Below are 144,179 nucleotides of genomic sequence, written 5' to 3'. Positions count from 1 at the left end.
ACTTTTCCAGTCACTGAAGATAGAAGAGTTTCACCTTCAGCTGTCAAAGCGCTCAAACAACCTGCAGTATAAGCTATTTGGGACATGCTGTGTATGTGTGTGTGAAACCATTCTATTTCAGGTGACTGAAAAGTGATGAAGCACCAGTGGAGTTTATTTATTTTAGAAAAAGTATAGAAAAAGGAGGAAGCTCAGGGGCAGAAAAACACATTGCTGGTGGCATTCAAACTAGCAATACTATGTTTTCCAAGGCAAAGGGTATAACCATTGTGCTATTAGAGGATTTTAATATAAGTAACTTCAAACACTAGTATATTATGGTAAGCATTAACTCCACAGAAGGAATGTTTCTGCTTGTGTTAAATAGCCAATGAACTGCTGGGGTTAGCTTCCATCACCTGATAATGTATGCAAGATGTTTTGATATGGACCATGGACTTCAGAAGTCAAGCAGAAAAAAATTACCCTGGATTTTTTTGACAGTGAGTGGGGGATTAAGAGAGGATAATCTCCTCCATTTCTGCCCTTCAAAAACCATTGTTGGCCCATTCTGACAAAGTGGACAATGTAGATATGTTTTAAGTATGGAGCAAATTACCTTGTACTTACTTCTCAAGCTCATCACTGTTCATTAAAAAATACTTTGTAAATCCAACTGGAGTTCTGGAGAATATAAAAATGAATATATAAAGGTTAATTTGAGCTGTTTGGGAGAGTTACACTGGGAAAAACAGACTTCTCTACACAATCACAAAAAAAAATCTGAGATATAAAAGCTCATTTTAGTTTTTAACCATAATTCTGGTCATCTGATCCTGCTTAGTTACCTAATACTGAATATCCAAAAGCAATACTTTTTACATCTTAAATAATAAACAGCACGTTAGATCTCACTATACTGAATAGTATATAATGTCTATACATTTAAAAGTGGATTTGTCTACCTAGTGTCATAGATGCATTATTTATGGGGCTATAACCATACTTTTCTAAAAGAGAAAATATTGTGATTAATTCATGTAAGGAATTTATTATTCACTGGAGTTGCTCACGCTTTATTGTAGAAAGATTTACTTTCTGCGGCCTTTTACCTCTTTTTATATTCCAGTGGCATTTTTATTTCATATTTATTTATTCTCAGCCTTGGTGGGTGGTATTACAGCTGGTAAGGGGAAATAGATGGGAACAGTCATAATAAGCAACCTGAGCAGGATCATTAGATAAAGATAAGATTCTGCCTCTCTGCTTCTCCAGCAATTCTGCTCAAAATCCTTGGATACATTTCAAGGGGGAACGGCATGTTGCAAGAAGTGCCAGGAAAAAGGGAGAGATTGCTGCTCTCTTCCTCCAAGTGATTTTGCTCAGGCTTGCACAAACGGAGAAGATTAACACTTGTGTCTGTGTATCCGTATATAGTTATATGTGTGGGTGTGAATGGATATGTGCTTGTGTCATAGAATATGAACAGAGGTACACATGTGTGCATGCAGCCATCTAACACAGATGCTGTTCTGAGTCTTGGGGCAGAAAAAATGATGAAGTCCTGATTTATGGAAGTCATCAAAGGCTTTAATATTTTTTTTCCTTTGTTCTTCCATCATGTTAATAACAGAATAACAGAATAGGAGGGAACCTTGGAGATCTTCTCCAAAACAATACACATTATAATCCTCTTATGATTAAAGAACGGTTCATATATTATAACATTAGTAGGAAGCAATTGTTAGCAAAATTAAAGCATGGCTAAAAATAAAAATATTTCAACCACCCACCTAAACTCACTAGGGATGAGGCTGGACAAGTCAAGGCTGGAATACCACAGCTAAGGTGGAATGTTGCAATCTAGAAGGCTTGATCTCATCGATACCTTGCAGATATCTTTCATTAGTTTGCAAAACAGAGCAGTTGGTTTATAAAAATTGAGATATGCAGATAAATTGCGATAACTAGTCACAGCTTCATTACACAGTAATAAACTGCTAAATATAGAATGGTTACAGTACTCTCTTCTTACAGTTAGTTTTTCCAGAATGGGTCAAGAGAGCTTTTTTTATAGTCTCAATAGACTTCAATAATGCTAAGCACTACATGGACACATTCAGACACATCTGAATTGGCATTGATGGAAATTGGTGATGATTAAATCTAATCAGAGTCATTACAACTCTGAAATATTACACAGTAATGAAACTGGTCAGTCCAGTTGTACCATCAACTTGCTCAAGGTACTCATAATTTACAGATGGAGAATATATATATAGAGAGAAGGACATCAGCTCCAAGCTAGACATTAACATTTTCTTCATTTTATTTGAAATTTTGTTTGTTACTGAATACATTTGATACTGTAATACATTTCCTAACAAATGATTAGAAGTAACTCAGAAACTTCCAGCACATGTAATGGTAGAATATCCAATGTGTTTGCTATGGGCATTTAAGTGATTGTCTATGGCAGTGATGACAAACCTATGACATGCATGTCAAAGTTGACACACCATAACGTTTTGGGTGATACATCAGTATTCTCCAACAACAACTATTCTTAAAAGCGTGCTCTGTTTTGTGTGATTTTTGAAGGCTGTGGAAACTATGTGAGAATGGGGGGTCACTCTTACCCAAAGTCTGGAAATTTCATGAGATTGCAATATACTTTTGTGCAGTTTTTGCAGCCTTTGAAAATCATGCAAGAATGAGCTGTGCTTTCATGTGATTTTCAGAGGTTGTGTGAGAATGAGGTGTGCTTTTGCACGGGGTCCAGACGTCACGTGAGAGTAGCCTCTGGAGCCTCCAAATATCATGCAAGAATGGGGCCTTTTTTTGCATAATTTTCAGAGGTTGCAGAGGCCATTCCTCAAAGCTGCTTCAAAAATGAAGGCCTCATGCGATTCGTAAGCTGCCTCAGAAAAGCCATAGGGGCCTGTCAACACAGAGAGAGCACTCCTTGAAGGTAAGTGACATGTGGCAGATCCTGGGGAATCACACACGTGATTGGACTGTATTTTTTTAAAAAAAATACATAAATACAGTATGTAAAGAATTGTTTCCCTTTTGTTGGGAGGGGGAGGGGATGACATGCCACAGAGTCTTTGTTAGGCATTTTCTGAATTTTTGACATGTTAAGCCCAAAAGGTTCACCATCACTGGACCATGGAGACAAAGACTTTCCATCAATGGTCCCTCAGAGGGACGCCTGCTTGGAATCATTTGGGGTAAGACTTTTTTAGTGACTACATCAGTACTCAGGAACCCTCTCCCTCCCGGTCAGTTAAGTCTGTTTCTTTATAACCATGTTTTAAAATGTGCTTTTATTTATTAGATTCTTTGAATAAATGAACCACAACCCATTTTAATTTAATTGTCAACCTCTTGCATTTTGTATATTAATCACTTTTTGATATATTGTTCTGAAGTATTAATTTTCTGTTTCCTTTGATTTTAGACAAAAATGGAGTTTATGTGTATGGAGTGTTTAACTGTATCTTCATTGTTTCTTTGTTCTTTTGCTAGTTGCCATTGGACAGGACTTACTATATATGAAGAAATTAACCAAATAAATCCAGTTATTATTGTTAAGAATAATTAGGCCAGTATTGGGGTACTCCCCAACCTGCTTCCTGGAGTGGCTTTTCCTGGGCATCTGGATTTTAGTTGGGGTCATTCTAGGAATTATCTAGATCTCATGGTACTATAATATCCATGGGCTCATCCCATCTTATATGGCCCTGCCTCACGCAGGTAATCATTTGCTAGACCTAGCGTTCTCCTCAGAACAGGTGCTGTATGATTTGCCACAGTAACATCACTTTTGGTAAAGCTACACGCAGTGATCATGCCTGGTATCTGTAAGAGTGAGGGTTCCATTGACATTGTCTAGCAGGGGTGTCTTGTTGTTTGAGGAAATACCCAATGATCCAGAAGACATTTTTGCATGAGCCATACCACCTTCTAGAATAGGAAGATGACTAAGAGCATTTAAAGCTTCTGCTCCTAAATAGCTACTTTCTAGATCTTGATACTGGACTTTCCTTGGTTTATTGAGTAGCCCAAACGTATTGAAATAAGTGAAGAGACTCCCAGAGTGACAATGGAAAAAAAGGAAAGCATTTAACTACCGGTAATCACAGGTACAATTCCAAGCCTTACCAAATGGTGGTGTCAAGAGTGACAAAATGTTCTTATTTTTCTGCTCTTATTTTATCTGCAGACTTGCATTCAGGGACCCTGTTCAGGTTAATTTAGTTCTCTGTGGGAAGAAATGATTTGGGACAATGATCCTGCTGGTTGCCATGACAGTTCTTCAAAGTTCTTCACAGTTAAAATTGCTCATATTCACTTGGATTCATTTTATAGTCATATGAAGCCACTGAGAAATACCATCCACCAACTCGAGATGAAATGTTTTCAGTATGCTGATGATCCTTGAATATATATATTGCTATCCCAGGCTAAAGCCTAGAATGCTGTGGAAACCCCCGACTCTGTGTTTGGCAGCTGTGAAGGATGAATTTTAGGATGAATCTCAGCAAGTCAGAATTACTATTTGTTCAGAAATTCCTGCATCATTTACTTCAGAGATTGCTTTGGATGAGTCACAGGTCTAAAGGAGTAGGTGTACACCTTAGGGAGGGTCTCCTGGGCTTACAGCTCTTGCTGAAATAGCAGATAGAAGTTAGGTCTGAGGGCAAGGGCATTTGTTCAGCTGACGCTTGTGTACCAGGCCATGAATCAACAGCCACTTTATCTTGATGGCATTAAATTTAAGCCTTCTGATTTTGAAACAAGATTTTGACTGCATCTCCTTATTGGCCTGCAGTAAGACACCTATACTGATATATATCAGCATCATTTGCATCTATGCTACCTCACCCCATTCTAATAGGTGACTTCTTTTGGTGGCTTTATGTTGAATAGTAAGAGAAAAAAGGTTGAACACTGCATTATGCCAACACTGAAGTGCCCTACAGTTTGAACTGTTTCTTCTCACACAACCAGCAACTAAAACTGTTCACTCCAGAAGACTTAGAACAATGCACCCTTGCAGACAGACAAAAAAGATAACATAACCGATGGTACTGAAGGCCACCAAGCATGCACTTTCCCCCATGCAGGTCCAATCTGAAGTAATTAATAATACCAGTCACTGTATCTATTCGTTGCTGCTATTTTCACAAACAGTAAGTACAGTAATAAATATTAGATACGTATAACGCGGTGCGCCATTACATTTTGTGAGAAGATAGCCAATTGAAATGAATAAAATCTGTTAGATTGGGTAATGGATAGGCACACACAGGCTTAGCGGTAACAACAGCTCTTTATTAAGTACAACAAGTGAGAACAATCCAGCGAAGGTTGAGTCTGACAGCAGCCCTTTTATAGGGAGCTGTCAGACCCTTCGACCAATAGGATTAAACCTCTGTTCCCGCCGGAACAGAGGACCTTGGTGGAAACCACTGTAGTTAGAGCAAGTATCTAACAAAATCCATTCCAACTGCAATCAAACAAACTGTGGCTTAGGGTAGTGTCAAGGGGAAGCTTTAGCCTCTGATCTACATCAGTGGAGATAGATATGTAATTTGCCCTGCAAAGAAATGGTTGCTTTGTTTCAGTTTTGTTCAATGTCTGTGATTTACAGAAAGGGGAGATAGAAGTAATCAAACTATTGTTTCAATCCTAGCTGCTGCCTGCCAGGTTTTGCCCTGTATTTTTTTAATAGTTGCAAATTTGTCTCCTATCAACAATTGTCTCAGTTTTAAATCAATGCCAGGTCAATCAATAACCTAAACAGATAAACCATGTGCTTTCTTGACTCAACATACAAACATTCATGCCGTTCTGTTAAATAATTAAAGGATGACTCATCAGTCCTTTTGCTGAACTTCTGGAACTCTTATAACCACACAGCCTGTTCCACTCTGATGGCTGCATTGTAATGTTAACAACAGAACTCCATCCATTGTTATTGTCAGGTACCAGTTTCTTTTGACCTAAATGAAAGTGAAACATTATTCATTAGTAATTTTCAAGAGTAGTCTAATTTATAATAGAATTTAGATTAGTTCTACTTAAGCAACATATTCAGCAGAACACACAAGATGGGGTCACAATTGCATCTACAGGTACTTGTTCTCTTCAAACACTGATTTTAAAGTGGGTTTAAAGAGAACAACACTGATTGATGGTGATTGATGGTTTGGTAAGATTCATAAAAGCCCTACTCCAGATATTCATATATTCTAACAGGATCTACACAAGTGTGGTTTGTTTATGTATAAATATTATAATGACTCCTTCAAGTAAGAAATAACAGATGCAATCACAAGAACATGATCCTGTGTAAGTATAAGTATAATCTTTATTGTCATTGTACTTAAATACAACGAACTTGGTTTTAACCTCATTGCTGCAAAATTATAACAGAAACGAAAAAAGAAAAAAAAAGAAAAAAACCTAGTATGTGCATGGAGTGATTGTGGTTGTATTTAAAAGTCTCACAAACCTGTTTGTTCGGCTGGCTATACTTTGATGTCTTCTGCCTGATTGTAGAAGTGCAGAGACACTGACCAGGGTGTGAATCATCTCTGAGTATCTTCCTTACTCTGCTAAAGCAGTGAGATCTGGCGATGTCATCCAGTGGTGTCAGAGGGCAACCAATGATTTCTTGTGCTGAATTGATCACTCTCTGTAGTGCCTTCCTGTCCGCAGCTGTTAAACCAGCATACCATACTGTAATGCAATATGTGAGGACACTTTCTATGGTGGACCGATAGAAAGAGGTCATCAGCCGTTGTTCCACCTGATTTTTTTTGCCGGACTCTAAGGAAATGAAGTCTCTGTTGGGCCTTTCCAATCACCAGAGACGTGTTGTTTTTCCAGGTGAGATCTTGACTAATAAGCACTCCCAAGAATTTAAAAGAGGAAACCCTCTCCACACAGCCACCCTCGATATACAGTGGGGCAGGTTCCCACTCTCTGTGCTTCCAGAAATCTAGCACCATCTCCTTTGTCTTACTAGTATTTAGATGTAAGTTGTTTCTTGAGCATCATGCAGATACCTTCTGGACTTCTTCCCTGTATGCTGATTCGTCCCCTCCAGCTATGAGACCCAGCACTGTTGTGTAAGAGAAAGAGAAAGCTTGACTTATATTTCTTTAAGAAGGGGAAATCTTTTATCCTAAAACCATAGAGAGATGATAGCAATCATGTAATTAATCTATCTAGGTAACAATGGGAGAGTTAGTTTGATAGAATGGTAAAGGCACCAGGCTAGAAACCAGGAAACTGTGAGTTCTAGTCCTGACTTAGCCCCCAAATCAAACCACTTCTAGAAAAAAAAATTGCCATGAAAGCTGCAGGGACTTATTCAGACAGTTGTCAGGAGTCAATAATGTATTGAAGGAAAATAAATGAAATAAAAAGAAAGGAAAGGAAAGGAAGCTTTGCAGTGTCATCCAGATCCTTGAATTATAACATTAAACATGTTCTTTTTATTTATGTAAAATAAGAAAGTTAAATATACTTAATCTAAAAAACAAACAGCAAGAAGTAAAACATCATATTTCAAAATATTTTTAGAATAGATGTTTCAAAAATGTTGCTTGATGGCAAAATGGATGGTGTATAAATTAAATAAATTAAATTAATAAAGTATTTCTCCTCTTAAAGCTGTTGTGAGCTACAGAAACCACATAAGTGAATGCTGTTTGCTTTGTGGAAATGACAGGTCTGGTAAGATTACTGGCTCCCACTTCCATTTTGTTTCCAGAGTGTTATTATGAGCTAGTCAATAGGCAGAAATTATAATGTTTTTGTTTTTTATCTACTGGTTTTCAGTGACACACTGAAGATTATGTAGTAAGTATTTTAGGTTAAGGTGAGTGGGTTCAAAATAACATGCACTCTTTAAATGTCTGTTACAAAAGGGTCTTTAATTTCAATGTGATTCACAAGAAATATTAAAAACATGACCTAATAATAGTTATATTACAATCATCCTTTTAATATTTAACATTGTCACATTCAATATAATAACGAAACAAGCATTGTTTTTGTCCTGCTGAGGCCTAGTATTTTTGGATGGCCCCTTATTCAAAGACCAAGTAGGGCTACCAGCCCAGCATGAAATTGTATATGAGAACTTCTCCTTGGGGAGGCATAACAAACAACCTGTTGGATTTTCTTTTCAGCCGTACGATCAATGGACAAGAATTTTGGGAATTAAAAACTGCAGATTTTGGAGACATCCATATTAGAGGTCTGTCAGAGTCCAAGTATTTCCTAATGGGATGCCAGGATAGTCCCTGGTTTCAAGGACCTGGATTCCTTACCTGTTTCTAGCAAAGCAAGGCATCACCAAAAGTAGCATTTTCTAAGCTATGGATTCACACTGCTGTGGTCTCTGAAATGTTAAGCCAAGTGAACCAATGAAGCAAAAGTACAAATATCAGCATTCCAACAAGTGCCCCCATCTGTCTCTTAATATTTCATCCAGTACTTTAAAAAGAAGGGGGGGAAATCAGTATCAGGAGCCAGAATTGTCACCAGCTGTAATCTCTGCAGAGTCCTATGGCTTCAACTGTAAAAAGTTGTTGAGGGTTTGCAGTTGACTTAGAATAACCAAGTTGGCTCAGCTGCTCAGTGGAGAAGGGGGTGAGAGATCACAGCATTGTGGCACTGATCCACAGGTAGCTTAAAAGAACTCCCTCTGCAATTCTCTAATTTCTGATATTCTGTTCTGTAGCAGCTGAGAGCAGAAAAGGCCAACTTGAAGCCCATGGGTAGTCTTTGAAATCCTTAGATGGAATTCCCTAAATCCTGCTTAGAAGTTGCTCCTAGATTGCAATTTTAATATGACATGAGGGGGGGGGGGAATACTAGTGGTGTGATCTATTAACTGTTTTTGATACAAATTATATCGGTTGTATTTTTGTTTCAACTCCATTCAATTTTTATTTGTTCCGCCCCTGCCTTTTTGGAGAGTGGTGATCTGCGTTATGCTGGAACACGTGGAGCAATTCCTCTGAACAAAAACAGCCCTGTTTGGGTGTTTAGGACTAGGCAGCAAACTTGTGATTAAAGGTAACCTGCAATTAAAAGGACAAAGTGAAAGAAGTGAACCAAAAGCAAATCTAAAGTACTAGAGAACAGGCTATATGAAAGCTGTCGGATTTCTGGCTTTGAAAATAAGATATGTTTGTATTCTTCTATTTTTAGATCTAAATTAACTTCATGTTTGCCTAGATTATTTACTTTTAATCTAAATTAAATTTACTCTAAATTATTTACTTTTAATCTGGTTTTACTACTTCTTTTGTTCTGCGCAAAAGCTGCACAGCTGACTCACACACAGTGCAAAAGCAGCTGGGCTTCACACAAAATGGCCCCTGCAAAAAAGCAGGGACCTCGCAGACAATCAGGCACAGCTGAGACAAGCACAGACGACCGGTAGTAAAAAAAATGGTTTAAAAAGTTTTTAAAACGTTCCGACAATCGCACAGCACGTCTGATTGTCACACAGCTGATCGTCAGAATTTTTTTTTTTTACTTTTTAAAGCATTTTCTTACTACCAGTTTGAATGAACTAGCCCGAACCGGTAGCATGTCATCCCTGGTTGTGCTATTTTTCAATCACCAAAACATGACAATGTTGGAACAGTTAGCGAAGGGTTTCTTCACGCAGGCCCTATTTCTTGTTTCCACAGACTGTTTAACATACGTGTGTTCTTCTGATTTTTCTTCAAAACTGATACAAAAAACCACTTGGGTGCTTTTCAATAGACCTTTATTTTATAATTTATTCTAAAAATCATTTTTTTTTAGTATTGAAGAAGCCTGTCATCTATATTTTATCCATTAGGGAGAAGAGCTGTGGCGCTTGTGGTTGCAGCTTTTGCAACTGAGTTGAAAAGAGAATGCTTTACTACAATTAATGATCCATCACTGCTTCTTTTGCATTGGATCATTCGAATGGTGGGTTGCTGAAATAAGATAAAAACTATTTAATGGAGTAATTTAAACCTAATCTTATGCTGACATCCCTGAAAGTATATGCAATTAAAATCATTTGAGGGTTAACTTTTGGAGCACCGAAAATATATTGGTAGAATCCTTTGAGATTTTATTTAAACATCTTCTTATCTTACTTAAGTGTTGGGACACTCGATTCATAGACAATTAATTGTATATAGAAATCTTTGGCTAGAAATTGAGATGGTATAGTGCAGTGGCTACAGTTTGGCTTAAAATCTAAGAAATTTGTCTGTGATATATAATCCTCCTATTCATATTTTGTAACAAGCTATATAAAGGAAATTTCAACATCTTTTTTATATTATGGTGACCAAAACTGGATGCACTATTCCAAGTGCGGTCTTACCAAGGCATTATAAAGTGGTAGTAACATTTTAATTGTTTTCATTTTAGTGTTGATACATTAATTTTTGATGCATACTTTTTGTTGCATTATTCTAATTTATTTATTTGTATATTTTTATCCCACCTTGATTATTTTTACAAATATCTCAAGACGGCGAACATATTCAACACAACTTGGGCTGAAAGAGGATTACTGACTCAGGGTCACCTAGCTGGATTTCATGGCTAAGGTGGGTTTAGAACTCGTGATCTCCTGCTTTCTAGGCTGATACCTTAACCACTAGGTCAAGCAACCTGCAGGCCATTAGTAATGCAGTCCCAAAAGATTGTAATAAAAATTTATATTTATATTATATATTTTATACATGGCCCAAGACAATTCCTCTTCACTCAATGTGGCCACGCAAGCCAAACGTTTGGACATGTATGGAAAAGACCAAAGTGACTCTCATACAATCTAGCTAACATCCATTGTGAATCTTTTGGGTTCTCAGCCAGTAATACAAGATCACCTGCATACAAAAGTACAGGAACATTAGCTTATAAATCTTGGGTTCATAAAGCTCTGACATTAGTAGAAATATTTCTTACACATTTATCCATATACACATTAAGCAATCAATCATGGTACATCACACAGGCTTCTTATACTTTCTACTTGGTGCTGAACTGGGTAGGTGGGGCCAGCTTGATCTCACTCGGGTCAGGGGCGCCTGTGGTGGCTCAAGCAGGGCTAGGGGGGATCCGTTGTCTCCAACGGAGGAAGACAAGGCCAGGGAGAGGGCCAAACCCTTGTCCTCCAGAGGAACCTCACTGTCCCTCTTACGCAATGCAGAGGACCCCCGGATGTCTGTGCAAGCTGTCCAGAGCCCTAGGCAGCGGAGTGTAAGTGTCCAGCCTGGTTCTTGACCTCCCAGGGCACAGGACCTCACAGCCCAGCTCAGCCCAGCCCGCTTCCCCAAGAGGGTGCCCAACTGTGCTTACCTCCTCCTTGAAGCTGCTGTTACTGTGCTCACTCTCCTTGGCCAGGTTGCTCATGGTGTGTGTGGAAGGCAGCGTGTGTGGGTCAGAGGGAGGCCCACTCCCTCTCCATGCAAAGACACCTGGCTTTGTAACCAAAGCATTGTCAGTGATAGGATGGGAGACCACCAGGAGAGGTCAGAAAAAGGAAACAAGGGATGGCAAAAGGGCAGCAGGGCTGCTGGTAGTCAAATGCTAAGGCAGGAGTTCCCTCAGACCCTCCCTCCCTATCATTATAATCTCCTTCCTTGCTTCCTTTTTTCTTTTCTTCCTTCCCACTTCCTTTTCCTTCTTTTCTTCTTCCTTCCCCTCTTTTCTTCCTTGCTCTCTTTCCATCTACCCTTCTTTTTCATTTTCTTTCCTCTTCTCCTTTCCTGTCTCTTGAATGCTCAGAGGGGAAACATTTCTCAATGCCTCCTTGCCTTGTGATCAAATGCTACTTTTGCTAGTAGTTTGTTTTGCTAGCATGCTGCCACATGCAGTCCCCCCAAGCTCAGTTTTCAGCTGCCACGGCCTTCTCCAGCACGCTGCCAGAAAAAATGGAGCTCAGGGCGGTTATGCGCATGCCCCCTGAGCTTCATTTTCGGCTGCCATAGCCTCCTCCAGCATGCTGCCATCTGCCACCAAGCTGAGGCACTGTGGGCCAGTCCTTCGCTGTTTCCAGGGTGGCCCCACGGGCCAGATCTAAGCACCCTGCAGGCTGGAGCCAGCCCACTGTCCTTGAGTTTGACAGTTCTGGTATAGAGGGTGTAGGTATCCAGACACATAGGTTTTTCTCCTTTTTTGATTTACTCTAAGTCCCCAAAGGCAATTCTGAAGTTGGTTTAGGCTGATAATAATAATAATAATAATAATAATAATAATAATAATAATAATAATAATAATAATAATAATAATAATAATGCACAAACAAACTATCAACAGTGCACTGAAAGATCTGCAATAAATAATATTTGCCTGCAAGCAAGAACTGGTGGAATCACAAAATAGACAATATAATAGAAGAAGCTAGAATACTCTGGAACTTTAGAATTCAAACAGGCAAGCATCTACTACACAACACTCAGACTTAATATTGCACAAACGAACTATCAACAGTGCACTGAAAGATCTGCAATAAATAATATTTGCCTGCAAGCAAAAACTGGTGGAATCACAAAATAGAAGATATAATAGATAGAAGAAGCTAGAATACTCTGGAACTTTAGAATTCAAACAGGCAAGCATCTACTACACAACACTCAGACTTAACAATTGATAAGGAAGACAAAATCTGAATAATGGGCATTGCAGTGCCTGGAGACTGCAGAATAAAAGAGAAAAAACTGGGCAATGTAATAAAACACAAAAATATGTAAATAGAAGTAGAACTGTGTCAAAATAGTAATAGCAATAGCACTTAGACTTATATACCGCTTCACAGTGCTTTACAGCTCTCTCTAAATTGTTTACAGAGTCAGCATATTGCCCCCAACAATCACAGTCCTTCCTCATTTTACTGATCTCGGAAGGATGGAAGTTTGAGTCAACCTTGAGTTGCTCAGAATTGAATTCCTTGAGTGAGCAGTGAGTTAGCCTGCAATACTGCATTCTAACCATGGTTCAGATAGAAAAGGCAGTGCCAATCATAGCAGATGCCTTGGGTATAATACCAGAACATCTGGAGCACCATTTGAATACCACTGACATTGGCAAAATGATCATTGGTCAATTGCAAAAGACTGCTTTACTTGGAACAGCTTACATCCTGTATACCTTTAATATTATCAAACAACAAATCTGCTTATCCCAAGCCATTGGGAAAGTCTTAATAGGTGGACAACAATGACCAGTTCAGTCTAAATATCTGGCTGATTATGTGACCAACCATTGTAATAATAAACTAAAATATAGATTGCACATTTTAGGGTTTTGTTTAATTGATAACCAATCTTGATGTGCAGAATGAATCAATGAACTGCTTAAGACAGTGATGGCGACCCTTTTCGGCATATGCACACTTGTCTGGGCTGCGACCAGGAAGAGGAGCTGCCCAAGGGCATGTGCATACTGGAAAGTGAACTTCCAGCAAGTCTTCCAGTTACTGCTGCACATGTGCATATGCCAATCAGCTGGCCGGCATGTATGCTCATGCCGGAAAATGTAAGGCCAGCTCTTCTGGTTTACGGCACTGTCGCACACACAAGGACCAGCTGATAGTTGTGCGCGCATGTGCACCAGAAACCCAGAAGAGGAACGAGTGATGCTGTGCATGTCAAGTAACATGGCTCTGTATGCCACTTCAGGCACGCGTGCCGTAGGTTCGCCATCACGGGCTTAGGAGATGTATGTAGGGATCATGCTAGAAAATATTTCCAGGCAGATGAAAGTCCAAAGAATAAATAAAGGAGAAGCAGCAACAGTGGAGACTATGCCAATATGAGAAAAAGGAGAGGGGGTTCTGGGAGGGTGAGAACATATTCTGCCCATGGAGCTCAATTATACACCACAGGGTTTGCATTAAGCTGTGCTGCATAAACTGTGCAGATTGAATTAAGAATCATCAGATCCTTTATGAATCCAATCACAAATGATGGCAGGATATGCAAAACTTGATTGCTTGTTATTTTTTCATAACAACAATAGGTTGTAAGCATGTGAGCATTTTGCCCTTCAACTGTTCCATGCTGACTTGCTACATACTGAGCTAGTTATGGGAGTGCCAATGACTTAGTCAGTAGTGATTGACCTTTTGCACACTAATAGAAAAGAAACCTTTGGAAGATTTATGCTAAGGCTGTCTTGCTGTGTAGCACTTTGGCTACATGGGCACACAATTATCACAGCATGTGGCAACTTTGGCTAGATGTTTGGAGCAAGCAGCTAAACGTGAAGCCCACAAGGGTCCAAAAGTGTTGCGTGCATGGAGTCAACAGCAACTTTGTTGTGTTGCATTTCTTTTACATTGCATTTTACCCTGACATCTTAGCAAACAGAAGATATGCCCATTTCTTATAGGAATTGAAGCTTACAATAGTCTGAGGGCTAACAGGTAAATTAGTATGGGTTTTGCTTTTGCTGTTATGAGGTAGAATGGCAGCTGTTCTAGCCACTGCTGCCACTTGCTGTTTGAGGAAGAGCCACAGTAAAGCCAAAAACATTAGGGCCACAATTTCTAGCCAAACATCTGTGAAATGCTTAGTGGGAAATACATTGGTACATAATAAGTTTACTCTACAAGCTAGGAGAGAAGGCATCTGAATTACCATGTTAATTTTCAAGTTTTTTTTATTCTGTGAGATATATTCTTTCCAGTAATTCATAATTCTCTAACAGGTGGAGTTTTATTAAGTCAACCAAGTTCCTTATGAAGAGTCACCATGAAAAAAGTAGTAAAACACTCAGGGATTTTTATTACTATTATTTGCACAAAAATGTGACCTCTTAGCTGTTGGGATGCCATGCCTCCCGCCGGTTAGTTGGTCTTCAGGTCTCTACTGCGCCTGCAGTCATGTCCGTGCAAGTGTCCGTGCATGTCCACGCAAGCGTGTATTTGCACATGCACACCTTTCAGTTTGGCCGGGCACGCAGTTTGGGCACTTGGTGTCTAAAAGGTTTGCCATCACTGACTTAGGATATTGTAATTTATCGGTGTAGTATATGTGTGATTCCAAGCAGGGTAGCCTTTTGTAATTGACCAATCGATTTTTGTCAATGCACAGATCCAGGTTTTTGCGGGGATCGCATCCAATATGCTAATAACCATTGGGACCAAACATAGCCAGTTTATGTCATAATTTTTCAATTTCAATTTTCAGATTTTTATATGTAATTATCATGTCCAATTCTTTGTCTTCTACTTTACTATCTCCAGGTATTACCACAAGAATTATTTCTACTTTCTTCTTTTCAACCAGAATTAAATTGTGCATGTGTTGTGCCATAATTTTATCAGTTTGTATTCAGAAATCCTACAATATTTTAACCTGCTCATTTTGGACTAATTTTGCAACTCTACGTTGGCAATTGTGTATAGTCATTGTTTATCATCAGTTTCTGAGAAGTTCTTGAACCAGCTGAGTATATATGATCTACTATTTCTTCTGTGTCTTTGTATAAACTGCACTTTTCAATTCTTCGTTACTTCAAATAGCATGCTCTTGAGCAACCAAAACCAAGCTTTCTTTTTAAAATAATTTTCTAGTTGTAATCCATTGCCAGGTTTTACCTTTATCTACTTTTTCCCTCAATCTTTTGTAAAAATTGACCATATAATACGTTTCCTTTCAGGCATTCTGTTCTTGTTTTTATTGCATTATTTCATGTTTTGTTTTCTGCACATCCGGTAAATTCCAATGTTTAAATGCATCAAAGCTTGTTCTTGGCTGTCTTTTGTACAGTATAATTGGCCAATGCATACTTTTCTTCTTTGACAGTTTGCTTGATTTCCCCCACCTTTATACATACACAGAGGTGATCTTAAAAATAAGCACCCCGTTTGTACCCTAAGCGTATGCACACAATTCTCTGAAAATTAGGATGTTAATCCAGAGATTGCAATAAAAACAAGCAGGATGTAGGACATGATATTTGTGCAGATGAAGATCAATAAGTACCATTAAAAAAACATTGTTAATATATAGTAGTTACTAAATGTTGACCAAAACTGAATATGTTTATTTTTTATTTTAGGACTCTTCAAAGCTCCTTGCTGCTTTGTTTTATTCATCTGCAATAAAATCTACACTACCCCAATTTTTAAATTCATAGATGCTGTACTTTATAACTTCCTTTTATTTTATTTTATGTATTTGTATGCCACCCATCCTTTCCCCTCAACTTTAGGCGGCTTACAATTTTACTCTATTTTCTTGAAACAAGTTTGTATTGCACCTTTCCTCTCAAAACTTGACATATTATCTATATAGAAATTGCAGCTCAGCCACAAGGCTTGAAGTACCGGTAGTACATTATTGAGTGGCATTTGTTTAATTGAGTATGTTGTCTCTAGTATTAACATGTAGTGATGGATGTGAATATATATTTGGAAGCTTTGTCATTGCATCATTTTTGGTCAATTGATCTGTCTTTTGCAGTTCAGACGGCTAAATCCATCAATCACCATGAAAGTGTGTGAAAAGGTGTTAATCAATTCAGCTTGGGAGTTGGGCTTGACAGCCCCCATCTCAGGGATTCAGACTGATCTAGGCCATAGCTATAAGAACAGGAATGGACAACTTCAGGAACTAAAATGTTGACCACAATATTTCCATCTGTAAATCACAGTATATTAATCTTGGGAGGAATGACAAAAGACAATTCTGTCTCTTTTCTGGATTTCTGAAACCCTGTCTAATAAATATAGTCATTGTCACTAGATTAATAATAATATAATACTTTGCATAACCTGCTGTACTTTATTTTATTATGGTTCTTTCAAAGGAGTGGGGTATAAGGAAAAATAAAAGTTATATTCTGAGTTTCTATTAAAAATAACCCAAAATAAACTTTCGTAAATTTGGGTTTTGGAAACTATTGTTATTTATCACAATCAAGCCATGGGCCTTCTTCAAAACTGGCATCTATATATTAGCAAATAGAACTGCGGTCATCCAAATATTGTTGGAATTTAATTATAATTCTCCTTATCACTAAATCAGTTGACAGATCCAAATGGCAGTTATTGGTGATCTAAGTTCCCGTGTCATATACAATTCATTTCCAGATTTTTTGGTTTAATACATTTTTTAACCTATGACTTCAGACAGGATCCATTTTAAGTTGGTTCATGCATAAATCCTACTCAGGTTATACAACGCTACTGCTAAACGAGTACTGAAATATAGTTGGGTGCTTATTTTCCTCTCCCCAGAGTCAGTGAAAGTTATCCTTAATTTCCATGAATGAAATCTCAACTAAGCATTAACTGTCAGTAGGAGTTAAGCTCAGTGCAAAGAGGGCTATTCTGTATATATCACAGACATATAAACTCAGAAAGTCAGAATCCTATTGACCATAATGCCTTTGCAAGCCAAAGGGGGCATACTGATTTTTAATGAAGAATGTGACTATAGCTGTGCATGGGATGGGGGACAAGTGATGTAACACATTGCAATATTGTAATGCAAATTATGCAATGAAGCATTTGAATGATTTGCACAGTCATGCCATAATATATTTGCTTCTTATTATACCCAGCATTTTACAAATGTATTGGGCGGCAGCTGTGAAGAGTCTTTGGTAGGACATCCGGGAAAACTGGCTTAGCCAAGAAGCTTCAGATTGAGTGAAGAACCTGAATTGTGTCAGTCACCTTTTCTCAACCAATTTACCTATGGAGCAAAAGAGTTTGAGTTACTTGGAGGAAAATTGGCTAGATAGATAATAACTAAATCAAAGGAGTGGAGTGGAGTGGAGTGGCCTTTTTGCTGATTTTGTTGTGGTCACGATATTGGGATTTGTTATGGTTATATGCTATCTGGAGTTGCATTGCTGTAAGTTGCGTGGCTATACGCATATTAAAATGTAAATTAATAAATCATGCTCCATAATTAGGCTGCCCAATTTTTACATCTGAAATGAAAAAAGCTGCAATTTGGATCAGATAACACCCAAGTGATCACTATGCTACTTAGCTGTAAATTTTTGGGCTCCTGTCGCCTACATCAACTTTTCCACTTTTAAGCATATCACTTTACTCAACTGGCTCTTATTTATCTTTCATTCTGCTTGAAAACTTCACAGCCCAATTCACCCAAAGAATTTTTAGTCATTTTGTGAGCAATGCTAGCCCCTTCAGTTAGTTTCTCATAAGTATATCTACCATGGTTCTCTCTTCCTCTCTCTCCCACCCCCCTGTTTCTCCAGGAGTTTCTCTCTGTTAATTGGCCTTGTTTTCTCATCAGGCTTCAGCTTACAGTCCCAACAGCCACCTCTTCCCTCTTTCCTCCTCCCTTTCCTGCAAATGGGTTACCATAGCAACTCAGCACATGCTCAGACCCTGGAACTCCCGGGTATGGATTTGTTTTGCAAAGGTAAATTTTTGAAACATAGACAAAATCACTTCCAGACACTGGAAAGGTAGCAGAGGAGAAAGAAGACCTGTGAAGTCAAGGGACAGTTCCCAGAATTCTTCCTATTCATAGTTCAGGGGGCTTGTACACTGGAGGTGTGATGATTTCAGATTTGTGGAATCAGCTGACTTTACTTCTAAAACCTCAAGATTCTTTTCACATAAAAAGACGTAATTTATTTTGAGGACTGAATATGGTCCTTGCTCACAAAAAAAAAAATCAGTCCAGATCTTCTTTAGTTCAGGAATATAATATAGAAGGAAGAAAACAAGGGGTGATCAAATGCCTTTAGCTCATATTATGGTCAGATCATAGAGGACACATTTTCTGACTGCTATTAAACTAGTAGAAATCAAAATCAGTGAGGGATCTGGCAGAAGAATTTCTCCAGCTTCATTGAAAGCCCCCTCACTCCCCTTGGAAGAGTCCTTCCCACCCTGGACAACATAAAAAATAGATGGTGATTGTTCTTTACTTATCAGGCCCCAAAGAGTGACCCTCCCAACTTGTTCTGTCAGCTGTCCAATAAAAGGGCAAACTACCTTTCTTCATTACCTGTTTCACACTTGGAATCTCCTTTGCAAAGATCCATTTTTAAGGAATTCCCCTCATCCATCCTAGAGAAGACATTTTCAGAGCAATAATCCTCTAATGGCATCTGGCTCTGTGACTCTGGGGCTTTGGAAACTCTGGCAGAGATTCTTCTACAGTATATTGTACCCTCTATCAGGATCTAAGATTGGAATTGTTCTTCACTCAATGGTGGGATTCAGACAGTTCGCACCACTTCATGAGAACCAGTTGTGAACTTTCTGAGCAATTTGGTAAACTGGTTGTTGGAAGACATCATTAGGGCAGAGAACCAGTTGTTAAATTATTTGAATCCCACGATTGGGTCCACTACCTTTGAAGAAATAGCTGATTTTACCCTACTTGCTGACCTGTGTCTGGATGTAGCTAATATTGTTGCATTTTTAAAAATTATGACTGAAACAAAAATCCAGCCTTAAGTCAATTGTATTTGTCTTAAAAGATCCTAATTGTGGGGTTTATACTGCAACGAAAAAATGAAGCTGGCAGGGCTTTAGTTATGTGGTGATTAGGGCCATCTTGACTTTTTTGATTCTTTGTAAATACTGCTGTGTCAGTAAATAACATGTGGGTCCTTTCTGGGTGATAAATATGAATGTTGTCACTGAAATAGTTTTATCTAATAATTGCAGGAGTTCAGCTATGAGTAGTACCTTTTCTCAAAATAATAGTTATATGAGATGGTTTGTACTCCAACCTTAGAAATTATAAAGTAGTTCTGAGCATATACACAGAAACACACACATATTTATGCAATTGTCTTCGTATTTAACCATCAACATTTGAAGTGTCCCATTTCCCCAATACATTGAAATGTTCAAATATAAAACAAAACAAAAAAGATTCTGCAAAAGTAAAGTTGCACAATTCAGCACTTAATTAAAACAAATATCAAAGAGGCAAACCCATTATAAGGTGTGACTTTACAACACATCAGTTCTCTGAAGACATAAGAACGTAAGTCAGAGATCTAATGTAGAACAGGAATTGTTTCTTTGCAGTTGTCTATCTGGCTCTTGTCCACTTGTCCAACCGTTCATTTTACTTTTTCCATTTGAAGAACTATAATCATTTTCTGTTCTCTTGTTGATAAGGGAACAGTACTGAGCTATTAAATCAATTGTAATGGAGTCCATTTGAGCAGCAGGAGAGAAATACACTGACTATTTATAAACTATCAGAAAGATGGGAGCTATGAGTTTTAGTTTACTTAGCATAATAGTTAATTTAGTTCTGAAGCCTACTCTAATTACAGATTGCTCCACCCTTCAGAAATATCTACACATGTTGTGTAACTGTGTTTCACCGTATTTCTTTCAAATTATATGAATGCTAATTCATTAAGCAATAATGTTTCTCTGTATATCCCTGATATTATATATGTGGGTAACTTGGGATAAACATTGTAATTTACTTATACTGGCTATCAACTGGAACAAGTATTTTATTAAATCAGCGGTCTCCAAATTCTCAATCAATTCTATAGAAATTTATCATTATGTATTCAATATGCACTTTCCATTTTTAAAATTTATATTGTATCATAATCATAAACCTTTGATTTTAGTCTGTACTCCAGTATAATCAAAGTCAGTTTTTTGCAGTCATCCTTCTGTGCATCCAATTTCCCTTCTTGCATTTCTTTTTAATTCTTCCCCCAATACATATTCACAATATGACACAATATCTGATAACTGAATGCAAAGAAACCATGATTCTAGGTTTCTAGAACTGCAGTCTAACTGCACTTGACTACGAATCTCAGCCTTCTATCTCCCAATCAAAACCTGCATTGATCTCCCTAAGGTCCAGGTCCCCTGAAATGCTGCATTCTGACTTTCATCTTGGTTGTATGCTACTTCCATTGTTGAATGTGTTTCTGAGAAATAATCATGTCTGTTTTAATCAACACTCTTATCTACTGATTGCATGGGATGAATACATGCATGGTTTTTTTTAATTCATTCAGTTAAATATATGAATAGAGCTCTACAGACATTTAAAAGTAAACTAGAAAGCTCACCTAGCATGATCAGAGGTCTCAATCCTACATAAAACATTCACTGTTAATGCTTAAAGGTTGGATCTCTGGCCAACAGACATAATATTCTTTCCTTCACCCATCATCTGTGGAAGACATTTATCTGGAAAGATATTTATTCTTGCCTGGCAAATATTGAAATAATATTTTCATTGCATTACAATGTCTTTCCCAGTCTGTACCAATTACCCTTATGGGGACTGTAGTCAAAATGTCTGGAGGTACAAACAGCCAAAACCAATTACCAATCTTCTAGTAGTATAATATAACATAAAAGGAGGGGTTAGGACTCAACAAATCTTTCTGGACAGAATTAAAACAAATGCTAATACCACAATCCATTGCAATAGTCAATATATTTCCAGTTTCTTTTGCAATAATACCCATTATTAACTATATTGCCATAAATTACAAAAATGTCAAAATAGGTCTTACCTATTTATAATTTAACTGAAATCTGAAACCATGAAGTGACATTCTTTTGCTATTCTGAATTGTTGTCTCTTTCAATGGTTTCAGTTGTATATGCTGAAAATCACATGTGAATAAATTAAGTACTCTTTAATAGATCAAAACCATAGTAGAAAACCTACTAGGATCTATTTAAAGCAATAAATCTGGTTTGTCCACAAAAATGCCATCGTATCATTTTCTATCCAGGATGTCTTATCCACTAAAAAAATTAACAGTAAATTTCAATTGAGGGGAATTCTAAATATGTCCATACTAAGTTTCCATTGTGGATTACCACAAAACATTTGCACTTCATCAATAAAACCTTTTTGAATTCTTCAACATAACTAGAGAATAATTTATTCAATTTAACAAACATTAAGTACATAAATGTTGCTGTGTGCAGGAGAAGGTACCTTATGACTCTCAACTTACACAAAGCAGTTTATCTTTGCATGTTAATTTCCAATATTAAGAATTCATGGAAAGCGAAATGAAAATTAAAAAATGGAGTTACTCCTTAGATTCACATGGGAAGTAGCAATATTAACTTACGCTGCCTTGGTTAGTTGAACTTTCAAACTTTGTATAATTTGTTACAATAATTTTATCAGTAAATTTGAATTCTGGAATTTGTATTTTTTGTGTGTTTGGTCATTGATCATAATATTTGTTGCACTGTTCCATGGATTGGATTCATTTAGTAAATCCATATCAAGCAAAAGACAACCCAGAAAGCAGATTCCAGAGGATTTTTCTTCATGCAACATTCACTGTTTTAGCAAAGATAGTTTGCTTAGTCTCTTGTCTTGAGGTGGCCATTGTTTTCAACATTTGCTCAATGTCATAAGAAGTTTAGCTTTGCTAGAGAGAATATTGAAAGTTGCTGGCTCTCAGAAACCTCTGCTTAAACAATCCAAATGGAACAAAATAATCTTGGGAATTGTGAGTCAGCAATATACAGCCTGAACGGGTCAAACCAGGGTGGTACCCACACTGGCTTTAGTATGACTAGTTCTGTTTTTGCAAATTGGCCTGCAACAACAGTAAGCAGTAGGCTGCTGTTGGTCACTCTTGTTGCAGGCCAATGTGTATGTCATTTTATTGCAGAGCAGAGGAATGAACAGAACTTAAAAATAACACGAAAGCAAGGTCCAGCTGTGGAATCTGGCTCCAGTCCCTAATACTAAAGCTTCTAATTTAACTCTGTAGTAGTCAGCTTACCTCATCTAATTGCCAACTGAAAACAGGAGTTTCAAAATGTGTCAGCCCACAATAATTCTGAATATGAACATTGGCATATGGGTAACACAAGGAAAAGTCTGTACAGATTCTCAGTCATCCAGGTCATAGTTGTCCTAAAGATGATATTTTTTTCAGGAGGCAAGTGGACATTTCACTTCTCATCCAAGAAGCTTCTTCATCTCTGACGGGATAGTGAGGAAAGGAATCCCTACTATCCTGTCAGAGCTGAAGAAGCTTCTTGGATGAAAAGCAAAACATCTTCAAAGAAAAAACAAGAAAGTTAAAGTTGCTTCCTGGAAAGAAAAAACTCCTTTGGGGTAGCACAAGGAAGTTTCTCCAAGTGATGTCTAATTATGACCATATTAATGACTATTTAAAAAGTACTTTTTCCAGTAAAATAAATACAGAAATAAAACCATGGAAAATCTGCATAAAGTTTCACAAATATAACACCTGTGCTTAGACACTTTCTCAGACTTCAGAGGGAGTTTGAATTGCTGTTTACAGACTTAATGTCCTTCTGTGGAAAATATCTGATGATTCAATCAATGATGCAATGCATAGCTCTGACCTACATCTTAATTGGTGTCCTACATACAGTACCTCACCATTTCTTCAGAACTGACACAGTTAGGCAAGCCATGATATTATGAAATATTTTTCTGCATTTTGTCAGTGATTTGTTGTAGGAGCTACTCCTTTAACATTTTTACTGACCGTGCCTTGAAAAATGTGATGGTTTTTGCCAATCTTATGATTCCTATAAATGCTTTTTTGATTAAGAAATCCTGGAACAAAATTCATTGGGTTGAGCATATTTTGGAAGATAAGTTATTCATAAACAAGAGGGGCATCTGTTGCAAGCTCAAGACATGTAAATAGCGGACCTGGGGGAAAAGCTTGGATGAAATATCAAAGAGCTTGAGCTATTGGGTTCATGTGGGATTTGACACAGCATCTGTGGAATAATAGCTACAAGTAAATATGAATCATTAAAAAGTTTATTATAACTACTCTCAGTGATACTTCATTACCTAGTTCAGTGTCTATCAACCTTGGCATCTTTAAGTTGCATGGACTTCAACTCTCAGAATTTCCCAGCCAGCATGAATCATTAAAGAAGTTTCTTATAACTACTCTCAGTGTTACTTCATAAGTTCCTATAATAAATGATGAAAGCTTAAATGCTAAAAATGCAACAGTAGAATAATTGCTTCCAAGCAGTAATACCACAATAAAAGACAATTGTATGGGGGGGTGGGGGAATCCAAGGTTCTTTTCACTATAATTTGTATAAGGGTTTCATGATTTCATAATTTAAAGAGAAATGAAGCTGTAAAATTATTACATCCAGAGTTTTAAATGATCTGAGATTACTACCCAGAATAGAGAACCTATTTTTATATTAACAACCGTAACTTATTAGACCCTGTTATTCAAATTGGCAGGAAAATTTGAGTTCTCTCTCTCTCTCTCTCTCTCTCTCTCTCTCTCTCTCTCTCTCTCTCTCTCTCTCTCTCTCTCTCTCTCTCACACACACACACACACACACACACACACACACACACACACTACAGATAAGCATTGTTGTTACAGTAAAAGCCTTTTCTCCCACTGAAAAAGTTGATGTTGATAATGAACAGCAAGTTGGTTGAGACAACAGCTCAAAAAATGGCTTGCAGGAGACTGATGCATCTGGAAGCCACCAGGTTAAAAAATGCACAATGTAAGCAGACACCCTGTATTTAATAATGTATGTGTTTTGCATCATTAGAAGCCTATGGCAACTTCTGGAGAGGTTGTAAAGGTTACACTCAGTGCTACTAGCTATCATCAATTGTGCATTCCATTCTTAAGAATGATGCATTTTTAAACTGATTATAACTAAACCTGAGCTAAGAAAGACACATCCACTGAGGAAAAGATGGCTTCTGATCTGTGAACAGCATTAGTGTTCCTAAACAGCGATGAACAAATTGTCATCCTTTTCTCACTTACTTTCACCGAAGTTTATCATTTGACCATTAGAATTTATACAAGATGGTTGTGCATATCTGGATCCTTCTTTTTAGGGGAAAAATTGGTACAGAGGATCAGTGCTGCTTGTTCAGCTTCTTTAGGACATGCCTTGCAGGCCTTGGCAGTAAATGATAAGGTCAAAAAGACTTCATGAAAATCAGTTTTGAAAGTGCTGAGCAAAGAAGCAGAGAGAATGTGAAATACTGTGGTGGCAAACAGACACATATGGTTAAGATAATTGTGATGAACAATCTTAATTGGGATAGGGAGTTTTGAAATGAATAACAGTATAAAAAACAAAGTACTGTAAAATTGAGGCTGTGGTGATAAACGGCAGTTAGGAAAAACTGGATGAATCAGTAGACCACTTTTCTTATCCATCCTACGGTGTCAGCAGAATTAACCAGCAATTAAAAATCTTTATTGTTCGAAACCTTAACGAAAAAGGTGGTATAAATAGGTATGCGATGAAGCTAAATCTATCCCTAAACAGTTGGAAAAGAAAAGCAGCTCTTATTGCCAGTATTATGAAATAAGGCCAAGCTAAATTCCTGAACTTTCTATAGTAGAAAGCAAAACTAGTAAACCAGCAGTACTAAAACAAGTGGATTTTATTTCCTTTAGTAGGACAGCCATACTTAAATTCTTTGTTCGATTATAGCAAGAAAAACCAATATGGACTACATGTCTTCCACATTTTTTTAGCATCATGTCCACATCAGCTATTATACAAACAAATGAGAAAATGTAAATCTCACAAATTCACAACCTCTTCTCATCACCATTAGTATCTCCCATATGGAGTCTTGTCACATGATATGTCCTGTTAAAAAGACATTTCTGACTTCTGTAAAAAAAAATTCCTTGATACCTATCAGTCTGGATTACAAAGTCATTTCTCAAGTTCTGAGACTCAACTAGTTTATAGGCAGAGGAATAATCTTGAAATGGCAATAATCTGATGCAAAGGAGAAGCTTCCCAAGAATGTCTATCTAAATCACAAAGTACCCTCCCCACATTTACAAATATGCAGGTTTGCCTTTCCCTGACTGTCAATGTTCATGACTCCCACCATCAGAAAAGGACAACGTAAAGAAATGAGATTCATGGAAGTAAAAGAAGGCTGAGGTTATTGCTTACTAAGAAAAACACTGATGTTCAACTTGAATTTGCTAGTAACATCTGGATTATTCTTCCTAATTTTGGAAGAATGTTCAATGCAAGATAGTCAAAACCAGAATATTTTGGGCAACCAAGATATCACTATGTTTAGCAGAAAATAAATAACACATTCTTCAATAAGAACCTTGTGCCAAAATCTTAAGTGTGAAAGGAGGTAATGGCATTCTCAGGACCTGCAATTTGTCATAGTTAAAGAAAGCATGAATTTTGTTCTACATATTAGAGAATTCTGCAGAAGAATGTAAGGCCGTGAGTCAAGGTCATAATGATTGTAAACATACAAAAAAGGGAATAACTACAAAAAACAGAAATACTGTTTGGTAAGGACTAAGTCAAAGTCAAAAACTACACTTCATAGAAATGTGATAGGATCTAAAAGGAGCAGATCATATTAAACCCAGATGTTACTGAGTTGAAGTAGCTCACTGTAGAAGATTGGGCTATAGAAGAGTCATACAAAGTAGGTGTGACTGATCCACCATTAGTTACAACAAGTTTTTAGGACACTTATTACTGATTTAATGTGGTTAAATAAGGTAGGGGCAGTCTGGTATAATTTTCTCAATGCACAAATTTTGATTACAAGAGGGGGGGCATTGCAATGGTTGTATGAGAACCAGTTGTAAGTAACTTTTTTCAGCACCATTGTAACTTCAAATGGTTGTTAAATGAACAGTGGTAAGCCAAGGATTACTTGTAGCATGACGCAAATACTTTGTAAGGGTTAGGTGCTCTTGAACTGAGTTTAAAAGTTCCCTTAAAATATATTGGGACTTTTGATATAATAAAGAATACATTTTTCTTATTCTGTTCTCATTCCCCCCAAATATTTCCCATTTGTTTGGCTGATACATCTCTTATTGTACTAGTAGATAAAGGTGGTGTAACCAAGTACTAAATCTAAGGGTATAATTACTTGTTCATGTTAGATGGATGTATTGAATAAATGAAGCAAATGCAATTTTTTTACTGGTTTACTTTGATATCCTTTATACATTGGTAGGACCCACCTGAAACAAATAACATTGTGACAAAGATACAGAAATATTCAGAAAAATCAAAGTTAAAGACTATTATTTCATAAGATCTCCTTACATCTAATGATGCTATCACTCTGGTCTAGAAAGTTTTATCATGTTTCAAATGTGCTTTATTGCACAGAGCTTAAGTTTAGAACAGAGAAGTTGGAAACATGCTAAAAGTTAATTGCTCTTTTCCGAAGAACTCTACTAATTCATTATTATGCAATAATGCAATATTAGACAGTCTTCAAACAGAGAATGCTGTTAGTTGGGCTAGAACAATTCTGTCATCTTACAACTGATTGGCTATCAGTTTCCAAAGCATTCTTTAATCTGTGAAATATGCTGAAGAAACATCTAATAACTAAACTCCCTGCCAAAAGTTTTCAAGTGGTTAGGTCTTGCTGGTTTGATTTTGAATGCCGGTTGTTGAAAATGAAATTGAAGGCAGCCATGAGACTTGCTCAGAGGAGTCCTCTCAGTCATATACAAACTGAGATGCTGTGTATAAGAAGAGAATACAAAAAACACCTCATAAAATTAAAGAAAAAAAGTTGTGCCATTTCATTCTGGTCAGAACTTGAGCTGGCCACCTCAAGTGATAACTCAATAATATTTTGGCACTCTGTAGCAAGTGTTCTAAAGGAAATCTAAAGGATTTGGATTTGATATAACAATCTCTGCTGAGGACTTGGAGAATTATTATCTTTGTTTGTTTGTGTCCACAGAACTGTCTTTAAGTAGTGATTTAGTAAACCTTGAACTCCTCTCCCTCAGCCACTGGTATCATAAAAGGAGATACAATCCATCATTAAAAGTTTAAAGAGCAATAAAGACCCAGGTGAGGAGTTTTTTTCACCCAGCAGAATTCTTTAAGAAATTTTCCCAGTTGGTGGGGTCCAACTGGAAGATCTTTTTACACATATAAATAACACCTGCCATATACCAGATTACTTTACTTTTACTTTTATTCATATTTCTAGACGGCCCCCTCTCCCAAAAGGGACTCGGGGCGGTGTACAGTCAATGGAATACATAAAAAGAATACATAAATAAACAAATACTTAAATATTTAAATACTTAAATAATTAAATGCTTAAATGCTTAAATGCTTAAATGGAGGAGGTTATAAAGACTGTACATTCAAGTAAAGCATTTAAAATACAATATTTAAAAAACGACCCCTAAAAATACCCCAAAGAATTAAATTTAAAATAGTTCCCCAGAAATTCCAATTAAAAATATCTGCCAGGAGGTAAATAAAACTATGAGTGTGCCAATCGAAACAGGTGAGTCTTTAATTTTTGTCGGAAGGAGCGGAAGTCGGTGGTAGTTCTGATGTCGGGGGGGAGGTCATTCCAGAGGGTATGGCCCATCACAGAGAAGGCTCTACTCCTAGGCGCCGCCCGTTGGCATTGCTTGGTGGACGGCACCAGGAGAAGTCCCTCCCTGTGAGAGCGAATTGGTCGCAGGGATGTGTGCGGCAGGATGCGATCCCGCAGCTAGCTAGATGGTTGGAAGATGGCAATAGTTGTCCCCATATATTTAAAAGGGAATAAAAAACATCCTAGTAATTATAGGCCCATCAGTCTGATTGACATTGTAGCAAAAATATATGCTAGGTTTCTTTTGAATAGAATTGAAATCTGGGTACAGGAAAACCATATCCTCACAGAAGAGCAAGCAGATTTTAGACAAAGCTGATCTACTATCAATAACTGCTTTGTCTTTAACCATCTAATTGTCAAATATATAAGAGGAGGCCCCTGTTTGCTGCTTTTACAGACCTCACAGCAGCATTTGATATGGTAAACAGAAAAGTACTATGGAATAAACTGAGATCTTTTAAAATAGAACCTACACTGCTGGCTTTGATTAAAGCCCTTTACACAAGTACCTATTTGGGGGTGTGGTACGGGGTTAATGGGGCTCTGATTAACCGGATTCACACAAATAAAGGGGTAATGCAAGGGTGTGTCCTTGCTCCATTATTATTTAGTTTCTATATCCATGATTTACCAGGGTTAATGAAGGATCCTGTGGTACAATACAATACAATACAATACAATAGCAGAGTTGGAAGGGACCTTGGAGGTCTTCTAGTCCAACCCCATGCCTAGGCAGGAAACCCTACACCATTTCAGACAAATGGCCATCCAACATCTTCTAAAAGACTTCCAGTGTTGGGGCATTCACAACTTCTGGAGGCAAGCTGTTCCATTGATGAATTGTTCTAACTGTCAAGAAATTTCTCTTCAGTTCTAAGTTGCTTTTCTCCTTGATTAGTTTTCACCTATTGCTTCTTGTTCTGCCCTCAGGTGTTTTGGGGAATAGTTTGACTCCCTCTTCTTTGTGGCAACCCCTGATATATTGCTATCATGTCTCCCCTAATCCTTCTTCTCATTAAACTAGACATACCCAGTTCCTGCAACCGTTCCTCATATGTTTTAGCCTCCAGTCCCTTAATCATCTCTGTTGCTCTTCTCTGCACTCTTTCTAGAGTCTTCACATCTTCAACTTAAAACTGATCCATACCTTCTATATTCTTAAAAAGAAATGAAATAGCTCTCATATTTAGTCAATAGGTTTTATTTATCCACAATGTCCTTCCAATGTCACTTGTTTTGAGCTAATTTAACATTTACCTAAGCTGGTTAATTCATCAAATGCATTGACTAAAGTAAGACATTTAATCAACCAAAAATCATTACTGAGTTGGCAACTCTGCACTGACATCTGTAATTATTGTTAGCTCCTGCAGAAAGTTAGATTTAGTTTTTTATTATTTAACACTAAAAAGAAGTTTGTATGTAGTGCAATTAGCAGGTCTTAAAAACTTCATTTACACAAAAAAATAGGCATGAAATTTCTTCTATGGTATCTTATGAAGTGAGCTCTGTGCATGGAAAATCTAGCTAATTTTTTTTGAAGGTTAAAAACACTAACATTATGTGCTTTTTAAATTACTGCTGATTTCTTCTGACTTTTTTTCTGCAAGCATTCAAAAAGCAATATCTATAAAAGAATTCATTTCTATTTCTTCAAAGTGAAAGTGTAAAAGCCTGGGAAAAGTTTTCTAAGATAGTTTCTACAAAATAAATCTATATATAGTAAAAAACTCAAAGCTTTAAAGGCAAAAGCATAATCATGAATTTAAATTTTTTGGTAATTGTAGATGCAGAAATTACATTTAAAAGTCAGTAAATGCAATTTATGTGGCAATCTTTGCTGAAACATAATAAAATTTTTGGAAAAAGTTATCTGTGGATCTGAGCTATTTCAAAGTGTTAGCATCAGCTATAATGGTTTCCACCAAGGTCTTCTGTTCCGGTGGGAACAGAGGTTTAATCTCATCGGTCGAAGGGTCTGACAGCTCCCTATAAAAGGGCTGCTGTCAGACTCAACCTTTGCTGGATTGTACATAGTTGCTACTGAGTTAATAAAGAGCTGTTGTAACTGTTAGCCTGTGTGTGCCTTTCCATTACCCAATCTAACACTGGAGACAAAGGTGGGATTGGAAGGCAACTAGGTGGACCAAAAAGAGCATAGCAACCCAAGAAGTAAATCCAGCCCAGAGTTCAGCACGGCTTCTAGCAGCCATTTTTGAGTGGCAAACTCAAAATGCTGTGAAATTCCCAGAAGATGACCTAATTAATTTACGAGACAAAGTTCAAAGAAATCCAATCATTTATTAGGATCGACATTCTGGCATGAACTCCTGTGGAGCCAAAACTGTTTTCGCTTAATTGCGTTTGAACTTTACGCCTATATCCCCTCCCTTCTGTCCTGCGTCATAACTCTTATTCTCCAACTAGGCTGTAGACATGAGATCTGACTCCGGGCGAAGGCATGCATGGAATTTCCCCCCACCATGCCAGCCTGATAATAGTCATGGCAACGCTTTAGAAGTTGACAAACACCCTCAAAAAACAAAATGGCCATGCACGCCCCACCGACTCCGTATGACCCAGTCACCGAGCACTCGGACTCGTATATGCTGAGTTCGACTGCTTCCTCAAAGCCAACGATCTCATGGGCCTTTCTGAAGGCCGCAAGAAGAACATGTTCCTCGGTTACTGTGGACAGGAAGTGTTCGAAACTGTCAAAGACTTGTCAGAACCAATGCCGCTACAATCGGTTGCTTGGTCCGTGCTCCAGTAGACGCTGAGGATTCACTATGCTCCCAAGCCGTCTAAGCAGGCCGCAGCGTACTACGAGTTCCGAGACCTTGACGAGCTTATCTTCACCGCATCATATGCGGTGTGCAGGACATTAATTTACAGAGGAGGTTACTCGCCAAATCTGACCTCACTCTACAAATTGCCTTGGAAGAAGCCAGGGCATCAGAATTGGCCGTCAAGTCAACAGAGACCCTGCAGCGCCAAAGCACTCCGCAAGACGTGCGGAAGAGTGCACGCGCACATCGCAAGGCTGCAGAGGCCAAAAACTCAGAAGACAAAGATGACAGCTGCCGCATGCACAGTAGCTGCACCAAGCCGGTGCGCAAATTCAAACAGCATCTCCTGCCTTGCGCTAGCTGCAGAGGAGACCATGCCAGATCGTTTTGCTGTTTCCATGATACTATCTGCCAGCACTGTGAGCGAAAGGGGCACATCGCCAAAGTTTGCAGAAGCGAGCACCCCATGACGACCTGGCAGCCAAGAAGCCGAGCTAACTGCCAGCAGAGGCCTGACCAAGGGGCATGGCAGCCACCACCACAGCGCTCAGAGGGCAATACCAGAGTCACCTACCACACCTCAATCGGCACAAGGCGGTCAAAGAAGCTGAAGGTCACAGTCCTCATCGAAGGCTCTCCATGTGAGATGGAGATCAACAGGGGGTCATCATTAACCATCATGCCGTGGTCTACACTAAAGCAGGCTATCCCTAGCCTGAAGAAGAAGCATCTATGTGCCCCTATCATCTGCCTTCGCGATTGCAAGGGGAACCGAGTCCCCATCGTGGGCCAGAGCACCTTCCAGGTGAACTTCAACAACTTCAGCGGCCAGCACCCAGTGACGGTGGTCAGCAATGACCGGCAGAGCCTACTGGGGCTTGACTGGTTCGAATCCCTGGGACTAGAAGTGACCGACGCAGACCCTACCCCCGAGATGCCAGTCTATCGTATTGACTGTTTAGAGACTGGTCCCATTTCATTTAGTGACCACTCTGCAAGAGACTCCATGATCAAACAGGTTTTGAACTGGGCGTGGAGGGGGTGGCCCAAGAGGCCTGTTGGGTCTGATTTCAAAATGTACTTTTGCAAGTGTGATGAATTATCTATTGTAAACAGCTGTTTGTTGTGAGGGGACCGGGTCATTGTTCCACCCAAACTGCACATTGCAATATTAGAGGCTTTACACATAGGGCATCCTGGAATTGTCAGGATGAAGTCTTTGGCCAGGAATTACATGTGGTGGCCTAACATGGACAGGGAGATCAAAGAATGGGTGGCTACCTGCACACTGTGCCAGGAATCAGACCAGCTCTTCCAGAGGCGCCCGCTAAGGAGTGGGAGTGACCTCAAGCACCGTGTTCTAGGGTGCACATTGATTTTTCTGGCCCAGTTCATGGCCAGACATTCCTTGTAGTTATGGATGCCTACTCGAAATATCCTAGAGGTAGTCCTGATGACCTCCACTATGGCAGAAGCGGTCATCAAGGTACTACAGAGACTTTTCTCCACACACAGCCTGCCCGACATCTTGGTGTCTGACAACAGGCCCCAATTCACGGCCATGCAATTCAAGACCTTCTTAGCAGCACAGGGAAGAAGGCATGCCCTGTTCGCGTCATTTCATCCAGCCTCCAATGGTCAGGCGGAGAGAATGGTGAGATCTGCAAAAGAGGCCCTCTCTAGGATGGGCCCGGTAGATTGGCAAACACGGATTGACCACTATTTGCTAATTCAGCACATCACACCCAGTGCCACTACAGAGAGAAGCCCCTCCAAGCTTCTCCTGGGTCACCAGCTAAGGTCCCACTTAGACTGGCTACACCCAAACTACTCTGCCGCATCGCCCCCTGACCCCACAAGCAAAATTTGGACTTTTAGCGTAGGGGATTCAGTTTATGCCTACAACTATGCCAGGGCAACTCTGTGGATTCCTGCCACAGTGATAGGCCTCACCAGGCCTCACTCTTATCTTGTAGAACTTGAGGACGGTCAGAATTGGAGAAGGCACATTGACCAACTCCATGGCCACCTCTCCAATTCCACCCTTAGACAACCAGAGGTAACTCCTGCATGAGTTAGCCAAAGCCCTACCCAAACAGAGCAAGAACTCACTCCATCCACAGGCAGCTCAAGCCTGAGGGTACCGGGGAACTTATCTGGTTGTGTTGCAGGCCCGCAGCGAGCTCCGAGTGAACCGGCTCTAGAAGCTGCCGCGGCCTGTGAAAGGTTCCAGGAGCTTCCACCAAATGGAGCTGTGGAGCAAGCAGGTCCGTCCGACCTGTCCAAAGAACACCCTCCAACTGAACTGCGCAGGTCAGGAAGAGCTACCAAAAAGCCCGCCTACTTGCGTGACTACGTAACCAGTCGGATTACTCCATCTAAGAGGGGAGGGGTGTTAGATACTAGCATCAGCTATAATGGTTTCCACCAAGGTCCTCTGTTCCAGCGGGAACAGAGTTTTAATCTCATCAGTCAAAGGGTCTGACAGCTCCCTATAAAAGGGTTGCTGTCAGACTCAACCTTCGCTGGATTGTACATAGTTGCTACTGAGTTAATAAAGAGCTGTTGTTACTGTTAGCCTGTGTGTGCCTTTCCATTACCAGCTCTAACACAAAGCTTATATAATATGCTAAATACTTCAAAAAAACTTGCATTTTAGAAGAGCACAATCATAATTGCAAATAGCTTTTCTTTTTTTTACTTTGTATTTTTGCAAAGTAAAACCTCTCTTTTTATCCATCAATCCATTTTGCGGGCTTTTCTTAGCATTCAAGGCTCTATTTTCTGGAGATACTAGCTAGCATGTGATAGTGAATACATGTGTATGTTTGTGTTGAAAAAAAAACCTTATATAGAAGGTATTAATGCATAAATAAAATTGAAGTGTAAGTTATCATGAACATTTTATCAACATAATTCTATATCAATGTATACCAAATGCACTTTTCACAGTGCTCATAAACCTGGATAAATTATGTGAGATACCATGAATTTGGAAAATATACTTTCTACTTTTCTACCCTTTCTGGGTTCTCTGTACAATATTCATGCCATATCAAGTATACTGCTAAAATTTCCCATGTTAAATTATTGCTTTTTTGTGAAAAAAAATGTACTATTCAATTTTGGCATTAGATAAGCCCTGATAATCAAATTATGTTGGAACAGAGGGCTGTAACCATGCAAGACTTCAGTATATCTTTATTACTTGTGTGGACAAGTAATAAATCTTCTGTGCAATGCAATTTCTTTCTGTAAAGTTTACAGGTCTACCTTTTTAAAAATAGTTTTATTATTTTTCAATTACAAAAATAAACATTCCATTTTTCCTTATGCAGTGTGTCGTGTGGGTACAAACACCTCTGTGCAACATCATTCCTCTTTTGCCACATCTTTCACATTCATATTAACCTTATTTCCCCATGTTTAGTATTATAATATTATAATATATTGAGCATTTAAAGGTTATAAAACTCTCAATTTTTCTTCTTAATATCTTCTAGTAATAATATCATATTCACATTAAACATTCTCATCACACTCATACTAACAGTTTTCATGTATATCTCTATCTAAGTATATTGTCTACATATTTTTTTAGCTTTCTTCATTTCCAAACTTCTTTTTTATTTTCCAACCATTGGTAAAATACTTCCCAAATCATATAATATTCAGTTTTCTCTTTCTCCTTAATTGCTAATGTTGATCTGTTCATTTCTGCACATTCTAATATTTTCCTTATCACCTTCTCATCAATAGGAATCTTTACACTTTTCAAATATTGTGCAAATACAATTCTAGCTGCGGTTAATACATGAATGATTAAATATACATTCTCTTATTATAAATTTCAGGTAGAATTCCTAGCAGAAATGTTTCTGGCTTCAGCTCAATATGTTGTTGTATCATCTGTTCCAACCAAGTCTTAATTTTTGTCCAATGCTTCTTTGCCTCCACCACATACTATAAGATCCAGGTATTTGGTGGCACTTCCAACATTTAGCTGAGTTGTCTTTAAATATCTTTGCCAACCTTGCCAATGGTAGATGTCATCTGTAAAACATCTTATACAACTTGTCTTTATATGCAGTTGACATTGTTAATTTGTAACTCCTATCCCACAGTTTCTGCCATTCATCCAATTCTATTGTATAGCCAAAAAAATTTGCCCATGCTATGATTGTCTCTTTTACTTGTTCCTCTTCCAATTTTATGCCCAATAAGTAATTATACAGTTTCTTTATTAATCTTTCTTCTATTCGCTAGAATTTTAAATAACTCTGTTAATTCTTTGTAAAAAGCCTGTAATTTACCATCTTTCTCATATCTAGACTGTATCTGCACATGAGAATACTACGTTATAATAAGTCTACCTTTTATAGGCCTCTTAGGAAAAAAAAGAGAGCCCATCTATGGCAAATTAATTCTAGTCAATCTTTCTTCTGGGAAGTGTTACAAAGAATGGGAGACAAGACATAGGTGCAAAACTAGTGAATCTTGAGTTAATTTTAACTTGAAATCAAGAGTTGGGTGATGGCTAGTCTAGAAGTGCTTTTAGTACCCATTGTAATTAGTGTAATGATTCTGAGAATAGATTCAATGAACATTCAACTATATTCTTATACTCTATATGATTTTCATACTGATGCATTTGTCATACTCATGTGTACATCAACATTCAATATTCCTAGAGATATGTCATCCTTAGTGAAACGTCATCCTTAGTGAAGTGTGCAAACCAGGGTCTGCATTTCCTGCATCAGATGAGGAGAGCACATCTTTCTTCTTCTGTCCTGGCCACTTTTTACAGAGACACTGTAAAAGATTGAGAGCATTTTAACAAACTGAATCACTGTTTGGTTTGGTGTCAGCAGTGCCTCAGGTAGAATGTCCATTTAGAGAGTGGTAAGGACAGCCGAGAAGATTATAGGAAGCTCACTTCCTGTTATTCAGGATACTGTTTATAAGCACTGTGTGCTTAGAGCTCAAAGCATTTCTAGAGACCCCACACACCCACTTTATGGTCTACTTCTGTTGCTCCCCTCTGGGAGGTGGTTTTGAAGTATTTGTAGCAGGACTACCTGATTCTGTAAGAGCTTTGTTCCCTTTGCCATCCGTCTGGTAAACTCAGAAGATTCATATTTCTCGCCATGTCCATGTATACATCTGAACTAGACTGTTTCTCTGTGTCATATAATATATGTGGTGTACACATAATTTTGTATGTATTTATTAATTTTGTTGTGTTTATGTAGTGTATATTAGAGGTAGTGTCCCTTTAAGAGCTGTATGCAATGACATTTCATTTTAATGTATGCCAATTAGTGTACATTCAAAGTGACAATAAAGTTATCCTAAGTCTAAATCTAGGATATGGATTAATATTTTCCAATGCATGAAGAAACACAAATACAAACAGGAATGGTTATTTCTGAGGAATTATTACAGAAGACGCTAATGTCCCTGTGTTTTTATTTCCTTGTAAAACACTAATATAGTTTTCAACATACCATAGAATGACATTTTTGTGGTTCTGTGATTGAAAATCCTAGTTCAGTTTAAGATATTGTACAATATGTCAATACATCTGGGATATTTATAGAGGTTCTTAAATATTAGTATAGCTTAAAATGAAAATAGAAAATTGGATACGGAAAAATTCTGCCTTCAGATCTTTGTTTAATGAATGGACATTTCTGTAGTTGGTGGGTGACTTATGAAGTGATGGAGAAATTCAATTTTGGTAGTGCTTACATCTCATTTGCTGTTTTGACATCTAATCTATTCTATTCTTCCACAGTTGAAGGTACAAAACAGGGAAAACTACATTTGATACTTGCTTTTATTGCTCAGTTGGGAAATAAATTCCTAAAAGAATGTTTATCCATATATAAATACAACATAGCTTACAAAATATATTCTGTTCATTTAGTTTTTCTTTTTCTATTTCTCATAAGTTCATAAATACATATGGATTCAGGCAGTAATATATGCTTTTCTTGTGGGTCAGGACAAGCTGCAGAGCAACACAGAAAGACATACACATATATTATCAAGGTAGGTTATTAACAGAGAAGGAGAACCCATACAATGCAATATGTCCCTTCTTTTAAGCCTCTGAACCCCACCCTACATGGTTGGGTGCCTTGGCCTCGCACTGCAGGATATTGCCATGTCTATATGTAATAAGACCACAACCACCACGCTGATGGATGAGTTTGCAGGCCTTCCAGGTATTACTAAGACCAGGCTGGACAGTAACGGGACACAGCCTTTTTAAAAATTCACCCATCTGTGTTTCAGCTTCTATAGTAGCTGGAACACCAAAGTCAAGAAAAGGGATAGTCAACAATAATTTATGAGGCCACGCAGTGGCCAGAAGCACTGATCAGGAGTGCTCTGTGCCAGGAGTGCTCTGGGCTAAGTTCTGTGTATGGACTTAGATACAAGCTGTTCTTGCTGTTGAGGTTCTAAGTAGCTACTGCTCGGGTGACTCCAGTCTTATGTGTGGAGTCCAGCAGAGCTTGAGGAATGATGGCTTCCATGTCAACCATATAGGTCCCACCTTAGGTTAAACCCTTCCAAGATATAGTTCTATTTATGCATAGACAAATTGACTTATTTAAGATTATTGGTCAATGTATATCTGTGTTTGGAACTCATACTCTGATTAAAGTAGCTGCTAGGTGACCTGGGGATTGTCCTGAACTTTAAAGTTCTTGCTTGACGCAGCAAGCAGAATCCATGGCCAGAAAGGCCGTTGCCCAGGTCCATCTGTTGCGCCAGTTATGGCCTGACCTGGACCTCAAAGCATCACAGGAATAACATACAACCTAGGCACTGCATGACTGGATTACTGAAAAGTGCTGTATGTGGAACTGCCTTTGAAGATGGCTGGGAAGCTGAAACTGGTACAGAATGTCATTCTTTGTTTTCTTTTCTATTCTTTTGTTTTGTTTTGTTGGTTTTGACTACTATATTGGGAATATTCCATATTTGGAATATTTGGAAGCAACATACCTTGACTACTTTGAAAGCTCATTGGTAAAACACATTCATTATTCCTAGACTCAATTTCTTCCAAGCCTAAGAACAATTTAGATGGAATTTTATTTGAAACCATGGAAAGGCGAATGTGCACATGAAGCAATGGCTTATGAGCTCTTTGCTTTGAATAGGAACTACAGGAAACATTTCAAAAGTTGGCCTTATGCTGGGCCAGATTAAGTTTGCAGATTCCAAGTTCCCTAGTAAGTAGTTCCCTATGGCCCCAAATCTCCTCCTTAATAACAAAAATATTATGTTCGAACTTTCCATTAAGAGTTAACGCTCACATTTTTTTTATTTTGCTGGCACACAAGAGCATTTCCATTATGTGAACTATTTACTGTATGCTTGCAGAGGGATACAGAAAGTTTCCATTCTGTGGAAAATTGGCACGGCTGCCTTGTTTACAGCAGGGAAAGGTAACAATTATAAAAGAAGGAAGGGTGGTAAAACCACCATCGGTGTTATGTGTTTATATATCTACTCATTCAGTTGTGAAAACGTGATTGGACTGTGAGGTAACAAAGTGGCAAGTTAATTCCAACTTGCCACTTACATATCAATAGGAAAAAGCACACGAAACCAATTATTTTTCATAAACCACTCTGCTCAAGTGGAGCTATGTTAATGCCAAATTCCAGAATCCATTGACTGGATTAGATTGCTGCTGTATAAACTGAATGGCATGTGCTGAAGCCCCCTATCGAACTTATGGAACTGGCAGCACAGCATTTTCAAGCATTGTATGGCTTTCCATGCCAAAAGACAAATGGAGAGACTTGCCAACTTTTTTGCTCATTCCTAACTTTGCTAACTGCATTCACAAAGATATGATGGTTAATCGTATTCTTCAAAAACCTACCATAGTGCTTTTTAATTATTTATCCTGAATATATTTGGCTTTGGTCTGCTAATGATCTATTGTGTTTTATTGTAGACAGATTATTCAAGGCATGGCAATGCAACCATAGATAGAAAACTGTAATACCCTACAAGAGCTCCCGTAGGAGTTACATTTTAATAGCACTCTGGATTTGATTGGTTAAGTCAAAGTTTCCCAACCAGGTGTTGTCCCAATGTATTGCACTATATCTTTCTTTATCCTTAGGCAACCGTTAAACCGGGAAAGTGCTACATTAGGGAAAATTGTATTAAACCATCACCTACAAAAGAATTAAATTAAATCTGAGTATGAATGCATGCAGATAATGTTATGATAATGCTATAATTGTTATAAAGGTTCACACCAGAGTAATGTTATTCACAGTCAATATCAGCAAAAGCTTCATAGAAATGATGGCTAAAGCCTTAAATTTTTCCAACACACTTAAAGCATCCTGAGTAAATTGCTGTTTCCTTATCAGCATGGTGCAAAGTAAGGAGGAAAAAAATTAAGTTAGGGGTAGGAAAATCTGACCCTCCAGATGTTGGTTTTAATCTCATCTCCAACAGGGAAAGAGAAGAGTTATATACAATGCAGGCTAGGATGAAAGGCAAGAATATTTCTAGATATAAGCTTAACAACTTCCTCTCCTAGGAGTCATGGAGCTGCTTGGCACTTTTAAAGCCAGCTGGGATCCACATTCTTGGATGATCCAACTTGTGAATGAACAATCATATCTGGTCATTGTAGCCCAGCTTTAGTTTGTGGTTGAGTAGCTCTTTCAGGCCTACTTAGCCAAATGAGATAAATTTTTAAGACCTTAAGAATGACAAGCTAGTCATTGAACATCATCCATAGTTTCACCTTACTATGTTTATTTTGAATGCATTTTTTAAAAAAACCTAACACTTCTATCTTCTTTGTTTCTAAACATTATTGTAAGAGGGGCATGGTATATAGATATTGTAGGAGATAACCAAGCTGAGCCCAAAGGAGGGGTAAAATGAGTCATCAGTCATGAATCTCTTAACACCCAAAAGAGATCTAAGTCCAGACCTCCTTGAATTCCTTCGACTCATTTCTACCACCAATTTGCTTGGGCTGTTAGTAGTTCAGATTCTTGTAGGGAGCTTGAAATAAATCTTTATACTCATTTGAACTACCTGGATCTTCTGATTTCCCAGGGCTTGACAGGTATGGTGGAATTTACCATGGTTCTGAATGGCTTTGGCATATATCTAAGGATCACATCATTTAATGTACAAGATATGTGTGTAAGAATGTAATTTTTTCATGATTTATAGTGAATTCATAAGACGCCTAATTATGTTTTTATATACCAGTGCTTTCTATTGCAAACGAAGAGCACTGGGTTTCAGTTACCTTTACAGTTGGCCCAATACTTTCCATAACTCTCTTGTTAGCGTGATACATTCCTACCTTTAATAGATTAGATTAGCTATTTAAATTGAAATCAATGACATTAGAAGGCAATATCAATTTTCGTTCTTTGCTATTATTTCTTTAGACTATGTTTTCTAGTTAATTCCACTAATTAATTATAGTAACAATTGATTGTACTGAGAAACTGCTCAATTGCATCCACGTACCAAGGTTTTTCATTAAGTATGCTAGCAAAGAATAATAGCACAGAGGTATTTGTTTTAGTAATTATATCTTTATTTTCTGAGTTTGTTCAAGAGAGGGCATGCTCTTTTGATGGTTCATAAAACCCAAAATCAAATGCAATATTAAAATCCCAAGTACAATAATAATAAAATAAAAAAAACAACAAAAGCGCAATGCTAAAAATGGCATTTCCAAGCAGAAGAAAAATAAAAGCAATTAATAGTTCAGTCAGTTGTAAAACAAACATATAGCAAGTTCTGAGAATCAAATTGTTTCTTTTTTAAGAAAGAAACAATTTGAGTACTTTAACTGATTAAAAGGTGGGTGACTAATGTAATACTTTGTCCCAAAAGAAATAAAAAGGATAGTCAAATCTTTAAAACAGGTAGATTCTATTTCTAAGAATGGCTTATTCTAAGAAGTCACCTGTTTTTAAAAATGCAGTATAACAAATCCAGGTTGATAGGTGTAATGGCATGTGAGAATGGCGTTGGAAAATAGAAGAATCACAGCTAGGCAACCAAAAAGAATTCTCAGCCATTTGCTGTGAGTTGTACATAATGGTCTAAGAAACTAACACGAAGGAGGATAATGATGCATCAATTTCTGCTAATGATTATTGTTTGCTAACTCATTCTTCCAACAATCAAAATAATGTCTCTCTATATAAACATCAAAGACAGCACACGGAAATTAAATTGACTATATTACTGGTACAGAGAAATGAAGGAGCTGAGTTCTAAATCAAAGATATGACCAATGAGTAACTGGGCAACTGATCACAAACTGCTTGAATGCAAGTTTCAAGTCAACATTCAATAGAATAACCAATTTCACAATATTAGTGCCCATTATTTTCAAAGACATCAGATTTTCTTTGAAATTCTGAACTTCATGGATTAAAAAACAAAGGAACTATGTCATGTAGTCAAAGGAGTTCTGGATGAATATGCCAAAGCCTCCCCAAAAAACCAGAAGAAAGCAAAATGAAAGTTATACCAAATGATTGAAAGTTGTTGTGAAGGAATGAGAAGCTAAAGTCAGGAAATTCAAAGATGGAAATAACAAACACAGAATAACAAATCTTCAAGAAGATTTCAACCTTGAATTGGTACGCTAAATGATGCCAATGAACAGATGGTACATAACTGATTCAAAGAAGCTCAAACAAAGATGTAAGGGATATACTGAAATTATGTATAATAGAGATGTCAACATTCAAGATACCCTAGGAGGTATTTCTTGCTTACATACACCTCTAGTATTAGAATATTAAGTTATATCTGTTCCCTAGTCTTCATCATGTCAGACTACAGGAATTGATAGAGTAACTACAAAATATAGATGCAATAGGAAAGGAATCTATAAGAGTTCTAACTAAGTAAGCCAGAAAATTTTGAGAATGATATACTGCCCAACAAATTGGAAAAGTCAGTCATCCTACCATTACCAAAGAAAGGATACTTAACAAAGTTAAGTATAGTTAAGTATATGTTCAAAACAGTGTATTGAACAAATGCTCAATATTCACAATTTCATACACTGATTAATAATATACATGATTAAGAGCATTCAACATATGTATGAACTGTACATGGAAAATGTTACCATATGTTCAAGGTGAACATACATTGTTGCTGACCCATGCTACAAAACTGAGAAAAGCAACAAAATTACAAAAAAGGTCAATATATGCATTGATTATAGAAAGATCCTTGATTATATTGATGATGTCAATCTAACAAACATGCTTAAGAAAATTGGAATCCTAGAATATCTTATTGTCCTCCTATGAAACCTGCTCACAAGTCAGGAAGCCATGATCCAGACGGAATACAGTGAAACAGACTGGCTCAAATTTCTGCAAAGGAATGACACAAAGCTGTACGCTTTTCTCTTATTCATTCAACTTATTTGCTGAATATATATTGAGGGAAGCTGTACTGGAAAATGATTGGTGTGATTTTAAAACTAGAAGAATAAATATCAATAACTCGTGCTTTATTGATGACATTGCTCTCATACCTGAAAATGCAAATGAACTGCACATTCTAGTAATAAAAGCCAAGGAACTCAATGTAAAAATGGGGTTAATTTTAAATATTTAGATCTCCAAGATAACAGTAACAGATAGAGCAACCAGATTTAAAATTTAAACTAAAGATAGGGAAATGATGGATAGTTTTTTTTCTTTTTAGATCAATTATCAATGGAAAAGATTGGGACTTGACAGAGTAGCAATGAAGACTGCGGAAAATATATTCAGAGGCTCTGATGTGTCTATACCTACAAACACCACAAAACAAACATTTTCTCTGTGATGCTCTGTAGAAGCTAAAGTTGGTCTACCAGGACTGATGTTGCAGAAGTCTTCCAAAATTAAAATCCAAAACAGTTGGGCAGGAAAACAACAAATGGGTCATAGAACAATCTATTAATTATGTGTCAATATGAATCTATTGAACTAGTTTTCTTGGGAAATTTATAATATATGCAAGAGTGGAAGGATAGCAGCTCATTATAGCTTAGGGACTTCCAATGTGGACTCTGAAGTATTTTCTTCCCTTGTCCTAATTGTTGTATTTGTCTATTAGAGAATTGTCAAGAATTAGAAATATAATGGTGTCCTGGGTATTTAGGAAGTTGGTGAATTTACAGATCTTCATAGTTTCTTTTCTCCTTGATCAAAGTTCCCCAACAGGCTAACAAGACTCACTGATCTTTGTACTTTCATTATATATTATCAGAAGTGGTTACTTACACCATTAAGGCTTAGGTAGAAAGAATTATGTGTATGATTACAAACACATTATCCAAAGAATCAGCAAAACGATTACAATAGAAACATTTTCTATTACAATGATACAAAGTTCAGCTAAAAACACGACGGCTATAGTTACAACCAATATACACAGCATGGTGACTTTTTAGTTGAACTTTGTACCATTAATAGAAAACCTTTTTTCAAAGAACAGCGGTTTCATTTGATAGCTTGTGAAGCATAGAACCTAAACCTCAGTAGTAGAATTTCCAGTTCTTTGACAACTGCCAACAGTTTTTGCTTTTGGAAACAGATGCTCTTTGAAGATGCATGATATCAACATGTTGAAAATGTACATCTGCAAACTATTTTTTTTAAAGATAACACTAATAACGGTATTATTTTTAAAATTCTCAAATACCATTATTGCTCTCCCTATTTATCTTTGTAGGGAAGTCACTAGCAGGAAATTTGTTCAGCTTTGGGAAATGAAGAGCAGAAACAAGGGAACTCAGCATTATATCTGATGAGCTCACTGAAAAGTTTGATAGTTTTTGGTAGTTTCACAATATTGAACCACAAAAGGAGGGAAACATGCTTTACGGGACTTTGCCTTTTTGCCTTATTTTGATTACATCTGAGAAATTGTGTGTGTGTGTGTGTGCGTGTGTGTAGAATGTAGAATAGAATAGAGCTGGAAGGGACCTTGGAGGTCTTCCAGTCCAGCCCCCTCCTCAAGCAGGAGAACCTATACCATCTCAGGCAAGGGTCTCTTCTTAAAAACCTCCAGCAATGGACAGCACACAATTTCTAAAGGTAAGCTGTTCCACTGGTGTGTGTGTGTGTGTGTGTATGTGCAATGCAGACAGATAATCTTTACTTATCTCAAACCATTTTTGCTAATCTGAAATATAAACTGAGTGTTTCAAGAATATAAAATATAAAAGATTTCAAGTGAATCCTGGGGAATAAAAATCCATTTGTATCTTTAGCATGAACCTGTGCAGTTTTTTTTAAAATGTTGACCACATTTTTACAATACACGTGGCGTACGAATCCAGCATTACATGCTAACTAAAAGCAACATGTGGTCTCATAACCAAGTCTGCTCAAGATCCATCCTTGAAAGAAATAGTTGAATGAATACATTCTTGGGCATGATTAATTCAAATTCCATTAATTTGAAGAGAGCTACTCTTCACAGGTTTCAATAATGCTATCCTGGCTACCCATAGAACTTGAATTGAGGGGGTGGGGGAAACTGGAAAAAAAGCCATGATTTTATTATAATTCCCCCCTAGAAATCTGTGCGTCTCTGTGTTGTAATATATCTAAAGTGATTTTTAATTCCACTGTCAGTCAGATGGACTGTGAGACAGGAATCTAGATTGATGAATTGTGGCACTGTTGTTTTAGTTAAAAATAATGACATTGCATATTTCACTGGCTCGTTGATATACAATAAAGCAGAACTGCTGTGTTGCTAAACAAATTAGGTAACCTCCAGTGTTGATTTGTTCAGCATTACTGAAATGTCTAGCCTGTCACCATCAAACAAACTAGAAACCTCCAGTATTTGGCTTGTTAGGAGACTTTAAAAAACAGGGATGACATTTGGCTTGTTGGCACACCCACTGGCAGGCATTCTCCCATGCTGTAAAAGCAAAATAGAAATGTCCAGTCAAGCATGCACAACTATGCTGCTCATTAACAAGAAGTCAGACATTGTACCAATTTTAAATTACCATGACACATGAATGTAAATTCTTTGCTTATCTATTAGTGATAAGTAACTGATGTTTGTATGGGTCTCCATAGTATACAATCAAGGAATTTAAGAATTTTGGGATTGCACAGTATCACTTACATTAGTGTTAATCCTATTTTATATAATTTCTCTCTGTGTCTATGTATGTATGTACTGTGTTACTATCCTACTCTTCTTTCTCTAAGAAAGCATGTACAATACAATAGCAGAGTTGGAAGGGACCTTAGAGGTCTTCTAGTCCAACCCCCTGCCGAGGCAGGAAACCCTATACCGTTTCAGACAAATGGCTATCCAACATCTTCTTAAAGACTTCCAGTGTTGGGGCATTCACAACTTCTGGAGGCAAGCTGTTCCACTGATTAATTGTTCTAACTGTCAGGAAATTTCTCCTCAGTTCTAAGTTGCTTCTCTCCTTGATTAGTTTCCACCCATTGCTTCTTGTTCTACCCTCAGGTGTCTTGGAAAATAGTTTGACTCCCTCTTCTTTGTGGCAACCCCTGAGATATTGGAACACTGCTATCATGTCTCCCCTAGTCTTCTTTTCATTAAACTAGACATACCCAGTTCCTGCAACCGTTCCCAAATGTCACAAAGTCCAACAAAATGATGTGATACAACATGAAATTTTCTAGAATATGGTAAAAGATTTTAAAATATTGTGAGGAAAAGAGGCTTCTTTATAGTCATACAAATAATCTAGTGAAAAAAATGCCGAACATTGTACTTCCTTAAACCTCGCTAATAACATTTGAGGTCACAGGTATAGAGACAGAGTTAGATACTGCAATAAACCACAGAGTTACATACTAAAGATGTCTGCAGAGGTGGGAGCAAAAACTAGAGATGTCATTTGCACTCTCTGACTCATAGCCTCTTACACATAACACACATAAAATAGGAAGGGGATTTGATTGCATGGATCCTGAAAAACATGGGTTAGGCCCTAGAGATCTCAAAATGTTTTGAAATTAGATTATGATACAAGGTTAATAGCAGAATAGTTTGTTTGCATTTGGCTTAGAATGTTATGTCAACATAGCTATTTTGATTAGTTTCATTTAGTATCCAGAACATGATGGTACCTAGTCTATTGTTTACTCAATCAACCACACTTAAACAAATGGTGATTTAGCACCATAAATACAGTGCATTCAGAAAGTATTCAGAGCCCCGCCACTTTTGTCAATTTTCCTTTGCTGCAGTCTGATTCTACAGTTGTTGAAATTTGTTTTTTTCTCATTAATCTACACTCAGTTCTCCGTAATGACAAAGTGAAAAGAGAATTCTAGAAATGTATGTAAATTTATTAAAAAGAAAAAACTGAAATATTGGCGTAACTATTCAGAACCTTTGCAACTGTAAGAAGAAGTTAACACCCACCCCTCTCCTAGAAAAATGAAATATCCTGGGAAATATTAAAAGAGCAGAATACAATATTTCCCTGGATAAGAAATGGAAAAACATGTTTTTAGGCAGGACTCACTCTTAATAGTCACCACTTTTGTCAAAAGGGCCATTAAAAAGCCTGAGCTAGTCTACTCTACATAGCAAAGGTAGGATTAGCCTTCCACAGAAACTCACCACAGGGCACCTGGGAAGAAGCAATGCTCAACCAAACTTTGACTCAAAGCACAGCCAAAAGAGTTGCCCTTGCATGGTCCCATGGGAGTCTGACAACCAATCAGAATACAAGATCAAGATCAAAGGCCAGAGAGGGCATAAAGCCAGTAACTTTCAGTATCTAGCTTTTTTCTCTTCTTCACCTAACATCTTGAAGCATGTGATCACCTTTTTCCCCAGGACCTCAAACCATGCGGTCCTGTCCACCATTAAACCATCTTTCCAAGCAGCCTCCATGTTTCCAGTGTCTTTTTCCCCACTTGGAACTAAACCCAGAAGGACATTTTTTCTAACACAACAACACATGAAATTTAGCTCTGGTTCCTCCCATTTCTCTTGATTGTTGCTGGCATGTTTCTACACCTTTATTGAAGTTCACCTGTGGTAAAATTAAATTGATTGAAGATGGTTTGGAAAAGTACACACCTCTATAGAAGACCACACAGCTGGCCATGCATACTTTAGCAAAGCAAAAGCCATGGTCACATGAACTGCCTGTAGAGCTCAGAGACAGGACTATTGCAAGGCACAGATCTGGGGGAAGGTTATAATAAAATTTCTGTTGCACAGAAGGTTCCGAAGAGCACAGTGGCCTCCATAATTCTCAAATGGAAGAAGTTTGGCATAACCAGGACTCTTCCAAGAGCTGGTCGCCTGTTCAAACTGAGCAATTGGGGGAGAAGGATCTTAGGAAGAACCTCAATTCTGAATTGTTATGTCTGGAGCAGTGGTGGGTTTCAAATCCTGTTCCAACCGGTACGGTTGGAACGGGGCCGGCGGTGTCCTCATGGATGCGTGCAGCACACGCATGCATCTTAGCGACTCCGTGACGCTCCAGCTGCTCTGCAGAGGGTCGCGCAGACGCTGTACGCACTATGTACGTGGGCAGCAGCGCAGCTTTAAAACACAAGTAAGTAACGGTAAGTAACACCGTACCGGAACGGTATCTGTCGCTCCGGGCTGGCTCCGGTACACCTGTACCGGGGCGTACCGCCTGCAACCCACCACTGGTCTGGAGGAAAGCAGGCACTGCTCATCATCTGCCCAATATGATCCCAACACTGAAGCATGTTTGGTGACAGTATCATGCTGTGTGGGTGTTTTTCAGCAACAGGGATCTGGATACTGGTCAGGGTTGAAAGCTGAATGGAGCGAAGTACAGGAATATCCTCACTAAAAACCTGTTCCACAGCGCTTAGGGCCTCAGACTAGGCTGAAGGTTCACTTTCCAACATGACAACGATCCTAAGCAGCCAAGATAACACAGGAGTGGCTTAGGGACTACTCTATGAATGTCTTAAGAGTAGCTCAGCCGGACCCAATTTGAACCCTATTGAACATCTCTGGAGGGACCTCAAAATGGCTGTCGCATCCAACCTGACTGTTTGAGAGGATTTGCAAGGAAGAATGGCAGAAAATCCCCTAATCCAAGTGTGTAAAGCTTGTCGCGTCATACCCCAAAAGACTTGAGGCTGTAATCGCTGCCAAAGGTGCTTCAACAAAGTACTGAGGGAAGGGTCTGAATACTTATGCCAATGTGATATTTCACGGTTTTCTTTTTAATAAAGTTACAGACATTTCTTTTTTGAGGGGGGATATATAAAGTTTTGTTTATTTTTTCCTTTCCTGTACATTCACAAATATACATTCTTGTAAATACCATTAACATTTATCTATTAACTATTAACATTTATCAGTATCTTCTTACAAAATATAGAGAACACAGTTGGGGTCACTTTCTGGCCACCCCATACCTCCATTTTGTTTTGCCACAACCCTACTCCTTCCTTCTTCTCAACCTCCCTTCTCTACCTTCTTCTTTCCTCCTCTCCTTCCTCTTTTCTTCTTCCCCCCTCTTTCCCCCACTCCTCCTCTCTTCTTCTCCTTCTAAAATTCTAAAATTTATAAAATTCTCTTTTCATTTTGTCATTGTGGGGCAATGAGTGTAGATCAGTGGCACTCAACCTTCCTAATGCCGCAACCCTTTAATACAGTCCCTCATGTTGTGGTGACTCCAAACCATAAAGTTATTTTATGTTTTCTGTATTTTTTTTGAAAATATGTGTTTTCTGATGGTCTTAGGCGACCCCTGTGAAAGAGTCGTTCGACCCCCAAAAGGGTCCCGACCCACAGGTTGAGAACCACTGTTGTAGATTAATGAGGGAAAAAAATGAACCTCAACAACTGTAAAAACAGGTTGCAGCATAACAAGGGCTGCAGTGACAAAAGCGAAGAGGCTCTGAAAACTTTCTGAAAGCCCTGTATGAGCCCAGTGATTTCTCTCAGAAGGAACAGTAGGAGGTTATCACCCAGCCCTCTCCCAGAAAATGAAATATCCTAGGAAATATTGAAAAGGCAGAATATTACATTTCACTGGATGTGAAAAGGGAGAAACATGTTTTAAAGACAGAATAGCTCCCTGCAGCTTCCGGCCCATCCCACTTTGTCAATGGGCCATTAAGATGTCCAAGCCAGTCCCTTTACATAATAAAGAGTTCTCCCCTTCAGCTCCAGGGGGATGGGATGACTAGCCTTCACCCACTCACCACATGGCATCTGAGAACTCAACCAAACCTGGATTCAAAATACAGCCTAGAGAGTTGCCCCTGCATGGCCCCATGGGAGTCTGACAACCAATCAGAATACAAGCTTAAGATCAAAGGCCAGAGAGGGCATAAAACCAGGGACTCAGCTTCTCTTCCTTCCTTCTCTTCTTCTCCACCAACATTGAAGCATGTGATCACCTTTTCAGTTCAGGACTCAAACCATGCGGTCCTGTCCACCATTAAACCATCTTTCCAAGCAGCCTCCATGTCTCCAGTGTCTTTTCCCCACTTGGACCCAAACCCAGAAGGACATTTCTTCCAACAATTGGCACCCCAGATGGGACTCCAACCTAGCCTAACTAATGGATATGGCCCGATGGGAGTCTGACAACCAATCAGAATACAAGCTCAAGATCAAAGGCCAGAGAGGGCATAAAACCAGGGACTCGGCATCTCAGCCTTCCTTCTCTTCTTCCCAATATTGAAGCATGTGATCATCTTTTCTGTTCAGGACTCAAGCCATGCGGTCCTGTCCACCATTAAACCATCTTTCCAAGCAGCCTCTATGTCTCCAGTGTCTTTTCCCCCCTTGGAGTTGAACCCAGAAGAACATTTCTTCCAACAGAACCACCAAGTTCATTGGGTCACAAGGCAGCCCTAGCTTTCCTAGAGAGGGAGCTTTCAAGTCTACTCGGGTGTAACTCTTGTATGGCACTCTATTCACAATGCAGAGCTTATCAGGTTGATTTGTTTATGTAGGAGCATGATGCTTATCGTGCTCCTACAATTGGGAAAATATAGGTTTGCCTTGCAATACATTTACTCTTGCTAACAGTGGAGAATTGCATCCCTCTTCTCTAGAATGCTATGCAACCTGAAAGTTCTGGGCACTGCAATCTCAATTCATTTTGGAGCCTTGTAAGTTAATGCTATTATAAGGGGTTTGCTGTTCCAAAAGAAGGGTTGCCTCCCACCCTGTAAGCTAGCTCTCAGATGGATCCATAGTTTTGGTCACACCTTTTTCCCTGGGATCACTGCTATATAAACATAATGCACTGATTATAATAAAAATATATATTGCAGGAGCATCCAAATATTTCCTCAATGTTTATTGGAAATATAAAGATGAGTCTTCTAAAAACATACGCACAGACGTGGCAAAATTTTTCCATTCTGAAATGATCCCTGTTATTTAACCGTTATTAGTAAATTTCACTGACAATGCAGCAGTCATGTAATAAAAGCAGCTATGTTGATGCTATGTCAGCTTCAACTAGAATCTGATTTAGTGGTAACTGATTAAACATTGTACATATGATTGCCCCACAGGGTGAAAGACATGCCCCAAATTTTTATTTTTTTATTTTCTTTTATGTTTTTATTTTACTACCTTACTGTGTAGCAATAATGTAAATTATATGTGTGGTATATGAGCACCAAAGTTTTGGAGTCTTTTAAATTCTGCTGATTGCAGTGATGTACAGTATATTATTGCTAAGATTGAACATAAACTGTTGCCAAATCTGCAACTGCAATCCTACTATCTGGCTTTCAAGCCAGATAGAAAGCATTTCAGGTCTGTCTGTGGCCCATAGGGGACCTCTTGTCACAGGCTTATAAATCAAACTCTGCTTTTGGGGAATTGTGTCTTAGGCTTATTATCTTATTAACTGCATGATTTCAAGAACTATAACAGAGATTTCTGCAAAGTTAAACAAAATGTTTACTAAGAAATGCTAATTAAGAAACAGGTATACAAAAAATACTGTGTTACACTTTGGTATTTATATTTAATTTTCTTTCCAAGTCAGCTGTCAGCTGATTGATATTACAACTTTTCATTGTTATGTTAGTTCTTAGCAAGGTTGTTTCATTTATTTTTTTCCACTAAGAGAATAGTGGGTACTCATTCTCTTGCACAACTTCCATAGATCTCACTGAACATATTACATATATATCCCTGAAACACAAAAAGTATTTGTGTTTTGAGAACAGTATATTTATAACTTAACCTTTTCCAACTATATATTCTTACAAACTTTATACAGTAATAAAGAGGGGAAATACTTTCAATATTGCTTAACATTAAATAGTTTTTAGTTAAAACTAACAACTAGTAACTGAATTATATGCCATTTCTTGTAAATTAAGAATGTTCTCATAGGAACTCAGAAAATCTGGTTAGACAAGTCTGCAACACTGAAAAAAAAATCTATCCATATTTATCCATGTTAATCTTGTAGAAGGTCCCACAGATCAAAGTATAAATTATTTCTCAGTGAAGTACTTTGAGCTATTAGAATTTTACAGTTATAGTTCTTTTATATATTGTATTATGAATCTGATTTTATATCCTTGCAGAACATTATGCATCTATTAGGAATGCTATCTGTATGTTTTGATGTTTTACCTAACTTGATAGGAATGGGCTAAATAGGGATTATTTGTGGATCTGTGAATTTTTTAGAAGTAATCCTGTTCACAGGTTATTACCACTGTTGCATCGTTTTTTTCTTTCCACCCACGGATGGAAATAAATGAATTCTTTCTCTTTTGAACATCCTCCCGGAGGAAGTAATTCCAGGGTGGGAATTACTCTGATCAGCCTATTTAGTGACTGTAAGTCCTTTCCTCTAAGGTGGAGAAATGCATGGGCCAGGGTTGGCTCCTTTCTCTTTTTAGGCGGCAACCTGTTTGACCCGCAGAAAACTTGTAATCCTCTAAACCCATCCCGTTTTTCCCAACAAGGCAAACAAGACAACACGTTGCTCCCCGCCTCTTTCCCAAATGAACGGAGCATCATTTGAGACAGCGGAAGCAGGAGCTGGGAACAGGATTCATAATTATGCCTTGCAGGAGGCGCGGCTTTGGGCTTCTTCAGAGTAAAATATCTTATGGATGTGAGGGCATTTTGTAAGGCATAGTCCCGTCGTCAAAACGGAGGAGCTTGGCTGGCAAATCCCAGGTTGGGATCTGATCTGAGCTCCTAAAACCTTCGTCTCTTCACACCTTGAATGAGGCCGACAGACCGGCAGGGACGCAGCTAAGAGGAGACCGCAAAACCCCGATTGCAGAGCCCTGGGCGTGCGGGGAAGGCGCCTCCCGTCAACGAGCCACAACACAGGCGGGGTGGCATCTGACGCGGCGGAGGCGGGAGTCCTGCCTCGGGGTCAAGCGTCCAGCGCCGCGCTTGGCCTCGCCATCCCACCCTGCGTGTGCCGGGCGAGGGGAGGGGGGGCGGCAAGCCAGAAACAGCAGGAAGAGCCCACGCAAACTTCTCCGGTTCTGCAAACGGAGAGAGAGGGAGAGAGAGAGAGAGAGAAAGAGAGAGAGAGAGAAGCAGCAAAATCAGACTCGGCAATTTTCGCGCCTCCAATCATTTTGTGTGAGTGCGTTGTGTGTGTTTGTGTTTTTTTTCTCTCCCTCACTCCTCCCCTCGGCATTTCCTGGCCGACCGGATGGAGGAAAGCAGGACTTGGAGGGGGGGGGAAGGTGGCGGGGCAAGAGATCTTCCTCCTCCTCCTCCTCCTCGGGAGAAGGAGCGGGGGATGGGTGGGCGGATTCGTGGGCTTCCCATCTCCGCCTCTCCCCTGCGCGATCCCGGCGGCAGGAAGGGAAGGGAAGGGGCAGGCAGAGAGGAGGAGAAGGAGGAGGAGGAGGGAGCTGCCTGCCTGCCTCCTATGCGAAGGGGAGGGGCGGGAGCTCTGGCTGCCGCTGCCGCCGCCGGGTTACCGAGGCTGAGCTGAGCCGAGCGGCAGCGCGGGGCCTTGGACACGTCGGACCGGGAACGGGCGGGGAAGAGGAGCCCGCAAAGGCGGCGGGGCCAGGCCGGTAGCTCTCCGCGAGCGCGGCCCGCCGCTGGGCAAAGCAAGGCAGGAAGGCGAGGGGAGAACCACGAGCCCAGCTCTCGGCCGCCGCCGAGACAAAGAGCGAAGCCCACCGCCGAAGGCAGCCCCGCTCCCTCGCCCCTCTCCTTTCCGCCGCCTCTTCCTCCTGCCCATCCGCGCCCCCCGCTGGGCCGGAGCCAGGAGAGACAGACCGGCAGGCGGGCAGGTAGGAAAGAGGGCAGCCGCCGAGGGACGGAGGGAGGAAGGGAGGGAAGAGCCGCCATAAAACTTGCAGCAGCTGCCGCCGCCTCCGAGGAGTTGCGGGAAGCGCCTTCCGACTCCGGCCCAGCAAAAACCTCCGCCGGCCGCCTCCCGTCCCGTCGCCACCGGGCCTAGCTAAGGCGCCCGGGTAGGGAGAGACCCCCGGGCTCGGCGGAGGGGGAAAGATCTGGGAGGTGGGATGGGCACACCGGGAGGGATATTGGCAGAAGGGTCCAAGCGCTTAAAACTAAAGGATGGTTGGGGGGGGGGAGACCCAACCAAATCCGGAGTGGGGGGGAGAGAAGGGAGAGGATTCGTGTTCTTGGCCGGGGGGGGGGCGGGCCGGCGGCCAGGGAAAGGGTGTATAGAGTGTTTCTCTCCCCTCCTTCCCCACAAGGGAGGGGTTTCGGGTGGGGATCTGAAAGGGAAGGGTGGGGGGATTTCTTGCAGAAAAATCCCTGGGTGGGAGAGAAGAGGGTTTGAGTGGGTGGGAATTGCGAGGGAGGACCAGGTGGATTGGGACGAGACCCTCCGCGGGGTCTCCTTTCCTCCTAGAGGATTTGTGGTCCGGGAAAAGTCCCTCTTCGGTTCCCGTGCATAGTGTAGAATGGGGATTGAAATCAAAGACGGGGACGATGGGCCCCAGAGTAATGATCTAAGGAAGTAGAGGGATAGGATGATGGATAAGGCAGACGGAAAGCCGGGAGTGTTTATCCAGCCCAACCCTTCGGAAGTTAAGATGGAGTAGCTGTGACTCCTGCTCTCTCTTGAGTTTTTGTCAACTGCTGTTTTGTATCAGGGTGGGGAATTGAGATATCCTGGCCTGAAGTCACTTCATAAAATGCATTGTGTCAAAGGAACTTCCTCTTCGCATGCACAGTAATAAATATGAGCTACATTTCAGGAACCTCTGGAAAACCATCTAAACTTCTATAGACTACTATTTTCATTAATGTGCAGAGTTGCTTGCTGTTCTAATCCCTTGCATATTTCTTGTTGTACATCAGGTTTGTTGTATAAGAGTTTAACAGGGGATTAGGATAATTTTGACCCCTTTTTAATTTAGATTGCGTACGACTGCATCTTTTTTTAAAAAAAAATCCAAAATAGGGATTTTTGTTTTTAGTTGTATCCAGTCCACATCTCTCAACTTTTCCCAAACTTTGATTAGTATATGGAACGGTATAAAATTAATCATATTAATAACAAGGCATCCTGTAATATTAAATGGAAAGATTCAACTAACCAGAATCTTCATACTGGTTAATATAAATATATAGAATTTATATTATACAATACAATATAATGCTTTAATAGTACAGCCCAAACCCAAATAAACTTTTACAACAATAGTGTAAAATTAAGTTCCACATTACTCACAATAAGAAATGCTTGACAATAATGGGACTTGCAGAGATGGCTAAACTGACTGCTTTTATTAAACAAAAGACAATATCTATGCTTATGACTAACCTCTCATAGATTGTTTACATGAAAGAGAAAAATGCATTTATAATGTGTGATTTTGATGTTATAATATATATATAATAGAAAAAGTCAAGTTTTTTGTAATCATTAAAGAAGAAATGACTAATATTGGCTGCAAAGGAAATTGGAAATTTCTATTTCTTCTGTACTTTTTTCTTTTTGTTTTATTTATTCTGTACTAGTTTGTATTATTTTTATGTTCTCTTTAAACTTTATAAAATTTATATAGATAAGCAATAGTGTAAAATTAGTATTGTATCATTATAGGATACATATAAACAAGATCAGCATTAAATTTTAGTCAGTTATCAGTCACTAGTCAATTTAAAACCTAATCCAGATTCAATTCACGCAGTCATGAAAATTATGCCAATCATGTGCTATTGAATTGTTCTGTTCTGACAGAAATGAAGAAGTGTAAGTGCTCCAAGTGACCTGAGAATTATATTTAAAGAGGTGGTTATAGTGTGGAACTTAATATGGAAATCTCTAAAAAAGATACAATATAGTAAATTATACGTAGCAGTCTTAATCCAGAAGAACAGGTATGTCCCTTATATGGGGATACTACTAAATCTGCTCTGTAATACTGTGGATACACACACATCAAATCTTGGTTTTGGGAATGTTCTCAAAATCTGCTGGAGGATTTTCCGGGATGGAGAAATTATTCTTCTCTTTTTTATCCTTAATTTGCTGCCTTATTGCCATTTTACTTTGCTCAACATAAGGAGAGTAAAAAAAGGTAGAAGAAATATAGAAACACAGCTGTTTCTATCTTCATTGAAAATTATCATAAAATATAGAGAGGTAAATTTGTTAAGAAATTAATATTCTTCAATCAATAAATTGCTATTGTTCATTATACAGCTGGTTACATCTTTTCCAGCCCATCCTCCATCCAGCTCTAATGTTGGGTTTGGGGGTCATTCAGGAAACTCTAATACTGCTGTTAGTTTATATTATTTTGAGCACCATGTAGTTAGGATAGGAACCTAACTATCATATAAAAGCTATGTTAATGCTTTTACCTGAAATAAATGAATATCAGGCATTAGCTCACTATCTTGAGTATAAGAAATATTCAGAATGATGGTGGAATCAGAAGCATGTATATGGAGATTTTGATCCTGCAGAATACTTTTTAGCTGCATGTTGAACAATTATTTGATCAATGGAGAGCACCATACTCTAAATTCAGCTAGTTTTTCCTGTGTAGGATGCATTCATTTTCTATCCAGTTCAGGATTTTCCAATGCAAATGGCAATAAGCTTGCTTACTCTGTAATACTCAGCATATCTGTTGGTGTGTAATTACTGGAATCATCTCTGACTCCTTTTTAAAACATAATGGCCATTCCCACAATCACTGAGAGTGCTATCTTGGGGCCCACCAATCTGCATTTGTCTTAATTAGCTCTTGTATAAATATAATGCAGCATGTCAAGTATACCTGTTAGATGTGGAGATTTGATCCATTTGCAACTATCGCATATATTTATTTGGTATATACTAAAAACTCTTCAGTCATGGTATCTTTTGAGACACTGCAGATAGAAAATTATATTGTTAAATTCATTTGTGAATATATATTTTAAAGAGATAGTGCTACTGCTTTAGGCATGAGATATTTATGTTTCAGTCACTAGATATATTGCTTTGAAAACAGCCCCTATTGCAAGTCAGATTAGAAACTGGGAGATTGTGTGTTGTAGTCCTGCTTTAGGCATGTAATCTAGGTGGGTGACTTTGGATACTCTCTCAGCCAAACTCACTTCACACGGTTGTTGTTTTGGGGGGAGGGATAGAGAAAGGAGTATTATATATGTTTGCAACTTTGAATTATTTGTAAAAACAATAAGAGATGGGATAAACAAAATCTTAACAAGTAGTATAGCCTTAAATATGTTTCTAGACGTGGCCATTCTGCCTAAACAGAATATTTAAATGGGTGTGAAGGACAAGTGATTGCAGATGTTGGCATCTTCCTTACTTCCTGATCTTGCCATGTTATTTGTTTGTATTTATTTAGTTTGCCGAACATGTACAAGATAAGAGGTATAAGTATAAAGATGGACATGAACAAGGAAATGAGTACAAATAAATGGGGACAGTAGGAACACTGGGCTAAGTTGTGGGATATGTTTTCAGGTATGTCTGTCGTTGCAGTGACAGCATAAGAAGTTACTAAACTTTCTTCAAACCATCTAGCTGAACATGGCAAGATCAAGGACTAATGGAACGGACAAATGTGCATAAGGTGTGCATGGCCAAGTATGTCTTGTGCACATTTAATACCTTACGCAGGATGCCTGCTTATTTCTGTTTATTTGAAAACAGCTTTAATGCTCTTTAGAGAACAGTAAAGTTTGTGTTGACTTTTATTCGTGGTGAAATAACTCGTGCATATTTGTTTTAACACTGGTATGTATCAGTATGTGTTGATCAATGTACCATATTCAGAAGACAAATGTTGCAACAGATAGGTTTGTCCTGACTCGATGCTTAATAACTGGATAATAATCAGGATCAGAGAATCAGCTTTAGCCTGTCCTTTTGGTGTTCTTGGTTGATGTTCTCTAAAATCTTATATGGGTTCAGCATTGTTCTTTGGCATCTTTTACATAGCTTACCCATCAACACCTGCTTGTTAGTGATGAATGCTTATTGATAGTTTTATTGTAGAAAGTGAATTCACCACAGATTCTCTGCTCCAGAAGCAATTATGATAAGTGAGGATATAATATTGTAGGTTTAGAATTTTTTTTTTGTCATTTCCTCTAACCATATGACATGATGCATCCTTAGATTGAAATTAAATAAAATTGTTTAGTATGACAAGAACTCAAGTTATATATAGTTTTATTGATTTCATTAGCTGCATTATGTACAAACTGAATGTTCAGGGATACATTTGGAATGCTTAAGACACAGGTGTTCCATTGTAAATGACATCAGTTACAATGGAAATGTGTGGCCCGTTGCCATCACATGATGTTTTGTGACGTTTTTCCCATCGGTGGAGCTAAGGTGGGCGTGGCTTCTGCATGATGCATCCAGCCTGTGGACCGCCAGTTTGACACCCCTGGTTTAGGATGAGGCACAACTGTAAATTTAGCATGCCAGATTTGTTACTCAATATTGTTTAGATAAACTGTATTGGTGCATATGTTAGGATTTAGGCTTCACTAATAACTATAAAATGCTCCTATTATGTATTTTGTAGTAACTACATTGACTTCTGAAGATGTTCCATTGTTACTTTATGTGGATGTCAAATAAGTAATTTCATAGTTTTTTTTCTAACTGGATCTTTTATTTTTGTGATTTACTTGTGATGTTTAGTGTTTGTTTATTCATTAGTCTTCTTTACATTATTATATAGTGTTTCATTATACATTTGGAATATTTTTTTCTATTTTGAGTGAGGTAAATTGCTAATTCAATTTATCACTTCTGTAAAATAAAAAAAAATAAGATTTTAAACCTTAAATATACACTTGTAAAGTCATAGCTGACAGTACATACTAAATTGAACAATTATTTATTAAAATGTAGAGCACCATTGTTAATTCAGTGCTGCAGTCATGTTTTTTGATTTTTGTTTCCCAATAATTTTGAAAAAAATATTCCCAGCTTTAGTTTTTTTCCAGGGTAAATTGTAGATATCTTATACTAGTTAAGCTTGCATGTTAAGTGAATCAGTTTCCTAAAGGTTTCTTCTTCATATCATAGGGCATTCTCAGTAGAGAAGAAGAGGTCATCAGTTATTTACAAATGTCTATTAAATGCAATTTATCATAATTACATGTATTACATAAATTATGTCACGGTATCATTTTGCGTCACTGCTGTGATATCATTATGCAATTGAGATCACTTACTTGAATTCATTTAGCTATTTGAATAATGTGGTTATTACTCAAGTAATATAAATCTATAGAAAATGTCATAATTTATGCAAATGACATCAATTACAATGGAAATTTGGTCTACTACGTACAAAGTCCATTGTAAAGCAAAATCTAGGTTTCACTGTTTAAAAAATTCCCTAGTCTGCCTGCTGTTGTTTTCCCAGCAAAAAAAAAAGTACCTATACATAATTGCAGACACAGATGGGCATACCTTCCAAAGCAGCTGCCTAAACTTTTTCAGAGATATGGCTGATTTAACTTGAGAAGAGTTATTATGGATGCTCCCAAATATTGTGAATGAATCTTTTAAATATTTTATGCAACCCTTGTATCTAATTGTAGCACTTCTATTATATATTTTAAAAAGTATAGTTTGTTATTATTAATAGATGCTTCCAGTACCAGTGTTATAAGGCATGAAAATTTCTCATGTGGCCTTAATTTTACTTCCAGTGTTTTTACAGTTGATAAACTTGAAATATTTTAATGAAAAATCATGTTTTTTTTCTGATTAATGGGAAGTTAGGCAGGAAATGACCTAGAATTAGGACTGTCAATGTTCCAGCAGGCAGCTGAAGCACATTAATACATTTTGTTCTCTTTGCCACCTACACTTGATTCATTTTGGAGGGTGACAGAAATAAATTATACAGCCACAGACATCAGATATAGTATAATCAATCCGTATGCCTCCATTCTAAATAATTAAGGAAGTAATGACAGAGTTGAAATGGATTAAAAGGTATGCAGGGTTTGTTCCTGCTCAGATTCTTATGTAATTAACAGGTAGAATACAATGGGTTATGTCCAGCAGTGTCTTTGCTTTCACTTCTTCACTAATTTCCTCAGACTTACTAAAGACTTGGACTGGAAACCTCTTTCTAGGGATCGAGGAATTCTCTAGATGATTTTAGATACCACAAAAGGCCAAGTCAGCAATCATAACAGAGGCAAGTATTCTCGTGAACTACTTAAGAAAGAGGAAGCAAAATAACAAATGCCAATTTGAAATTTGGAAAGATGTTGGGGCTTTTTAAACTTTCATGTCCTGCCGTTAGAGAAAGCAGTGAGATTTATTTAGTTTATATAGCCACACATCCACCCAAGGAACTCATACATTCATCCACCCGAGGAACTTGCTGTGGAAAACAGAAATCAGACAACAACTATATAGATCCATTAAAAAGAAAATGGATCTACATAGTTGGTTTCTGATTTCTGTTTTCCAACAGAGTCACCTTATTAACTAGTATAACAACCAGACCCACACCAGAACTTCCATTAACTTCCAAGTGCCAATGTCTGGAGTGCTTCTTTGTTCCACTGGGATTTTGATCCCCCAGATCAGAACAAAATCCCATCACCTGTCAGGGTGCAGTTGAGAACCCTGGAGGAAATAGATTATCTAGATCTGTTTCATTCATGTTTCAAGTCAGGACTTAATGCTGAAGCAGCTTTCATTGTGTTTGTTGATGACCTTTAGTGAGCCAAGATAAAGGCGGTGCATCCATCCTTGTGCTCCTTGATTTCAGTACCATTGACCACATGTATTTTTGAGCTGGCTCTGCATGATGGAGATGGAGTCATTCTTTTTTCAGCAGTTTTCTTCCTTTGTCCAAAGCCAGTTCCTCTAAGTGTTGGGGCCGGGGGAGGATAGTGGCCATGACTCAGTATGCCCATATAACATCTTTGTTTGGTGAGATGCACTGAGTCCTGGTTTGCTTCTATTCACATTACTGAGTCGTCACTGCCTGTCTCAGTAGTACTGCCTAGCCCTCTCTGTGGGTACATGTGCCATCGCCAGCTGCTCTTCTGGTTTCCAGCTGGTCTTCGCAGGCGCCAGAACACTGGAAAACGGCCTAAAAGCAGCCAAAAACAGCCGAAAAATTGCCTGAAAACAGCTTGAAAACGGCCCCAAAAAAGGCTGTTTTCAAGCTGTTTTTTGGGCATTTTGTGGCCGAAAACCGGCCTGAAACCACCCCGAAAACAACCAGAAAAATGCCCCCAAAATAGGCATCCGTGCGTCAGCCAGCTGTTCTTTGGGTTTCCAGTGTGCCAGTACGCACACATGCACATGTGGTCCAGTTTGGGCACTCAGTGCCAAAAAGATTCACCATCCTGATGTAAGCGGTTTCAATTAAAGCTGTCTTTTGCAGTTAACTGGTGGGGATTTTGTCAATGCCCATAGTGTTTAAGAGGTGCTTCAGATGTTTGGGGATTGCTCCTGCCCTGTCTATTGATATTACTTTTGCATTCCTTTGCATAGATTCTACTTCTGTTTGCAGAACGTTTCAATTCTCCTGTCTGCAGGTACTGCCACATCCACTATCCAGACATTTTTTGCCCTTGTTATCAACAATTGTTAAGTCTGAACGTTGTGTGACAGATGCTTGTCTGTTCGAATTCAAAGGCACAGAGCACTTTAGCTTCTTCATTTGCTATGACTTTGTCTGTTTTGCTGTCCCCACCAGTTCTTACTTACAGGCAAATGGTATTTCGTGCAGAAATTCCGTTGTCGCTACTTTGCCATGCCGATCTTTGTAGTCAGTTTGTGCAATCCTCTTGTAACAGCTAACTAGGTGGTCCACCATTTATTCAACTTTTTTTGCAGAAACAACGTTTACTGTCTGTTGCTTTCTTCTCAATCCTGGCTTTATATGTATTTGTTCTTAAGACTTCTTATGCAGCCAGAACGAGCCCCTCAATCTCATTATTCCATTGCTGCATCCAATATGATATTGACTTTCAGGTTAAGTCATTTTAAAATGGATAGGCTCACTAAGAGGTAGCTTTTAGCCAATTTTCTCTGTCCTGAGAAGCTTAACAGGATTTTTAAAATAGTTATTATGGATGTCAGAGTACTGGTATTTTCCAGGGGATATAGTTTAGACCAGAAAGCAAACAAATAAACACAAAATCTTGAAAGAAGTGATGCTTCGGTCTACAGTTTGTCCTTAATTTATGACTGCAATGGGGACCAGAATTTTGGTGTAAGTTGTGATGGTTGTAAGTCGAGGCACCTACATGGCTGGACCCAATTTTTATGACAGTTTTTGCAGTAGCCATTATGCATATCATGTAATTGTAGGTCTGAAACATGCAATTATTAAACAAAACACACAGCCATCAGTCTGCCTTCATTCTCCCAAATCAGTGGAAAACAGGGAAAAACATAGCAAAATATAGTCAAGTGACCATAGTACACTGCAAACAATTTTAAATGTAAGCTGATGGTCAAGTGCCCAAAATGCAATCATGTAATTGTGTTGTATGTGTGTGTGTGCTTGCTGCAGACATCAGCACAAGATAACTTTTTTTGACTTTTGTAATGAGCAAATATGCAAGACTTAACATTATACTGCTATAGTTTAGCATTATTCTTAAATAGTTCTAATAAGATAGGGAAAAGTGCTCTTTTTAAATAAACACAGGCTTAAATAAATTTAAGGGGTGCATTTGTTATGTGGATTTTGGAAACGCAATGGAAATGAGAAGACTTTAGGGCTGGTTTGTGATAACTGTTCCAACATTTACACATCTTTCTGTCTAAAGTACACAATACCCTTCTAAAGTATTTCATGTTTCTGAAACTGTAGCTGTGATGGGCCCTCTGCAAACCTGTCTTCCATGTAGGTTCAAACAGTTTTGCAAATTTTTTAGTATGCAGTTGAAGTGTTAAAAATAATTTCAGCAGCAAGATTGAGTTGCACAAATAACTGACTAAATATTTTTTTCCCTTCAACTATGGGTTGTTTTTTTTTTTTACTGCTTTTGTTTAATACTACTGCGGGACCTGTGTAGATACAACAACATTGAGTATTTATTAGCTTCTTAGGGTTGGAAATGGCGCTTCTTAAAAGGACATTTCTTTGTTTTTCTAGTTTTAATAGTTTTGAACTTTATCCATAAAGAAGCAACCAAAACATCTTGATATCTAACCTGTGTAATTAGCTTTGATGGTGAACTGAAAAAAGAATGCTGAAATATATAATGAGGTAACTATTAATAGGACTAAAGCATACTTAAGATTATAAACGCATTCAGATATTTAGTTTTAACAGTCCTGCAATCTTTATATTATTCTAAAATGCATTAGTCATAACTTTGCACTAAATATACTTTTGGCTAGAATCCAGAAACTAATTTTTGTATAGTCCCCCAATGGAACCATATAGGTCCTTCAACTTTTTGGGAAGTTTTGTTACGTATTCCTTATGTGTGTGTGTTGGGGCTGGAGCACAAGGTCAGTGTGATTAAATCTGAGACTCTCATTTGGATATGACTTTTGGGTCAAGATGCTATTTTGGATATGATATTGGCTCAAGATACTGTTGGCTCAAGATACTATTTTTGCCCAGGGAGTTGATTTCTATTATTTTAATTGATGGTTTTGTTTAATTTTAGAGTAAGATATTTTTCACCTGATGTCCTTCTGATAATGCAAACCTTATGGCAAACCTTAATTAGTGTGCCATGGTTCTGGAAAGCCAATTAGATCCAGCTGTCCCAAATTATGGTTCCCAAATTCAAAGAGAGTTCTAACTCTGGCAGAACTTAATACCCTTCAATAACTGCTTGAAGGGAAGAGTTTTGATTTCATTCAAACAAAAGGGCCATATAACAAAACATCATGTTTTGTTATATGGCCCTTATTACAAAGATGCCCAGTTAGAATGAGTAACTATATGGTGCAGCACATCTCCAGTTGCTCCTGCTATCAATTGTATTTAGGCAAAGTATACATGCTCCAGGACCCACCAATTGAATGTTAATCATTTTATGGGACTGCGGAAGCATGCCTTTTCTAGTGCAGTCTCTATTTTTTGCAACAGCATCCTCCTGGAGATACATATGTCTCCCATTCTCCTAGGGTTCCAGAAGAGGGGTTTGGGATTAGGGTGTCTGTGGTGCCCCTTCGGTCTTTCTTGTATAGAAAAGTTTGTTTTGAGTTCAAGCAACCATATTTAATTTATGTATTGGACATACCATAAGCCACCTAGAATGGAGCTTGACTGCCTTCACAAATCAAGTCAATCGATAAAAATTAACTTATCATCTAGTCAGGTGATCGGACGACCCATATTCATTCTAATTACTGTACATAGAATCAACTGATGTGATTCTGTTTTGCTAAATGTGGCTAAGTTTTGGTTTATTTTCCTGTACACCGCTTGGAGAGTCCAAGCAATGGGTTAATTCAGTCTGCTTGCCCTTAGGACTGAGGAACTATTTTTCCTTAAGCCACACCTCCTCCTGGTGTGCTCAATCCCCCAGAATTCTTCCTCAGTCAGCCCGTTTGGACGTATTTAGTTAGAGCTCTGAGCTAAATTGATCCTTTTTTTGGCTTGGACTCTCAAATTACGTTAAAGTTTTTCTCTACTATTCCTCCAACATCGTGAGACGTTTCTCTCTTAAATTCTGCGACTTTCTTCAGTACAATCTGCACTTGAAGGCCAGGAGGTAAGCTGGAAGGTGGTGGGGGGTGCCCCTCAGCCGATCCTCTTGGGACGGCTTCGGAGGCCTGCCGCTTGTCGTTTAAAACGGCGCGGCTGCAGCGGCGAGGTTCCTAACTCCCCAGGCCCCTCGTTTGTTATTTTCGTCGAAGTTTTTTCGCTCCCCGGCCTGCTAGAGGACCTCTGCCGCAGGGAGGAGTGGGCGATCGTCGCCATTGCGAGGCGCGTTCGCCCCTCGCTCTCCCTTAGCCCCACGCTGTTGCGGCGGCCATTTTTAGGCGCGAAAATAGCGCGCCCAGCCATGGCCGCCATTTTGCATCAGCCTCGTTGTTCAGGAGGCCGCTGGAGGTGGCAGGGCCTAGCAAGGGTTTCTCGGGCTAGGATCGCCACCTTCGCCTTTTGTCTATTTTTGCGAGCGGCGCTGGTTCCTGTGCCATTCCAACGGTCATCATACCGGCTCAGGGAGGAGGCCTTAAGTAAGAGCAGGCCTAAAGAATTTTTCTATAGTCATTCTCCTCCCTGCTTCTCCTGCGGAGCCTTGCACCCCGGTGCAGGCCCCAATCCTACCCCTGGGCCTCCGACTGGTGTGAAACATGGGATGATTTCATAGTATTGATTCGATTAATTGTATATATGGCAATTTTAACGATCATTTCGTTTTGTTTCCCATTACAGCACCCAGTCTATATCTATCCTTCTGCCTTATCATAGCCTTGCTCCATCTTGTGTGGTCATTGACTATGGACCTGCCCAGTCCTCCCGATTCCCAAGACGCTAGGCCGAGCCTCTCGCAGGCCCCTAGCAAGGGTTCCTCCTCTTCGGGGAGTGGGGGTGCGGGCAAGAGTGGTGGGGGTAGCTCTGGGAAACAGCGTTCCAGAACCCCTTCGGTAGCTGAGGCCAAGGATGCTGAAAGGCGCCAGCGGGCCCTTGACAAGCAATTCGAGAAGGCCAGACGCCAGGCAGACAGGGTGCAGTCCCTTTCAGGAGCCCCTCCCTCCCGGGAAGATCTCCAGTCGGTCCTCGCCGAGGAGGTGGAATCCCAGGACCTATCCCCTAATAGGTCATTTGCAGAGCCGGCTTCCCCGGTCCCTTCCTGGGCCTGTGAACAGGTTCCTCCCCCTGGGGATGCTAGCATAGACGATATGCAGGGTGAGGCTTCACCCCCCCTAGTAGAGGGCTTGGATCCCGATTCTGACTCTGAGGAGTTATCGCCCCGCATGCAGGAGCTAATGGCCCGTGCCATTGCCAAGGGCATCACGGAGGCCATGAAATTTAAAAGTCCTACCGCAGCGGCCCCTAGGGGTCCCAAACCCGATCAGGCAGCTCCGCCCCCAAGCAAGCGTGCTCGCCATCCTTCCCTGGAATCCTCGGTGGTCAGCGAGGCCTCTGCCATTGAGGACCCTGACCCGGAGGTGCTAGGCCTCTCGGACGACGAGGACCTTCCCCCCGAAGCGCCCGCCTTTGCGGGTCTCTTTAAGCCCAGCCTTTTTAAATCGGTCCTTCACAAGGTCAAGGCTGCCACCAGGGTGGGGATCAAGCCCAAGCCGACCGCGCCGGCGGATGATGCCCCTCCGGCTAATCCCAATGCGGTCATGTTTGATGTGCCAGCGCCCCAGCAAGAGCTGGTTCCGGTCCCGGGGCTGTTCCTCGACTTAATCCAGCGCCAGTGGGCTCAGCCAGCCACGCAATCCTCTCCCAGTGGGGTAGATAGGAAGCTTTATACTATGGAGCCAGTGTTGGAGGACCTTCTGGCCCTTCCCACTGTCGACCCGCCCATCGCTGCGCTCACTTCCAACTCCTCGCTACCGGCCGACCTCCTGGAAGGCCTTAAGGCGGAGGACAAGAAGGCGGAAAAGGCGTGTCACAAGACCCATCTGGCGGCTGCCTGGGCCATCAGGGCCTCTTCTTCCGCTTCCTTTTTTAATAGGGCCTCTGTGATCTGGCTGCGCGAGCTCCTAAACAAGCTCCCGGCGGGAGACATCCGTCTCCACCAGGACGTGTCAAAAATAATCGCGGCCTCCCAGTATGCCGCTGACGCGTCCCTCAATGCCACCAAATTTGCCTCCAGGGCCCTCGGTTCTAACATAACTTCCCGTCGACTGATCTGGCTCCGACATTGGCAAGCGGACCAGAAAAACAAATGGAAACTGGCTTCCGCCCCCTTTAAGGGGTCCAAATTGTTTGGCGAGTCCCTGGATCCTCTCCTCATTGAGTCCAAGGACAAGAGGAAGATCCTACCTTCTTTAAATAAAAAGCAGGACCGTAAGGCCGCTCCCTACTCTAGGAGGCAGTCCTTTCGTGCCTCCGAGCCTTCCACCTCTGCCTCTTCCTTCTCTCCCTCTAATAGGTCCTTCGGCCAGCAGGGCGACAGGTCCCAAGACAGAGCGCCTTTTCGGGACAGAGGCAGGCAGCAGTTCGGCTTCCGCAAGTATAACCGCGGTGGGGCCTCCAACAGGCCGTTCCGTAAGTCAAAGTGACTGCCAGGGCTTGGCGCCCATCGGGGGTCGCCTCCAGCTGTTCGCCTCTCATTGGGCCCAGAACACCGAGGATGCTTGGGTTCTGCAGACAGTCAGGGAAGGCCTCTCCCTAGAATTCCTGTCCCTTCCCCCCCGGACCTTCATCCGGTGCCCTGTCCCGTCCTGCCCCCAAAAGAGGCAGCGTATGGACCAGGAAGTCCGTCATCTCCTGGACATCAGGGCCGTGGAACCAGTTCCCCAAGGCGAAGAGGGGAAGGGGTTTTACTCCATCCTCTTCCTGGTACCAAAGAACTCGGGGGGGTGGAGAGCCATCTTGGACCTCAAGAACCTCAACAGGCATATCGCCTACCGGAGGTTCAAGATGCAGTCTCTGCAGTCCATTCTGGCGGGGATTCGACAGGGAGATCTTCTCACATCTATAGATCTCAAAGAGGCATACCTCCACATCCCCATCCGTCCTCAGCACAGGAAGTTCCTGCGCTTCTATTATGCGGGTCGCCACTTCCAGTACAAAGCTCTTCCATTCGGCCTCTCGTCCGCTCCTCGGACGTTTACCAAAGTGCTGGCGGTAGTGGCGGCTCAGCTAAGACGCAGGCCCATAAGGCTCCAGTGCTACCTGGACGACATCCTGATCCAGTCGTCGTCCAGGCAGCAGGCCCTTCGGGATCTCCAAACCACTATGAGATCCCTCAGAAACCACGGCTTCTCTCTAAATATAGAGAAGAGCCATCTCACCCCAACCAACAGACTTGTACACCTGGGGGCGGTGATAGATACCAACTTGTGCAGGGTTTTCCTTTCCCGAGACAGGTTGACCGGTCTAAGGTCCATGACCCACAAGGTGTTGAGCTTGAGGCAGGCTCCAGTGGTCCTTCTGTCGCAGCTGCTGGGAAAAATGATCTCCTGCATTTCCATCGTGCCGTGGGCCCGCCTGCATTCCAGGTCTCTCCAGTGGCTGCTGCTGCCGCACCAGAGGGCATCCAGGAGCAACTCTACCAGGCCGATTCGAGTTCCCCCGGACGTGAAGAGGTCTCTCCGCTGGTGGGTGTCTCCGGCCATCCTCAAGGGCCACCTATTCAAGGAACCCGAGAGGTTGATCATCACCACAGACGCCAGCCTCTCCGGCTGGGGAGCCCACATGGGGTCCCTGGTTGTTCAGGGCAAGTGGTCCCAAGTGGAATCCAGATACAGCATCAACCTGCTGGAACTGAGAGCTGCTCGCCTGGCCCTGCGCCATTTCAGCCGGCCCATCCATCGCCAACATGTGCTTCTGATGACGGACAATGTGGCCACCAAGGCCCACATCAACCGCCAGGGCGGCACCAGATCCAGAGCACTGATGAGAGAGGCGGAGTCCCTGGGACGCTGGGCGGAGCGCCATCTGGAATCCCTTCGCTCCGACCATATCTCCGGAGTGGACAACACACAGGCCGACTGGCTGAGCAGGACGACCATAGATCCTGCGGAGTGGAAACTGGACCCTCGCCTGTTCCACCAGATGTCCGACAGATTCGGGACTCCGGCCGTAGACCTGTTTGCGTCAAGGGACAACAAGCAGCTCGCCCGCTTCTACTCCCGGTTCTTCACCCCGGGGGCGGAGGGGACAGACGCACTGCGTTGCAAGTGGCCCCGCGAGCTACTGTATGCCTTCCCTCCCCTGCCTCTCCTTCCTCAATTCATCTCCAAAGTCATCGCAGAGGGAGCAGAGGTCCTTCTCGTGGCCCCGCATTGGCCCCGCAGGTCGTGGTTTGCCGACCTTGTCCACCTGTCGGTGTCTCCTCCGTGGCGCATTCCTCCGGACCAGATCTCCCTCAGCCAGGGGGCCGTGATTCACCCAGAGCCCCAGTGGCTCCAGTTGGCCGTCTGGCACTTGAGGGGGACCAACTGAAAGGCCAAGGCCTGTCGGAGGAGGTAGTGAACACCATTCAGGCGGCTAGACGCCCTTCAACCACTAGGATTTATGATGCGTCCTGGGCCGCCTTCGCCAAGTGGTGTGAGGAGCTGCTCATCGAGCCGACGACCGCGCCTGTTCCCAGAGTGCTTGACTTCCTTCAAGCGGGACTCAACAGGGGCCTGGCCCCGAACACCCTTCGACGTCAAGTGGCGGCTTTGTCTACTGTCTGGTCGGGCGACCACCTTTTGCCTCTCAGCAAAATCCCGAAGGTGCGTCTTTTCCTCAAGGGCGCTTCTAACCTTCGCCCTCCCACCGTTCATCGCTACCCTACTTGGCAGCTGTCCGTGGTCCTGCGGGCCCTCTCTGGCCCCCCATTCGAGCCTTTACGCACTACTTCTCTTCGATTCCTGACGCTGAAGACGGCCTTCTTGATTGCCATCACGTCAGCTCGCCGGATTTCGGAGCTGGCGGCTCTCTCTGTTCGCCAGGATCTGTGCGTCATCCACCCTGACAGGGTCATTTTGAGGCTGGACCCGACCTTTACCCCCAAAGTAAACTCATGGTTCCATAGAGCGCAAGACATTGTGTTGCCAAATTTTTGTCCTCATCCGTCGCATCCCAGAGAGCGATCCTGGCACAATCTTGATGTCAGGAGGGCCCTGAAGGTCTACATCGCTCGTACTGCGGAATTCAGGAAGTCAGAGGCTCTTTTTCTCTCCTTCCAGCCCGGTTCCCTAGGGAAGAAGGTCACTTCCTCCACAATTGGCAGGTGGCTTCGCGCTTGCATCGCGACTGCCTATGAAAGTCAATCCAAGGCCGTTCCGCGCGGCATCACTGCACACTCCACACGAAGTGCTGCTACCTCAGCGGCCTGGGCCACCCAGGCCTCGATCCTGGACATCTGCAGGGCCGCTACGTGGTCCTCTCCTTCTCCATTTGTGCGACACTATAAACTGGACATTTTCGCCTCGGCTGAGGCGTCTTTCGGCAGGCGTGTGCTCCAGGCGGTTGTGTCAGAGACCGAATCCCGGGAGCCTTCTTCTGCCCACCCAGATGGACAATAACTTTGGTATGTCCCATTGCTTGGACTCTCCAAGCGGTGTACAGGAAAATGACCATTGGCTTACCTGAAGGGTCCTTTTCTGTACACCGCGGGAGAGTCCAACCCACCCTGGCTCTCAAGGCCGGGATTCGGGTTCCTCGTGTCAACAGTACATCATCTTGGACGCTTCGCTCCGTCCGCACGAACTGACTCCTTCAAAGAATTCTGGGGGATTGAGCACACCAGGAGGAGGTGTGGCTTAAGGAAAAATAGTTCCTCAGTCCTAAGGGCAAGCAGACTGAATTAACCCATTGCTTGGACTCTCCCGCGGTGTACAGAAAAGGACCCTTCAGGTAAGCCAATGGTCATTCTCTGCAAAATCCTTTTTTTTTTTGAATAATATAAACCTTATGATGATTTAGTTTTATTACAGTTTGGTTAATTTTTCTTTTTTGTCAATAGGCATAATAAAGTATGCTGAGAACAGTGACTGAGTTTACTTAAACTCCTGCAGAGATGGCATATGATTGCTATATTGTGGGAATTTCCATTATTGCAGACTGAACCTTTTCAGAAGCAATAATTGAGAAAGTAACCATGTTATGTGAGGATAGGAATTTCCCGAACTTCCCAGAGACAGGAAGAAAGGAGGTGATTTATCTTTCTAGTTCCTTTGGGTTCTCAAAATTGGTGTATTTTCGAAGAAAAGAGAAGCAGAGGGCTGCTAGTAGAAATAGAAAATGGGTAAATCCTAAGGAACAAGCAGAAGTTTTTGTCCTTTTGGAGTTTACTAATAAATGTCATGTGCCACATGAGATCATTTTTATGAAGGAAGAACTATCATATTTTCCATAAACCCTGGAGAGAAGAGTGGCTATGATGTCTATACTTATTGCCGTTTGTTAGTAAATTATTATAACTATTCCAACCTGATTTTTTCCGTAATTTTAGGATGGAAGCCATCATCATCATTATCAATGCTGTTTGAGAATGAACAGAGGTTCTGGTTCCAATAATAGACGAAAGTTAATTACAGTTGCTGTGACTTGATTTTCCTGCCTTTTCCATTTTTAGGTAGTCAAACAAGGACTGTAATTTCACCTAAATAAATGCATTTATTTTATTTTATTTAAATTTGTGTGTTTGTGTATTTTTGCTGTAGTGATCCAAACCTGGTTGTTAGATTGGATGATGTATTATATAGGAATAAAAGTTCTAACATTACAGGAATGAACAGAAGGCTTGCTATATTATTATCCTTAATTTTCACCTGAAATAATGTTGAAAATGGCAACATTTTTGTCAACAGTTGTGCAACTTTGCCTTTCCCCCCCAAAAAAGCACCTGTACTTTAGAAACTACTTTTGTTTTATGAACGCAAGTACACTTTCCAGTGTAATGTAAGTTTCCTCTAGGAGAGGGGTGTCAAACTCCATTTCATTAAGGGCTGCATCAGGATTGTGTTTGACCCTCGGTGGGCGTGGCCAGGGGGGCATGGCCAGCATGATGTCACTTATGTCAGGGGGAAGCTGTGGTAGCCTGAGCACTCTGCCAGAGCAAACAGGCTCCCGAGCTCCATTTTTGGCTGGGACGGCCTCCTGCAACCCTCTGCCAGAGAAAATGGAGGTCAGGAGGGCCATGTATGGTCCTCGTGAGCTCTGTTTTAGCTGGCAGAGCCACTGCAGGCCAGTTCTTTGCTGTTTCCAGGGCAGTCCCGCAAGCCAGATCTAAGCATCCTGTGGGCCGGATCCAGCTCCTGGACCTTGAGTTTGACACCCCTACGACCCCTACCCCTACGACAGTGATGGTGGACCTTTTTTGGCTTGCGTGCCAAAAGCGGGGGGAACACAGGTGGTCATGCATGGGTGTGCCACACACATAATGCTATGCACACGACCACAGCGCACGTGCATGCAGGACCAGTGCTCCCCCCATTTTTGGCGTGCTTTTTTCGTCCTCCCCAGGCTCCAGAGGCTTTATAGGAGCCTGGGGAGGGCAAAAACAGCCTCCCCCCCGGAGGTCCTCCAGAGGTTTCAGGAGCTTCCCTGAAGCCTCCGGAGCACGAAAAACTGGCCCTGCGGGCAAACCGGAAGTTCGGGAACTGACAACTGGCTTGCCTGAAGGCTCCGGAGGGCAAAAAACAACCCTGTGAGCAAAACGGAAGTGACTTCCGGTTTGTCCGTAGGGGCGTTTTTCGCATGGCTGACAAATGGCTCCGCGTTGCACCTGTGGCACGTGTGCCATAGGTTCAGCATCACGGGCCTAGGAAGATCTCTCCCTCATTCCTTTCCCTCATGCTCCAATTTTACCTTTTGAAGGCATCCTTTTTAATTACTTGTGAATTTTAGGGAGCAGAGTACAAAAGGCATTTGAAAACTAAAGACTGGGTAAATGATGGAAAGGACCACTGAGAGGGACTTATATATTAGCAATTGCTTGGGAAGGCTGCTTTAAGACCTTTTTTGTAAGATTTAATAGGTTTTCTTGCTGCCTCGACATCTCCCTTTTGTTTTCTCTTTTCCTTTCGCCAGTCTGGTTTATATGCATCTTTCATTCACTCCAACCACTTTACACTCAAGTTTTTATGTGTTTTCTGTAGAAAGGAAATAGGGCTAATTATTTTGTTTGTTTTTTATCATATAGATTTCTAAAATGTATTCTATTGACATTGTTCATTAGTGTGTGAAATGGTCAATTTATACGGTGGTTAATTTGTGAAATGGTACATTTTTATGTAGCTAATGGTAATGGATTTATTATACCTGCACTTTAGTTGAAATGTGATTATGATTTTTCTTGATGAATATGAAAGCAAAGCAAAAGAAAGTCAGACAAAATCAACAGATGGTAATAACCACTATTTTCTACCACAAGGTAGAGTACTTAAAGTATAATAAATAATCAGAATTTTTAAATTTAAGACTAATGATAAAACCAGTTCTTATTTGCAAGTATAGTATAACATATTTAAAAGCTAAACAGGTTACATGTGTGTTTCTCAATCTTGGCAACTTTAAGATATGTGGACTTCAACTACCAGTATTCCCCAGGCAGCATACTCTAGGACAGTGATGGTGAACCTATGGCACACGTGCCACAGGTGGCACGCGGAGCCATTTGTCAGGGCATGCGAGGCGCTGCCCTGTCAGCTGACCAGCACGCATGCGCACGCTGGCCAGCTGAGTTCAGCTTTTTAAAAGCCATTTTTCACTCTCCCCAGGCTCCAGAGGTTTTATAGGAACCTGGGGAGGGCGAAAAGAGCCTCCCCCGCCCTCCCAGAGGGCCTCCAGAGGCTTCAGAGACTGTCTGGAAGCTTCCCTGAAGCCTTTGGAACGCTTAAAACAACCCTCCGAGCAAACCGGAAGTGACTTTCGGTTTGCTCGAAGGGTCGTTTTAAGCGTTCCGAAGGCTTCAGGGACCGTCCGGAGGCTTCCCTGATGCCTTCGGAGTGCTTAAAACGACCCTCCGAGCAAACCGGAAGTCACTTCTGGTTTGATCGGAGGGTCGTTTTAAGTGTTCCGAAGGCTTCAGGGAAGCCTCCGGACGGTCCCTGAAGCCTCCAGAGGGCCTCCGGGGGCGGCGGGGAGGCTCTTTTCGCCCTCCCCAGGCTCCTATAAAGCCTCTGGAGCCTGGGGAGGGCGAAAAAAGCATGTAAAAAGGGGGGTTGCGTGTTGTGCGCGCATGCGCACTGGGGGTCACGCATTGCATTATGGGTGCAGCACACCCGCACACGACCCCCCTGCGCTCCCCCCACTTGTGGCACGCGAGCCAAAAAAGGTTCGCCATCACTGCTCTAGGAGTTGATGTCCACACATTGTCAAGCTGTCACGGTTGAGAAACACTAGCATGCATGGGGAAGAAAATCAAATTAGTTTATTCCGTTAAAAAACATTTTTTAAAGGATAAAATCTTATTGCACCTCTAAACATGTGATTCTAATCTCCTGATATGCTTAATATATGTAACTTTTTCCTCAACATTAATGAAAATGAACTTTTGATTTTGTTCTTGTGGAACTAGATTGCATATTAATAATTCTTAGATCTAGTCATTCTGCATATAAAATAGTGCTTAAAATTGTCCTAAGTAATTACATTTTCTTAGGAATTAACATTTATGTTAATACTATAAACAAAACCCAATGATTTGTAGGGTACATATCTCCATCATATTATATGGATTGAAATAGATGTAACAAGCAGCAATTAAACAATCATTTTACTTTAGTTTTCTTTACACCTTTTACTAGAAAGCTGTTAGCAATAATTCACTGTTTCTACTCTATGAAACTGAATATATCAGTTCTGTTTTTAACAGCATGTCACAATTGTAATAGTACACCTAATGTATTTTATGCAGTTATACATTCTGAAACAATTGTTTCAGCCCTAAGATTATGTAAAATACTAAAAATTATAAGTCACTTGGCCTGAATAAGTGTAAAAACCAACTTAATAATTAAAATTAAGTTTAAAAAAATAATAATTTCCAGCCTTATTATATGAAGGCTTTTTGCTGATCAACATGAGTCACACATTTGAATATGAGCCTGAAAAGATTGCATATAGGTAGTCGCCAGTGAATGTTCAGTGAATTTTTGAAGTGTTGATAGTGCTGCATGAGATTTAATGACCGTTCCTAATAGTTGAACCATCTCACCATCCCTGATCACCTGAGCACCATTTTCAGTTTCTAAGAAGTAACGCTACATGGAGAAACTGGCAGGAGGACTATTAATATGCAACCTAGTTCCTCAAGAACAAGGTCAAAAGTTCATTTTGATTAAAGCTGAAGAAAAAGTTGTATATACCGTATTATGTATATCAGGAGAGTGGAATTACATCTCTTTACAGAAGTGCAATTAGATTTTATCATGTGACTTCTGGAGTTGTGCCTGCACAGGATTTACCTAACAGAAAATGGAACTGCCACAATTGCCATTGTAAGTCGGCATAAGTAAGTCGTGTGGCATTGTGCTTTACAACCATGTTGCTTAGCAACAATCCCAATTGTCATTGTTAAGCAAAGACTATCTGTAGTCGATCTCTTTATAATCTTATTTCCTTTTATTTAGATACTGTCAAATGTAACTAGTTTCTTTTAAAATAATCTTTGGTAGAAAGGATTTCCACTTAGATCTCTTTTAGCCTAAACCTAATCATATGTAATTTGATTGCCACTTAACTGATTTTTTTTGTCATGTAGAAAACTTTATCAAGGAATTCGTATCTGCCTTGGAAATTAGAAGTTCAAATCTTAGCCCATTGTATATCAGGAATAGAGATTTCTCCACTTGGTAAACTTTTATTTCTGTATTTTATTTATGAAAACACTTTGAATAGATATAATTTAAAGAATATGCAATTGCATAAAATAATCCAAACTATAATAAAACAGTGACAGATAATACAACAGGTGAAATGTATGTCTTAGTACAGTGATGGCTAACCTTTTTGGCGGCAAATTCCAAAAATGCAATGCGCATGCATCTTCTCCCACATGTGTCCATGACCCCCTGTGTTCTCCCAACCCCTGTGCATGCACGTGCCTCCCGTGTGCTCTCCCCCACGAGCATGCAACCCCTGCACATGTGTGTATGACTCTGTGCGTGACCCCCTGTGCATACACATGCAACTCCTGTATGTGTGCCCCCACACATATGTGTGCATCTCCCATATGTGCCCAGCGCATGAGCAGCAGAGACCCAAAATCAGCTGGCAACTGGGAGGTGCGCACGCATGCACAGCGGAACTGAGCTGGGGTGACGGCTCACATGCCTGCAGAGAGGGATCTGCATGCTATAGATTCGACATCACGGACTTAATATGTTAGCTTTTTAACATTTTAAACTGTTACTGTGTTTATTAATTTATATAGAGATTTCCAAGTAAAGTTGGCTTTGGATAATTTACATACTACTATTTCCATATGAAAAATGGCAATAGCACTTAGACTTTACAGCCCTCTAAACGGTTTACAGAGTCAGCATATTGCCCCCAACAATCTGGGTCCTCATTTTACCCACCTCGGAAGGATGGAAGGCTGAGTCAGCTTTGAGCCTAGTGAGATTCAAACTCTCAAATTGCACACAGACGGCAGTCAGCAGAAGTAGCCTGCAGTACTGCATTCTAACCACTGTGCCACCTTAGTATGTATTGTGTTTCCCCGAAAATAAGACCCAGTGTTCTGTTATATAAATTTTTGCTCCAAAAGACACATTAGAACTTATTTTCGGTTGGGTTTTATTTTTGGGGAAACACGGTACTACTACCATGTACTTGCCTCTAGGCACTCAAGAGGCCTTATAAATTGCTCTCTCTTCCTATGTTTCACCAAGATAACAACCCTGTGAGATAGATAGATTAGACTGATGGATAGATTAACTATAGTGAGCTTAATGTATTCATGTAGAACAGTTTCAATGCCACATTATTAATCTTATAAAATGTGCAATAGACAAAATTCTTTGACTGTTGGAGCTAATTTTTCTCATGTTTTCAAAAAGATAGAACACTTTATGGGTGGGCTCCCTTCAGTATTATGCATATTGTTCCCAAACGTAAGGAAGTGAAGGTGATTGTGCGTGTACCATTCTGTACCAGTTGAGAATAACCCAATTTACCTTTAATATGCAATATTAATAATATTCTTTATTGCCTTTTTCTTGTCTGTTTTCATTCCCCTTTTCTCTCTTATTTCCTTCTTCCTAAAATATAAAAATAATCTGTTTTCAGAAAACTGTTTGACATTGTATCTTTGACTAGTGATGGATCAGGTTTTCTTTCAACTCCCCGGATATTCCTTTTCATATTTAAAATTCATTTCTTTGCCTTTCTCAAACTAGAGCTATTTTTTAATGTAGTGTTGTTGGTAGAAAAGAATACTTCATGATTATATTACTTGCGTTATGTTTATGGCATTTAACAATTCTGTGTACTCCATCTGGCAAATTTCTTTTATGAGCAAGCATAACAAATGTCAAAACATGATATTTAATAAGCTATCTGGGAAGGGAGATAAACATGGCTGTACTGTGTTGGTTTCTGCAAACGATAACATCTGCCCAACCTTGCCTTGGAAGCTATTCAGGATCGACTGGTTAATACTTAGATGAAGATGTCAATAATATACCTGGCTGTAGTCAAGACTGAGAAATTAAAAAAAATAGGATAAAATTCTAGGATCATTCAGAAAAATCAGGAAGGTTGGAAGCAGTTCAATTTTATTAAGAATTTCTGATTTCTGTTCCAAAAACAAATGAATGTTAACCATTCATTTTTATTTGAGTTAAGGCCATACTAGCCAGCTAACCTTTCAGTTGTTCTTGTAGGTAGACTTCAGCTTTCTGTCATGTTATTAGCTGAATCACATGGTGGTTAAGTGAATTTGGCTTTCCCAGTTGATATCAGGAACTAGCCAGGAAAATTGCAAATCATGATTACGTGACTGCAGAACATTGCAACTGGTTGTAAATGTAAGCTGGTTGGCAAATACCTTAATTAGAATCATGTGGCCACAGAGAAGGTGCAATTATTGTAAGTTGTGGGGTAGGGGGAGAAAAACAACAAGTCAGGCACAAGACAACACGTCCTGATTATAATGGTGACCAAGTGACTAAGGGAAACAAGAAAGGTGTAAATGTGCACATTTGTTATAAAGTTATTTTTACTTCATAACTTTGAATGCTCACCGAATGGGACAGCTGATAAGTGTGGTGTACCTATAATTTTATTTTGATATGCACTTCATAATTAGTTGTGAATAGCAGCAATTTTAATCTTACCATAGATCTTACATAATTTCTCTCAGCAATAAAGTGTATATTCCTTGTGTGCCCCTTACATTATTCATGTATGCATTGATCCTGATTAAATTTACTGCTACCACTTCACATTGCTTTCGGTTTGAAATGAGGTTAGCTACTGGTAGCTGTTATAAAACTGTCTAGTTTGTCACTGAAAATATCAGTTCCATATTGTCATATTCTTTTTTTCATCATAACTATCACATTCTTTTATTTACTTATTTATTGAACAAATGTATATAGCCACCCAACTCACACATGGATGACTCCAGGCAGCTAACATTAAAAACCCACAACATAAAAGCCATATGACTGCACCCCCTCCCATACCTCTCATAATACCCTGTATTAATAGGATACATGGTTTGAGAGTTTGCTATGGATACCGAATTACATTTTCTCTTGCTTCTTTGCACAACTCCTATTCTGCGGAGATTGCATAAATGTTTGGGTTTTAAATGGATAATTGTGCTGAAAAACAGATGTTGGATTGAAAGGAAAGTATAGGATTTGTGATATTTTCTACAGTTACAGATTACTATCTACATTTATTGCTGTGTTATAAATAAAGATACCAAGTGAATGAAATAAGCCAGTGGTCACCCCTTTCCGTTCCTTGATGTTTTGAATTTTCCCTCCTGAACAAATGCAACAGAAACTTATTATTTTGATTGTGACCAAACATTTTCGTAGCTTTGTTCATAAAAATTGGTGGTGGGATGTGGTCCTTTATGGGAAAGGAGTTAAAGCACAAAGAACATCTTGGTACTTAATGTGAAAGAGAATAGTAATGTGATATTATTTTGCATATTCTCATAAGTAACATCAAGAAGAATAAAGAAAAAGAAAAATTAATCTGACATTTTATAGAATACACCAAGATAATATATTTTTTTCTTGAGAAGTGATTTTATATATGTATTAAACTGACTATTCTAATTCCCCTGCTCCATGGATTTTTGAGTGGATGCAAAGAAATGAGGGATGTTAGGAATTACACTGGATGTTCTAAAAACTCTTAAACCCATTGCATTAATCTTGAATGGATCTGAATTTGATTATGCACATTAGGATCATAAAATCAGTAGGGTTTTAGTTAGAATAATTTAAGTAATTGATTTCAGTCAGTGGACTCCCTAAATATGGATTCTGTCCCATATTCTGCATTCTTTCTTGTAAGTAACTAATAGTAACTTTTGTTTCAATCATTGATTGATATATACTTAAGTTTTTATTTTTATTTTACTCTTTTAAAAGGAGAAAGAATTACAAAATAAAAAGGTACATATTTTATCTCAAATAGCCAAGATTTGGAACTGACAGTTTTACGTTGGCTATGCTGTTCATATTATGCAGAAATTGTTTGATTGCCACTTACAGTCCTTTTGGGTTGAAGTGGCATAAAAAATCTAATAAGTAAGATTGGCTTGTTTTTGCTGGATGCTGTTTAAAGATATGTTCTATTCCTTTTGCAAGAGATGAGATAAAAATTTGTGTTCTGGTGTCATTTAGATCTGCTTATGAAATTAGTCCATACTTTAGTATGATTTCCACATCTAATCCTGCAGGAGACTCTTTCATATTTTAAAACAAAAATTACATGATTAGATTTGTGCTCAAATTCTATTCAGAGAGCTTTTGATTGATAGATGAGACAGAAGCTGCAGTGATTTTTAGTTGAGATATTATTTAGGGATTTATAGCGTTCTGCTATTCCTTTGGTGTACGTTTCATAAAATAATTTTTGGGCAAAATATAATATTACCTTCACTATGAATAGGATTGTAATTTGGGAATAGCAATAGCACTTAGACTTATATACCGCTTCATAGTCCTCTCTAAGTGGTTTACAGTCAGCATATTTCCCCCAACAATCTGGGCTCTCATTTTACCGACCTCGGAAGGATGGAAGGCTGAGTCAACGTTGAATGAAGTGAAAAAGGGAATGGTGGCTTTTTAAATCAGCTTACACCAGGGGTGTCAAACTCAAGGCCCGGGGATCCAGCCCATGGCACCCTGGAAACAATGTTGCCTCTCCCAGCAAAAACAGTGTTTGCAAGGGCTGTGTGCAGTCCTCCCGAGGTCCATTTGTGCTGGCAGAGGGTTGCAGGAGGCCGTCCCAGCTGAAAATGGAGCTCTGGAGCCCTTTATTGCTGGCAGAGTACTCTGGCTACTACAGGCTCCCCCCCCCCCCCCCGACATGAGTGACATTGAGCTGGCCATGCTCACCTGGCCACGCTCACTCTGCCCCTCCAGGTCAAACACAACCCTAATATGGCCCTCAATGAAATCGTATTTGACACCTCTGATTTACATGGCATATTACTTACAAATTTTCACTTGCATTTGCTTAGTTTATTTTTAGGATGAAATAAGTGGTAGGATATTGTTGACTCCCTTTGCATAAATGGACCATTATAGTGATCATTCTCTTAAGGCATTAGAGAATGATCCAGTACCTTAATACTGTTGCTTAATATTGTTCATGTAACGCTCATAATTCTCCTTTTTGCTAAGCTATCTTCTAAGCCTTTTTATCTCCTATCCAAATAAAGATCATTAAGGGGGAAATGTATTTTTTTTAAAATCTGCAGTTTTGTTATAGAATATAACATGTATGTTAATGAGATTATTAGATGAAACAGAGAATAGAACATATATTCCTATACTGTTCCTACTGCGAAACTTTTGTCTCGCCCACATTAAGTTTATTTTGATGAGCATGCCAGCATGAGTATTTTATTTACTTTTTTTTAATCAGATCAGTACCTAGCTATTTCTCACAACGTAGGCAGGTTTTCTGCAGTTGTTATTTTCAGCAAAGGGTAAAGTAATTTTTAAAAAGTCGCCCAATTTACATACACTATATTGCCAAAAGTATTTGCTCACCCATCTACATAATCAAACTCAGTTGTGAGCAAATACTTTTGGCAATATAGTGTATGTATGTATACATAATCCTGGACAGCTTTACATTTGTGCTTTTGCATACTAATTTTGTCTATGATCATAATACTAAACTTATCAAGGCTGTATCAAGTTTCTAAGATTGTTTCAGAGACTCTCTAGTATCTTAAGAGAAGCAAGGGTTAAATACAGCTAATCTGCCCAGAACTGAATTGAAACTAAGCCACGCCTCTGATGCTGACTATCTTCAGTTTTTTTTCCAATTCAGCTAGCCCAGTGGACGCACTTTCGAGTTTCTCTTCACTTCCCTTGCCATGGCAGCTTCTCCAGGTCCTTCACTGGCTGACCAGGCCGATCTCTTCGTCTGTCCTTCAGACCTGGAGGAAGGGCCAGTTCCCGTGGGCCCTTTGGTACCCCAGCAGCCGGCCGCCTGACCCATTCCAGGGGTTCGACCTGTCGAGGACCAAGGGCCTAACCTTTCAGTAGAGATGCAAGATGTCATTAACAGGGCTATATTCCAGGGCATAGAGGAGGGCATGCTACAGTGGGGCAAGTGCCTGTGCAAGACCCGGCATCTCCAGCTCCAAAATACCCTTAGGGAGGCATCCTTGACCCAGCCTTCTCAGTCTCCACATTCATGTCTGGCCAGCGAGGATTCTGACTGGGAGGAGGAGGACATCCTACCTTGGCCGGAACCTGAGTTTTCAGGGGACAAAGGTGTTGCCTCCGAAAAGCCTGTCTTTTCGGGTTTGTTTAAGCTTGCCAACTTCAAAACCATCTTGAATAAGGCAAAGGTCTCGACCCGCTTGGGGTCTACCCTCCAGATCATGCAACTAACGAACCGGATGACCTGTCTGGGGATCTCTTTGAGGAGTCTGTGTCGGCCCAAGAGATAGTTCCAGTCCCCAAACTTTTTCTGAATGTGGTGCAAAAGCAATGGGCGCAACCAGCCACCCTTGCTACTCAGTGGTAATGATAGAAAGTTGTACACGGTAGATGCCAGTCTGGAACACTTGCTTAAATTACCTCCCATTGATCCTCCTGTGGCAGCTCTTACCTCATCCTCTGTACTGCCCCCTGATTTACTGGAGGGACTCAAGGCAGAGGACAAGAAAACAGAGAATGCCTACCATAAAACTCATCAGGCAGCTGCTCGGGCGATCAAAACGCCCGCCTCTGTGTCCTTTCTTTCTAGGGCCGCCCTTCTCTGGTTGAGACAGTTGCTCACCAAACGTCCAGCCGGCGATCCCAAACTAAGGCAGGCTGTCAATTAAATTGTGGCGGCTACTGAGTATACCGCCAACGCTACCCTGAGCACTGCTAAGTTTGCATCCAGGGCCTTGGTGTCTAATGTCACTACCCGTCGCCTCTTGTGGCTCAGGCACTGGAATGTCGATATGCGTTCTAAGTGGAAGCTTGTTTCTGCCCCCTTTAAAGGGGACATGCTTTTTGGGGAGGTCCTGTATCCGGTCTTTGTAGAAAACAAAAAAAAAGTAATGCCATCAGTCATTACGCAGTCTGACCGGAAGGGCTCCAACTCCTACAGGAGGCAGCCCTTTCGGAACGCAGAGCCTTTATATAGCACCAGAGGTGTGGCTTAAAGTTTCAATTCAGTTCTGGGCAGATTGGCTGTATTTAACCCTTGCTTGGACTCTCCTTCGCAGCCCCCTGAAAACGGCCCTTCAGGTAAGACAATGGTCAATCAACATTTTGTGTGTATAATTCTTGAAGTCCCTTTTGTTTGGATTATGCTAAAAGACTTGACATTTGAATACCCAATTGGTGTCATTTTGCTGTGAAATGTTCTTTCATAGAGTGAAGATTTGTATCAGTGTAGTGGGATGAAAGGTGACAATCAACACCTTGCATCCTCCATGCCTTCTTTTCTTCTTGAATATGCTTTGAAAGATTTATTAACTTTTAACACACCATAGGTTTCTATTCAAATATAACTACGTTTTGGGAATATGGTAATATTTTAGCATATGTACATATTGAGTACATATCTCCCAAACACCATCAGAATATTAACATGTACTCCTGTTTGTGTATTCCTTTTACAATAATGTATACAATCATAAAATAGCCTAGTGCACTAATTGATGCCAAGAAGCTATTACAGCTTAATTGTAATGATTACACCGGTACCTGGGTTGATAGTAAAATGACACAGCTAGAAGGGAAAAGACTAGACACATTGGTGCTCCGTATGTATGTATGTATGTATCTATGTATGTATGTATCTATGTATGTATCTATGTATTTGTGTTACAACCCCTGGTATGCCCAAATATGGGAGGAAGCTCACTACTCCCCCTTTCTGTCCTTTGGCTCATCACAGAAAACCATCCAGGCAGAAAACCATATTTTTTATGTTTAATGTTGCCTTTTTATATTTGTGTTGTATTTGTGCTGATAAATAAATAAAGGGAGACTAGACTAGGTGTGGTTCTTACTAAAGTGTTATAGAGTGGTATTAGTACTTCACAGGATTCAATCATTCTTGATTGAATCCCTCTGTTAATGCAACTTAAGATTGCATTGGCTTTTTAAAGTATGAAGCATAAAATTATATAAAATTATATTATATAAAGCATAAAAAACATAGTAAAATACCTTGGCTTTGTTATTATGGTACAGATATTTTTTGTCTTTTACTTGCTAGATTTCTTTTGGCAATACCCATTCTCAGCTTTGGCTTGCATCTTACAACCAACCAAATTTAAGCAAAGGATTTGGTGCAAGAGCCATCTTTTTACTTTTATAAAAAGATGCAGATAGGAACCATTAAATACCCCACCCCCACCCCCACCATTGACTTTTAAAAAAGCTAATTGATTTAATTATAAAGCAGAGAAGTCCCTAAACTGAGTTTGAAGCCCATTTTGAGTGTCAAATGCAGTCAATGTCTTGGTATAAGAATGGTGCAATATAAATTTAATTATTTTATGTAAGATGGATGAAATGTTTTGAGTGAAGGTTATATTAAATTATATTACATTTTGGAGACATTTACTTTTATCACACTGTTAAGTATTCTAATTGATTAACGGACTTCAGCAGACAGTCTTAGATGAAAATGCTTATTGTAAATTATTAGATTTGTTAGATTTTGATAAACTCTTCACAACATTTGATAAACCAGTTTGGTCTAATGGTTAAGGGTTGAACACGCAACTGAGTTCAAGTTTCGCCTTAGCCTGAAAGTCAGCTGTGTGTCTTTGGGCCAGCCAGTCTGTCTCAGCCCAATCTGCCTCATAGGGCGGTTGTAGGGAAAATCGGTAGAGGAAGGTATGTTGGATTTGTTTGCCAACTTGAGATATTTGAAAAAATAATAAAAGGTGAGGTACAAATTTAAATAAATGAGTAAATAAAATAGTAATTTATGATAGAGCACCTTATAAAAACACACATTGATTTAAAGAAAATTTCTGGAAACGCATCAAATGTTATATCATTGCAATGGATTTTTTTCTGTGGTAGAATAGATGGAAAAAAACTGTTGGTTTGTTTATTTTTCATATCAGCCTATTCAATAACATTAAAATTCAGCATTGTTTGTTCTTTAGGGACATTTTACATTTATATATTTTATAAAACTTTATATTTTAGCTTTTTATTTTTAAGAGGAGAACATTACATATAATCCTAAACAAACTTAATTGGAAAACAGTTTTATTGAATTCAATGAGACTAAATTTTAGGGGCAGAGAAAAATGTGCAATATTTTCTTTAAAATGCATTTCAAAAAATGGCATGAGAAATGCAGATTCCCGGAGTTAAATGTTTGCATATAGTGTGTAAATGGATATTACTTTTTGTGTGTGTTTGATGTCTTAGGGCTTCTGGAGGCATAATATTGAATGGGTAATAATATAAAGCGTATAAAAGCTTATAGGTCAGTTAAAATATCTTGGCCTTGTTATTATGTTATAGATTTGCATGCTTTGCATATACATGTGTGTGGAAGGGAAGTTATTTTTTGTTGTAATTTTTGGATAACAGGTGATTTTTGTGCCTGCACGGAAGCTTCATCAGAAGTTTTTATAGTTGAGATTTTAAGTGGAAGCTCCTGTTTGCTTATCAGTTCCATTTTGACTTGTGTCTACAGCTGCATATTTTGTTTGCCTTCTTTCTTACTCTGTTGAAAATGTAAGTAGTTATAGAATGTAGGTTTTTCTGGCCATTATTTGTTGATGTAATGTTATCTGGGTAATGCTATTTCAAGATTTTCCGAATTCTTCAAAAAAAGTAAAGACTCAATAAGAATTTATTGTGTAATCTGCAAGGTTTCTGGTACTAGCTTTGTGTGGAAAGAAAGAATGTAGCCTATATCTCCAAGGTCCCATTTTACAAATGTTCTATAGATAACAGTAGTTTATTCTTCATATTCAGGCAACAAACCAACTTTGCCTTCTCTGGAAGAGGGCCCTAACACTGACACAATTGTATACTGCAGGTAGTTCAGTAAGGCACACGGGAAAAGGATCTTTAGGAGCAGTGGTGGGATTCAAAATTTTTTACTACTTGTTCTGTGGGGGTGTGGCTTTGTGGATGTGGCAGGGGAAGGATACTGCAAAATCTCCATACCCTCCCAACTCCTGAGGGAAGGTTACTGCAAAATCTCCATTCCCTCTCCGCCCCACTAATCTGTTTTCCAGCTCCATTCTCCTGTACAAGGCAACAGAAGAAGATCAGCTGGGAGGCAGCGGAGGCGGGGCCAGCCTATTTGCCAGTTCCCCGAACTACTCAAAATTTCCAATACCGGTTTTCCAGAACCTGTCAGAACTGGCTGAACACCCCCCTCTGTTTAGGAGTCAGTATGGAAACTTTGGAAAAGATACTGAGCGCCTGTATCGGTTTTCTCAAAAATGATTCCAACCATTTTTCCAAATAATACATCCTATTTCTTTACCAAGTGATACCCCATTATATCCCTTCTGTTCCTCTGAGCATACAAAAATTAGAAATTATTTGTTCTCCAACTCTACCCTGCTGGAGGCCATGTTTCCTGCCATAGACAAAAAAAGAGAAAGGATCTTTCTAGTAACAGTGCAGCGATACCTAAAAGTAAGATGATAAGGATAATTACAGTTTCTAATCACTGCTTCACATCCACTAATGGTTCTGATCAGATTAATGGCATCTACTTCCAAGGACTACAGTACATTTGGAAGCATATATCAGGGTTCCAAGTAATAAATCCATAGCAAGCAAGACTCCGAGGCATGTAGATTCTTCAAAGAATACTTTTATTTTGAATTATCACATTGACACATATCTGGTGAAAACCGACTCTAAGTTCTTCCGTGGTTTTCACCTAATTAAAAGTAAAAGTTTTCCCACTTTCTCAAAACTATCCGTCACATGGTCCAATCACAGACTGGGCTGGCAGCCAGATGGCACCACTCCGCCTTCTTCTGATCAGGCGTAAGAATGACCTTGGTTCCCAAGAGAAAAGAGGTTGTTTTGGCCATATGTTCCCCTCTATCTCAATTCCCCCTCCCTGTCCCTCAGTGCCAGGGTGGCAACATTGAAGCGGACGAAAATGGTTTCAGTCAGGTCAGCTTCAGTGTTGACAGCATATACATTGGTGGCTGTACCAACATTACTGCTCTTACTGAAAGCTACTGAAGCCTGGCTATATCAGCATCGTTATCACCAAGGAGCAAAGCAATAGAGAACCTACTTAAATTTGACAAGTAGGGATAGAAGATAGATACCACAGGCTGCCTAGTTCATAGAAGAAAGTTGCTGTTGCTTCCCATGAAAAAGTGGCCAAAGCAAAATCCATATGTATAAATGCAAGAATCACAAATCTGTTAATTGGCATAACTTTCTGGGCATGCAATTAATTCACATAAACAATATAAATTGAAGATATTCTAACATGACCAAAGGAAGGAGGATATTTCCAAGTGCTAAGTGATTTTAGGATTGAAAGTAACTGCTACACAGATGGTTTACAGATTAGTTCATCGTTTAAGGACAGTATATATGTGTGTATAATGATAAAGGCCTCCTGCATCAACCTAGAAGCCAAAATGGGGCACAGAGGGGGCGAGGCCACTCCGTGCCCTCTTTTGGGCCTGGAAGCCATAAATGGCTGGGGAAGGCACATGTACAGAGGACGGGTGCGTGTGCGCAAGGCACATGCATGGGGGGGACACTTGCATTGCATTTTGGGGATTTGGGGGGGGTGCGCATTAGGCACTCAGCACCGAAAGGGTTAACCATCATTGCTATATAGCAAAATCTTTTGGATAATTCTTTTTAGGGGAAATAACATGCTTTGAGTTATTACATGCATTTTTTACCCAATCAATTGATTTTTGAACAGTTCAGTTTCTATCACTTAGAGCCAGGAGTAATTTATTCTATGAATATCATACTTGATTACAATAAATTCACTGTAGTTTAGTTGTCTTAGAGCTTTTTAAATGTCATGTAAAAGGATTTATTCATGTAAAATACCATGACAATAGACCAAGTTGAAGGGTGGTTCTTGTTTTGATTTTTTCTAAGATAATTCATATATTCAGAATCGAGTGTTTTTCAAAGAGGCAGATTAAAAAGGGTCAGAAAAACTGCCATATTTTTCAAGCTCAGGAAGAAATTTATATTCTGAAATAGCATGTGACTGATTTAAAAAAAAAGTCCACATGATACAGATGTGTGACCCATACTTTTAATCCTAAAATTGACTAGGAGGCATTTTGACTAGAACCAAATTATATCACAAGCTTTATTGAGTTTTTTAAAATTTCCTTATTAGTAAGATTAAAGCATGTCTATATCTTGCAGTAAATATTGGTTTGCTGTATATGTTGTTTATAATCCTTCATTTTTTAAAAGTTGATTTTAGTAAGGAATTTCCTGGCACCGCTTTCAGAGAAGCTTTTCTTTGTTGGAGCAAAGAATCACCTTCCCAGCCTGATGAAACTGCCTCTTCAGAGCATAACTCTCTTACATTGAAAATTGATTACAATGAGTTTAATTTAGAAAACAGTTATATCAGTGGTTCTCAACCTGTCCAATGCCACAACCCTTTAATACAGTTCCTCATGTTGTGGTGACCCCCAACCATAAAATTATTTTCGTTGCTATTTCATAACTCTAATTTTGCAATTTTCTGATGGTCTTAGATGACCCCTGTGAAAGGGTCATTCGACCCCCAAAGGGGTTGCGACCCACAGGTTGAGAACCACTGAGTTATGTGCTTAGGAAAGTTGGACACAAGATTCTCTTCGGTATAAAGTATGTTGCAATCATTTTTGGATCTCATAAATGAGATTGGAAGGAAATTATTTCAGAAATTGAAATAACAACTCTGTAAAGAGGCTATAACTCTGTTTGCTTTTGTTTTCTCATCCTCATTCCTTTGGTATATTTTAAACATTAATACTCTCCCACTGTTTTCTTCTGTTGTCCAGTAAAGCTTGTCTTTTAAATGCACACTTCCAATGTGCATCTGTTATATATTTATATATATTCCATATATACATGGAACCCTAAAAGTGGATGGATCTAAATCATTAATGTGTTTAATGATTAATTTTTTCTGCTACTATTTTCAGAAAGTGACATTTCAACAGAAGTTTTGTCACATTAGAAGAGAGTAGTCTTAACTGCCTGGCTTGTTTCTTCTACTTATTTTGATGGGGTCTAATTTTTCAAATATAGATAAGAGCCTCCATTCAGTTTGTTGGTCTCCAGTGCTGGAGACATGACATACATAAGAGTGCTTGTAATTATCTCAGAGATTTCTGTCTCATTGTAGAGAGGGTAACTGATAGACAAGCTCTCTTAACAAGAACACAAGAGATGCCCTTTGTCTTCCTTTTCCAAACCATGACGCTTGAGAAGTCAAGAGAATATATCAAATCATGGATACTTGCATCTCAAGCAAGCTCAGGTCTTGTCTTATCAGAGGACTCTGGTTCTCTGGTGTCTTCACAAATGGGGATACACTTTTGACCGATAAAATAATACTGCCAGTGTCCAAACCTAACGCAATCAGACTTTTAGCAGCCTTAAATTTTTTATGTCAAGCTGTCAAAAATAGTGATCTCTGTGGAATTAAAATACCCTGAAACCCAATACTAGTCAATCCATAAATTATGGAGTTGGGTGCCTGATATTCTTTAAGATAAAAAAAAGTGTAAATGGATTTCTTCAGGATCGTCAGAGGGGATACCCCTTTCCCAAGTGTTCATTTATAGATGCTTCTATAGCATGTCCTAATTTCAGAGGTATTAACATGTTGCGGTTGACCCACTGAGTAGAACGGATGCAGCAAGATATTCCTGTACAGAGCCAATAAAGCATCTGCTTTTATTATCAGGAGAGCTCTAGTCACATCTGTGTTTATGAGAACTTGATTTTTTAGTCAAATCAGTGCCTGCAGTTAATCCCAGAGCATTTGGTTGACAGGCAGGAAATCAATAACTTAGCAAAATGTGGCACTTCTGCAGCTTATTCTGTGGATATTAGTCTCAGTAGTATTCACTTATTAATTTGAGCCATGGCCTATAAAGTAACTCTGTACAGAAGTAATTCCTAAAATTGGAATATAGATTTCAAATCCAAGTCATTGAAAAGTACTTTTTACATTGAAAAGTTTTAATTGAGTACAAGAATAAGGCCTCATATATCTTCCAAAAGGGAGGAATATAAAGATTGTGGGGTGTTACATTCTTTCCCTCTACTTGTCCCAGTGGTGGGTTCTCTGTCCTAATGATTGGCTGGGTGGGCATGGTTGGGTGGGTCATATGACTGGGTAGGCATGGACAACTCTACATCACTTGTGTGGGTGGCACCTGTATGGGACAAGCAGAGTTGGGGAGGGAATGCAGAGGTCTCTGGGGGTGGGTAGGTGGGAGGAAAGAAAGATCCCTGAAAACGCCCCAAAACCAGCCTGTTTTGGGGCTGTTTTCAGGCCATTTTTGCCCCTCAAAACTGCCTCAAAAATGGTCTGCTTTTTGGGGCTGATTTTGGCTGGGAAAAATGGCCCGTATTTTGGATGCTTTTGGGGCCGTTTTCAAGCCATTTTAGGGCCTATTTTGGCCAGGAAAATGGCCCGAAAAATGGCCTGAAATCGACGTGGAAAACGGCCCAAAAATTGGGTAGGGGCGGGGCCAACCAGTGGTCTGATTTTTCTGGTTCTTTGAACCATGCGGAATTGGAACAACTGGTTCGGGTGAACCAGTCCGAACTGGCAACATCCCACCTCTGACTTGTTCTGTACCAGATCCTATAATTTCAAGGTGGGTCTAGACCTCATACATAGCTGCTTTAGAATATGTCAAGGATCATTGTGTCAGTTTGCTTACTACAGAAAGCAATAGCAACTGTGCTAAAATTATTGCACTTCTTTACTAGCTTTTGATGTAAGTTAATAGCAGACATGAGCGTTCTAAATACCACTTCAGGATGATTATAACAGACTGTTTTCAAACTCATAATTTTATTTTTTTCCCAAATCTAGAAACATTCCATAGTGCTAAAGGATATAGATTTTTTTCAGTACAGGAACTATATCATCAGTATTATCTACAATATTTCAGGTTAATTCACTATTCCTTATTGTGAACTGAGGGGCTAGCGGAAAGAACGTTGGTCTTGCCTGAACTTCAACAGGGCGGGTCGTGACCACTCCCTCTCCCCCCCGAAAAGATACGTTCAGGTAAGACCAACATTCTTTTTCCAGTGGGGGAGAGGGAGTGGTCACGTGTGGGACATACCCAAGCTCAGTCCCAGGGAGGGAAGAAGCAACAACTACGGCCCAAGGGGAGGATCCGCTACTACTCTGCAAGACCCTCTGACCAAACGACGCCTCCGCCAAAGCAAACGAATCCAGCCGGTAATGCTGGATGAATGGGGTCGGGGACGCCCAAGTAGCTGCCCGGCAAATGACCCCCAAGGGAGCCCTAGTGGCCCATGCCGCCGTGGTCGCGGCACTCCTAGTGGAATGGGCCGTTATCCCCAAGGGGACAGGATGACCCGTCGCCCCATAGGCCTCTACAATGGCTTGTTGCAGCCAACAGCCAATGGTTGCCGAGGACACCCTGGCCCCCAGCGTCCCAGGCTGGAAAGAGACAAATAACGCCTCCGACTTGTGAAACACAGAGCGCGACGCACATCCAAACAGTGCCAAAGCCTCTCCCTATCACAAGACGGGCCTGGACAAAAGTCAGGCAGGATGATCTGTTCCCTGTGAAAAGGAGTGTTAACCTTTGGAAGAAAGGTAGGATCAAGACGAAGAACCGCCCTATCCTGGTGAAAATGGCAAAGGTCATCCTTGGACGAAAGAGCGCCCAGCTCTGAAATACGCCGGGCCGAAGTAATAGCCACTAGAAAAACCACCTTAAGGGACAAAAGCCTCAGATGAACGGACCGGAGAGGTTCGAACGGGGACCCCGTCAATGCTCGGAGAACCAGGGGCAAATCCCAAGTAAGGAACCTATGAATGGGGGTAGGCCGGAGATTAGCCGCCCCCTTTAGGAAGCGCTTGATCAGCGGAACCTGAGAGAGAGAGGAAGACCCCCCATCTCTCTCTCCCAGGTGATGAACTCAGTGAGGATAGTGTAAGGGACAGTAAGATGCAAGATAAGGAGGAGTGGGGGGGCGAGGCTTCCTCTGGGGGCAGGAAAGAAGGAGCAATATCGAAAAGGTTCAGATCACAAAAATAAAAGTATTCAAAATAATAGTAATTGGTGATATCATAGAAAGTGACAAAGAAAAATGAATGAACACATGGTTGACAATATAGAATGAGACCTTGTCTACTGCTTTCTTTTATATTTTGCTTTTAAGATTGTTAAACCTGTGAGTTTTCTTGGATGGATTTCTACCACCAGTGTGGAAGCTGCCAAAATTTTCGGTATATCCATTTACCTTTTCCTATATATGTATAAAAACCAATAAAACTTTGTTATAAAAAAACCGTAGGTAACATATAAAATAAATACTCATGCTCTTAATTTCACTATCTGAAAGATTTTAGTTTCTTATATCCATCCAAAAGCCATGAGGGAATAGGGCAGTATGATTTCCTTGAGATTTTATTCCAAACCACTGGGCTGCCATTGAAAATCAGGAATGGTGCTCCAGAGGGCAGGTGCCGTGGCAGAAAAGGCTCTCTTCCTAGGCCCTGCTGCATGTAACTCGGTACTGGATGGTATTCAGAGCATGCTTCTCCTGCTGGATCTAACAGGATGGATATATAAAACCGAGACGAGCTTGCAAGTAACCCATGTCAAGCCACGAAGGGCTTTATAGGCAACTGCACACATTTTTTTTTTTAATTGAACCTGGAAGCACACTGGCAACCATGCATCTTGTGGCACAGAAGTGTTAAGATGGACTAAAGGAAAAGTACTCATAGTTTTCCTCATCACTGCCTTTGGTACCGGCTGAATGTTTTTAATTGGTCTTTAAGGGTAGCCCCGTATAGAATGCACTGTTGTAATTCAATTTGGAGGTGACCAAATGACCCTTTCTGCTTGTGGTCATTTAGAAACAGGTGCAGTTGATAGCTATGAGAAAGTGATACAAGGACCTCCTAGCTGTGGCTCCCATCCGCTCTTTGAAATTATGCAGAAGTTCCATCTGCGGTATTGCACTCTCATTCAAAATAAAAGATAGAATGTCCTTATAGCAGTGATGACTAACCTTTTTCTCCTTGCGTGCCGAAATCGTGTGTGGGACAGCTCCCCCTCCCCTCCCCCATACTCCATTTTGGCCCTAGCAGGCGTCCCTGAAGCCTCCTGGGACCAAAAATGGGCTGTGGGGCACTGCTGCACACCCCTTGCGCCCCATTTTGGGTGTAGCAGACCTCCCTGAAACAAAAAAAATAGGTCATGGGGGAGCACCGCACTCCCCATGCATGTGTGTGCGACTCCCCCTCCCCCTTGCGTATGTGCATGCGCCCCCCCATGTCCCCCACTCTTGCGCACACGTCTCCCACATGCATGGCAGAGACTTGAAAATCAGCTGGGAGGCACCTGCGCTAAGCTGGGCAACGGCTTGCGTGCCCGCAGAGAGAGCTAGGTTAGCCATCACAGCCCTATAGCAACTTACTCTTGAAGCTTGTTTCCCATCAAGACCACCACAGCCTCCAGATATAAACTAGAGTGCGGTTTGGTGACAGCCAGATTGGGGATCATGATATTGATTCTCACCTAAAGAAAATGTGTAACTATAACTGGACAATTGGACAACAAGCCACTGTCACAATAAGGGAGGACAGAATGTTAGGTAAGAATGCTTTTTCTCCCTTGCTCCCTTTTCATCCACATGCTATTGGCCCAAGCATAAACATGTATCCATGCTCAGATTCTCTTCTGTTTTTCTCCATCAGGTGTTTTTATGGTACTCTTTCCTAAACACCTCTGTGAACATGGCACGAAATTGGACTGGGTGCTTAGGCCAGTCATGTCCAACGTTCGGCTTGTCTCCTGTTGCATGCTGATAGCTCTTAATACTAGTAGCTCAGCTTTCAAATATGGCCTTTTTTTAGCTGACATTTCCAGACTGGTTGAGTACTGTGTGCCATCCCTTTTTATATTCAACAACAGGTTTAGAAGGGCTTTTTTTTACCCATAAAGATCAGGTTAGGTTAGGTTATTTTTATACAGAAGCAAAGTCTTAGCAGATTTTTGTGTTGTTTGCAAAAAGGCTTTCCTTACTGCAGCATAATGCAACAATTCATTTTCCCCTTTAAAGCATAAAACTTGTTGACATCAAAACATAAATGCAGATTTTATAGTTTAGATGTCTCTTCTATACTTCCCCCAAAACTTTAGTTCATCTCACCAATTTATATCAAGGACCAGTAGGCTAAGACTTCACCACAATGCTGAACTGAAAACTGCCATTTACAGTACTTGTGTGTGACATTGTGAGGTCCATGCAAAGTTCACGTCTTTTGTGTCATGACGTGTATGCCCTCCTGTGGACACCTATCAGTAATTGTTGTAATAAAGTGTTTCCAGTTATAAAAAAATTAGGCAGTAGATGATTAGCAATATTTTGACTTAAAAGTGATTTAGGTAAAGCTGAGAAGAACTTTGTTGTACCACATTCATATCAAATAAAAGGGGGGCTGAGATCTCAGGTTTTTAAAACTACCATAGTTCAATGTATGCTTATCACAAGATGTATCAATATATTTAAATTAACAGACTTGCAATAGAGACAAATTGTCACTTAATTTGTTTGCACTAGATAGTGCCTTTGAGTCCTTCTGGACTCCTAGCAACTGCTGGGCAACCCCCTGTAGTATTCTTGGAAAGAGATTTGGAAGTGGTTTGCCATTGCCTTCTTTTTAGGGCTAAGAAAGGGACTGGCCCGTCAGTTCGTGCCTAAGTAGGACTCGAACAACTCCTAATTGTTGCCAAGAAAAGTGCAGAGACTTCTCCAGGCAGTCACCAGGAATCAAGAATGACTTATAGGCACCAAAAAAACCCAAACCCTAATCTCACAATCATAACAAGGTCTGTGTGTGCTTGTGTGTGTTCAAATTTAACTCTGAAAAACATAAACATTGGGCAAGTTTTTTCAAAGAGAAAACAATCATCTCAGTCATTTGGAATTGCCTTTTCTCCTCCAGTACACTCTATTTTTGGAATGCTTAAAAACATGAAATAAACTGGATGAAAACATCGTGGTATGTGATTATCAGTCACTACAAATACTAACTAAAGAAGTGACCTCCTTTCTCTAATGGACAAATTTTCAGGTCTGCTAGTTTGAGCTGAAAACCACGATACTTATGAATAAGTAATTTCTTCTGTTTGGCAGTTTCCAATTAAATTGTTCCATTTTCAACATTTCTCAGGCATTCTAAAACAGTGGAGTGACAGGACCCATGCTCTGGCTCTACTGTTCTCCTGCTCCCTACAGCACTTCAGTTTCTTGATCAAGGGAAAGGTTTGCATTTGGCTGAATGTAATTACTGGCATTATTTTAGCTGAGTACCATAATGGCAACCTTCCTGATATGGAACAAAATTTCAATTGTTTATACCCCCCTCTGGTAGAAATACAAGTCCAGTTTTCTTCCACATACTATTTTTTGCTTACAAAGGCATATCTAGATATAACATTACTTAAATATTAACTTGGGGAGCCAGTTTGGTATAGTGATTAAGGTGATGACCTAGAAACCAGGACATTCTGAATTCTACTCCCTCCTTAGGAATGAAAGCCAACTGGGTGACTGTCGGCCAGTCTCTTTCTCCCAGCTCAACTTACAAGGTTGTTGTAGGGAAAATAGGAAGAGGAAGGAGAATTAGTTATGTTTCCTGGCTTGAATTACTTCTAGAGTAGTAGAAGTAGGATAAAAATTAATAAAAAAAGCTTTTAATAAGTAATCATGGACCTGGTTGACAAAATGGAAAACTACTTTATGTTCTTTAGAGGTATTGTACCCGTAGTCCTAAGCCTGGTGTTTGTGATGCAAACCTGTGTGATAATCAAATCTGTTGTTGTTAACACAAACGTTTTGGTAGAATTGTCTACAGATTCTCATTCATCCAAGTCATCATTGTCCCAAGGGTGCTTTTTCAAGAGGCAACTGGACTTTCTGGTTTTTCTTTGAAGACATTTTGAAATGTCTTCAAATAAAATTCAGAAAGTCCCAATTGTCTCTTGAAAAAGCATCTTTGGGACATTTTGGTAGAATTGTATAGTTTGAATTTGATAGGAAAGCCAAGTTTCCATGTCTTCTTATGTCTATGGCGCACGCTGATCCACCAAGGCTGCCAGACATCTGAGGACAGAAGAACAACCATAGCACAAGAGAAGCGAGCACTCCGCAAAGCCAGAGCTGCAAATGCTGCAACAATGGTGCCTCCACATGTCTGCCCGACATGTGGCAGAACATTTCATGCCCGTATAGGCCTTACCAGCCATTTGCGGACACATCATGGACAGTCCACAACCTGGTAGATGTCAAGGTCCTCTTTGAACACGATGGACAAACATCATCATCATCATGGTCCATGTAGGATTTTAGCTCTCAGGGAACTAAAATCAAATACATTTCAGGGATAAAACCAGCTGATCACTTGCTATATCCTAGGAAGAAGATAGAATATTTATAGCTGAGAGTTGAACTGTGGAGTCTCTGATGCTCTGTAAGCTTGATTGGTGTTTTTTTGCAGACGTTTCATCTAGTTTGATAATGAAAAATCTGCAAGAAAACAACCAAGCTCAAAGAACAATAGATACACAAGCTGTTTCGGCAAAGAATCTTTATTTTAAAAATACCGTAAAATAGAAAATTGTCTGCAAAAGGAAATTAAATTTTTGTAATGAGCTAAAATAGTTGGATCTTTTCTGTGTTAAATTCAAGAGCAAATAAGCTTATTTTTTTTTCTAATTCTAATTTTTATTTGCCGTTTTCCTGAGTGTGCTAATGGAAAATATGCAATAGATCCATGCAATATTTCTAATATGATTGAAAAGAGGGACTTCAGAATGTGCAAAAATACAAACGCAGAAAATATTGTTATCCTATTAAAGCAGATACATTTGTGTCTGACATAACAGGGATGAAATGGAAGTCACTACAGGAGCTTTGCAATCCTGGGAAAAGACAAGGTTACTTTAATGAGACAGGTTATTTTTTTCCCTTCAAAGTCAGCAAAAAGCAGAGAAATATTTTCTATTGCTGTTCTTAAATATTGACCAAATAAATATTGACCAAAGGGAGGCTGCCAGCTTGGCGCAATGTTATATAACACATTAGAAATGTTAACAAGCATATACTGGAGTTTAAATTTGACTGGTGCCAGTGTATGCCAGGGTGGTGAATGGAGCAAGAGAATGCTGTATTATCAAGGGAGCAGGAAAAAGTTGTTTCAGGTCATGTAGGAGAATTTTGCTTGTTTTTTAAAGAGAAGACTTTTGTTTGTTTTAAAGTATTTTTGAGTTCCTGATGTATCTCACACCCTTTCTCTGGTCTCTAGCATACCTGTATTCAAGACTGCTTATTAACTTGCATTACTCACTCTTGGCTTGCATTCATGGGCTGAAGCCACACATTGGATCCAAGAGGAAAAAAGGATTGCTGGCTTTTGCCAATTTTAAGTTTACGCTAAACATTTTAAGGGTTGGTTGTCCTTTCAGATGAAATACGTGAAAAAAATTGTCAACTTGCCTTTGTTATAGATGTCTTTTTCTGATTATAGCAGTTTAAGATAGGAGCTGCAAATAATAATCTCATTGCATAATTAAGAATATATGATAGGATTATGTGCATAAAATAATCGGTGCACTGTGTAACTAATCGGGCATGCAACCAGCTTTCCTTTTGCAAAGGAACTATATTATTGTTGTTGCCTCAAAAGTAAGCTAACTTGAGGTTTCCTGTAAGTAGGCCTGTGTAGGAAAGGACTTGTATGTTCTTTGGAGTGGCTGTGGGTTGAACTTTTTATCAGATGCATTTTACAGTTAGGCAGAAGAGCAGGTGTTGGCTCTTGAAATATATATATATATATATATTTGAAAAGAGTGCCTAGCATCTGCATTTTCAGAAAAAGCAATGTAAACAAGGTAGGCTATTTTGCATGGTTTATCTGACTTATCTGACATTATTATAAAATAGCTTATCTATTTGGGAGAAATATTTTTTAAAAATATGATGGATAAAGATAATAAAAGTGTCTTCTCCTAAGTGTTTGGTTGGAGTAGATGGCAGGTCATGCATGTTTGATTGTCTTTTAAATGATTGCCTGGGCAATTTTTCTTTTTCTGTTTTCTTGTATTATATGATTGTTTATACCACCCAGAGTTTTTGTGGCGTTGGGTGGCCTTAAGCATTTATAAGAGAAAAAGTAAATAAGAGAAAATATAACACTGTTCTAAGTTTTATAATTGGAAGTACATTCCTTTTTATGCATTTTCAATAACAGTTTGGATTTGGGAGGGGAAGAGGATTTGGAGACAATATAGGAATACATGACAAGCTGTTAGCATCTCTTATATTTCTGTTCCTGGCATTGTATGGTTATATTTTGTATGAAAATAGAAAAGCACAGGGAAATACTCAGGATCTTGATATATTTCTTCCAATCAGATTTCAGTTTTAAAGAAACTTTGGTAATAAATTAATACCTGTAAATAGAGCTTATTACAACAGGCCTGATAACCTGCTTATCAAAATGAGGACAACTTTCACTTGAGGTCAGTTTTTACGATTCACGTTGGTTTTGCCTTACAGTGTCATAGTATGAGACTCTTATTTCAGAGATTAAACAACCATACATATGTTTTCCTGGAAATAAATATGGCACTGGAAACATTTGAGTATCTGTTTGTAAGCAATTTCTAAGCAATAAACATACTCAGATCATTATCAGTATGGAACATCTTTGTGCTTCTGCATTAGTCTTATTGGTTATCTGATAGGTGTAGTAAGATAAGTTTGATCCAAAATGGCATGGCTTCTAAGCTAATTCATACAATATCTTGCACAATCAACTTTGCTTCCCCCCACAGCTAGTAGCCTGTTTTGGCTGCCTACCAGAGTCAGTACTAATGGCTTTCAACTGAGAGTTTTCTTGTGTCACAACACATTTTAAAAAGTCAACTTCTAATATGCATATTGCAAGTGACTTACTTTTTAAATCAACACTGCTTTGTTTTAAGAAGGGATGCCCAGATGATAGCTTTGGATGCTTTTAATAATGATGACATAGCAGCTCTTCATGCTGCAGCTACATTTTCCAATCATGCAAAAGGCCAAATTTTCCTCTTTGCCTTAATTGAAATTAATCTAAACTAAATGATAAAATAATCCACAGGTATAATCTCCCTGTGGTGAGGACACATCATTCGTTTTGTAACTGTAGTGTATCAACTTGGTTCTGAAAGTTGCCCGTGCGTATCTCAAATGGGAGAAAGATATCTGAAAATTGCAACAATTGTTTAGATAGAGTATCACAATTTGTTTGCTGTTGCACAAATGATTCCTTTATCTGAACGGGCTATTTTATTGTTTGTCTATTTAAAAGTGTACTACCAAAAATAAATATGGACACTTTATCAGGCAAAACCTATCAATGTGTGTGTGTGATTGGTGCGGGAATGGGATCTTCAATTCTGAAATTCATAAACCGTAAAGTTACAGAGAAATAGTTGATTTTGAAGGAAAATAATAATGGAATAATCTGTTAAGTAGAGAAGCATGGCTAATTTGTTTTGAAATTACAGCATTTGAAAGTTATTGAATGCTTATTGTACATGTAAAATATTATTACAAAGTAGACAGTAAAATTTAGCAAGAACATGAATTCATACAGTAGCAAAATAATACATTAGTTTTAGATAAGGGCTTGTTACAGTGAATAAAATCATGTCAAGTATGGTTATCTATTAGGTAGAAAGCTTATCTGTCTATCCACCAGCAAGCAGAAAACCAGTGATAGGAGAGTGTAGAGGAATTAGAAACTATACTCGCTTTCTTATTTCTCACCTTACTTATGCTAAGCTTGTGTATTTTTTAGAAATGTGGAACTATGCAGCACCAGTACTTTAAGGAATCAATTCCTTGAATTTAATTTGACTCTTACACAGCAGACCAGTTTTAAGGTCATGCCGAAACATGTCAGTTCACAGAAAGTTAGTCCACAGTAATGAATAGCAAAAAGATGCTCACTTGAGATCGAAATTTTCCTTTTTCCAAATCACTCTGGAGCCTTCACAGCCTTTGTCTGTATCTTGCTTCAGGGGGCTGGTGTTAATAACAATAAAAGGTGACATCTCTTTGACATCACTTTTTCTTCTTTTCTCTTAGCATTCTTCTGTACGGGAAATCTTTCTGTATGTCACAATTTTCAATCATTGTCATTAAAATCCCAAAAGAAGTTAATAGTGTGTGTGGTACTGTTATGTACACAATGGTGTACAACTGTATGGAACTACAAAATATTTTGTAGTGCTTTCTCAATATTTCAAAGGAGCGAAGTCATTCTGAGAAATAAGGCTTTTTCCTCTTGTGAATATTATATTACGGTAAAAACCTGTGTAACAAAAACTTCTGTTTTTTAAAAAAATTGGAGCATGGGCAAACTCCTGTGTGTTTCAAAATTCTGTTTAGAAATGGCACTAAAAGCTAATTAGATTATTACAATTTATAGCAAACTCAGAGGTGGTATTCAGCAGGCTCTCCGGTTTGGGAGAAGTGGTAGCAGTGGCTGCGGGAGGCTCCGCCCACCTGCCCCAATGTAATGTGGTGCGCGTGCGCAGAAAATGGCGCACGCGTGGAGCGAACACACAGAGTGTGCTCCCATTTGCGAACCGGTAGGGAAGGTAAGTGGATCCCACCGCTGAGCATACTGGATATACTTTAAGACTGAATAGGAAAATTCAGTGTTGTTCCACATGTTCAGCGGCAATTATGTCTTCCTTCTCAGAAGATGTTGACAAAAGTCCTAAGTTTCTTGTTCAAGTGTGCTATTTTTTAATTTTGTGTATCGTCTTAAAAGAAAAGTGCTATGGTAAAAACCATGTAATAACATGACAAAGAATTTGATTTGAGCAGCAGTAAAAGTGGCACACAAGATAGAATACTGAATACAAAGGGTTTTATTACATATAACTTATGTCCGTGTCTATGCAGTACAGAAATTCATTAAAACTTACATGCTGCTATAGGGGTTGTTTTTTGAATTCTTACCCTTGCTTCCCTGAAAATAAGACCTATGCTGAAAACAAGCTGTCTGCCTAGTATAAGCCCTACCCTCAAAATAAGCCATATGTAAGAGCCTGCATACCCACCTGCCCGCTCATTCTATCTGGTTGCTTGCGGTGCTGTGGTCACAAGGCAAGGGGGAGTGATGGTGGAGCTGCCACATGTGCCCTGCACCAGCTTAGCTCAGATTCTGACACTTGCCTTGCAGCGGCAGTGCTGACAGCTATGTCCGGTGGGAGTTCATGTGGCCATGGCCCATTTTTTCTGCTTGCTTATGGCCAGAGTGGAGCAGGAGGCAAGTGGCCTGGGTGGCCTGATTGCAGAGGCCCTCGGGTAAGCCGGTGCGGAGCAGCTCTACCACTCTGCCTTGCGGTGGTGGCACTGGTGTGCCATGCAGCCTTCTGCCCCATCTCAAGCATGCAGAAGAAGTGAACATGGGGGGCAGTTGGTAAGGCACCCCACCAAAATAAGCCCTAATGCTTATTTTGGGGCCCAATTTCTTTTCATTTTATATCCTACTGTGTCATATAATCTCCACATAGCTTGCATTTTGCTGTGTTCCGTCCCTTCCACCACCACCCCTGATATTAAAACTATTTTCAACCAGGTCTGAACTGATGAACAAAAATTGTGAGAAGCAGGAATCAGTTAAACGGTCAAAAACATTTGTGAAACTTCAGAAGCCCACTGCATCATAAAACAAATAGTAAATGCTCAAGTAACTAAGGAAAAAAGTACATCATACCTTTTTAATTCTGAAAGTTTTAAAAATGGCTTCCTTGCAGTGAAGTAATTATGAGACATCCAGTTTGCCAAAACAAAAAACCCCACCATCAGATTTAAATGCTATTTTTATGCCGGGATTATCCCATAGTGTAAGTATTTTTAGGTAAAAATCAGTTTTGCAATCATGCATTTTCCACCAGATTGGGCAAAGCTCTCAGTACTGAAAGTAATTGTTAAAAATCTCAATGCCACTTTATCAAGAGAAATGATTTATAATTAGATCATAGAGTGGAATCTTTGCCTGCCATAAGAATATTTGTCATATTAATTCATTAAAGCTGATAGGCATATACACGTCTTTGGTTGTTTGGGTTTTCTCCCGCATAGAATTGGAAGTATCTTCACGACGTTTCGATGAAGTCTCATTCATCATCTTCAGGCTGCTGCTTCCGGCTTGGTGCTTCCGGCTTTGCAACGTTTCGGCAGGATCTCACCTGCCATCTTCAAGCGTGGGCTTAAAATGGGAACGGAGCTGCCGTCTTTCTGTAAGTCTTGGTGGGAGGGGATGGGGTGCTGGCTTTGTTTCAGTAAGTGGAATGATTGGTTGTGTGGTTGTATCATGATTGGTAGATTGGTGCTGATTGGTGCAGGCTGTGTGTGCATTGTTGTTTTGTATTGTAACGGCTTGGGTGGTAGGTGGTGTTCGTTTGTTGGCTAGGGCTGGTTTCCAGATGTTTGGTAGGCGGGAGGTATCATCACGTTTGTTCATGCTGTGGGGGTGTTTCTCTATTTCGATGGCTTCCATGATTATTCTCTTGTGGAGGTGTTCTGTTTTGGAGATTAACCTGGCTCCTTCAAAGTTGATTTCATGTCCTTTAGCTTTAAGGTGCTGGAAAAGGGAAGAAGTTTTTTCCTTTTTCCTTACTGCGTTCTTGTGTTCTGTGATGCGTGCATTTATCCTCCTGTTTGTTTGTCCTATGTTATTATTATTATTATTTATTATTTATTAGCGTTTATATACCACCCCCTCTCCCGAAAGGGACTCGGGGCGGTGTACAGTCCGTATTAAAATACAACAGATTAAAACATAGAAATAACTACCTAAATACATGTATGAGAGGAGGATAAAATATGCCAAACTGTACAGCTAAATAAATAAATCGATACAAAAGTTTAAAATATCAGATTAAATTTAAAACACTATCCCTCTAAAAACCAGTAAGAATGTGTATGCCAGGAGGTAGACGTTAAAAATTATGCCAAACCAGCCAGTCGGAACAGGTGTGTCTTCAGTTTCTGTCGGAAGGAGTGGAGGTCAGTAGTGGTTCTAATGTCGGGGGGGAGGTCATTCCAGAGGGTTGGGCCCATCACAGAGAAGGCCCTACTCCTTGGTGTCGCCCGTTGGCATTGCCTCGTGGACGGCACCAGGAGAAGGCCCTCCCTGTGAGAGCGGATTGGCCGCAGGGATGTATGTGGGAGGATGCGATGTATATTGCTGGTCAGATTTTGCATGGTATTTTGTAGACTCCTTGGTTTTCTAGCTGGATTTTGTTTTTGGGGTTTCTTAAGATGTTGGCTATTTTTTGGTCAGTGGTGAAGGGTGTCCTGATATTGTGCTTGTGGAGAATTTTGCTGATTTTATCTGTGGTGCCTTTGATGTAAGGGAGGAGGGCGATGCCATTGTCCTGTTCCGTGTCTTGTTTTTTGGGGGGAGTCTCCTTTTGGATTAGGTTGGTGATTGTTTTTCTTTGGAATCCATTGCAGATTAATACATTTGTGAGTTTGTGTAATTCAGTTTTCAGGTGGTCTTTGTCGGCTAGGCGTTTGGTTCTGGAGATGAGGGTCTTGGCTACAGAGTTGATCTGTACAGGGTGGTGATGGGATTGTGCATTTAAGTAGCGGTTGGTGTGTGTTTTTTTCTGGTAGATGGTGTGTCCTAGGGAGCCACTGGGTTTTTTGTAGATTAGGACACCCAGAAAGGGAAGTTGGTGGTTTGCTTCTATTTCCATGGTGAATTGTATTTTGGGGTGTAGGCTGTTGAGATGTGTGAGGAAGTTGTCCAGTTTTTCTTTTCCGTGTGGCCAAATCACGAAAGTGTCATCAAGAGTTTAGATATGTTGATGACACTTTCGTGATTTGGCCACATGGAAAAAAAAAACTGGACAACTTCCTCACACATCTCAACAGCCTACACCCCAAAATACAATTCACCATGGAAATAGAAGCAAACAACCAACTTCCCTTTCTGGATGTCCTAATCTACAAAAAACCCAATGGCTCCCTAGGACACACCATCTACCAGAAAAAAAACACACACCAACCGCTACTTAAATGCACAATCCCATCACCACCCTGCACAGATCAACTCTGTAGCCAAGGCCCTCATCTCCAGAACCAAACGCCTAGCCGACAAAGACCACCTGAAAACTGAATTACACAAACTCACAAATGTATTAATCTGCAATGGATTCCAAAGAAAAACAATCACCAACCTAATCCAAAAGGAGACTCCCCCCAAAAAACAAGACACGGAACAGGACAATGGCATCACCCTCCTCCCTTACATCAAAGGCACCACAGATAAAATCAGCAAAATTCTCCACAAGCACAATATCAGGACACCCTTCACCACTGACCAAAAAATAGCCAACATCTTAAGAAACCCCAAAGACAAAATCCAGCTAGAAAACCAAGGAGTCTACAAAATACCATGCAAAATCTGACCAGCAATATACATAGGACAAACAAACAGGAGGATAAATGCACGCATCACAGAACACAAGAACGCAGTAAGAAAAAAAGAAAAACCTTCTTCCCTTTTCCAGCACCTTAAAGCTAAAGGACATGAAATCAACTTTGAAGGAGCCAGGTTAATCTCCAAAACAGAACACCTCCACAAGAGAATAATCATGGAAGCCATCGAAATAGAGAAACACCCCCACAGCATGAACAAACGTGATGATACCTCCCGCCTACCAAACATCTGGAAACCAGCCCTAGCCAACAAACGAACACCACCCACCACCCAAGTCGTTACAATACAAAACAACAATGCACACACAGCCTGCACCAATCAGCACCAATCTACCAATCATGATACAACCACACAACCAATCATTCCACTTACTGAAACAAAGCCAGCACCCCATCCCCTCCCACCAAGACTTACAGAAAGACGGCAGCTCCGTTCCCATTTTAAGCCCACGCTTGAAGATGGCAGGTGCGATCTATTGGGAGAAGGCAAGTTCCTCAATTTCATGGATCTAATTGCAGAATTGTTTTGGAGCAAAAGAAGTAGAGCAACATTAATAAATTGGTCCTATATTGAATATGGCATATTCACTTTAAAATTATTGACAAAGAATTACTGCTATATAATTAATAAAAAGTTTAAATGTTGATTAATAGATTTGGAGTTTATACATATTCCGATTTGTATTTCAGAAGGATTTGTCAGAGGAAACAGCCAGACTCAAAGGAGAAGAGTTTAAACTCGTTACTTCATTGTTTTGTTTTATTGCCTATTTCACAGGAATCTTCCCAGCCTGGTAGTTTGCCCCTGAACTAGATAAGGTTCATTGGCATTGAAAGGTCAGAACTTGCCCTCTTGCATCTACTAATGATTGCAGACTAATCCCCACTTGACCCATTCTCCTGATTGGGACAGTCTCTCTCCCGACAGGATTTCACAGTATTACTGTGCTTAATTTGCCATATCAGCATCTGGGTTATGAATTAGCTAATTTTCAGAAATATAAACTGGGTACATTTTATGTGACATTAATAATGCTTATGTTCTGTGATCAAGTCAGTGCAGTGGGAGGGGTGAAGAAGGTTAAATAAAAGAAGCAGAGATAATGAAGTTGCTTAGGAAAATCTATAGCACAAAGATATTATTAAGGGGAATTGTATTTCTGTTTAATGGGGAAATGTTCATGTAGAAAAACCTGCATGTCATTCAGGGGTGGATTCCGGCTGGCTTTACTGATGGTTTGCTCGTGCGTGCGCATGCGCAATTCAATTAAAAATCAAAAACAAGATGGCGGTGGCTAGGGAACCGGTTCAGGGTTGTGGCAGGCCTGGGTCGCTGCTGCTTCCAGCAACCCAGGCCGCCATACCACTACCGGTTTAGCCGAACTGGTAGGAACCCATCACTGATGTCATTCATTGGAATTACAAAGATCATGACCTGAAGACTAAACTCTGTTCCCTTAGAATTAATAGTAGCATATTGTGCTAAGCTGAGCATAGTCTATGAGCCAGTTTGTCATGAAGTTGAAAAAAAAAAGTCACTCTGTTGTGCTTATAAGGCTCTCGGTTTCTTCTGTTCTTTTCACTAACTATCGAGGCGGCAGAGAATCCATTTCAGTTAATTTGTATTTTATGCGTGGTAAATGACTTGAAGATCACTGAATGGTATATCTTCTTAAAAATATTTTCTAACATTTTTCAGGCCTTAAAAGTTTGAATGAATGGTGGAGGAACTTGCGAGTGTTTCAATGCATCTATTTGTTTTATGACAGAGAGACTCCATGAAAGATGACAGAAGAAGTTATTGTTATAGCGAAGTGGGATTATACTGCCCAACAGGATCAGGAACTTGACATAAAAAAGAATGAACGCCTCTGGCTGCTGGATGATTCCAAGACATGGTGGAGGGTAAGAAATGCAGCCAACAAAACAGGATATGTGCCATCAAATTATGTGGAGAGAAAGAACAGCTTGAAGAAAGGTTCCTTGGTTAAAAATCTAAAAGACACATTGGGTAAGTCCTTATCTAAAACCTGAGTTAATTTTACAAATGTTTTATTTAAATGTTTATCTGGAGTATCATATTAAGGATTTTGTTTTCTTTAAACGAGTATAGGTATAGTTTCTGTTAATTCAGAATATAGAGAGAAGAGGATTTCAATTTGCGAATAGCTTTGTTTGTTTGTTTGAGAGAAAACAACTCTAATGAGAAGTGATTATTGCCTCATTGAAAGAAAATCAGAAATTTGGGCTTTTGCTTTTAAATGTATTCCAAAGTTCCCTGTTATGAAGATATCCATGTTTTGTATGATTTTATCTTATTTATAAATGGGGCGCGGTGGCTCAGTGGCTAAGACATTGAGCTTGTCGATCAGAAGGTCGGCAGTTCAGCGGTTAGAATCCCTAGCACTGTGTAACGGAGTGAGCTCCTGCTACTTGTTCCAGCTCCTGCCAATCTAGCAGTTCGAAAGCATGTAAAAATGCAAGTAAGAAAATAGGGACCACCTTTGGTGGGAAGGTAACAATGTTCCATTGTGCCTCTGGCATTTAGTCATGCCGGCCACATGAACACGGAGACATCTTCGGACAGTGCTGGCTCTTCGGCTTAGAAACGGAGATGAGCACCGCCTCCAAGAGTCGGGAATGACCAGTATATATGTGCGAGGGGAATCTTTACCATTTATTTTATTCATCTATTTACCCTGACATTTGTAAATTGCTTTCTCTGTGGATTCATTACATTTGAATCTCAAAGTAGTCATCTAACCTTTATTACTCTGAATAGGTGTTTTCGGTTCAATGACATCTTCTGCCACTGCTTGCCAAAAAGCAGCCTTAACATGTTTGCTGGGGGGGGGGGGGGTATCCTAAGCTTGTGGGGGAACAGGCTATTCTTGACCTAGGGAGTTTCTATGGTGTAAGCTTGTTTCTAAGTTCTTCCCATTTAACATCTTGAATGAAAGAAAGAATGAAAGAATTCTTGTCCAGAGTAATGTGTGCAATTAGATTCTACCTGGATCAGATGGTGCTGAAGAAACAAAAACCATAAAAGATTTCAGCACTATTGTGAGCCAACAGGAGACCAGTGCTGCTCTTGCATATGGTGTTCTCCTGTATCACTGATCAGCAAATAGGCAGTTCCATTTTGAACCAGATATATGAGTAACTTGCCAGACTCTCATGGCCTAGAAAAGGGTGCAGTTAGTCCACAATCACGCATCCCTTAGAAAACAAATAGGAATGTGATCAAGTAGGTTTTTATGTAGCATATTTTACAGTGCCTATATATTGTTAGTTGAAAATAACCTGGGATAATCTTACAAGTTAAATTCTGTAAGTAACATTGTACTGTTAATAAAACATTATTTCCTCCATCTAGCATAACTCATGCTGTTCTCTGACATCATTTTTCTTTGTTTTCGTGTCTCCTATTTCACATAATTGGCTCCTATTGATAGAATGAAATAACAGAGACAGAGGAATGACAAGGGTAATTGTTTTAAGAATAATTAAGTCATACCACAGAGTAGAAACTCAACAAGCATTAGTTTCTGACTTTCCAGAGCCTGATTTTACTAAAGGCCTACATAGTCTAGTATAAACAGCCTAATTCATTAGCTCTCATCCAGCTTTAATTCTTCAAATTTGGCCCTGGACCAGGCTAATTGGGGCTCATAGGGTAATATCTTCTTGGGAATAAACCCCAAAACCCTGTACTACACTTAACCTTTCTTTCTTTCTTTCTTTCTTTCTTTCTTTCTTTCTTTCTTTCTTTCTTTCTCTCTCTCTCTCTCTCTCTCTCTCTCTTTCTCTCTTTCTTTCTCTCCCTCCCTCCCTCCTTTTTTTAAATTTATCAAATTTTATGGCCACCCGTCTTACTACAGGCTAACTCTTATACCAGTGGATCTCAACCTTCCTAATGCCATGACCCTTTAATACAGTTCCTCAAGTTGTGGTGATCCCCAACCATAAAATTACTTTATGTTTTCTGTATTTTTTCAAAAATATGTGTTTTCCAACGGTCTTAGGCAACCCCTGTAAAAGGTTTGTTCGAACCCCAAAGGGGTCCCGACCCACAGATTGAGAACCACTGTCTTATATCTAAGCAATCGATACGGCCAATCATCCCACTGCTATGATTTTAGGTGGCAAACAGAAAATTAAAAGCCACAACCCAATTATTTAAAATAGACAGCCAAGACTACCTACAGCAGAACACCTACTTAACATCTAAACATTCACAATTCACAATTGGTAAAAACAGCCAAACGAAACAATCAATGGAGTTTGCTTAATATCCTGGCCCAAATGCAGTGTGGAGCAACTATGTCTTTAAACCTTGAGAAAGATAATCATGTTTGAGGCCATCCAGATCTCTGGGGGAAGATGTTATTTCAGCTAGTCAGCACAGGAGCAGAGAGGCACAACAATATAAGTTGACATGTTTAATAGAGAGGGCCTGGAACATGCCCACTCGGTCAGTTCTTACGAGGTGAACAGAAATAATTGGGACATTTTTAGTCTTATAGCTACTATTAGTCTTATGTGGAGCTAAATCAGTAAGGATTGTGGCCATCTGAAGCTTGATGTTAAAACTATCTCTATAGTGATTTGTCTCCTTCTGTTCCAGTAAGATGTTGGTTCAGTGACCTTCTGTTATTGATCTGTGGTAACAGTTTATAATCATTCTGTGAAAACAAAGGTATATATCTATTTTGTAAGGCAAAGCGAAGGATTCACGGTAACTGATATAGTTTCATCTTTATCACTTGCAAGAGTGAATCAGTTTAGTTTTGTCTATAATAATGTCCTAGCCATGGAATAGGAGCATTGACTGTTCCAAAATGCTCATCAACAAGTTATTGGAATCTGGTGAAAATGTATTTGTAGATGTACAGAGAAATGTGATTTTGCATTAAACCAAAGATTTGTTCATAATTTGTTTAAAATATCCTGCAGATTCAAAGTTTTAGGATACATAAATAACTTAGTATTTTAGGACTGCCAGTAAGATCTCAGACATTATGATAAATATCGTGGATTTTATATATTGTCCATTTAAATGTGCTTCAAAAGTTAAACATGAACATTAAGCTCCCTTTTTCTTGATTGTTTTGTTACTAATTATCAATAATATTATGTCTTTTCCAAAGAGAACATGTGGATTATCATGTTATAGGACTGAAATTCCCATGCTTTTCTTTATCCTGGTAATTGTAAACCATTCAAAGCTTATTCACATCATACTGAACACAGATTGTAGTTTATCATTAAAAAACTGATTTAAATACATAACAACAAATTAATTAAAAGTTATAGTTTCATACTGGTGTGAGGGTTGCCTCTAAATTGTAAAAAAAAAAAATCTGGACAAAGTCAATGTATTCATTTAGAGGGGAATATTTTATTTTTTGCACTTGAGTTAGAATACTGAAAATTCTGTCTAGGTTCAGCTTTCAATTAACAACTACTAAGTGTGGTGCCAATTTTGAAATCATGAGAGCAAAAATGACAGTTGCTTCTGTAAAGTGTAAATAAAAGAAATCCTTTTCTTTTCTGCAGAAGTGCTTTGGCAAAACCCAATGGCCAAGATTTGGCCAAAGGATAAGACATAAGTCTACAAATGAAGATTTTGTTATTAAATATTGCTGTAAAATCTTTGCTTTTAAAAAAAGAGAACAGCTTTTTTGTATATTTGAATTAATATAGTTTGATAATTATTTTTCTGCCTGATGTTACCAATGTCAGTAGCCTAAACGGTCTTGCTCTTGTCTTGCAGTTTTCCATTTGTTTGATGTGAAAGACATTATATGAGTATTGAGTTTGGCTTGCTTTTTCCTTTTCCACTTAACTTCCTGTTTATTTTAAAAGCTTGATAGAAACTGTTAGCTATTTCCTTTTGTGAGGCTTGTTAGTTGTATCAATGCTTTACATTTTACCACTCCCCATTTCACCACCAAAAGGAAACGAAACATTTGTTTAGACATTGGCTTTGTCTGCCCGCCTTAATTTTGTTGTTTCTCTGAAACCTGCTGTAACATTTTTTTAATTATATAGCATCTTTTCCTGAAGCCTTTGGTTTACATATATTTGTATCTGGAATTAATATGACTATTGCAGATTAAAACAATTAGAACAGTGTATGTCTCAGGAAGTTGAAGTCTTAGTACGTCTGGACCTTCTTTAAGTTGAAGAAGTGGACTGTAAGTCTCACTTGAGAGATTATGCTGCAGCCCTAATATTTTTTACATTAGTTTCACTTTCATTCTTAGATTTGTATTCTGATATGTGGAATTGGAAGTGGAAATTGTGTAGAATTCTTTTTTAACTCAGCTGGCTTGCCAGGTGTAAACCATCACTGGATATTGATGTTGACCTCGATGGTTGACTAGCATAACATTAGAGCTTTGAGCTATAATTTGATTTAATGGGGTCAGTCTTGCAGTCAACCAAGTAATCAGACTTATTCAGCAGATTCCTGGCTTTTCTATTCCTTTTCTTTCTCTTTTTTGGAGTTCAGAAAAAATGACAAGGTGCAAACAATATCAGCAGTAAGGCTAAGATTCTAGATTCAGACATGATGATCATATTTTAAATAAAGTAAGATTTGTAAACCAGCATCAAATTGCAGCTTCAGTTACAGTGCCATGTGTTGCCGAAATTAATCATGGTTTCTTTCTTAGCATAGGTGCAAATATCATAAAGGTAAAAATTCCCTCACACATATGTGCTTGTCGTTCCCAACTCTAGGGGGCGGTGCTCATCTCCATTTCAAAGCCAAAGAGCCAGTGCTGAACGAAGACGCCTCTGTGGTCATGTGGCCGGCATGATTAAATATACAGATCCTTAAAACTAAAGCCAATTATAGTTTAATAGTGTCACATGCAAATTGTACCAGTAACTCATATATCCAACAGTGATTTGCAGATAAAAAATTATTTCTAACTGGCTGCACTCTCTAAATGGCTGAAGGAGGGTAAAAGTGTTTGTCCCTTTACACAACTCTAATATCTTTTAGTGGGGCTTATTCGTGCATTAAGCTGGAAATCATAGCCATATGCACTGATTTGAATAAGTACATTGTTTTCTACTCCTTCCCTAAAACAAAACAAAAAACAAAACAGAAAAGCCTGTCAATGACTGCATATCAAATCCTTTTGAAAATTAAATGACATTGGAACAATGTCTGCATGCCACTGTAACAGAATTGCTTCCCTTGAAATTTTAGACCTCCAAATGTTTAAATACGATTGTATTGTATAAGTGCAAATGTCAAATATGTCCTGTCTCACTGAGAGTTACCATACTTCTAGAAATGACTTTAATATAATAAAGGAACAAAAAACACTTCTAGTATTCATTCATTTGTGTATTTAAATGTATTGTGTATTGGTCTTCCTACTTCAGAGGGTTCTGGGCAGCATACAGAAATAGAGAAAATGGAAATGGCTCAAAACATTGTATTAAATAATACAAGATTAAAATAATCTACTAGACAGCAAAAACAACAAAACAGGGTTCATTGTGGGGGTAGTGGAAATGATCCAATTAGAACCACAGAAGTTAAATATTCAGTCCTGCATCAAATGAGAGGGACTGGAAGAGGTACAAAAGGAGTATTAGAAACTAATTTCGTTGGGCTGAGTTGTTAGCCCTGATCAAAAATTAGGGAAACCTATTTTTAGCATGTTTTCATTTTATCATTATTGATATATTAGTCGTTAGTACTATATTAAACAGTAATAAATATGCCAGTTTGTTGTAGTGATTAGGCATCGGGCTAAAAACCAGGATATCATGAGTTCTAGTCCTGCCTTTGTCCAAAAACTTGATTTTGGACCTGTCATTCTTTATCTCAGCCCAAGAAAGAAATAGCAAAAGCAAACCACTTCTGTGATATCGCTAAGAAGACTGTAGAGCTTTGTCCTGGCAGCCTCCTAAAATCAAGAATAACCTGAAATTTCACACATGTACACATTTTCCTTCCTTCCTTCCCTCCCTCCCTCCTTCCCAATTGGACTTTTTTCCTCTGAGAGCTGCTAAGGGTATAAGATCCATATAAGACTAATTCCTCCTAGAGCAGTTTTTGGAGCATCTCCTCAGTTAGGATCAGTATTCTGGATCGTATCCTCATAATATTGACATAGTTAATTCCAAGCTGCCTGCTAATGCCCATATTCTGTGTTAACCAGAAATGGACAGTTGGAGTATTTAGGTACTTGTTGAGATTTCCATTTGGCCATAAATTGGTCCTGTTGTAATAGGCCAATTATCCTTAGGTCTACAAATGTTGGACATGTTTTGGTTGTACAAATCTCTCCTTTTAAAAAAAAAACTGGTCAGCTCTTTGCAGGATTTGAATTATAACAATTACTTAAGGTTTTCTAAAGCTACATGCTGCTTTTAACAGGTTTTGAACTGTAATCTCCACCAGTCACAGTCAAATTGAAGGAATTGTAGCAAATGTGGTCTAGACTGACTAGAGGAAATAATTTTTTGTGCTATTTATAATGGGTTATTTATGTTTGGGGCAGTCTTGGATCCCACATTGGGGAGAAGCAACAGATAATTTTTTAAAATAAAAAGACATTTTTAGTTTAGTATTTAGTATTGCTTGAGTAAATATGCATTTTAAAAATGATTCCTAAATCTAAATATATATATATATATATTATAGATAGGTAAAAATTTCAATGTTCAATTAAAATGAGTAATGACATCTGTGAAAACCTAATGACGGCTAATATCAAAAATAGTGTATTTTATTTTTTTGGGAAAATATTCAGATAGATTTTATTTTTTATGAAATAATACCTATTTTTGGAAGGAATGTGCTAGCTCCTTCTTTCTAGGGCTTGAGAAAGTGACTGAGCTGGTTGAGTGTCAATCATAACATAGGTGTCATGTGGTATTCTTGTAGGAAGCCCAGAGACTTTTAACTTGGTGCCATAAATATGTATAAATAATTAAAATGTCAGTGAAAACATTATTTCCTCATAAAATGATGTGATTTATATAAATAGCAATATTGCTTGGGTTTCTGCTTTTACTTTTTTCAGCTTGATAGATTCTTTCTCTTCCCCTGGACTTTATGTATTAAAACTCTTAAGGAATATATAGAGATAATCAAGTCATTCTTTTCATCTTTCAGAACACCGATATTTTGGGAAGGTAGATGCCCGATTTAAAACAATTCTATCCACTAACATAGCTTTCAAGATTTTCTAAGCAGCTGTTGATTTTCTCCATGAAATCTTGTTTTATTTCCTCTCCTCCTCCCACCCCCCGCCGCCAACTGAGACTAGTGGTATGAAAACGGTCTTCTCTTAAATAGCATCATTTCATTTTTATGTTTAATTTTAGTTCTGAAAGTGATATACAAACTCTGGATGTGTGTATAATGTATATCTGGGAATTTTGTTCTCAGATTTCACCAAATCCCATCATCATTACAATATTGTGCTCTCCTCAAAGCACATCAAACTGAAAACATCTCCATCTTCATTTTCTTCCCCAAAATATAAAAAGCTTTAGCTAGAGGTTGACTGGTACTGTCGTGCCTTTTGATAGTCTATTTCAATTATTTGCCCTTTCAGCAATATATTACATTGCGAATGCTTACAATTACATTGGCATCTTTAATCAAACTTTTTTCTCCACTGGATTAGCTTAAACAAAGTGTACCAGGACTTTGTTTGGAGGCTGCCTTCTAAAAACTAGTGAAAGCTGTCAGGACAAAAAGCTGTTGCCATGTATTTAAATCTAAATATTGCTGAAACGTTTGTATTTGACTGTAACCTTTAATTAGCAGAACAGTGCATCATAGGGCAACAGATTTTGAATGAACGTACCACAAATGGGCTAACTTAAAGCATGCATTCAAAATCCAGGACCCATGACTCCTGCAGGATTGAAATCTGACAAAGTTGTGGTATTTCAATGCTGCCATGGTCATTTCCAGATGCTTCTGATTCCACTGAATTTTTGCCTTTTTGGGGTCCTTCTGTTTATCTGTTTAGATAAGGAAATAATTTTGAAATTATAGCCCAATCGGTCATGGGTTTAAAATTAAATATAATTCACATGTTTACTTTCCAGGCATGTTATTTAATAATTTCTCTATTTTATCACTTTGAAATAATACTATTTGATGTCGACATAGGGAGTTGTCTGAAGGCTTCATTTAAAGCTTTTGTGAACCATACACCATCCTGGATTTCAGACTGCGTATTTTTGCTGTAGTGCAATGCTGGTGTGTAGCCCACACAGTTTTCAAGCATTCTTCTCCACCGAAAGATTTCAACTAAATAATAGGAACATTAACTTTTTTCCTAAAGGTACAAAATGCTGTTCTGCTTAACAACTACATTCTCTTGTAATCCTTTCTATAATTACAGAGAATAAGCTTAATTCAGTATATGTGTATAGAAGCATGGTCTTAATCCTCAAATAAAGGGAGCCAGACTTTAGACATTGTAATGTAAAAAACAGAGCTTTTGACTATAATTTCCAATGCTGTTGAAAAGTCTCGTGCTGTTTCTATGTAGACATCTACAGTTTTTATGTAGAATTTAATAATTTTGTTTTCAGCTGTATCACATGTACACATTAGTAAAATGAACAACTAAAACCTAATATTAAAAATTGTAGCATTAAAAGTATCAGCATAATGCAGATTTAAGCAGATTTGAACGGAGTGGGAAAAAATGCACAACACATTTTTTAAAAGCCGAGGGAAGTAAATCTGTCACTGATACAGCCACTTTGAAAGAGGCAGTCAGGGTACACCTTTGCTCAAGCAGATGCCACTAAATGTGTTGTTTTAAAAAGCTATAGCTCTTTTTAAAGAAATACTGTTGAGAACATGATCAGCAGACAGCTACAGGAAATCTGAGTGAAGCGGAGTATTTGGATCTCTGTCAGTCAAGATTCAGATAAGAATATGGTTGGAAACCACATTGATCGACAATCTTTGGCAAGATCAGAATGCAAAGACTTCATGCCTTGCCAGTCTTTAGTACCATGGTATCCATCTTGGCCATCTGGAAGCAATGCACCATATTTTGATGGTTCCCCTTTTCTAGTATCAAGTTTTATTCAGTTGTGGTAGGAGGGAGTGCCTTAGATTTATCTGATACAGAGATCTGTGCCCCCCCTCCCGCTGTTTAACAACTATCCCATGCCATTGTGTCATATCATCTGTAGGCAGTGTGTGAGGTCATCAGTATAACTCCTAACTGAATAGGAGGTGTAGTGCTGCAATACCCAACGATTAATGAGGAAAAATAAACTCATACTGAATGTTTGTGAGAGAAAGTGGCTGTGGATTCGAAGGCCACCGAAATCCAAAATCAATTTTATTTTAAAGTATGAACAAGGAAAGTTGTGTTGCCTGAAAGAGAACTGACTCATAATTTGGACCCTCTTAGATTCATGGCTGTACTTGAACAGCAAGTAGAGGCAATGGATGGAAAGAATTCTATGGAATTACACCAGCTGTGACAGTACACATTCGTGCTTTTGTCATCTCATGGCTAAACTGCTATAATTTGCTTTATTTGGGGCTGGCCTTGAAGATCACCCAGTTGGTGCAATGTATTATGGGTATACCTAGATTTGCTGATGTAAACCACCACTGTGAGAGCTTAACTGACTGCCAGGCACAATTAAAAAGTAAATTGTCACAGGATGTCAGCCACACTGGGTAGGCCAGATCAGAAGAGCAACTCTACAATTGTACTTTATTTAGACTGACTATAATAATTATAGTTTGACCGTATTTTACATCTCCTCCTTATAATCCAGTGAATCAGGGACTCATTTGCCTCAGCTGTTTCCAAATACTACCTTCCTTCCCAAGACTTTAAACATGTTTAGTAGTCTTTACCTATGTAGGATTTTTGCCAAGGTCATCTACATTACACTCTATGCATGAACATATTTGAGACCACCTGCTCTGGCCTGAGTTTATGCATTCACTAGGAGTTAGGACTTGCTAAGGGTCCCTTCTACCAAGTTGCAATTACAGAGACCCCATTGTTGAACTCTTCTCAGTGTTGCCTACCTGTGAGCCAGCTTCCCGTGACACCTGGTTTGCTTCTTCCTCACCAAGCATTCAAAGAGCAGAGCGGCATTCAAGCTTAAGCATGTTAGTACATAAATAGATTGACATGATAATAAAGAAGATATGCAAAAGTTTTCTGGTTAGAGCAGCGATGGCGAACCTTTTTTGGCTCGCGTGCCACAAGTGGGGGGAGCGCAGGGAGGTTCTGGGTGGGCGGGCCGCACCCAAAATGCAATGCGCGACTCCCCCAGTGCGCATGCGCGCACAACACACGACCCCCCCCATTTTACATGCTTTTTTCGCCCTCCCCAGGCTCCAAAGGCTTTATAGGAGCCTGGGGAGGGCGAAAAGAGCCTCCCCTGCCCCCCCGGAGGTCCTCCGGAGGCTTCAGGGACCGTCCGGAGGCTTCCCTGAAGCCTTCGGAGCGCTCAAAAGGATCCTCCGAGCAAACCGGAAGTGACTTCCGGGTTGCTCGGAGGGTTGTTTTAAGCGCTCCGAAGGCATCAGGGAAGCCTCCGAATGGTCCCTGAAGCCTTCGGAACGCTTAAAATCACCCTCCGAGCAAACCGGAAGTGACTTCTGGTTTGCTCGGAGGGTGGTTTTAAGCGCTCCGAAGGCGTCTGGGAAGCCTCCGGACGGTCCCTGAAGCCTCCGGACGGTCCCTAAAGCCTCCGGAGGCCCTCTGGGAGGGCGGGGGAGGCCCTTTTCGCCCTCCCCAGGCTCCTATAAAGCCTCTGGAGCCTGGGGAGGGCGAAAAATGGCTTTTAAAAAGGTGAACTTTGCTGGCCACCGTGCGCATGCGCACTGGCCAGCTGACAGGGCAGCGCCTCGCATGCCCTGACAAATGGCTCCGTGTGCCACCTGTGGCACGCGTGCCATAGGTTCGCCATCACTGGGTTAAAGTATCTACATTAGCCTTAGTACTGAAAATGCCTCTCCTCGTCTCACTTCTTTGGGTCTCCTCTAGCTTGCAGTGTTTTTTCAAAGGATATCAAGCTTTTAGCAAGTGTACATGGGAAAATGCAACAATTAAGTATCCTGAATTGATTTTTAAAGGCTTTAAAGCTGCTGGCAGGGGAATTCTAGGGAAGTCCACATAAATTAAAGTTGCCAAGGTTGAAAAACATTGCTTTAAAGGGGGAGAAAACAACCCCTTGTTACATTGAAGATCAAGTTTCTAATTTTGGCTACTTTGTGATCTAGTTTTTGTCAGTTGATACCAAAGTAGGAGTGAAGCAAGATTTGCCTTAATTGGTTTCTTTTAATAATTGCATTTAGCAGAGAGCTTGTCCTTTATAATAACCATATTTGTTAAATGGTTTTTTTAAAAACACGTTTCCACCATTTGTATGAGAAGTTATGATCTTGGTTTGACTGAATAATAAGCACATCAGTCAGTCTACGTGACACATGCACACACACAATTACTAAAATAGCAGAGCTTAATAGGAAGGCTACTACTGTTTCTATTTTTTTTTACCTGAAGAGCTTACAGTTTTAAATGGTGTAATAAGGTGATTTAGCTGTATTTATAGATGTGCAAACATATGCAAAAGCTTAGTGATGTGCTTTTAGATGTGCTTTTCACACATTTAGTAATTAGAAAATAGCCCATAACTCACAGCAATAGATATGGTCAAAATACAATGAATGAAAAATGCAAAGGTTCCCCTCGCACATATATGCTAGTCATTCCCGATTCTAAGGGGCGGTGCTCATCTCCGTTTCAAAGCCGAAGAGACAGCGCTGTCCGAAGACATCTCCGTGCTCATGTATATGACTTAAGTATATGTATATTTTTTTATTTATAAAATAAATAAATTTATAAAATATTTAGTGTATTTTCATATAATAAAGTATATGAAAAGTATAGATTTACTCTAATGTTCTTCATATAGATTACAATAGATTACATTTCTGTTTTTGGCTCAGTCAATCCCTCACACAGGAGGCTCATAGTAGAGGGAGTTTGGAGGGTTAAGCAGGGTATCTGACTCTTGAGTCCTGGCTTATTTTCAGATACCATGGACTTGCTGCATTTACCTGTTTCTAATCTGATTAAACATTTTTATTCTTTTGAATAAATAAGAAATGTAGCACCCGTTCGCATACATTCTATGGCTTGGCTGCTATTTTAAGATTTTATTTCTGTTTTTAATTGCACTAGATTATTGATGCCAGAGAAGTGTTTTCTAATATTTGGAAATCTCAACTTCCACGCAGATGGAAAATGATTTAATCATCATAGAAGAATAAGGAACTAAAATGCCCTGAACCTTAGACTTGTGTTTTTGCTATTTCTCAGTAATAAAATATTTAGAGTTAACATCTCTAGTTTCTGTATTCACTACATTGATGCACAACTATTGTTTAGTGACAGCAAGAGGAACTTTTCATGATGGTCCAGTCATGTCAGATTTCCTGGAGCTTTCAATTTTGGAAAGAGTAGAAGTACTGTTTTCCTGTAATTGTATCACTGAGTATAATAGCTATGCTAGGAAAATACTCCATTGAAATTATTTCGTTAAGTATAGAAAACAGGAAAATTTAGAATATATCATATTGGAAATCATTGAATTATTCCTTACAAATGGGGGGGGGGGATGTGTTCCTGAATTTTGATCAGTACAATCATATTTTTACTTTTCTTGCAGCAACTTCCATTTTGTCTCACAGGCCTCTCTTGGTGAAATTTAGGAACATGATATGTCAGAAAAAGTAGTCCTCAATTAACATCAGTCAATGGAAATGGAATGCCCATCACTAAGCAACAGTCATAGAGTGCAACGTCACGCCAATTAATCCGCAGAAATCCTGCCCCTTCTAGTTGCAGTGGTTAAGCAAATTATTGCAGGTTGTTAAGGGAGAATGTCATGTTGTCCCCATTTGTGATTTCATGCCAGTTTCCCCATTGACTTTTCTTGTAGGAAGCGAGCAACACAGATTGTAAATGGCAATCACATGATTATAGGGATGCTGTGACTCTTGTAAGCCCTAGGACCAGTTGTAAGAACTGCTCATTCAGCACCATCTAAATTTGAGTCGTCACTGTATAAGTGGTTATTAAACAAAGAACTACCTGTTATGCACTGTAAATGAGCATTTGGCATTTTGATGTTTAATTAAGAAATAACATAATTGAATCCAATAGGTATGTAAGGGACCACTGTTTATTGAAGGATTTTTTTTAAAAAAAAAAACATGTTTCCCTGAAAATAAGTTTGGGTCTTATTTTCTTTTGATCTCTGAAATAAGCACTTGGCCTTATTTTCGGGGAGGTCTTATTATTGTTGAGGTGCAGCAGGCAGCAAGCATGGTCACCTCATGGCTGCTGCTATGTTGCAATATTTTCAGGGACGGCTTATTTTCGGGGGAGGGCTTATTTTCGTGCATGCATTCAAAAGCCAGATTCGGCTTATTATACGGAGAGGTCTTATTTTCAGGGAAATAGGGTATATCAGTACTGTAGTGTCATAAACATATATGTGTATGTATTTTTCTTGAACATTTTGTGAGTTTCCTTGCATAAACAAATTACTTACTTGTTTTATGCTAGACAGATTATCCTATGTGTTCTCTTAAAGTTGAAGGCAAAAATACAAAGTTGAGATTCAAACAATTAGTCATATTTAAAACAGCATGTGTTAATTTCAGAGAGGTGACAAAAAACATTTATTTATTTTTGTGCTTTTTTGTTTATTTAGCCATCCATCTCATGAGTTCAACTCGCGAGGTTTTTTTTACAAGGGGCTTCAATGGGCGAAAGGGTGAGGAACGCAGTGGAGCTATCAGTCTCTGGTAGCGCTAGGATGCGCGTCTCGCTTCTGCCCCCCCACCTGCCCTCCCCTCGCTAAAGGGACGGCGGGGAAGGGAACCAGGCAGGCTGCCTTTACCATTGGGGCGAGGTGGGCGGTATTGGGCCGCCTCTTACCTTTTCAGGTCTGTTGCATTTCTCGCCCTTTCATCCAGTGAACACCCTTGTAAAAAAAAACCTCGCGAGTTGAACTAGTGAGGTTTTTTTTCAAGGGGATTCACTGGACAAAAGGGCAAGGAACGCAACAGACCTGAAAAGGTAAGAGGCGCGCCTCGCTTCTCCCCCCCACCTGTCACCTCTCGCTAAAGGGACAGCGGGGAAGGGAACCAGGCAGGCTGCCTTTACCATTGGGATGGGCGGTGTTTTTTTGCATGAGAAGGAACAGGCGGGAGGGGATGATCATATTGCTGGCCTGCCACTGTTTTTGCAGCAGGCTCTTTTTGCGCGGGAGGGAAGGGCAGGGGGTGGAAGCACTTTGCTTTGCCTGCTGCTGTTTTTGCAGCAAGCCTTCTTTTTGCCCCACAAGCTGTACCGGTAGGTGGTACAGTGCTAATAGCTGGGACCGGTTGCGCATGCGTTTAAATAGTTGGGAGCGGGCTTATTTTGGGGGGAGGGCTTATTGTGCATACTCTGAAAAGCGCCATTGGGCTTATTAGCAGGGGATGTCTTATTTTCGGGAAAACACAGTATTTATGACAGTTGCGATGTCCTGGGGTCATGTGATCCCCTTTTACAACTTTCTGACCAGCAAAGCTAATGGCGACACCAGATTCACTTAACAACGGTGTTACTAATTTAACAACTGCAATGATTCACTTAACAAATGTGGCAAGAAGAGTCGTAAAATGGGGCAAAACTTACTTAGTAAATTTCTCGGTAAGCAGCATAAATTATGGGTCAAATATGGTTGTAACACAATGACTACCTGAATAATTTTACCATCAAAACTCCCCCCCAAAATATGCAAAGATAATTGTAGTGTGTGCACACCATTCTGAAGAAGGCTTTTTGTTGTTGTTTCATTATAATGTACTGAATTCCACAAAGAGTTGTGGTGGATTTGCATATCATTGAACTTACATTTGGTCAATTAGTTGTTCCTGTTTTTACGTTTGCTACAACTACATGTAAAGACTGTCTGATATCATTTTAAGAGATTATTTTATTCCCACAATGCAGTCTGAAGCATGGCTGGTTATAAAAATAGTATTTTCTTTGTTATTTGCCCACGGTATTTTGTGTCTATTAAATCTCTAGTGGTTTTAGAAAGAAATGCCCTGAAAGGTCACATCAAAGCTTTCACTTAGCAGCTACTATTCTGGGATAAAAAGATTTTCTTAAAAAGTAAAGATGTTGAGCTGTTTTTCTTTTCCTGTACCCTCAAATTGAGGTATTTTCCCATTCTGAATCAGATGACCAAACTCCTAATACGTGTTTAAAATGTTCTTGTTTTATTTTTTTGACAGGTTTGGGTAAAACAAAACGGAAGACAAGTGCTAGAGACGCCTCTCCAACTCCTAGTACTGATGCAGAATACCCATCGAATGGTAGCAGTGCTGATAGGATTTATGATCTGAACATCCCTGCCTATGTGAAGTTTGCCTACGTAGCCGAGAGGGAGGATGAACTATCTCTTGTTAAAGGATCTCGAGTGATTGTTATGGAAAAATGCAGTGATGGCTGGTGGAGAGGGAGCTACAATGGACATATTGGCTGGTTTCCTTCAAACTATGTAGTTGAAGAAGTTGAGGAAGCGACTGCTGATTCGCCAAGTTTTCGAAGTTTGAGAAAAGGGGCATCCATGAGCAATGGCCAAGCCATGAAAATACTTCACATTGTCCAGACTTTGTATCCATTCAGTTCTGTCACTGAAGAAGAGCTCAATTTTGAAAAAGGTGAAACTATGGAAGTGATAGAGAAACCAGAAAATGACCCAGAATGGTGGAAATGTAAAAATTCTCGCGGGCAAATTGGTCTTGTTCCCAAAAACTATGTAGTAATCGTAAGCGATGGTCCTACCATTAATGCTTCCCACCCTCCTCAGATAAGCTACACGGGGCCCTCTTCTACAGGACGGTTTGCAGGAAAAGAATGGTATTATGGGAGCGTTACTCGACATCAGGCAGAATGTGCTCTGAATGAAAGGGGATCAGAAGGCGACTTCCTTGTCAGAGACAGTGAATCTTCAGTAAGTAGCTATCATTTCAAAATTTGTTTGTTTATTTACTGTATTTTTCGCTACATAAGACACACTTTTTTTCCTCCCAAAAGTGGGTGGAAATGTCTGTGCGTCTTATGGAGCGAATATGGGTAACAAGCAGCGGCGGCGAATGGCGGCAGCGTTCCCCGCTGCCTGGAACTGATTGGTGAAGACTCCAACTTTCGCCAGTGAAGTCAGCAGACATGGGGGAGGTAGGCTGTTTGCTGTTCATTGTTCACTGTAAGGACACTATCCAGATGAATACCATATGGACGCTGGGAGTCAGAGGCAGATTTTTTTTCTTGTTTTCCTCCTCCAACCTAGGTGCATCTTATGGTCAGGAGTGTCTTATGGAGCGAAAAATACAGTATTTATTTATAAATTTTATTGGCTACCCATCTTACCATTGGGTAACACTGAGCGGATTACAATTTTATAAATTCAAAATGTTGTGATGCATTATGCAGAATAAATGAAGTAACAGATTATAGCTTTGCCTTGCTGTGTGAATCAAGTGAAGTTCTTCAAAGTGAATATTCATCTGATGTGTAATACAGTTCTCCTTTCATTAATTGAAAAATAAATTATATAGAGCAAAATGAAATATAAGTATGGTGTACCATGGCTTTGCTCTGGTTGCAAATTTTTTCAGGTATATAATTTTCAATTGGATTTTCTCATAGCAAATTTAAAATATATCAACGCATAAGCAAATGTTAGTAGGAAAAGTTACTTTAATAGATTGAAGTTTCAAGGTGTGTGGTAATTGTGTTTGAATTCTCTACTTTATTAATCCTGCACATATGAATTTTCAAAAGGTGTGCGCGTTCAGATTCTGTACAAGCTCAACTCAGCAAAATTTCAGCTAACCTGTTTTTATTTTGCGTCCACTTGCATATTTGCTTTTTCTGCTTCTGACTGTTTTGTGTATGGAATTGTCAACAAGTTCCAAGGATCAGCCGTGTTGGCCACTTTTACCAAAAGATTTGAAATCTATATACTTTTGAGAAGAATATTGCTGAAATCTAACCATATAATATTGCAGCTAAAGAATCCTACACTACTTTAAAGATTGACTACATTTATTACAGCAGCAGATGTAATTGGATACAGTTGAATAATTTTCAGATCTTTTTCGATGGACTTTCTCTCTTGCCACTTCCTGTGGGTTTCACACTACAGCTTTCTAAATCTTCCACCTCAAGATGGACTTCAGTAATACTGAAAAATTTACAGCTAGACCATGGTTAAATCTCTACACCTTTTCTTTTTCACTCTTTTTAAATGTTTCATACATTGTACTAATTTTGTTTCAAAAATTGATTTTTAGATTATGCATTATAGAGATATATATTCTATTTGTTAAGCAGAGTTGGTTTACAAAGTTTAAGCAAAGTGTTTTATGTTTTGTTGGTTTTGATTTAAAATTCATGATTGTTTGGTTGGAACACTTAAATCAATAATACAGTTTGCAGGTCTGTGAATCCAGTACAGCCTGAACTAGGAATAAATAAGTTAATAGTAAACATGGTGGAACATTTTTGAATAAACGTAAATATTTAAGGTATTGTCAGTGAGTGATATATATTGAGATAGTTGTGATTTTGATCAATCAGTACAATAGAAATATTTTTTTTAATTGAGCAGTGAATACCATCATTCATTTAGTTGTGTCACATAGTAAAATGATCAACAGCCTAGTTTGGAGACGACTTCCGGTCATAAAATGATCAACAGCCTAGTTTGGAGACGACTTCCGGTCCCCGAAGGCGACGGACCTGTGTGTCCGCTGCTCGTCTCTTCGGTGGGCTCCTATTAGGAACACAGGGTGCCTTGGAGGGGCTCCCTGCCGTAGGGCATCTCATTGGGACCCCCTGGATCGGCGGCAGCCGCAGGGGGGTCTCCAACCTCGCCCCAGGAGACGGGGAGTGTGGGGGGTGCATGGCGGCGTTTGCTGTCACTGTGCGCCTTCGCCAAACGGATCCTGGAAGGAAACAATTAACCAGATGCTACAGCTGAAGTGCGGTGAGGTGGGAGGTTTCCCTCAATCTCTTTTAAATCTATCTAATTGATGAACAGCAGCCTTCTTAAATTGTGGATTCAATCCTTTGAAGTGTTAAAATTGAAGGGGGGGGATTTTCCACCACCCCCTCGGAAAGCGGCATTCGGAATATCTCTCCCTCTCGGAGGAGAGAGAGAGAGTTAAAAGTTAACTTTCACTTCCACTAAGCAATGGGAGAATGACTTTTGCAACAATTGCAAGATATGGCTGCTAAGTTGATTCTTTTGAACTACTTTTTGGAAACTTTGGATATGTTGCTTTCTGATCCCCTGTGAAGGCGGAGCCAAGATGGCCAACTTCCTCCTTCTTCTTTGCTTTTACGAATGAAGTTTCCCCTTTGAAAGAATTTCTGGCTTTATATTACCCTACACCCTAGAGATCTCCTGGAGCCTCTCTTCTTATGTGGTCCCCTTGGATTTGGAACATTTGATTCTTATCTTTTGGCTTGGAGCTGTAAAGGAAGACTAACTTTCACTTCTGGGCTTGTTTGCCTCACGATCTCTCCCAGCTGTGCATTCCACATTTCTTCTGTGTAAGACTTACAGCTATCTCTGAACTTAACATGGGTCCTAAAAAGCCACTGCCTGGCAAGGCATCCTCGGCCCCGACATCTTCCACGTCTAGCCCGATTACTCAACAGACACAAATGGCTTCATTTCTACAACCTAAAACAACTGAAGAGAGTTCAAAGGATTTATCTGTTGCCCAAATGTTTCAAACTATTATGAAGGGACAAGACAAACTGAAAAAACAACTGGCAGACTTAAATGATCAACTCAGAGAAACGCAACAACAAGCAACACAAAACAAACAGAGAATAGGTGTACTGGAGGAAGACACGATTGGGCTGAGGGAGGAGGTTAAGATTGTCCAGAAGGAGAATAGAGAATTTGAAAATCATATGATAAAAATGGAATTTGAAAGAATGTCTTTTTTTCTTAGATTTCAAAACCTACCAGAGACAGAAAATGAAAACCTTAAGGAAATCATGACCACAATTTTAGCAGAATATATTAAAAGAGACAAACAACAGCTATGGTGGGATATTGATTTGATTTATAGGATCAACTCAGCATACACTAGAACACACAATGTTCCAAGGGAAATACATGTTAAATTTCTTAGAAAGACTACAAGAGATGAGGTCTTAGGAGCTCAAAGGGTGGGACCATTAAAATATAAAGACAAAGAAATAACCATTCTTAAACAAATTCCGAAGAAAGTAAGAAATATTCCTCTTTATCAAAGAAATTATATAATAAAGGAATTTGGTTCAGATGGTTATTGCCAGAAGGAATGGTGATTTTCTGGGAGGGCACTAGAATTAGAATTAATACAGTTGTGGAGGCAGAGGCTTTCATTGAAAAATACAGTGCCTTTCTAGATGGAACAGGGGACAGTACACAAGATATGGGGGGGGAGGGGCCATGGCTCTGCCAGAAGACAGGGGAGGAAGCAATAGTGAAAAGACTCAGGTCACAAAAATGAGTTTGAAACATTATTGCAATTGTTGTTATAATGTAATTGTTGGAAGTGACATGAAGGTGATTGAACATATTGTTGATATAATGCAAAACAAAAAGCTGCCAATGTTTATTTTTTAATTTTTGATTCCTTTTTTTCTGTAAAAGTTGTGAGATTTGGGGGGATTTCCACCTTTTGCACGATGTAGCTGTCAAAATTTTCTTGTACCTATTTACCCTTTCCTATAAACATTTGTAAAAACCAATAAAATTCTTTTCTTAAAAAAACCAGCCTAGTTTGCATGCCAGTTGTCATTGAGGATTTCTTTATGTGAAGATGTAGTAGATATCTAGAGATGCACCTGGTGAAGTTTTATTCACTTTCCTTCCGAGAGTTATGTGTTGTAAGTAGTTCTCATTTAGCAACCACAATTGGGTTTGGCAACTTGATTGCTCAGCAAAGCGGTAACTAAGTAAAATTGCAATTGTGCTTATGATCTTACTTCAGCTTTCCTTTCCTTTGCTTAACAGACCTGTGCAGGTCATAAATATAAGGACTGGTTGTAAAGTTAATTTTTTTTTATCACCATCATCATTGCATGGTAGCTTAATTAATCAGTAATGAGTGATTGCTAAAAGACAACTACCTGTATTTTAAAAGACAATTCCAAACGATAGTTAAGGTTGCACTAATGGGCGGTGAAGGAAAAAAAATGGAATGATGGTGCATTATTGGATTGGGTTGAAAAAAAAAAGTTCACACTTACATACTAAACACATAATAGCATCATTCTCTCTTTTTTTTTGGATAATAAGGATGGTACATGAACTCTGGCTTAAAGCCATCTGATTAGCCTCAGGAAACAGAAAGAATATATTTGTACATCTGATAACAAACAAATGTTACAGAATATTTTTGCATTGTTATACAGGTAGTCCTCGACTTACAGCAGTTCATTTAGTGACTGTTTGAAGACGTTACAGCAGCACTGAAAAAAGTGACTTATTACCATTTTTCATATTTATGATCATGGCAGCATCCCTATAGTCAAGTGATTTATATTCAGATGCTTGACAATTGACTCACATATATGACGGTTGCAGTGTCCCGGGGTCATGTGTTCACTTTTTGCAACCTCCTGACAAACAAAGTCAATAGGGAAACCAGAATTACTTAACAACTGTGTTACTAATTTAACTACTGCAGTGATTCAGTTAACAAATGGGGCAAGAAAATTTGTAAAATGGGATAAAACTCACTTAACCAACATACATTTTGGGCTCAGTTTTGGTCGTAAGTTGAGGGCTACCTGTACTTGATTTATATCTTAGACCCTGGATCAGTTTCTTGAAAAAGTATGAATAACATAAAAGAGTTCTCTTTGCTAATTCTTTGGCATATTCTTTGAATATGGAATGAGAAGTGCTCATAGGGAATTTCAGTCCCATCAGCTGGCCCCTCCTTAGAACTGATAATTAGTTGTGAGACCATTTTATCTTATGTGAAGTCTGAGCACAGAAGGCCAACGGTGATTTCAATATTCGCTTTACAAGAGCTTTTGAGTTTCAGAAATAGCACACAGATTATTATATACTCATCATGACTTTTCATTGGCCTTTGCTGACTCATAGTGTTCTTTGTACTTTTTAGCTGAAGAGCAACACAAGTTTTCCCTTGTGATCTTTTTGAATAAGTTTAGGACAATTCAAGACTCTAATGCCTTTGGGCAAGTAGCGTTATGCACTTTTTAAAAGATGCCCTGCTGTGCTAGAAGAAGAGCATTTCGTGAACTACCCTAAATAAAAATCAAATCCAATATTTATATTCAATTTATGAATTATAGAAGTCAAGACATAGTATGCTCCATGGGCTAGAACAAATAGAAAGTATAACTATTATCGCCATCAAAGAAAAAAGGGGAAAAACCCAAGAGACTATTCGTTCTATTTTACACATATTCAAATGATATTTTTTTTGACAGCATTGATTGGTGAATTTAATTGCCCCTTTACTCAGTGGATTAAGTCAGGAAGCCTTTCTGAATCTGGTGTCCTTAAATTCATTGAGCGTAAAAATTGGCAGAATTTTCAGCCAGCATACTACTAAATTGGTGATATGTATTATGTACAGGCAAAGGAAATTATTGAGGTTGTTATTTGAAAAATGTTATGAGATGACAGCTACGTGCAAATCAAATTACCGAATAATTGATTGAAGATTAATTTCTACATTGCTGTAGCATATAGATGGAGGAGATGGAGAACAGAACGGGTTCTACAGGATCCTTATGAACTTTGATTCTGGCATGATTTTTCTTTTATATCAGAAGGTTATAGGCAGACACAAGCAAGCTTGATGTTGGAATTGATTATTATAGTTTACCTCCAATATTTTAAGTTCTCCCAAAATACATTATAGTGCATGAACTCTGTCTAAAATTATATTGGTAATAATATCATTTCCCCCCTTTTCTTACTTTTAATAACATTTTTATTCTTTTCAATATGCTGCAAGATGTGTTTTAGTTTTTAGTTAGTAATATTGTGCCTGGTATAAACTTCATTATCTATTATAATGTTCCAAAATGTCTTTTAAATATCAAAAATTAACCCAGAGATAGAACTGTGCTTATTTTTTTAGAAAAGTATGAATTGAAAGATAATTAAATATTGAAATGTGGGAGGGGAAAAACATACTGTGTCACTAAGTAGTTATTATTATAGTTCTCTATGATGATTAGAGGGTAGAAGTCTAGGTTTGTTAGGCCTTGAGAAGAAAGTAGGTTTCTTGCATAAGAGGATGCTGTAATACAAGTAGTCTTTGACTTACAACCACAATTGACCCCAACATTTCTGTTGTTAAGTGAGACATTTGTGACTTTTGCCCCATTTATGACCATTCTTACCGCAGTTGTTAAATGAATCATTGCAGTTGATAAGTTAGTAACATGGTTGTTAAATGAATCTGGTTTATTTATTGATTTTGCTGGTCAAAAGGTTGCAAAAGATGATCACATGACACAGCAACCATCTTAAGTATGAATCAGTTGTCAAGCGTCTATCACCTGATCATGGGGCTGCTACAAAGGTCGTAAGGGTGAAAAACGGTCATATGTCACTTTTTTCAGTGCCGTTGTAACTTTGAACAGTGCCTAAATGGACTGTTGTAAGTCAAGAACTACCTGTAAGGATACTGTATTAAATAGGAGGTTTGAGGCTTGCAGACCTAGGTCAATCCAGTTAATGGTTTCATTAAATTATCACCTGTAGGTGATAATTTTGATTAGCTATCTATCTGCATATGATGAAACAACTGACCACAGAAGGAAGAGGATTTGTTTAGGAATGAAAGGCAATATAAGAGGTAAAGTGAAAGGAAGAGTAGAGTAGAATTTCCTAATTTTGGGCTACCTCACCTGTATCACAACAACAATAATATTGACAAAAAGTAAGCTATTATATATACTTCTTGGAGGTATAAAACACCACACTGTGTTGTAAAATAACATGTTCATGAACATAAGTTTTATCTTCACTGCCTGAATACTAAGGGTGAAGAGGTTTAATTGTTTTCATGTCACCTGATTCAAATTATCAATTTTCCAGCAAAGATCCAAAAGTATGGAAACTTGGAAAATTCATTTTGAGTCAAAACTATTTAGTAGAGAACTAAAGACAGGAAGCCTGTAAAACATTTCTTTTTACAGATTTATTTTTTTATTGTTGAACCTTTACAAAAGCTGGTTTTGTATTTGTCATGGTGACTGACACTGATCAGCTATGCATTAGAGTTTGACCCATAGCAAGTAACGAGTTCAGATGTCCCCTAAAGAAGCTGTCACAATTGCATGAAGCTCCACTAGTCTTAAGCCTGGGAAAGATTGCTTGCAAACCATCCAGCTGTAGCAACCGTGTCCAGTGGGAAAAGTCACAGAAATATCTGCCAAGAGCTGAAAACCCAAAAGGCAAACAGATGCAAACTATAAAAATAAACACTCTTGAAATGAGTTCAACGGAAGACCGCGGGGAATAGTTTGAAACTGACTTTAACCTCCACACACTGTAGCGTGCACAACATGCCAAGATGAAGTCTTAAGATTTTATTAATTAAATATTCACAACAGGAAGAAGTCAAGAATACATTCAGTGACATGTGCGGGTTTTTTTTCCAATTTCCTGTTGTTACTTAAAATATTTGCCCATTGTGAGGAGAAAGGTGGGAGCCTAGACCTTTCCTTTCCTTTCTGCAGAAGGAAAATTGTCAGAGCTTCTTGTGCGGTAGCGCTTCTCTGAAGAGAACTAAAGATTTTCCCCCTCATCCTCTTCCGCCCTTTTTAAAGTATCCTTTGTTATTTGGCGGAAGGAAAAACGATAGGCATATGCATTTGAAATGTAAATATGAGAGTTTGGAGTCTGGAAAGCAATTATTAATATCCATTTTTCAGTAGAAATGTCTTTGACAGAAACTTTTTTTTAATGTCTACTTTGCAACTAATGAGTCTGAGAGCGCTGCACAGGCCTTGTTCAGCGCATTGCTTTGATTTTTTTTTCCTTCTCCGGATAAGCTGTCACAAGTATGGAAATCAGTCTTAACCACTCTACTTTGTTTTCCGTAGCTGTCATAATGCTCACTTTGCCCATCGAGGAAGTATTCTACTTCAAATTTTAAAGTAATTGAAATCATTGCTTGGAATTGGCAGTATTAGAGCAGTGCACGAAGGAAATAATGTATTTAATCTTCCATCAACACCAGCAAGTTTAGTTTATCTCCCACATTCTTTCCTTACCAACGACTCCTTTATTTCAACAAAGGTTAATATATATAAGAACAATATTCCAATAGCCAATGAAACAGGTCTTCATACCTAGATTCAGTTTCTGTTCCCCAATGCGAAGTTTTCCAATAGTGACATAGTGGTAAAATTTAAATGTAAAGGCATTTCAATTTTTTTTTCAATGAAATAAACAATCATTGAACATTATTGAACATTTGTCTCAGGAATTCTCTTCTGAATCAGCCGTTTCTTTTCTTTTTTGTATCTTTCAAAGCAGTGGTCCCCAATATTTCCGACTCTGTGAACTGGCAGCGGTGGCAGGGGATGGTTTCACATGCATGCCCGTCTGCAACTTACAAAGCACGGTTCCCAATGGGCTGTGGCCCAGTATTGGACTGCGGACCAGTGGTTGGGGACCCCTGTTTTAAAGTAAAAGTGCCTTTTATTTATAGCAACTAGAGTTTGGTATTACAAATTCTCGCTCCCATAATTTTTCTTGGCAATAATTCCTGCATAATATGGAGAATGAGCAATAATTTGCTATTGATAGAAAATTTGGGCAAATAAATTAATTTTAGAACTAAATGTGTCTTCTACAATTAGATAGTCCAAAGTATTGGCATAATCAATTTGCTTGGATAGCATAATGGAGAATTCAATCCTTAAAATGAGCTTTATTCAACATAACTCTAATAATTTTTAGGTCATTGTTTTGTTCTGTTTTTTTTTTTCCACCTGAGAGCCGTATATGGCTTTCTACCTCTGAATAGGCATGCAGAAAAGGAATAAATTCAGGGTAAAAGCAAAGAAGGATTTCAGGAAATAGGAACTACTGCAGATACTGCCTCTGGGTTAGATCATAACAAGATAGGTCATCCATCAGATCATTCTAAGCTCTTTAAAATATCCAAGTACAAAAACATACTTCAGTTCTGAAAAACCCTGTATCAGTATAAGCATGTGTTTACAAGACTTAAAAGGAGGGAAAAAGCTGCATCATTTTGTATCAATTACAGCTTCTGTACACGCTTTACAGATAGCTATGAGAGAACTTGAATTTATCTAATCCTTTAACAAAGAACTTACCTAATTCTTTAGCAAAGGAGCTCTTGGTAACCTGTAAAGGTAGTCCTCGATTTACAACTGGTTGCTTAATGACTGTTTGAAGTTATGACAGACCTCCCTGGCAGTACTTACGAGGCAAATGTGAAATTTTCCAGAGTGGGTTTGCAGGATGGTCCAGAGATGGTATTATCACCATCATCAATTGGCCTCGAGACTGGGTTGAAGTTGAAGCCATGACTCTGAGCTTCTCCTTTCTGACTCCAGTTTTAATCCAGTCTTTGGCCAGAAGAGATTAAAATGTATTGACTCCTGACTAGATTTTCTATTTCTGAACCATCCTCATCCCAACCTGCTTCCTCGATCACAAGGAGACCCTTCGTCCACCTTCCTTGTAAGCCCCAGCTGGTAGCTGCGGTTTTCCAGCCTCCTGGGGGTTAAATTTCAAGGCTTGAAGGCTCTGGTGGCTGAGTTGCCGTCCCGGTGGCCATTTTTAAGCCGGCAGCCACATGGAGCCATGATCAGGTAGATAGGCACTGGGGTTGGGAGGTTAATGGGCTGTGGTTTCCAGCCCGACAGCCTCCGGAGCCCTAAAACATAGCGCATCTCACTACTGTGGGCTTAGAAGAACACAGAGAAGAGCGCAAAGGCTGTGGGTGCCATTTTCACCATCCTATGATTTACCAAAATTAAAGAGCATTTACTTCTGGTTTTAAGGAAAACTAGCCCACCTAACGACCGTGGAGGTTGCTTTTAAAAAGGTAGCAAAATCAGATTGGTCACATGACCTATTTCCATTATGCTCCTTATGGACATAAGTCTCTTGCTCTTTAATTCCAGAAAAGTGGAAACTAGAGAACATGTCTTTCTTCATCTCCATAAAAGTATGGAGACATCCAAATGATTAGTAGATATCCCAGTCACCCAGATTCGGTGTTTGTCCAGATACTGCTCATAGATGAAGCATGTCTTCTTCTCTAGTATGTCCATCAGACTTCGATGGGCCAATCTCCCTCAATGCATTCTTTGTAACTATCATTCATTTAAACTTTAGATATTCTTACTTTGTTGATATTAATAGTTTTAGAAACCATTGTTGTCATTTTAAATGTTCTCATATATGCTATAATTTTAATATTTACATTGTAATTTAATATAGGATGTATCTTGGATCTCAGTTATGGATGTTAGATTGTTTTACAAATGTATTTTAATTCTGCCTTGTTTATTATCTGCATTGGTCTGTCACAGTAACTTGGATGAATTAAATTGTGGTTGTAAGTTGAGGACTTCCTGTATTTAGTTTACAAATCAATCATTTGTACCAGTTTTGTTATTTAAACATGCAGCCTAGCTCCTGCACTGAACTAGGGACATAGCCAAAAGGAGATTAATGTTTCACTACACGAAATTGGAAATGAAAAAAATATTTTCAAGCAAATCATTTTAAAGTGAAACAAGCAAACTATTGTAAGTAGAAAATCATCGCAGTCAGAGGCTTAATGAAATAATGGGAAGAAAAGTCTGTGTGTTCAAGAATCTTTGCTGATTTTTTCCCCCTTTGCAAATTGCAAAAATAAGTTCATTGTTTGAAAACTTAGTTCTTGTATAATGAGATAAGAGGAACAGAGTTTTAAATATATTTTTAAACCAGTAATGTGGCATTGCACATATTTATCTTGGGCCACGTTAAATGTGAATTGTTAAAACTTGTTTTAGGAATAAAAAAAAAAAAACCCAAAAGGCCCTCTTGTGGTCATGGAATTAAATGTAAAGCTAGCATAGTGACCTTATTTCTCCATTTGAATATTTACATTTATTGGGTGTGCATAGAAGTTTTTCTCCAGATCGTTGGAGACATTTGGTTTAAATCAGTAATATTCTGGATAAATAGATTGATTTATATTAGTCTATGATGTTACTAAGATACGTTCACTGGATTAGCCACTCCGCCATTGATGGTAGCAATACACGTTTTAAAAACCTTAATCCTTAATGTATGTGGGGACGGAGTACAGATGATTTCTCTTGTAACAGTCTTTAAATCCCATGTTGTGCACTCTCTAAATATTTGTCTTTCCTTTCTCTCTGCAGCCCAGTGACTTTTCAGTATCTCTAAAGGCTTCAGGGAAGAACAAACATTTCAAGGTGCAGCTGGTGGACAATGTCTATTGCATTGGGCAGCGTCGATTTAATACTATGGATGAGTTGGTGGAACACTACAAAAAGGCTCCTATCTTCACCAGTGAGCACGGGGAAAAGTTATATCTTGTCAAAGCACTTCAGTGACGTTGAAGATGGACTAGGCCTGCTGGGGTCTTTTGTAACTTAAAAGCCTTAGGTCCTCAATCACTTTTATAGAGCAGAACACTCTGCACCAGACACAACTGTCAGTGAATGGTCTCTTTTCTGAGTATTTGCTCTGTTGGTTATATTCCTCCTTGCTTTTCTCTACCCCCATTTTTGCCTATTAGTCTTTTTAAAAATTTAAGTTGTTTTGAATCCCCTCAGGTTGAAATTTTCACTTAGGTGGGCCATTGTAAGCACTCGTTTTATTTCCTGGGTTCTTAACTCTTCTATGTATGTTTACAGAGTTAATCCAGATAAAGGAGGGGTGTTCTTGAGTGAGAAACAGTGTTATCAGACAGCTCCTGTTGGCAGAAATCATCATTGAGAGACTGGGCACAGTTGAATACACTGAACCTGCAGCTAACTAAGTGAAATAATAGTAGACATAACGGTTGTGGCTGTGAGTTCTGTAGCTATTTTGCTTACCAAGTAATATATTTCTGAAATTCCTAGTTTTTAGAAGCATTCTTCCCACACTCTACTACAACTATTACATTGCTTCTTTGGCTCTTTGTGAAGAGTACACTAATTAAAGCGTTTTGTAATAGTTCTTCTTGAACTACTACGGTATGATTGTAGTAAAGAAAACTATCTAGCGTATTTTGACATGTAATTTCAACCGAGATGTTTCATTGAAAGTTGATTTCTTAGAGAATCATTGAATTGTAATGGTTGAATGTTTTGGTATCTACAACCAGATGTGCCATCCACATAATGCTTTCTCTTCTTGCCCTTCTGCTTGTTTGAATTAAACAGTTATGTATTTAATTCTTAAAGTAATATGTATCTGTAGCCGATTGACACTAATACAGAAGTTTAATAAACATAGCTAATTATGGGTGGGTGGGGCTTCCAGCACATACATACATAACATACATACATACATACTTACTTATAATATATATATATTTGCATAACAGAAAAAATCAGGGTTTACAGAAGGTGGTGTGATTGGTAGTAAGACACACAGAATGTTATATGAAGAAAATGCGTTTCTTTTGTGTTTCTTTTAACCTTATGGTTTTAAATATAGTATTGATGGCACATTCCTGAAAATATTAAAAAAGGAGCTTGTTGATCCTGAAAACTTGCATACCTCCCCCATCCCACTTTTTTTGATATTGTAATAAAAAGGTATCATGTGAAGATGGAGTATTGAATTTATCCTTGGTAATGGCATTGACAGTGGTTTCATTGTCAAATCAATGCAAAGATAGCATTTCCCCTTTACGTAAATCTGGACAAATTAAAATATTTTACAGTTTTGCTTTGTTGAAATAGTATCAATATCATTAACAGTTAATTTTTAATGAACAATATTTTTTTTTGTTAAAAGATGTTACAAAGATTTTAAAAGCTACAGAAACATAGTAGAAGAAATAGAAAAAGGAAGATTATAATGGGGGGGGGGGAATGAATGGCAAAAAAAAAATCCCCCAAGGAAAATACCTGATTTCTCCTTTTTCAGCAGTTACCAATCATCTCCACTGTATCACATTGTATATGAAAGCTCCCTTCTTCCCCTAAACAAGCCTTTTTCATCAATGCTGAATCAGCAATTCGTTTTTGTCCATTTTCAGCAAAGCGTCTATAAAGGGTGTTTATAAAAATCGTTGTAGTTCCTTCCTTGATAAAACAAATCAATGTAGCTCTGTCTGCAAACAGCCATTTTCATAATCCATTCCTCCATTATTGGTGCTTTTGTGGTCTTTCATCTTTGTCCATATAATAGCCTTCTGCAGTTACCATGTATAAAACCAATTGTCCATGATCCTTTTCAGGGGATTGTCCATAAGTTATAATAAGAAAAGTTCTCTGCATCATTAAATGTATTTGCGTCCAACATATTTTTACTACTTCACAACTCCACCATGCTTGGTAAAATGTCCCTTCATGTTTTTCACATTCCCAAAAATTAGAAGTAACTTTACACATTCTAGACCAGGGCTGTCAAATTCCCCGGCCTATGGGCTGGATGCGTCACACATTGACCATGCCCAGTTTAGCGAAGGGGAGGAAGTCCTGATATGCCACCTGACGCTACTGTGAAGGTGTGAGTTTGACACCCCTATTCTAGACAATTTCTATGGTGTCCATATACCAACATTGCATCTTTTTTAAAAAAGTGTTCTTTTAAATTGTAAGCCTGAATTTTAGATTTTTTTTAACCACATGGTCTCCCATTTTATCCATTTGATTATTATAAACAAAATACTTGGCTCACTTTATCATACATTTTTAACTTACTATTTCAAATCTCAATAAAAGTTTATACATTTTAGCAATTAAGTGTTCACTATTTGTACATAACTCATTTTCAAATGCCATTTCACCACAGTCTGTCCCAGGTCCTTTTAACTATATATTAAAATTTTCTCTTTACTGGGCATATGAAACTATTGAAAATTAAACCTTCTATGGTTAATTGTCCTCTTTATTTCTTCTTAAGTTCTCCCATATTCCTGTAATAGCAAGTCTTCATATGTTTACTATTTGTTTTTACACACTGTTTAAAATGCTTCTCAAGCTGAAGCCAACAAAAGTATTTTGTTGTATAGCTGGATTTGTATATTCCATATTTTTAGTATGACATTCATATATAATTTTTATAATTTACATTAACTTTACCATATTGTAAGTAAACATGCCACCCAAACCTCAGTCCATATAAATCTAAAAATCTCCTTATTTCTTAATAACAGCCAATCCTTTATCCAAACATAAAGCAGGCAAGAAAATACAATTTAAAATCAGATAATCTAACTCCTCCTTTTTTCCTTTGCATCTTGGAGAATCTTATATTTAATGCTTGGGGAGGGGTGGTTTTTTTTTTTTTTTGCCTTTCCATATAAATCTGGATATGTCTTTTCCCCCTGTTTAAATGGCTCATCAGTTCTCAAAACGATATTGTCTGAAGTAAAAAAAAAAAAAAAACATCCCAGATCAGCGGTTTCATTACAGTTTGGTGGGCCTGCTGGTAGGTGGAAGAGAGACAACAGCTCACACAAGTAGTGGGCCAGCCCGCACTTCATGCAAGTTAAGCTCCATGTGTGTGTGACAGCCCACTGCTCGCATAAGTTGAGCAGTTTGTATGCACATGCGCTGGTCAACCACTCTCATGGCCTGGTTACAATTAGGTCATGGCTAGTGGACTGCAGCCCGGGGATTGGGGACTCCTTTTTATTATAGAAATTCTTCACAACAATAACAATTGTAACTTTCCTCATCTTAATAAATCCTTCTTAATTTCATTCTATACTTTAACAGTTTTGTCCACTGTGTATGTATATTAACCCATATAGTTAGTGTAGTATATAGTGTGACTCAGTGACGTGCGGTGAGGTTTATGACTGATGAGGCTGGTGACGTCATCAAACCACGTGGTTGCTCCGATCGCATGGGTGCAGCCCAAACGGAGAAGTTTCTTTTCTCAGAAATGTCAGAAAGAGGCAGGCAGGCTGCGCAGCTCCACTGAGAAGACATTTCTGAGAAGAGAAACTTCTCCTTTCTCCTCCTTCCCCCCCCCCCTTCTAGCACTGATGATGTTACCTTGTTTCCCCGAAATTTTGGGGCTGCCGGGCGGCTGCTCCCTTGTGAACTGGCTCTCGAAGAGCCGGGCACAGCCTCAGGGGCGAAGCAGCCATGAGGTAACCATGCTCATGAGCAGCCGCCCGGCAAATCCCCTCTCCAGCCGGGAAAAACGCCATTCACTGACCTAGGGGGTATCCCTAAGGTGCCAAGCCATGTGGTGCTCTGCCCGCCCCCCCCAGCTCCTGTGGCTTGGCACATTCGGGATACCCCCTAGGTCAGTGCATGGAGCTCTGCCCGGCTGGAGAAGGGGGTTGCGCGAGAGCCTGTTTCGCCTGCAGCTTCACCAAGCCCTTGCGCAGCTCTCCCAGGCCACCGCCGCCGACCGCTGGCCGTTGCTGCCCGCCACCGCCCCACTCCGAGCATAACTTTCAAACTCCAAAACTCGGGGCCGAGTCTTCCAGCATCGGCCGCTCTAGGAGTGCTCTCTATGGTGGGGGCTCCATGCACTGACCTAGGGGGTATCCCGAATGTGCCAAGCCGCAGGAGCTGGGGGGGGGGGGGCGGGCAGAGCACCACATGGCTTGGCACCTTAGGGATACCCCCTAGGTCAGTGAATGGCACTTTTCCCGGCTGGAGAGGGGATTTGCCGGGCGGCTGCTCGTGAGCATGGTTACCTCATGGCTGCTTCGCCCCTGAGGCTGTGCCCGGCTCTTCGGGAGCCAGTTCACAAGAGAGCAGCCGCCCGGCAACTCTCCCCTCTGGCCAGACAGAACGCCACTCCCCAACCTAGCGGTATACCGAAGGCGGCAAGCAACATGAGCGCTCCCCCCCCCCCGGCTCCTGTAACTTGGCCCGGGATCCTTGCAAGGAGAATGGGACCACATGTGCAGGTGGCTCCTCAGCGCACAGCTTCAGATTAGCAGAGCTGCGATCCCCTTCCCCTGCACACGTGGTCCCATTCCCCTCCTTCCTGAGCCAACATGAAGGGGACCGCAGCTGCGCTGATTGAGGCTGGAGCTGAGGAGCCTCCTGCACACGTCCCATTCCCCTTGCAAGGATCCTGGGCTCGCCCGATGTAAAAAATGGCGAGATTGTCACACTTGGGGCTGCTGCTGAGATGTCCAGGGAGGCTAAACCAAACCGTGCGCCTCTCCCAGCCACTTTCGCGGCTTCCTGGAGTAATTCTTTTTTATTTTCATGATGAGAGTGGTGAGGCTCCGCCTCCCCTGCCTCCCCTGACTGCACGTCACTGGTGTGACTATGGTGTTATTATTTATCCTTTTTATTCTTTATTTCCCCTTTTATTGGTATTATTATTATTATTCTCTCTCTTGCTTTGCAAGTACAATGAGTGCTGGAGACAAATTCCTTCTGTATCTTATCACATGGTCAATTAAAGAATTCAATTCAACATTTTAAATAACATATAATTTATGTTATTTATAATAATACACAAATATGTTAATTTTATCGATCTGGAAACCGGTTTTTAAAAATAATTCTTTTTAATTTTCCATCTTCATATTCTTTGTCAGTATTTTTCTTTTTCCTTATTTTAAATCCAACCAACACACAATTTTTTCTTAGTTTTTCCATTACTACATCTATCCCTCCTAAACGCTGCAAAATTAAAAATCAGACCATTGGCAAATGCCCTTAGTTTATGAACTTCTTTTTAACTTCCATTCTAGCAATTCTCTCCACCTTGTCCTACATGTCTATTCAAAAATTCAAGAGCCAGAAAGAATGACAATGGAGAAAGTGGGGGCCCTGCCTCATTCATTTCTGTATTTTATTAGCCCTTGATCAAGTCTCCATTCATTATTTTTGTCTTTTGAGAAGTACAGTATATATTCATTTAACCCATGCAATAAAATTTTCTCCAAAATCAAATCTTTCAAAATTATAAACAGAAAGGTCCAATTTAAATTCTCAAAAAGTTTTTTTGTGTCAAAAAATATTAAGGCAGCTTGTTTTTCACTGTATTGCTCCCAAGTATTCTAATTCATTAAGAACATTCCCTATGTTTCCTACCAACGTCCGCATTGGTCTTCATGGATAAATTCTTGTAAAACATTTTTCGCATTTAGGCTAAGATTGTCATTCTAATCATCATTCAGGAATGATACTGACCTGTAACAAAGTCAAATTCTGTTCTCCTTTAGGAATCTGTTATTTGTGACCTGTTCTCCTATCCGGTATCTTTTCATTATCCAAAATGGAATAGTAATAGCACTTCGCAATAGCACTTAGACTTATATACCGCTTTCCAGTGCTTTATAGCCTTCTCTAAATGGTCTACAGAATCAGCTTATTGCCCACAACAATTTGGGTCCTCATTTTACCCACCTCGAAAGGATGGAAGGCTGAGTCAACCTTGAGCCTGGTGAGATTCAAACTGCCAAATTGCAGGCAGCCAGCAGCCAGCAGAAGTAGCTTGCATTGCTGATCTCTTAACCACTGTACCACCGTGGGTCATATATATTAAGGTTGGTTGTTTTTTATTTTTGCAAAGCTAACAAAAGCTCCTTTTCAAAGTATTTATACCGTAACAAGTTGATAATCCATCTGGACTAGGGACTGTATCTTTATTCTTTTTTTTTTTTTTTTTTTTTTTATTAAAAGAGTTTTGTACAAACAAATTTTCCCCCTTTTCACCCCCCCCCTCCATACAATATAAATCTCATACAAATGCTATACCCCCCCGCAAAAATTCACATTCAAATATTATACCAAACACTTTACCCCCTCCCCACCCCCCATCTTAAAATAGATTACTCATAACCCCTCTCCTCCCAACAAAAACTATAGAGATTAGTCTTAAATTAATAATAACACATTGATCATTTTCTAAGCTAATTTAACATCTATAACTCTTAATATAAATTTCTCCTAGCCTAACAATGTTTCATTAGTCCCATCTTCTAATTTATTCATACATATATATTGCCCCACCCTCCACCCTAACCCTCCCCCACCTCCCGCACAAACCCACCCCCCTGACTTCCGCTGTATACCACTCTAATAATTCCAAACATCCCATATACTATTTACTCTGATCATCTATCGGTCTAAACATTCTTACCTAAAGGCTAGATAATAACTCCTAGTCTGGTATTTATTCTGTATATAATCAATCCATTTTGCCCATTCCTGTGTGTAATCCTCCTGTTTCTGAGCTTTTAAGAAAGCTGAAATTTTTGCCATTTCAGCGAACCCCGCCACCTTCTGAATCCATTGATCAATTGTTGGCAAAAAATCTTTTTTCCAATGTTGCGCAATCAACAACCTAGCTGCTGTAACCATATACAAGACCAATTTTGTTTCCCCTTTGGTAAAATCCTTAACTATACCCAATAAAAACATTTGTGGAGTGAATTGTATTCTTTTCTTAAATACATTCTGCATAACCCACCATATTTTTATCCAAAAAGCTTTAACCTTGTTGCAAGTCCACCATACATGAAAAAAGGTAGCATCTAGACACCCGCATCTCCAACATTTTGGTTGAACATTTGGGTACATGCATGATAATTTTTTAGGATCTAAATACCATCTGTAAAACATTTTATAAAAATTCTCCCTTAAATTCTGTGACTGTGTAAATTTAACATTCTGAACCCATATTTTTTCCCACGTTTCCAACATAACCACTTCCCCAAAATTCTGAGCCCATTTAATCATACAATCCTTAACCAATTCACTTTCTGAGTCTCTTTCTAACAGTACATTATATATTCTTTTAACTTGTTTTGGACCAGTCTCTTTTATCTGCTTAATCAGTTCCACTTCTTTATCCATAAAGCCGACCCTGTGATCTTCTTCCCATCTCTTCTGAAGCTGTATGTAATGTAACCAATTTAAAGTAATTCCTTCTTCCAACAGCTGTTCCAAAGTTTTTAACTTCCATTCGCCCCCATCAGCAATAAGCACATCTTTATATAAACAACCCCCGAGTGACTTAATATTCATAATCCCCATGGTGTCTGCAAGATCCAACCAAAGCGGTATTTTATAATCCCAATTGGGCCGGTGCTTCTTCCATATTCTCATCAAGGCACTACGGAGAACATGGTTGTTGAACACTTTATCCACCCTGTCTTCATAAAAAAGATATGCATGCCATCCCAGAACAAGATCATGGCCTTCTATATTGAGCAATTCCATTTTTGTTTTCCCAAACCAATCTGCTACATGCGTTAATACCGCAGCTTCATAATACAATCGAAGGTTTGGGAGTCTGAGGCCACCTCTTTCACGTGTATCTTGCATAATCTTCATCTTTACTCTCGGTTTTTTCTCCTTCCAAACAAATTTATTTAATGTTGTTTGCCAATTTAACAAGGTTTTATCTGACTTGAGCACCGGAATCATCTGGAATAGAAAGATAAATCTAGGTAGAATGTTCATTTTAATTGCTGAGATCCTTCCAAGCAAAGACAATTGTAACTTTTTCCACGCTTCAAGATCTTTCTGTATCTTTTGCCACAACACTTCATAGTTATTTGAGAAAAGTTTTGTGTTTGATTCTGAAATTTGTATTCCTAAATATTTAACTTTAGAAACTATTTCAAAACCTGCTAAACTTACAAGTCTCTTTCTTTGAGTCTCTGTCATGTTTTTAACCATCATTTTCGTTTTGTTTTGATTTAGTCTAAACCCAGACACCATGCCAAATTCTATTATGATATTTTTCATCTGGATTATTGATTTCAAAGGATGTGAAAGGGTAACAACCAGATCATCGGCGAATGCTCTAGTTCTGTATTCCTTTTGCCTGATAGCTATGCCATCTAAGGATTTTGAGTCGCGAATTGCGTTCAACAAGACTTCCAAAGTTAAAATAAATAACAATGGGGATAATGGGCAACCTTGTCTTGTGCCTTTTTGTATCTCGAAAGTTGTTGACAAATTTCCATTAATAATAAGTTGTGCATTTTGTTGCTGATAAATTGCTCCAATCGCCTGCCGCAATCGTGGTCCCATATCCATCTTTTCCAAAGTCTTGGTTAGAAAGTTCCAATTCACTCGATCGAAGGCCTTCTCTGCATCCAAGAAAACCAGCACTGCAGAGATCTGCTTATTCTTATCAAGATAGTCAATTAAATCTATGAGTTGCCTTACATTCTCCTTCATATGTCTGCCTTCAATAAATCCTGCTTGATCATGATGAATAATCTCTTGAATAACCGGCATCAATCTGTTGGCTAATACTTTAGCAAATATTTTATAATCTGTGTTCAGAAGAGATATCGGCCTGTAATCCTCTGGTTTCTTAGGGCCCTCTTTATCTTTAGGTATCAATGAGATAAAAGCCGCTTTCCATGAGAGAGGTATTTTACCTCCTTGTTGTATATTACAAAATAGTTGTGTAAGATATTCAATCATTTCCAGTTGTAAAGTTTTATAATACATTGCAGTCAAACCATCAGTCCCTGGAGCCTTAGCTAATTTAAGTTGATTTATAACTAAAGTGATCTCATCAGCGGTTATAAGACGTTCCAAATTTGCCTTTTGAAGCACAGAAATTTTTGCAACCCTTTTTCCTTCCAAAAAATCATCTATTAACTTGTTCTGTATATTATCCTGTACATATAGCTTAGTATAATAGTCCACAAATGATTTTTTAATCAACTCTTGTTGATATACCATCTTCCCTCGAAACTCAATTTTATCAATAATTCTATCATTCATATTCCTTCTCAAAGTATATGCTAACCATCTACCAGGTTTATTAGCGTTGGCAAAGGTGTTATGTTTAGCAAATTGCAAATTGGTTGCTGTTTGTTCTGCTATAAGCATCTGAAATTGATCTTTCAACAGCTTTAGCGCCATCTGGAGCGCCTGGTCATTCGGGTTTATTATAAGCAGCTGTTCTTTACGTTTTATTTCATCTTCCAATTCCATTCTCCTTTTCTGTCTAATTTGTTTGTGTTTAAAGTTCATATGTATCAGGACCCCACGCATATAAGCTTTACTTGCATCCCAAACTATTTCAATGGGAGTGCCCTTATTCATATTAAAACTGAAAAATTCCTTCATGTGTTTTTTAAGTTCATCAACATTTTTTTCATATCTAAATAAATTTTCATTTACTCTCCAAGATCTTCTTGGCCTCATCCCTAATTCAATTTGTAACCACACCGGACTATGATCGCTAAGTGACCTGGCGAAAATCTTGGATTTCTTGGCTTTAGGAAGTAGATCCGGTGTTAACAAAAAGAAATCAATCCTTGAAAAGGATTTATGTCTATCTGAGTAGAAAGAAAAATCCATCTCATTTAGATGTTGTGTCCTCCAAACATCTTTTAATTTCAAATCGTCTTGTAAATCAAAAAAAGCCTTTGGTAATTTGGTAGTAAATTTCGTCTTTGTACTCTTGTCTATCTTTGGAGAAATCACTCCATTCCAGTCTCCCATTATTAGAATACTCTTAAAGTTCCAGTCTAAAATTTTTAAATGGAGCATCTTATAAAAACTTTCTTGGCATTGGTTAGGAGCATATATTCCTAGCACCAAAATGGAACCGAAGTCTGTATCAAATTGAATTGCTATATATCTACCAGCGTCATCTGCCTCTATAACTTTAGTTGAAAATCTTTTATTTATATATATCACCACACCATTTTTCTTTACCAAATCAGAGGCAGCATAAAATGTTCCCAGTTTTGAATTCACTAAGTACTTCTGGTCTTGCAGCCTAATATGAGTCTCTTGAAGGCAAACAACATCATTATTAAATTGCTTCAAATAATAAAATATTTTTTTCCTTTTTTGTGGAGAGTTCATTCCATTCACGTTCCAAGATAATAGCTTAAGCATCTTTAGATCTGGTCTGAAGCGCTGAAAGCATTGCTGAAGATCTCTCTCCACAAAACCAATCTCCAGCCCTGCTCCTCCCATGGCTCCGGTTTGCTTCTTAGCTTCTTTCTTAGCACATTGTATTTGAGGGTCGACGCGCTTATGAGATTCTAACATTTGTCTAGTCGTGGATCTGGTAATACGTTGTTCGACAGGTTTAAATATCGGCATTTCAGTGAGAGACTTAGAAGGTCCTTCTTCCAAGAAGGAGCACAACAGAGATCCAGAGGGGTCGACTCCACCTACAGCACCCTGCCCCTCCTCCTCTTTTTGTGTCTGCATTCTTTGCTCTTCTGTCTCTTTCTCAAACATCCTCTGCTCT

At 39.4% G+C, this 144,179-nt stretch overlaps 1 protein-coding gene across 3 annotated transcripts; it reads left to right on the top strand.

Annotated features, from left to right (window-relative positions):
• Nucleotides 1-52,319: 52,319 nt before the first annotated feature.
• Nucleotides 52,320-134,611, top strand: NCK2 (NCK adaptor protein 2). Of its 3 annotated transcripts, none has more exons than XM_081949501.1 (4): nucleotides 52,320-52,819; nucleotides 105,449-105,690; nucleotides 121,021-121,742; nucleotides 133,211-134,611. In XM_081949501.1, the coding sequence occupies exons 2-4, from the start codon at nucleotides 105,465-105,467 to the stop codon at nucleotides 133,403-133,405; spliced, it is 1,143 nt and encodes a 380-aa protein (XP_081805627.1). In that variant the 5' UTR covers nucleotides 52,320-52,819; nucleotides 105,449-105,464; the 3' UTR covers nucleotides 133,406-134,611. The 3 variants fall into 3 exon arrangements, with proteins under 3 accessions (XP_081805627.1, XP_081805626.1, XP_081805628.1); XM_081949500.1 differs by lacking the exon at nucleotides 52,320-52,819 and adding an exon at nucleotides 53,023-53,487; XM_081949502.1 differs by lacking the exon at nucleotides 52,320-52,819 and adding an exon at nucleotides 53,535-53,670.
• Nucleotides 134,612-144,179: the final 9,568 nt, after the last annotated feature.

This window comes from Natrix helvetica (assembly GCF_964273705.1).
Source record: "Natrix helvetica genome assembly, chromosome: 3".
NCBI lineage: Eukaryota > Metazoa > Chordata > Lepidosauria > Squamata > Natricidae > Natrix > Natrix helvetica.
The sequence above is the reverse complement of the archived record's forward strand: the minus strand, read 5'-3'. Positions and strand labels throughout refer to the sequence as shown.

Bases quoted from the DNA above. Each gene is read 5' to 3' on its own strand.
- NCK2 (XM_081949501.1), top strand. From the start codon at position 105,465: ATGACAGAAGAAGTTATTGTTATAGCGAAGTGGGATTATACTGCCCAA. The intron at 105,691-121,020 runs GTAAGTCCTTAT...TTTTTTTGACAG, and splicing joins AAATCTAAAAGACACATTGG to GTTTGGGTAAAACAAAACGG. The intron at 121,743-133,210 runs GTAAGTAGCTAT...TTCTCTCTGCAG, and splicing joins TCAGAGACAGTGAATCTTCA to CCCAGTGACTTTTCAGTATC.